Raw genomic sequence first — 139,726 nt, 5'->3', positions numbered from 1 at the left:
TCTGTCCATCTTTATCTCAGACTAAATACTGCTGTCCAACATTATCTTAGAATAAACACTGCTCTCCACCTTTATCTCATTCTAAACACAGCTGTCCATCATTATCTCAGACTTAACACAGCTGTCCATCATTATCTCAGACTTAACACATCTGTCCATCTTTATCTCAGACTAAACACATTTTTCCATCATTATCTTATACCAAGCATAACTGTCCATCTTTATCTCAAACTAATCACATTGTACATCATTATCTCATACTAAACACAGCTGTCCATCATTATCTCCGACTAAACAGTACATCATTATCTTATACTAAACACATCTGTCCATCTTTATCTCAGACAAAACATGTTTGTCCATCATTATTTCATACTAAACACTGCTGTCCATCATTATCTTAGACTAAACAAATCTGTCCATCTTTATCTCAGACTAAACACTGTTGCCCATCTTTACCTTAGTCTAAATACTGCTGTCCATCATTATCTCAGATTAAACACTGTTGTTCATCTTTATCTTAGACAAAACACTGCTTTCCAACATTATATCATAATAAACACTGCTGTCCATCTTTATCTTAGTTTAAATACTGCTGTCCATCATCTCAGACTAAACACATCTGTCCACCTTAATCTCAGCCTAAACACATCTGTCCATCATTATCTCATACTAAACACTGCTGTCCATCATTATCTCAGACTATGCACATCTGTCCATCTTTATCTCAGACTAATCACATTGTACATCATTATCTGATACTAAACACTGGTCTCCATCAGTATCTCAGACTAAACACTGATATCCATCTTTATCTCATACTAAACACTGCTGTCCATTATTATCTCAGACTTAACACATCTGTCCATCTTTATCTCAGACTAAACACTTTGTACATCATTATCTTATACTAAACACATCTGTCCATCTTTATCTCAGGCAAAGCATGTTTGTCCATCATTATTTCATACTAAACACTGCTGTCCATCATTATCTCAGACTAAACAAATCTGTCCATCATTATCTCAGATTAAACACTGTTGCCCATATTTATCTTAGACTAAACACTGCTGTCCATCATTATCTCAGATTAAACACTGTTGCCCATATTTATCTTAGACTAAACACTGCTGTCCATCATTATCTCAGACTAAACACTGTTGTTCATCTTTATCTTAGACAAAACACTTCTTTCCATCATTATATAATAATAAACACTGCTGTTCATCTTTATCTTTGTCTAAATACTTTGTCCATCATTATCTCAGACTAAACACATCTATCCACCTTAATCTAAAACTAAACTCATCTGTCCATTATTATATCATACTAAACACTGCTGTCCATCATTATCTCAGACTAAACACTGCTGTCCATCATTATCTCAGACTAAACAATGCTATCCATCTTTATCTTAGACAAAACACTGCTTTCCATCATTATATCATAATAAACACTGATGTACATCACTATCTTAGACTAAACACATCTGTCCATTATTATTTCATACTAAACACTGCTCTCCACCTTTATCATACTAAACACTGCTGCCAATCATTATCTCAGACTAAGTACTGCTGTCCATCACTATCTTAGACTTAACAATGCTGTCCATCATCCCAGACTAAAAACATTTGTTCATAATTATCTCAGACTAAACCCGTTTGTCCATCATTATCTCAGACTAAACATTTCTGTCCATTATTATCTCAGACTAGACAAATCTTAAACTCGAATAATTTGTCAATTATCTCAGACTAAACACTGCTGTCCATTGTTTCATTAGTCCAAAATAAACACTTCTGTCCATAATTATCTCCATTTTACACAGCTGTCTCGCGACTGCTAATGACTGCTATCTAATGTTCTCTGACTAATGACTGCTGTCTGTGATGATCTCAGACTACAGAGATACATAGATACACTGCTGTTTATTGTTTGTGCCTTGGCCTTTTAGAGCACCAGTCCTTTTCAGCCACTTATATGTTATCTTCATCATGTATCAAACCTGCAATCATTTTCCTTTTTAGGCCATGTATAATCTTTTTGCTCTCAGTGGTATCAACCAAGCATCTTTTAATTTTACTAGGACCCATTCTGTTGTGTACTTTTCTTATTAAATCCCAACAAAGGATGTTTTAATTCTCTTTTTGTTTTCAAGTGAAATTATTTCACACTAGTGGCCTTCTAAGCTCTTATATTCATTCCAGTTTTTGAATAAAAGTCTTTATTTACATTCTGGTCAAGACCAGTTTTTAATAGTTTAATTTGATGAGATAATATGCAACTGTTATGACTAACTTGATTTTTTTTTATGTTAAATATTAAAATTGCACCTGTTAATAATAAAGATATATGAAAATAAGAATTGAGATTTTTTTATTGTTTAATTACAAATCCTGATTTTTGATTAAAATGTACAATTTTAAGTGTATCTAAACTGGATTTTTGAAAATGTATACAAAAACTGGTTGTTCAACAAAAAACGGAACACACATTCAGCATCCACTGGTCAACAAATAGCCTACCACTGAGTTCACTGAGCAGTGAAGTCATGATAACTGAGTATAGGTGGAAATATTGGGCCGCACACAAGTACCTTAGCGGGGTTGTCGTGGGAATGGCCTACTGCCGAGTTCATAGTCTCCAGGACAACAGATTTTCCCAAGCCTTGTTCTGTCCCAGAAACCATGGTCTGCCAAAAAAGGACAGAGTGCACAAAAGAAAAAGGTTACCTTCCAGGACATTAATGAATTAGAATAGTGGCAAAACGTGTGCACATGTGTCAAATTAAACTGCTGTTACTGACTGTATTTTAATGATGTGGGGAGCACTGGTAAATAGATTAATTTGAATGAGAGTTTAGAGGGGAAGAGAAAAGTGAAGAAAACAAAGTGACGTTCAAACACCTAAGTTCACATTGAAAATCTAAAGTAAAGAACAAAACAAAAATGATGACATATAAAAAAGAAATATTTAAGATTCTGCTCCATTTTCAGGTCACAAATCAAATAAGCAAATTTGTGGCATTGACCATGTTAACTTTGTACAAAAGGTCATCCTCATGCAACATGGATCATCAGTTGTGGAGTCCATGCCAGCTAGAGTGCATGCTATCATTAGAAAAATGCTACATTTAAGTATTTTCACTTGTGTGCTCAAGACTATTGAATGCCACTGTATTTTGAGTAGACTGACATTTACAGGGTGAGGTGAGCTCCCCAATATTCTACTGTATGTGTGTGTGAGAGGGAGAAAGTCAAGCTATGTCTGAGAGAGTGAGTGTGGGTGTGTATGGCTGTGTTTGTGTGTGTTAGGGAGATAATTAAAATCTGTGAGAGTTTCTTTGTAAAGCCTGGTATTGTGGGGACAATCAGTCAGTTCCCATGAGGAAAACAGCTTATAAATCATACTAAATTATGTTTTTTGAAAATGTAAAAATCCAGAAAGTTTTCTGTGATGGTTAGGTTTAGAGATATGGTTAGGGGATAGAATATAAAGTTTTTACAGTATAAAAACCATTATGTCTATGGAGAGTCCTCATAAAACATGAAAACCCAGCATGTGCGTGCGCGCGCACGCGTGCCCTGGTCTGAGAGCAAGTCTTCTGTCTTTGCCAGCTGATCTCAGGTGACACACTAGAGGGCTATTACAGCTTGTTACCCTCTCTATGGACCATGATGCCCTGCTGGTTCTGTGTGTAAGAGACAGTGGACAGTGAGCAGACGACTGTGTGTCTTGGAGTGTCTGTGTGTCTCTGCTTCAGGTGAGTGTGTTTTTATCGATTAGTTCACACTCTTCCTCACTTGCTCCACATTTCAGCTGTCACGTAAACCACCATAATTACACTTTTATTTTAATTATGACACTTGAATCTAATCTCGTGTTGTGCAAATTGTGCTCCTGTTTGATGTATTTTGTCGTTTAGACACATTTTTGTTTTGCTTAGTCAAAATTATTCACATTTTTTTAAGTTTGGAGAAAATATTTTTGTATTTTATTTTAGTAACCACAGATAATTTGTCATTGCTGTTGTTTTTAAATAGGATGTCTAATGGCTTAGCCCCTCACACAGTACTATATTAAATAACTAAAGATCTTCAGTACACTATATAGAGGAAAAAGTGTGCCTCTTTACCAGCTTACCTCTTTACCTTTTTATTTATTTGGTACAGTACGGAAGCACTTAACCGCTAGATTAACTTTTTTTTTTTTTTTTTTTTTTTTTTTTAGGTGTTATTGAATTCCTGAGCCTGTCGTAAAATAAAAAATAAAAAATAAAAATAAAAGTTTTTTTCTCTTCTCTTTGAGTTTTTTTAATTCGCTGAAATGTTAAAAGTGCTAGATGGACCATTGCGACGCGTTTCACAATGTGTTTTCAGTGTTAAGTGCTGTGATGAACTCGACTGATTTAACAACAAATGCCATATGAAACGTGTTACTTGGGGTATATATATGTTTAATTGTGGGATTTCATGTATTAGAAGACTGTCTAACATTTTTTGTTTTTTCTTCATTTAGATTTGCAAAACATTCTTGTTATTGTATTACACAATATATATAAATCTAAATCGACAGATGAAGTCAAGTCTGTCACCTTTTAAGCATAATATTTCATGCCTACTGATAGTGGCACCTGGCGGCGGAGTTTGGTACGACATGCCGATTGTTATTTAACAATAAAATAAAAAAACATTCTCAAGTGTTGCCTCTTGAGGAGAAAAAATCTAAGAATTTTATTTATTTATTTATTATTTTTTTTTTTTTTGGGGACATAGACTCGGGAAGCAAATAAAACATAAAATGCCCATCTAGTGAAATTTCAATAAATTACAATAAATAAAAATTCACCTAGTGAATTCTTTTTTCACTATGTGGTTCAGGGCTTCTGTAAGGGCTTCCATAATCTGGCAATTTTACTGAAACGAAAATGCAAACATCTGAACAAACATAAACATAAATGTTTAGAAAGAAAGATGTTCGATATTTCATCTGAGGAAAACATAGATTATAGCTTTCAGATTATAGCTTTCAGAAACAATCATATATAATTGAGAATGTGAAACATTTATCATCTCTTATTTACTCTCTTTTTACCTGTATAGTCTCCCTTTGGGTCTTTTGGAATTACAGCAGGCATCATTTAATATGCGAAATAAACTCTCATGTCATTGAAGTAGGACAGGGCAGGTTATTCTTCTCTCTCTCTCTCTCTCTCTCTGTGTGTGTGTGTGTGTGTAATCCACAATTTTATTGAATAAGCAGATAATGTTCATTTTTCCAAAGAGCTGCATCAAAAGCATTTTTGTAGCTACAATTCTTTAAGGGGTTGAGTTAATGCTGTTGTGGCATTACTAATGAAGTCTTTCATATTTAATAGTATTTGCTCAGCAGCATAAGACTAATTTTAACCTCTGAATATCATAATCTGTCTACAGAGTTAGAAAAGAACCTAATGTGGCTAATTGAGTTTGCAGTGACTGATCCATTTTCCGTGGAAACTAATTTGAAGTGTGGAAAGTTTGTAACATTTAGCAGACATATAAATATCCCTTTTTATTATTTAGTTTTTGTTCCATAGTTTTAGTTACAAATGCACTTTGCACTTATGAAAGCAAAGACATTCCAGGCTTTATTTTAATAAGTTTTTATGAACTGGTAAGGAAGCAATACAGTTATGAACACAGTGGTATTGTTATAAAATGTATTTAATTCATCTTTTTTGTTTTGTAGAGATGGCTCAACTCAAACTAAAACACTGGATCAGCATCAGAATCTGCGCTGTCATAGTAACTCTGTTCCTTATTAACGTACAAGGTTGGTTAAACGCAAATACTGAAAAATCTATAAATAATAATAACGTCAAACTGCAAGATACTGTATAAATATGTCTGTTTGTTAAAAGTTGAATTAATATGTATTTCTTTCAGTTATAAGGCAAAATCAGCTGATACAAGCAGAAAAGCGTGAGCTTTTGGTGTACACAGGTAACCAATCAGAATCTTCTCATAGTGGACAAAAACAATCAGAGTTCAGTAAGTGTTCAGATAGAACAGGACCGAGGATGAGACTGCTCTTAACATACAGCTATACAGATATGAAGAATGTCAAAAATGTTTATGAGTTCCTGTGTTGGGCCTAATAAGCCTTTAAATGCTATACTTTCAAATGAATAGCCCTAAATATAAAGTTGAATGATTCTCGTGAATGTGAATTTAAATGGTTGACTTATGTTTCTTGGTAATTAGATTTGCAGTGTAGGCTTGTATACATGATTTAGGGGTATTTTACAGGGCTATAAAAAGTGGTTTTGTAGATCGATTCCTGGAATGCTGTGGTAGTTATAAATCAGTGCTATTTTCATTTACCCAGAGATTCCAGCAGAGCATATCGATCCCACCTCCATAGATCTTACTGGACTCGTCAACACACTCATCAATGCTTCACAACCAGGTAACACACACACACACACATACACACACACACACACACACACACACACACACACACACACACACACACACACACACACACACACACACACACAAATGCCACATACTGTACTATGTACACATCTATACACATGAACACACACCTCAAATATTCTATAGTTAATGTACTGTATGTATATGTGTTTGCAGGTTCCCAGCATCTTTTCTCCTTACTGAGTGTGACATCACACAGTTTACTCTCTCTACACAAGTTGACACTGCTGGTCTACAATAGTAACTACACTTATCCATACAGCCATCTCGCAGTCTAACTACAGAACAGTTCCCTGCTGAAAAACAGCTCAACCCTGCCTAAAGTGGTTAGATGGTCTCCCAGCCTTGCCACCATGTTCGGCTGGCCTGGTTTGATTGTTTTAAAGGGGTTTTGGACACTTTTCAGCTGGTCATGCTGGGAGACCAGCTTAAACCAGCTAAAACCATCCTAAGTTAGGTATTTTTTTCAGCAGGGTAACCTAAAAATGGCACAGATACGATGTAATTTTGTGTGTCTTGTTTGTGTGTTTACATGTGTCTGTGTGTATGACACGCATGAACACGTGTGTGTGTGTGTGTGTGTGTGTGTAGTTTCAAACTTTCAGGACATTGAAAGCAGCTTGTTTTCCTTGAGATACTGTTACTGTCTGACAAACAGGACGAATGATCTCACAGGTAAAATCAACCCCTTGCTGTAGTGTACACAGAAAAAAGTGCTAAATGGCAAATGTTCCCTAAAGGAGCTACTTCCACCTAATCTAAACCTTAAAATTTGTTTTGTTAGTGTAACCTACTGTATTAAGGTTGATTGAGTGATATTAACCCTTCTATGGTCTTTGGTCATTTTTGACATAAATATATTTTCCAGATGTAATACAAATTGTTTCCTTCATCTTCACTTGCCATCTGAATATACAAAAAAAAATTGGGAATGATTCGATAAGTCTAAGCGGTCATAAAAAAAACCTGACACCTTTGGTCTTCATGGTCAAAATTGACCAACCATTGAAAATGAATGGGAAAGATCATAACGTTTTTAATTTTATTTTATTTTTATTTCACAATGCAGAAAAACACACACAGATATTAAAGAGTGAGACTATAAAACATCCAGAGTGCAAAACACACACACACACACACACACACACACACACACACACACACACACACACACACACACACAAACACACACAAATTAACTGGTTAGACTATAACACTATTACATTTTTGATTTGTCAAATAAAACCAATAAACCAGCCACAATGCTTAACACACACACACACACACTCAGAAATGTGAGGGTGAGACAATAACATACAATACAAAACATCTCAGTTTCTGTCATAACCTCCGTTCCCTGATGGAGGGAACGAGACATTGTGTCGATATAGTGGCACTAGGGGTCGGTATTGAGAGCCCCAAAACTCCTCAGATCTTTGAGAAAAGCCCAATGAGAACTGGCGAGTGGAATTTGCATGCCACTCCTCTGGACATACGGGTATAAAAGAAGCTGGAATGCCCACTCTCATTCAGGTTTTGTTCTGAGGAGCCGAGACAAGGTCCCGGCCATTTCAGCAGCTTGTACAGCTTTGTGGCAAGAGTGTTTGATGTCTGATCGCTGTGACAACACAGCGAGCGGCGGATGATCCCACCAGGTGGCTGTGTTTTGCGGGCACAGGTGCACCGCAACTGCCTTATCTACCTGAGAGACCTCCTTGTGTCTGTGGGCCACTACGCCGTCGAGGGTAGTGAGAGCGGACGAACCAGGAAGTCAGTTTCGGGTAGCAAATGTTACCCTGCATCGGCCTCAGACAGGGTGGGCAGACCCGAAGTTGGCAGCCCAGTCGAGTCCTCAGCGTCCGACATCGCCAGTGCGCTCGCTCTCTGTGGCGATCAAGAACTCATCCTTCTTGAGAGCCCCGAAAGAGACGTTAAGCTGGCCGTGAGGCGAATAGGTATCATCTCGGAGCTCAACGGGGCAAACGAGCATGCTGAGAAATGGGAGGTCCATGGGGAATTACCCAGCGAGAATCTCCAGGAGAAGGAAAGCCGTGACCGTAACGTTGCCATGGTCATGATCTCGCAATGAGAACACGAACCATCCACGAACGCTACCTCAGTGTGATCGTGGCCCAGACAAGTGTGGCAGCACCCGTGGCCATCGGAGGCAAAGAGAAAACGACCGCATCCAGGAATCACACAAAGACGTATTTAAAAACACTTTAAAAAGTTCACGTCAATGTGCTGCTCTAATAGAGGAAAATATACTCTTTGCAGAAATATATACTCTTTTAGTAGCGCTGTCGAAGCGCCCAGGGGCGTAATCTGCACTAATCGTGCAGAAGGTGAGAAAGCCGCTGGAATGTGCCGTATATCCATTAGCTTACGCTTCTTTCAGAGATTAATGGAACAGCAGTGGGATTCAGTTCACTGATACACAACCGCTCGGCTCCGAAGAAAAAATCTGAATGAGAATGGGCATTCCAGCTCCTTTTATACCCTTATGTCCGGGGGAGTGGCATGCAAATTCCACTCGCCAATTCTCATTGGCCTTTTCTCAAAGATCTGAGGTGTTTAGGCAACCCCTAATGTCACTACATTGACACAATATCGAGTGAGTGACAGAAGGGAACGTGCACACACATTCAGAAGCGAAGAAGAACCGTTACAGTTTCTCTTTCCGGTCAAAAATGACCGGGAGGACCAAAAGTAGGGCTCATTTATGAAGACAATAGAAGGGTTAAATAATATTTTTCACTTAAATAAAAACTGTTAATTTAGATGTTGCCATGTAAAGCACATTTTTAGGTGAAAACATTTTCAGTGTTCATAACAACAAAAATCTCTTTTTTTTTTTTGCAATATTCAGATTTCACAGCCATTCTATTAGATGTGATGGGAAATTCCACCAGTTATCTGCAGGAACTGTTTAAGTCCAGCTCCATCCTCTCAGGTAAAGCACCTACTGTAATTACCCACAAACATGTGGTTCTGCACATTTACGGTGTAATGGATCGCTGTCATTGTCTGTGTCTCTGTGTGTGCATTCTTTCAGTCAGTCAGAAGAACAGCTCTGAGTGCACCTATATCTGTGTCATGGCTGGAAAGACTGGTGAGTTCTAGAACATTTTTATTGCCAAGAGCAATAAAATGTGCTTAATGCATTATTATGAGCAAAACTCTAACCCTAAATATTAAACTTTGGGGCAAATATGTGTTCTGCCTTGTTTGTGCTAAGGACATGATAGAAACATGACTAATATTGTGTGGCTTGTTGAGGAGAGGCGTGCTTAGTGATTCGATTTTATTATTTTCGCTTGGTGGACAATAAAACTGGCACAATAGAAAAAGTCATATCTAGGGACCAGAATATCATTAAACTTGGGGATGTGCTCTTTTTTTACTTTTTTGGCCATTTTTGTATGCAACCACCCAGAACACTTTTTTTTTGTTCGCAACGTAGAACACCCTAACAACCACACAGGAACTTGGTAGGAACTCTGGTCTGGAGTTATTCAGTATATGCTGCTCTCTCTCTCTCTCTCTCTCTCTCTCTCTCTCTCTCTCTCTCTCTCTCTCTGTCTCTCTGTCTCTCTCTCTTTCAAATATATATCTATATATATATTATATATATATATATATAAAAAAAATGTTTATATATTGCTGAGCCATAATGTTGAATATGAAATGCTGTGAATTTAATTAACCTGAGTGTTAACAGTAATGTGGTGATTTTAATGTGTTTTGTACTGCTGTGTGATTGAAACTAAAGTAATGTATTCAGACAGTAATCTATCTCAGCTGTGGGACATGGGATCTATCACACCTCTGTTTAATCAGACGATCACAGAGGATAAATACAGAGGTATATCCATTTACTCAAAAACGTTTCATTTTTGAAAACATGCTGGTCAAATTTTATGACATTTTCTTATTTTTTCCAATAGGTAATATGACATTTTCACTGCTGCCATTTGGTGAGTGAATTAAGACTATATTTGTTATGATCCCTTGTTGTCTGTCCCGTGTTTTCTGTTTCTCCCGTCTCTGTTCACAGTCCATGTCACGTTTTCCTTGTTGTCCGCCCCGTGTTTCACTGTCTTCGTGTTAAAACTACATTTCCCATGATCCCCAGCACTCATCACTGCCAGCCGTGTGTCATTGTGCTCACCTGATTGTAGTTTGTCATCATCTTGTATCCAGTGTATATATACCCTGTTTGTTCTCCATTCCCTTGTCTATCGTTGATGTTTGTGGATGCCTGTCTTCATGCTCTTCCTCGTGTTCATCCTGCCGGTACTGCCTTTCATGTTTTCCGTGTTTGCGTTTTGTTTCCCCATCGCGGGTATTTCCTTTGTTTGTGTTTTGTCCGTTAGTTTTCACCGTTGTTAAATAAAGTCACTGCATTTGGATCCAACTCCTTGTCTGCCACCTCCTGCAGCGGTTTTCCTTGAACTGGCTCAGGCAAATCTTCCCCTCCGCGAGTACTCAAGACTCTTCTCCACGGTCGCCATCCACACCTGGTTCGACGATGACGCCCTGAGGAGCATCTACTGGGTCGGGTTACCGTCATCCCGGCGGAGAGAGGCGCCGAAACCCGGAGACCACCCGTGGAGGGAGTACGTGAGCCTCGTGCTGAGGAAATTCGCGCCCGAGGAACCACCCCTCATGATTCCGGCTGTCGAACCTGAGCCCCTACCTACCCGGACCAACGTGCCAGCGCTGCCAACTTCGTCCGCCCGAAGGAGGAAGAGAAGGAGGGCTTCTGCCTCCCAACCCACGCCTTCCACGGTCAGCGAGCCAGGGCCCACGCCTGCCACGGTCAGCGAGCCAGAGCCCACGCCTGCCACGGTCAGCGAGCCAGAGCCCTCGCCTGCCACGGTCAGCGGGCCAGCGCCTGTAGCCTCTACCGTCCCAGAGCCAGCGCCTGTAGGTAGCGCCCCTACCTACCCGGACCAACGTGCCAGCGCTGCCAACTTCGTCCGCCCGAAGGAGGAAGAGAAGGAGGGCTTCTGCCTCCCAACCCACGCCTGCCACGGTCAGCGAGCCAGGGCCCACGCCTGCCACGGTCAGCGAGCCAGGGCCCACGCCTGCCACGGTCAGCGAGCCAGGGCCCACGCCTGCCACGGTCAGCGAGCCAGAGCCCACGCCTGCCACGGTCAGCGAGCCAGAGCCCTCGCCTGCCACGGTCAGCGGGCCAGCGCCTGTAGCCTCTACCGTCCCAGAGCCAGCGCCTGTAGCCTCTACCGTCCCAGAGCCAGCGCCTGTAGCCTCTACCGTCCCAGAGCCAGCACCTGTAGCCTGTACCGTCCCAGAGCCAGCGCCTGTGGCTTCTACCGTCCAAGACCCAACACTTCCCGAGCTTTCCAGAGCTCCGCCTCCCGAGCTTTCCAGAGCTCCGCCTCCCGAGCTTTCCAGAGCTCCGCCTCCCGAGCTTTCCAGAGCTCCGCCTCCCGAGCTTTCCAGAGCTCCGCCTCCCGAGCTGTCCAGAGCTCCGCCTCCCGAGCTGTCCAGAGCTCCGCCTCCCGAGATTTCCAGAGCTCCGCCTCCCGAGCCTCCCGAGATTTCCAGAGCTCCGCCTCCCGAGATTTCCAGAGCTCCGCCTCCCGAGATTTCCAGAGCTCCGCCTCCCGAGCTTTCCAGAGCTCCGCCTCCCGAGCTTTCCAGAGCTCCGCCTCCCGAGCTTTCCAGAGCTCCGCCTCCCGAGCCTCTCGAGCCTTCCAGGGCTCCACCTTCAGAGCCTCTCGAGCCTTCCAGGGCTCCGCCCCTCAAGCCTCTCGAGCCTTCCAGGGCTCCGCCCCTCGAGCTTCCCGAGCCTCCCAGGACCCCGCCTCTCAAGTTTCTCGAGCCTTTCAGAGCTCCGCCTCTCGAACCTCTCGAGCCACTCAGGGCTCCTCCTCTCGAGTCTTCCAGGGCTCCGCCTCCAGAGCCTCCTATGGCTCTGCTCCCAGAGACTCCAGAACTTTCTAGGGCTCCGCCCCTCAAGCTTCCTGAGCCTTCCAGGGCTCCGCCCCTCAAGTCATTCGAGCCTCCTACGGCTCCGCCTCCCGAGCCTCCTGCGGCTCCGCCTCTAAAGACCCCTACGGCGCCACCTTCCTCGGCTCCACCTCCTGAGCCTCCCTCGGCTCCACCTCCTGAGCCTCCCTCGGCTCCACCTCCAGAGCCTTCCAAGCCTCCGCCTCTAGAGCCTCCTACGGCGCCACCTCCGGCGGTCCCGCCCTCGGAGCCTCCCGGGCCTCCTACGGCGCCGCCTCCCGGGCCTCCTGCGGCTCCGCCTCTCGAGCCACCCAAGCCTTCGACGGCTCTGCCCTCAGAGCCTCCCGAGCCTCCTACGGCTCCGCCTCCCGGGCCTCCTGCGGCTCCGCCTCTCGAGCCACCCAGGCCTTCGACGGCTCTGCCCTCAGAGCCTCCCGAGCCTCCTACGGCTCCGCCTCCCGAGCCTCCTACGGCTCCGCCTCCAGAGCCTCCTACGGCTCTGCTCCCAGAGACTCCAGAGTCTTCTAGGGATCTGCCTCCAGTGCCTCCTACGGCTCTTCTCCCCGAGCCTCCCAGAGCTTCACCTCTGGAGCCTCCTGCGGTGCCACCGCCCTCGGCTCCACCTCCTGAGCCATCCTCGGCTCCGTCTCCTGGGCCTTCCTCAGCTCCGTCTCCTGAGCCTCCTACGGCTTCGCCTCCTGAGCCTCCAGAGCCTCCCTCAGCTCCGCCTCCAGAGCCTCCCTCAGCTCCGCCTCCTGAGCCTCCAGAGCCTCCCTCAGCTCCGCCTCCTGAGCTCCCAGAGCCTCCCTCAGCTCTGCCCCCTGCTCCTCCAGAGCTTTCCATGGGTCCGCCTCTCTTGGCTCCGCCTCCTGGGCCTCCAGAACCTCCCACAGCTTCGTCTCCAGAGCCCCTCTCAGCTCTGCCTCCGGGACCTGGCCCTGTCCTGAGGCTGCCTCCCAGGCCTCCTGGGCCTGTCCCTGTCTGATGGCCACCTCCCAGGTCCCCTGAACCGGCCTTTGCCTTGTGGCCAGCTCCCGGGCCACCCAAACCTGTCCCCTTAGTGTGGCCTTCTCCCCGGACCCCTGACCTAGTCCCTGTCCTGTGGCCTCCTCCCAGGCCTCCTGACCCAGTCCCTGTCCTGTGGCCTCCTCCCGGGCCTCCTGACCCTGTTCCCGTCCTGTGGCCTCTTCCCAGACCTCTTGACCCAGTCCCTGTCTTGTGGCCTCTTCCCAGACCTCCTGACCCAGTCCCAGTCCTGTGGCCTCTTCCCAGGCCCCCTGACCCAGTCCCTGTCCTGTGGCCTCCTCCCAGGCCTCCTGACCCTGTTCTCGTCCTGTGGCCTCCCCCAGACCTCCTGACCCAGTCCCAGTCCTGTGGCCTCTTCCCAGGCCCCCTGACCCAGTCCCTGTCCGGTGGCCTCCTCCCAGGCCCCCCAAACCTGTCCTTGCCCGGTGGCCAGCTCCAAGACCACCTGAACCTGTCCTTGCCCTTTGTGCCCCTCAGGACTTCCTGCCTTCCCTCTGTGCCCCCCTGGACCTCCTGTCTGCCCTCTGTGCCCCCTTGGACTTCCTACCTGCCCTTTGTACCCCACTGGACTTCCTGCCTGCCCTCTGTGCCCCCTTGGACTTCCTGCCTGCCCCTCGTTGCACCCCAGACTGTCTATCTGCCCCACGTTGCCCCCTGGGATTGCCTGTCTTGCCTCCCTTTGGTCTGTCTAATTGTCCCTTGTATCTCCTTGGTCTGTCTCTGTGTCCCTTGTGCCCCCCTTCATCTGTCTGTTTTCCCCCCGGGTCTACCCCCTCACTCCTTGGTCATTTTTTCTTGTTGTTGTTCTTGTGGGTCTTTTCCCCTCTAGGACCGTCTGGAATCCGGTCCTTTTGAGGGGGGCCTATGTTATGATCCCTTGTTGTCTGTCCCGTGTTTTCTGTTTCTCCCGTCTCTGTTCAGAGTCCTCTAAAGACCCCTACGGCGCCACCTTCCTCGGCTCCACCTCCTGAGCCTCCCTCGGCTCCACCTCCTGAGCCTCCCTCGGCTCCACCTCCAGAGCCTTCCAAGCCTCCGCCTCTAGAGCCTCCTACGGCGCCACCTCCGGCGGTCCCGCCCTCGGAGCCTCCCGGGCCTCCTACGGCGCCGCCTCCCGGGCCTCCTGCGGCTCCGCCTCTCGAGCCACCCAAGCCTTCGACGGCTCTGCCCTCAGAGCCTCCCGAGCCTCCTACGGCTCCGCCTCCCGGGCCTCCTGCGGCTCCGCCTCTCGAGCCACCCAGGCCTTCGACGGCTCTGCCCTCAGAGCCTCCCGAGCCTCCTACGGCTCCGCCTCCCGAGCCTCCTACGGCTCCGCCTCCAGAGCCTCCTACGGCTCTGCTCCCAGAGACTCCAGAGTCTTCTAGGGATCTGCCTCCAGTGCCTCCTACGGCTCTTCTCCCGAGCCTCCCAGAGCTTCACCTCTGGAGCCTCCTGCTGGTGCCACCGCCCTCGGCTCCACCTCCTGAGCCATCCTCGGCTCCGTCTCCTGGGCCTTCCTCAGCTCCGTCTCCTGAGCCTCCTACGGCTTCGCCTCCTGAGCCTCCAGAGCCTCCCTCAGCTCCGCCTCCAGAGCCTCCCTCAGCTCCGCCTCCTGAGCCTCCAGAGCCTCCCTCAGCTCCGCCTCCTGAGCTCCCAGAGCCTCCCTCAGCTCTGCCCCCTGCTCCTCCAGAGCTTTCCATGGGTCCGCCTCTCTTGGCTCCGCCTCCTGGGCCTCCAGAACCTCCCACAGCTTGTCTCCAGAGCCCCTCTCAGCTCTGCCTCCGGGACCTGGCCCTGTCCTGAGGCTGCCTCCCAGGCCTCCTGGGCCTGTCCCTGTCTGATGGCCACCTCCCAGGTCCCCTGAACCGGCCTTTGCCTTGTGGCCAGCTCCGGGCCACCCAAACCTGTCCCCTTAGTGTGGCCTTCTCCCGGACCCCTGACCTAGTCCCTGTCCTGTGGCCTCCTCCCAGGCCTCCTGACCCAGTCCCTGTCCTGTGGCCTCCTCCCGGGCCTCCTGACCCTGTTCCCGTCCTGTGGCCTCTTCCCAGACCTCTTGACCCAGTCCCTGTCTTGTGGCCTCTTCCCAGACCTCCTGACCCAGTCCCAGTCCTGTGGCCTCTTCCCAGGCCCCCTGACCCAGTCCCTGTCCTGTGGCCTCCTCCCAGGCCTCCTGACCCTGTTCTCGTCCTGTGGCCTCCCCCAGACCTCCTGACCCAGTCCCAGTCCTGTGGCCTCTTCCCAGGCCCCCTGACCCAGTCCCTGTCCGGTGGCCTCCTCCCAGGCCCCCCAAACCTGTCCTTGCCCGGTGGCCAGCTCCAAGACCACCTGAACCTGTCCTTGCCCTTTGTGCCCCTCAGGACTTCCTGCCTTCCCTCTGTGCCCCCCTGGACCTCCTGTCTGCCCTCTGTGCCCCCTTGGACTTCCTACCTGCCCTTTGTACCCCACTGGACTTCCTGCCTGCCCTCTGTGCCCCCTTGGACTTCCTGCCTGCCCCTCGTTGCACCCCAGACTGTCTATCTGCCCCACGTTGCCCCCTGGGATTGCCTGTCTTGCCTCCCTTTGGTCTGTCTAATTGTCCCTTGTATCTCCTTGGTCTGTCTCTGTGTCCCTTGTGCCCCCCTTCATCTGTCTGTTTTCCCCCCGGGTCTACCCCCTCACTCCTTGGTCATTTTTTCTTGTTGTTGTTCTTGTGGGTCTTTTCCCCTCTAGGACCGTCTGGAATCCGGTCCTTTTGAGGGGGGCCTATGTTATGATCCCTTGTTGTCTGTCCCGTGTTTTCTGTTTCTCCCGTCTCTGTTCAGAGTCCATGTCACGTTTTCCTTGTTGTCCGCCCCGTGTTTCACTGTCTTCGTGTTAAAACTACATTTCCCATGATCCCCAGCACTCATCACTGCCAGCCGTGTGTCATTGTGCTCACCTGATTGTAGTTTGTCATCTTGTATCCAGTGTATATATACCCTGTTTGTTCTCCATTCCCTTGTCTATCATTGATGTTTGTGGATGCCTGTCTTCGTGCTCTTCCTCATGTTCATCCTTCCGGTTCTGCCTTTCATGTTTTCCGTGTTTGCGTTTTGTTTCCCCATCGCGGGTATTTCCTTTTGTTTGTGTTTTGTCCGTTAGTTTTCACCGTTGTTAAATAAAGTCACTGCATTTGGATCCAACTCCTTGTCTGCCGCCTCCTGCATCGTAACAATATTGGTGTGAAGGGAATTCAATAAGAATAAATTACACCCAGTAAAAGCACATATTTGTATGTGCTGTCTGTGCTGGTTTAGCGCTCTATTCACTAAACGAATTATGTAGATCAGTGAATGCCACAAACACGCCTACAAAATTTGTGCTGAACGCATTTTGCATGCGTCATTCCCGGTCTTGCGGGCTGGTTCTGAGCGCTATGACCACTGCGAGCTGATACACTCTGCTAGGACTGTACAGCATCACTCCACTACTGTGATCCACACACCTTAATCATCTCTTTAATAGGCCAAAAGTGCACTTGTCTAAACTGCGCATCAAGATACATGCCAGGTTATAAAGCTCTTTTTCATCATTTAATTATTATTTGATGAATTGCTGCAGCCAATGATCAATAGAAAATATACACAATAAATAAATTAAATGTATCCGCCTGCTTAACTGTTTTTAAACAAAGCTTAATTGCTTTTTAAAAATTAACAATTCCATGAATTAAATCGATAAATATAATATTATATTTCATATAATATGTTTAGTACTTGTTTTTTGTTTAATTGCTTAATTTGTACAATTTACAGGTATTTATACTGATTTGTTGAACACGTGCTAAAAATCACTGTCTCTTTAAGAAAATTGTCATTTCTGTAAAGAGCGTCTGTAAATGAGCGCATATTAAGGAGACAGACTTGAATGGCTTTACCTCATCCGTGCAATGCATGATTAGAATTAAATATGTATTTTTTGTTGTTTTTTATCAACAACTGACTGTACAGAACAGAAAGGGTATTAAAAGAGATATTATTCAATGTCAATCGGTTGTGTGGATCTCGTCTTTGGACATACACACACATTACACAGAACAACTATTACTCTCAACACGCAGTGAAAGGATCTCGCTGCTGTATACATCATCACTATATTACACAATCACTAATGAGTGAAATCGAAACATTTACCAGCCAGTTGCCAAACATAAATGTAATGTATATAAATATACATGGAATATACATTTTTGTCACATAGCATGAAATTTGGTTGCAAATGCAAGTCATTTTCCCATATTGTAGAAGATTATTGCACATAGAGTAAAAGATTGATCTTGGAATTTAAGAATCAATATCAAAATCATTCAAATGAAGATTGCGATGAAATATTTTTACCCACCCCTAATCTATAATGAGCCTAATCTACATAGAAAGGAGGCGTGTTTGTGCTGGAAAAATAAATGACAATGACTTAATTAAAATACTCAAGATGCAGCACAATGTGCGGGGTGGTTAGTGAATAATGGCACTGAAATGCTTGTGCATAAGTGGTGCAACTGCTTAGTGAATTTGCTCCTGTGTCTTTTATAAGTGTCTATTGGAATGAAGCAGAGGGATCCAGTAACACTTGTGGTTAAAATATGTTTTATTATAATTTAAAAGTAATAAAAGTTAGCAACGCGTTTTGGCACTGAGGCCTTCGTCAGGGTAAAAAAAAGGCATAACCAATGCATTTTGACGTGTTGGCCTTCGAAGGCCTACATGCCTAAATGTGTTAGTTTCTTTTTTTACTGTAAAATAATACAATCCCTCTGCATCATTCCTGTTGATTTAATTCATGCACCTTGAGGGTTTTTTAAAATGATAAAAAAACGGAATAGTTCAACCAAAAACAACATATCTGTCATCATTTACTCACCCTCATGGTTCCAAAATCCCATGACTTGCAAAAGTACCATAAAAGTAGTGCATTTGCTTTACTCTAAGTCTTTTGAAGCCATACAATATCTGCGTGTAAGGAAGAGATTGACAAACGTCGTTATTCAATGATAATTCTCACAACCAGTGAGCTGTTGACAGATGATGACATTTACATTTTTGGATAAACTATAATAAGGACGGAATGCCATATTTAGTTACATTTGCATCACAATATTTGCACAATGTGAATGCTTAGTGACCAATCAAAACCATGCCTTACACCCCAACACTAGTGTGGCACGACCTTCCAAACAGCAGTGACCTGGTACTATGGCCTAAACCCAGTACAGACTCCTACAGGACTTTGAGCAGAGGTATCTTTACCTCTTTATTTACATACAATTCTTGTGTTTCTTATGCTGAAGCATACGGTGTTAAATAATGATGTGGTGATTAGCAGCTATTATTGTTAGCAATGATTACACAGATATCGTTTCTAACCATAGTATTTAAAGCAGTGATGTATTAATGACTGTACAGTATAAAAGACTACAGAATATACAGGAAATTAATGGTGTTAAAGGGGTTGTTCACCCAAAAATGAAAATTCTCCCATTATTTACTCACCTACTTATCTCAGCTCTCTAGGTCCATACAATGCAAGTGAATGGTGACCAAAACTTTGAAGCTCCATAAAGCACATAAAGGCAGCATAAAAGTAATCCACGACTTCTGAAGCGATCTAATCGATTTTGGGTGAAAACAGACTAAAATATAACTCAATTTTCTCTGTACATTTTGACATCAGCATTCTCCTTGGTGATCGTGATTCCAAGTTCGATTACACTTCCTAGTGCCATTTAGTGCTATGCACATGCGTCCATCCCTAGGAAATGTAATCAAGCTTGAAATCATGATCATGCCTAAAGACTGCTGATATCAAGATTTATAGTGAAAAGGAGTTACATTTTGGTCTGTTCTTATTCAAAATCTATTAGATGGCTTCAGAAGACCACTGGAGTCAGATTTATTACTTTTATGCTGTCTTTATGTGTTTTTTGGAGCTTAACATTTCTGGTCACCATTCACATGCATTCTAAAAACCTTTGTTTGTGTTCAGCGGAAGAATATCATACACATCTTGGATGGCATGAGGGTGAGTAAATGATGAGAAAATCCTCATTTTTTGGGTAAACTATTCTTTTAAAGTATCATATAAATGAATGAGGTTAGGTATGGTATTATGGTAATGATGGCAGAGTACAAATTAAATTCCTGCACTAAAATACTAACTTAAATAATTGACATTCAGCCAACTGCTCATCTGTTCAATACTGTTGAAATATTTGAACTGGAGGATCATGCTTTAACAAAAGGATTGTCTGTCATTTCCACAGAAACAACCAGAGAATCCAAGACAACCGTGCCAACCATGACAACGACTGTTAGTGTGACAGCCACTCCAATTGTTTCCATCACAACACAGCCAACAATTGCCTTAATGACAACCACACACACTAATGATCTTACAACAAACCTGTCAACTGCTGCGATGACCCGGCCAAAAGCTGATACCATGACAACACAGCCAGTGGCAACTCCTGTACAAACCCTACACATTACAGTTACCACGACAACCACACACACCGTCGATCACATGGTGACCACTTCAAGTACTGTTCCTCTGCCAACACAGAGAAGACCAAATACAACAATCAACCAACAAGTTTTTCACACAGAAAAAACAGGCAAGACACACTTTTGTATTTCTGTATTCATTAAGACATTACCTACTATAATTATTTAGCTTTTCCTCATATGAACTGTTGGCGGGTCGCCACACTGTACAGTAGGTGATTTCAGGTTTTACTATTCTAATGTAGGCAAACATAACCCACACACACTAACACAAATCACTGAACATAAAACGGAATCTGAGATTTTACCTCCTTTTTTCAGATAAAAGCAGCAATGTGGTGTCCTGGCGGGGTTAATTTTATTGTTGCCATGACAGTGATTTGATTTGAATGGAGTCATGATGGAGCCACTGATAGTATGCATAGCAACCACCCTTTATGGCCTCTGGAGACTGTTTTGATTGGCTGGGTCAGGGAGGGTTAAAAGCACATTAAAAATCCATATACACACTTAGCTCTGTCTCATCGAGTCAACACACAGGCCTGCAGTGTATCAGAGAGAGTGATGCATCATAGACATCTCTATGGCTTACCTGCTGTTTGTGTAAGAGATGCTGTCTATGTCAACAGATCTTATGAGATACAGGTGCCCTCATTCAGAGAGGAGTAAACAGAGACAATAAGAGCCCTCATTGAGCTTTAAGTGGACATATATTCCAGCAAATGAAAATAAAAATGCCCACTAGAGACCACCATAAGTTAATGTGTGAATGTGCTGTATGACTACAGGCCTCTACAGTAGAACTGCTGAAATAGCTACATACAGCCAATTCAGTGAGAAAGAAAAAAAAATACCCAGAAAGCAGGTTTTCCTCTGACAAATACATTGATACTTATGGATTATTTAGAGGTGCACTGCCAGGGAAGAGGTAATACCAGGGATCTTTGATATATAGGGGTATTTCATGGCTTTGATTTCTGACCATAAACCATGGTAATGCAATGATACTTTTTGACTTTAAGTGATTTAATGTACTATCAGTGTTTTGATACTCTTTTTGTCAGAAAATCTCTTTACCTGCAGTCGAACATGTCTTTACCTTAAGAACTTAAGCTGCAAGTAGGTTTTGAATTTATGACTGTCTTAATAGTTGAGAAATTATACATTTGCTGGATTTGTTTCACTTGATTGTTAAAGCAATATCACACAAGCAAGAGTGTTGTATGCCCCTATATAAGCATGGCTGTGATTCAGCCACAGGCATGAGGCCACAGTTAATCACATACATGCTGATTTAGGGCCATATAACATGATTGAGAGTGTGATATTTTTATACTTTAATACAACAATTCAAGGAATAAGTCAATAAAAATACTAAGGACTGTCATAAAACAACAAAACAAAACAAAAAAACACTCTTGTGCACAGAACTACTTTCTTTCACTGTGGATCAGGATCTGCCGTTAGTTCAAAAGATGCGCCCAAGACTCCATTAATAATTAAAAAGCTTCACTTTAGAACTAGTATTGATGGGTTGGGCTGTTTCTAACAAGTTATTGGAGAAACAAGGATGTGCTTGTGTGTTTGAGAGAGACCGATTGAGCATGTGCGATTCAGCGACGAAGCCAGAAATCTCCATATGACCTTGGTAAAACAGGGTGGACCTCTATTTTGTGCCTAATTTCATCATGAATATAATGAAGTGTGCCCCTTTCCTCAGTCGTAATGAGTCGATATTTGCTCATTTACACTTAGCTTAATGCTTAGAGTTGCATAATTACAGGTACAATAACAATAACTATTTGTTTTGGAACAGTTATTAAGTTATTATTAGTAATTTACCTTAATGAGTAATATTGATGCAATAAAAATGGCCATAGACATAAATACAATAAATTAAAACAAGAGATATGATGCAATAAACATTATTATTATTAGTAGAGATGAACAGTAAAGCTATTTATATTAGTGATGGGAAGATTGGATAATTTTAATGACTTGGATCTTTGAGTCTCGTTCACCAAAATGATCGAACCTATGGTAATGGGGTGGAGGGGGGTGAAAACAACAGAAGTAAGCAACTGTGTTGTGATTGGATGAGATGCCTGATATTCCTGCTAGAACTACGTTTACACTTTCATAACTGTTTGGTCAAAGTGTTTGTTAGCTTGCTGAAGATAATGTAATTTTGATCAAATACATCCTATTTTCTCTGTGTAAAAAATAGTCGTCCGAGCGGTGTCCTCCCTAGTATTTCGCACGTATGAGTGCTGATGGTGTGAGATGTGTCTCTGTGTCGTAATGTATAATCATTGCTGTTTTACTGAGTGAGAAACCACATGAAACGATTCAGTGTGTGAGCTGTTTGAATGATTCATGCTGAATCGCAAACTGAATCATACCATTTTGATAATCCATTTCACCTTCCCTGTGTCTGAAATCACATACCGTCAGATTATGTACTTTAGTTGGTGAAGGATGCACTTCTCAGCCGATAAAACATTACTTTCTTTAGGTATGCATGCGAGGAGTATGAACTGATTCTTTCAGGGATTTGGGTATTGACTTGGGTTGCCACCTTGGCCCTGTAAAATTCCTGGACACTTGATCAATGGATGAAAAATATATATTGCTGGCCATCATATGAGAAATAATTTTTTTTTATGATTGTTTACTTCTTCTTTGATATGACATTTGAAAAAATATTTTAGTCTATTTTTAAGATGCACTTTTTAATTTCATAACAAAATTACTTTTTTTATTTTATTTTGAATTTGATAGAATTTTGTTATGAATTTGAAATGTGTGACATTTTTATTTATTTTTTTATCTTTTGGTGTGTTTGGTCACCAAACATTTGGAAAAAATATTATAATATACTGTACCTTTTGTAGGTGTCAGTGTAAAGGAATTGTATTTATACTTATGTTAGCTCCTAGAATAATTGAAAATATAATTATTGAAAATATTAATTCACAGGGTGAGTTTACTTTAATTCCTCTAACTTCTGGGTTTTTCATTTCTTATATTGTAACTTTAGATGAGAGCGTATTTATTGTCCCATATGATGTCATTTTTTTCAATGACAGGATGTCCATGGAGAATGAATGGAGAGTTCATTCATAAAGCAAGCGAGAAAGAGGACCTGAAAGAGGCCCTTGAAGAGGAGCTGATGTGGGGCAGGGTGACCATCAGCTCACATAAGTTGCAGCCATGTGTGTTTGAGTTGTGCAAGTTTTACTCTCAGTGTGTGTGCAGAGGATTCAGTCACAGAGCTGCATCGTTACAGAGGTACAGCACTGCACAACAACTGAACTCTATAAACACACATGTGCTTTATATACAGTAAAAACAATAGAAGTCTATGGTATGTGCTCAATTAGATTGCTTAGTAAATTTAGTTATTTTTTAATTATCGGATTTTACAGGTACTGTGTGGACAGCCATCACTGGTATGAGATATACACAGCAGAAGTGTGCAGTCGCATGAGAAGGGTCACTTTCTCCAAAAGTGAGTTCCACAACACGACATCTAACCCTAAGAGTAACCGTAAAAGCAAACACATAATGCAGCACACAGCATCACAAAAACAAAACATTTATTGGCGAGGTGGTCTAGTAGTTAGCTAATGATTAGCACATGAGACACGTTGAGTTGTGCTGTGATATAGGTCTTGATCACGCTTCCATTTTTGCAAAGCAGAAGCTTCCATTTGTAGCATTAAACAACTTCCGCCACAGTCTGTATCAATGGCAGTGCCTGTAGTGTGGCATTATTGTAGTCTATTTATGTACAATTCATCTCAAATACTTAATCTAAATAGATCTACCTCACCTTCCAATCATTACCCAGGGTTGATGAAATGAAGACAAACGGTGTCATGTTATTTGATGCATTATGTATGTGAGAAGACAGGGCCGCAGAGTATTACTTTGTCTTTATCAGAGAAACGCAAGAATATAGTACATACAAGAGTACATATACACATAAAAGAGCATTAGATCAAGACAGGGATTTACAGTATGCCACAAAAAAAATATTACGAGTAAAGATTATACAGAGTATGATATTACAGAAAATAGGTGGTTTAATTGTTGACAAAATGTGGAGTTATATCCTTTGAGCATTCACTGGTGACCAAATACAGCAAGATGAATTGCAGTCGTGAGATTTGACTGCAATGTAAATAAATAAATATCTTAAAAACAGATAAAAAGTCACAGTGTCTACTACTATATTATATTTTACCTTGTGTGACCCTGTGTACACATGCGTGTTGGTTGAATTTTGGCTTCGCTATACGCAATGCCTTATTTAAATGAATTTAAACGGACTGAATACTGTTCATAACACATTAGACCGTAATTCAAGTTTTTACTTCTGACGCACGAATCACATGACACAATAGCATGGCGTCAATTTCCATAAAGCGCTTCTTTAGGCGCAGAGCCAACAAAAGTGCTTCTGGTAAAGAAAAAACCTCTAAGTTCTTTTGAAACCTGTTTGGGTGTAAAGATTAGCATCTCTAGTTTCGTTTGATATGCCGCTTAAAAAAATGCATTCATTTTTCGCGTATCATCGTGATGATAAACATGATGTACACATATGTGGATTGTAGGAATTTATTCCCAAAAAAGTTTAAAAAAACATGTTAGCTATTTTGAATAACTTTCCACATTAACAAATCTGTGGGTTATGTAGCTTCATTTTAATATAAATTTTGTTATGTTTTATTTTATTATTATACAATATGGTTCTATTCATGAACATTAATTATACCACAGGACTATTGAATGCTTGAATCTGATTGGTTGACGAACGTTCTAAAGTGTGCAGTTATTTTTCAGTAAACCAATGGCTATGAAGTTGTTCAAGGTCTTGACCAAATAATGGTACCATATCACTCCTCCTTATTATTTTAGTTATTTCAAATAGCTGTACTGGCTACCACAGAAAAATATCCGCATAAAACAATGACATTGGCTAAGTACATTGGATAAGAATGCCGAACAATTTTTGGAACATCCTAAATGTATTAAAATGTTTGTAAAACAGTGTCCTCGCACTCTCTTTCGCTCTCGTCTCATAGTGACACTTAAATAGGCCTTTATTACAGTCCGCGTGTTGTCACATCCGGCTCTGAATGGTGGCGTTATCAAACCTCCGCATCTAGTTCTGTCTATGGACAATCACCAGTTTTTATAAAGAAAATGCACTTGACAGTAAACATCACTAGTTGAAATAGTTTCTTTAGCTTGACTTAGCATCTTCCATTATAATGTATAATGTCATGGTTACTGTTGTAACCTCTGTTCCCTGATGGAGGGAACGCGACATTGTGTTGAATGTAGTGACATAAGGGGCCTTTCTTGAGAGCCTTGCGTACCTCTGAACTTGAGAATAGGCCAATGAGAAATTGCCAGATAGAATTAGCATGTCCCGGCCCAGGACATACGGGTATAAAGGGAAGCGGGCGTGCAACTGTCAGTCAGGTTTTTGCACTGAGGAGCCGAGAATAAGGTATGGCCGTTTGCAGTGGTAGGTAGGCAAGGGAACGGAGGTTACAAAAGTAACCATGACATTCCCCTTATGTCACTCACTCGACGTTGTGTCGAATGTTGTGACACAAGGGGTCCCATTTAAAAACGCCATGCACTGGACCGTGTTTTGTGAACTGCTGACACAGGTGCAAGCAAGCTACTGCGTGCTAAAAGCAACTGTGTCGGCCGCACGTAACCCTCCCCAACGCCCCCAGAAAAAGGTGTCATATACAGACCTTAGGTTCCCAGCACCCCTAAGGGAGGAACAGGTGACATGACTATCATGGGAGCAAGCCAGCCTGCCGTGGCCTTTTCTCTCTCTCTGTTTCTCTTCATAGAGCATAAAGCAGCTGGGGCTATCTTAACACTATGAAAAGTGTCGGGGAAGGCGATCTTTTCTGTTCCTATTCTTTCAGGGGGAAAAGACCCTGTGAAGACCACATCCTTTCCAGACTGGTGGGAGGTCACATGTGGCCAATACGTCACATGGGTTGTCAAGCCACACGTGGAAGTGGTGTGGTGGCAGGTCCTACCTGGTGAGGGAAGAGCTCTACAAACTTGAGCAGTCCCTTGAGAGGGACTGCTCAAGGGAGACGCGGGTCCGCCGACAGGGGGATCGTACCGCGGAAATTACATCAAAGGGAGTTGCCTGAAGAGGGAATTAGGCCTGTGGAGTACTACCCCATTACAGAGCACTGGAGGCTCGTAGTGGGTCTGGTTGCAAATTTCTCTGCTGAGTTCACAGGCCTGAAGGCTAGGGAGGAAGAACATCCAGGAAGCGAGAGCTTAGTAGCTAACCTGGGAGAGAGAGCACACTCGATCACTTTGCTGAAGGATGCTAAGTGCAAGCAGAACACCGGGTCGGCTGTTCCGTATTACCGAGTTCTATGGGCTCAGATCTGACAAAACACGGGACGAGACCGACTCAACCCTGAGATTGTAGAATCTCGCAAAGGTATTGGGTGTTGCCCAACCGGCTGCTCTCCAGATGTCTGCTTAGGGAGGTGCCATTGGCCAGTGCCCATGAGGATACCACACTTCTCGTTGAGTGTGCTCTAACGATCAAGGGGGCTGGAAGGCCAAGGAAATGGCATCGACAAACCAGCGGACAGCTTCAGTTTGGAGACAGTGTTCCCTTTCCACGCTCAGGGCGGCCCAGGAAAGCATAGCAGACATCCGCGGGTGAGCAGACCCGAAGGTGGCAGCCCAGACGAGTCATCAGCACCAGACGCCGCTGTGACGCTCTCCGATGCAGCAGCGCAATCATCATCCAGCTCGCGGGGTCCGAATGATGCAAGCCGGTCTTGCATTGGACCCGGACAGAATCTCTAGTTTATGACAAAAGAGCGTGCTGGGGGGGAGGGCGGTTCGTGGGGACCTAATCGACTTCATCGCCAGCCGCAGCGGCCTTAATCCCATAGGAAGAAGGCGCGGTGCGGGGGCAGCTGAAGTGGCTTTCCCTCGGAAGGGAGAAAGCCACGATGGCAACGTTGCCATGGATATATTCTCGCAATGAGAACATAAACCATTCATAAGTGCTGCCTCCGTGTGATCGCAGCCCAGACACGCGAGGCAAAGCTTATGACCGTCAGGAGCGGAGACAAAACAGCCGCATCCAGGAACTACACAGAGGCGGAACGACATCTTTAAAAAGACGTGTCCTGAAAAGGACGTTCAACTCCTGCTGTGTATTACTCTTTTGTGAATGAAAATACTCTCTTTTAGAGGGGAAAGATACTTCTGTTTTAGAGGTATACACTCTTTCACAGAAGCGCTGTCGAAGCTCCCAGGGGCATGGACTGCACAGTGTGCAGAGAGGGAGAAAGCCGCTGGTAATGCGCCATAGATCCAACAGCAATGCTCTGATAGAGGTGAGTGGAACAGTAGTGAGACTCAGCTTGTTGCTGCACAACCGCTCGGCTTCAAAGAAAACAACTGACTGACAGACAAACGCCCGCTTCCCTTTATACCCATATGTCCGGGGGCGAGATATGCAAATTCTGTCTGCCATCTTCTCATTGGCCTTTTCTCAAGTTCAGAGGTACGCGAGGCTCTCAAGAAAGAGCTCTTGTGTCACTACATTCGACACAACGTCGAGTGAGAGACAGAAGGGGAACAGTATCTGAGTGAGACAATTATAAGCACAAATTGTTCCTGCTTCATGAGATGCATGCTGTTCAGGTTTCTCCAGGAGAATTACTGTGCTAAACTGAAGTCTAAGAGACTCTGTTTGAACCCAATCTTGCTTTTTTATGTTATTATTTTCCATGTTGCGGCAAGATAATCTCTCGGAACAGTTCGAAATGCACCTTATTTTCATCCTGACTCCATATTTTCATCCTCCGCTGTGTGTCGTGACCACATTACCACCTCAGTGTGCATTATTTTGGAATAATTCAATGGTACTAAATGCATTCCTATATTCACTGTGCCTTTATACATTCAGAATCAATGGATACATCCAAAAGCTGAAAAATGTTGCTTAAATATGGTGAATATCAAACTGTTCCGAGACCAGTGCAGACAGACAGCACACTGGAGGTTAAGTAATTTATTAAATAGGAACAAGTGAATATTTTATAGCTTTCTATGAGAAACCTGAGCAACTTGCATCTCATGAACCGGGAACAGTTTGTCCTTTTAATCGTCTCGCTCAGATACTGTTATACATTATAATGGAAGATGCTAAGTCAAGCTAAAGAAACAATTTCAACTGGTGATGTTTAATGTCAAGTGCAATTTCTCCATAAAAACAGGCTATTGTCCATAGACAGAACTAGATGTGGAGGTTTGATAATGCTACCATTCGGAGCCGGATGTGACAACACGCGGACTGTAATAAAGGCCTATTTAAGTGTCACAAGTTAGAGTCTGGCATGCATCAGTTCCTTATCTTGTTCTATCCTCTTTCACCCATCATTTCCTGTCCTTTTTCTACTATCACTAGGAATAAAAGTAAAAAATAAGAAACATCTAAATAAAACACAAAAATCAACAAACACCTTCAGCAAGTTTCCTCTTCTATTACTGTTAATTTTCAATTTCAAGTTTTACTCTTGCATTTGGTGCTTGTGAAGTTTTAATATTTCATTAATGAGTTCTCATCCTCATCATTATCGCCATCATTAATATCTTCATTAGTGTTTCTCATTGAATTGTTCTGGGTTATTTAAAGCTACGACTCTAAATGTGTATATGAGTGAAAACATATTGACTGTTTTCTTTGATGAGCAAATTACTACATCCATATACTCATTCTCTCTCTTACATACACAGGCCACTATGTTTGTGTGTGTGTTTGTGTGGGTGTGTGAGCGTGTATTTATCACTTTGTGGGGACCAAATGTCCCCATAAGGATAGTAAAACCTGAAATTTTTGACCTTGTGGGGACATTTTGTCGGTCCCCATGAGGAAAACAGCTTATAAATCAAACTAAATTATGTTTTTTGAAAATGTAAAAATGCAGAATGTTTTCTGTGAGGGTTAGGTTTAGGGGTAGGGTTAGGTTTAGGGGATAGAATATAAAGTTTGTGCAGTATAAAAACCATTATGTCTATGGAAAGTCCCCATAAAACATGGAAACACAACATGGGTGTGTGTGTGTGTGTGTGTGTGTGTGTGTGTGTGTGTGTGTGTGTGTGTGTGTGTGTGCGTGCGTGCGTGCGTGTGTGTGCATGTGTGACAGTGTGACAGTACATAAGCTGGACAAAGACAGAATAAGATGAAAAAGGCAGGCTCCAGACATTCATTCGATTGTAGCTTGTCCAGCGTTGAACCAAGATGCTTGTGTAAAGAATTAAGCAAGATGACTGCTACTTTTGTTTCCTTTTTTACATGTTTCGTTTTTTCACCCATCATTTCCTGTCCTTTTTCTACTATCACTATGAATAAAAGTCAAAAATAAGAAAAATCTAATTAATCTGAAAATTTAGAATCACATGTGCCTTCACAAAAAGTGATTTTGTTTGGACATGGTACCATGATATTTCCATAAACTATAAAATAATAATATTAAATAGTGAGGGTTATTTTTTACACTTATACTCTCTCTCTCTCTCTCTCTCTCTCTCTCTCTCTCTCTCCCTCCCTCTCTTTCTCTAATATACACACTCAGATCTGAAGCAGAAGTGTCTGGCAAGAATGTGTGTGAAGATGTGAGAAGAGAGCTGAACTTCATCTGCGACTGACAGACATCTATCATCTTAAATTGTGTGGGAAGTGTGTGTGCGTGAGAGAGATAGGATGGGTTGGGTTAAACAATGAACGGCATTAAAAGTGCACTCCGTAATTAATGCAATGTTGCACTGGCCGATATGACAGTCAATTGCAGAAATGCACTATTTGCACTAGCGAACATCATTGCAAAAATAAACATTGTTTTCAAACAGCTTTCAATTTTCACTGATTAAAATGCAAATTTTTGATATCAGGAATGGAATTGCCACTAGTAAAAGTGCTAATTGTTTATGTCAGTAATTACATTTGCACTAGTAAAAACATTAATTCTTGAAATAAAAATTATGTCATTAATTGTGGAAATACCCATTCTTGATTTTAAAAATGGAATGTCATCTTGTAAAAAACATAATTCTTGATATCTGTAACTGCATTTTCACTAGTAGAATTTCACAATGATCTGTCATTCATGAGCTGTCATGATAGGCTATCTATAATTTATTTTTTACTAGTTGAAATTCTAATTTTATACATCTTACTAGAGAAAATTATAATTTTTGATATCAGTAATTACATTGTTACTAGTACAAATATCAATTCCTGTTATCAGTAATTGAATTACAACAAGTTGTCAGCTTTCAGATCGCATACAAATAACCCTGCGCTGGCCGAGCAGATAGCATTAAAATGAATAGGAATGCTAACGGATACATTTCTCCAGTTATTTTAGAGCTCCTTGGATGGAACCAACAGATAAACCCGCACCAAACACATGCCATTCGTTAACCTTCCTATACTGTTCATCATTTTTGACTGAGATAAATTTTTACAATGTAATAAAAATGGTTTATTTATCTAAGTGGTACAAGACTTGGTGACTTTTCCTCTATTTGCCATATGAGCACACACCAAAAAATTGTGAAAAAAAACACACAAAAAAAACCAAGTGACACCTTTACTGTTCGTGGTCAAAATTGATTGACCATAGGAAATTAATGGGAAAGACTAAAAAACAGAGCAAATTTTTACAATTTTGTCAAATAAAATCAACACAAATCAGCCACAATGCAGAATACACACACATAAACTAACATACAGTAGCAGTGTCTATTGTGTTTATTTAGAGTCCCACAGACACCCTACATTAACACCTAACCCTAACCTTTCCTTTCAAAAATTTTACATGGTTTTACTACGGTAACCATAATATCACCATGGAATTTTGTAGTAAAATCATAGTAACCACAAATGTAAACATGGTAACTATATTAACACCATAATACTGAAGTAACACCATGTTTATTTGCATTAAAACTATGGCTTCTGCCAAAAAACACGGTTACTATAATATTACTTTAGTAAAACCAATGTTAATTGTACCCTGATAAACCTTTCTCTCAACTCCCCGACCTTCACTGTGACCAAATCACTATGAGGAAATTAATCTTTATATGAATTTGTATTTATCATTAAAGGTAGTAATACTTACAGGAAACAGGATGGGAAAAAGTTGGACAAAATGCGGAATCAAATCAGTGTTGACCGCATGAAAAACAAAACAAAAAACACATCCACACAATCGTTACTGCCCACGCCACTGCAGCGACATTAAAGGTGCAGTTTGTCTTCAACATCTGTTTCAACAAGACTATCAGAGTGCAAATAGCCAAGCAGTGTGGCAGGTGCTATTTACACCTAGTACAAATAGTCATTCCAACAAAATTATAATAATAAAAAAGCTTTTATTTGGCTATTGGAGTCTTCAACAATTTTTCAAAAGTACAGTTTGTAAAAAAAAAATTAACAAAGGAAAAATACTGATTGCACCTTTAGGTTAATCAAACGCATTAAATGAGAAAACAGTGTGTACATGTATATGAGTGTGTGTGTGTGTGTGTGTGTGTGTGTGTGTGTGTGTGTGTGTGTGTGTTGTGAAGACTGGTCACTAGTTATGCTTTGCTGCTCTTAAACATAAATAAAACCCAAACATATTTACTTGTGTGATTTTTGAATCTCTTCAACTACACCAACAAACTGTCTGAAATCCACTTTATTTAAGCTTCAGTTATGTGTCCGTGTTTAGAACAAAATTAATAATTTACAACCCCCACTTTCTGCTTGATCTTTACCTGAAACACACACACAATGCTCAGTTGTTTGTGGAAGAAAAAAAATGCCAGTTGGGGTCAGGACATTTGCCCTGAATAAAAGGAAGGTATAGAAGATGACTATGACCTATGACTTTTTGAGGGTATCCCACATGGGACTTTGTTCATTTTGGGATTGTTACACACATACACCTGCATTATCATTTTCCCACAATGCAGAGTTCAGGCACTGAAGTGTAAAGTTTGTGTCTGAAACTCTCAGTACCGCTATGCACATCAATTGCACAGGACCGAGTCTCTGAGTCTGGATGTGAGATTGAATCATCTACAGTATAACAGGATAAAGATGAAGCTGCTGCTGCTCCTTTTCTCCTGTTCACTATGCAGAAAGGTGAGAATATGTTACAAGCCATTTTTCCACAAATTTGGAGGTATGCTTGGGGTCATGGTCCATTTGGAAGACCCATTTGTGACCAAGCTTTATCTTCATGTTTGATGTCTTGAGATTTTGATTCAATATATTCACCTAATTTTCCTTCCTCATGATGCCATATATTTTATGAAGTGCACCAGTCCCTCCTGCAGCAAAGCATCCCCACAACATGATGCTGCCACCCCCATGCTTCACGGTTGGGATGGTGTTCTTCCTCTTGCAAGCCTCACCCTTTTTCCTCCAAATATAACAATGGTCATTATGGCCAAAAAGTTACATTTTTCTTTCATCAGACCAGAGGAGATTTTTCCAAAAAGTAAGATCTTTGTCCCCATGTGCACTTGCAAACTGTAGTCTGGCTTTTTTATGGCGGTTTTGGCACATTTTCTTTTTCCTTGCTTAGCAGCCTTTCAGGTTATGTCTATATAGGACTTGTTTTACTGTGGATATAGATACTTGTCTACCTGTTTCCTGCATCCTTCCTACCAGTTTCCAGCATCTTCACAAGGCCCTTTGCTGTTGTTCTGGGATTTATTTACATTTTTTTGCACCAAACTATGTTCATCTCTAAGAGACAGGATGAGTCTCCTTCCTGAGTTGTATGATGGCTGATTGGTCCTATGGTATTTATACTTGCGTACTACATTTACATTTACATTTATTCATTTGGCAGACACTTTTATCCATAGCGACTTACAAAAGAGGAAAACATAAGCAAATCATCATAATACAAAGTTTCACTATCATCAGAATAGTATACAAAGCAGATTTAAGTGCAATAAGAATAGTCATTTTTTTTTTTTTTTTTTTTTTAGTGACTGGTTAAGTGCTCTTGGAAAAGATGTGTTTTTAGGCATTTTTTGAAGATAGAGAGTGAGTCAGCTTCACGGATGGAGTTGGGAAGGTCATTCCACCAACGTGGTATGATGAAACTGAAAACCCGGGAAAGTGTTTTGGTGCCACTTTGTTTTGGTATGACAAGGCGACATTCCTTTAGCGACCGCAGGCTTCTGGTGGGAACGTAGCTCTGAATAAATGTTTTTAGGTATGCTGGAGCAGACCCAGTGACTGTTTTGTATGCCAGCATACTATTGTTTGTACAGATGAACGTGGTATCTTCAGACTTTTGGAAATTGTTCCCAAGGATTATCCAGACTTGTGGAGGTCCACAATGTTTTTCTGAGGTATTTTGAGTTTCCCATGATGTTAAGCAAAGAGGCACTGGTTTTTTAAGGTAGGGCTTATAAAACAACCACAGGTACACCTCCTATTGACTCAATTTAGCCTATCAGAAGCTAATTGGCTAATTGCCAAATGGCTTGACATCATTTCCTGGAATTGTCCAAGCTGCTTAGAGGCACAGTTACCTTAGTGAATGTAAACTGCTGACCCACTGGAATTGTGGCATAGCCAATTAAAAGTGAAACTATCTGTCTGTAAACAATTGTTGAAAAAATTACTTGAATCATGCTCAAAGTAGATGTCCTAAACGACTTGGTTAAAAATGTGTTTTAATGACTTCAACCTAAGTGTATGAAAACTTCTGACTACAAATAGATTCATATATATATATACACTATATATGTGATTTAACGTTGGAGCTCGTCTTTCCATCTCTTAAAGTTGACCACATTTATATCCACATCAGCGATTAAGGTTATTAACTGGTTAAGACTTAATTCCAATAAAAAGTTGAAATACTCCATAAAGGTTTAAATGGCCCATAGACTATTCATCTATTAAGAATATTCCTCCTTATGTAAAAAAAGAAACTGAATCATGCTCCGTCTTTTTTCTTCTTCTTCTTTATACTGTGATAAATATATATATTTTTAAGCGTTTAAGTGAGCTCTGGTAAGGTGCTATATAAATTTAACATTATTATTATTATTATTTATCAAATCAAATCAAATCAAATCACTTTATTGTCACACTACCATGTACACAAGTGCAACAGTAGGTGAAATTCTTGTGTGCAGTTCCGAGCAACATAGCAGTCATGACAGTGATGAGACATATACCAATTTACAATAAACAACATATTTACACAACAATTTACATATCAAATGTACACACTTACACAACACAATAATTATATACAATGTACAGTAAACAATACACACAATATAGAATACACAATATACAATACAATAAAGTAAAGAGTATATGAGATATACATATATATATATATATTAATAAGTAGTTGTATTGAGGAGAATATGTTGACAGTCCAGTGTGAGATTATAGATGAATAAAGTGCAGTGCTAATTATTGACCCTGATAGATCAAGTGTTCAACAGTCTGACTGCTTGGGGGAAGAAGCTGTCATGTAGTCGGCTGGTGTGGGTCCTGATGCTTTATTTATTTTAATGTTTGTATTTGTATTTATTATTCACTGCAAATAATGTGTGCTTGACATATCACATTTTGTTTGACACCTCTTGCCTCCAGAGTAATGTTGGTATACATGCACCAATCAAAGCACTCACTGCGCTCTCCCAGCCAATTAGGTGGTAAGACCTATATTATCAATATGAAAATGCAAAAAGTCTAAAATACTTTTAAGTTCAAACAGGAGATAAAAATAGTACAAACGTTTCGGCTGTCTGCTTTCGTCAGGCATACATGCACAGACAAACGAAAATTCTGTTTCATGCAGATTTTAATTTCTGAAATTCCAGGAGAAACCACAACATATTCCACAGTTGATGTGGCAGTTTGTCAGCAGCCATATCACCCTGCAGCTCTTGCCTGGTTGCCCACTAAAGCTTAGCAGGGTTGAGATTGGCCAGTACCTGGATTGGAGACATCCTGGGGAAAACTAAGTTTGCTGCTGGAAGGGGTATTAGGGAGGTCAGCAGGGAGTGCTCACCCTGAGGTTTGTATGGGCCCTAATGCCCCAGTATAGTGACGGGGACACTATACTGTAAAAAAATGAGATGCTAAACCGAGGGTCCTGACTCTCTGTGCTCATTAAAAATCCCATGGCACTTCTTGTAAAGAGTAGGGGTGTACCGGCCAAATTTCCCCCATTGGCCCCTACATATCATGGCCTCCTAATAATCCCCATCCCTGAATTGGCTACATCACTCTACTCTCCTCTCCACCAATAGCTGGTGTGTGGTGGGCGTTCTGGCACACTCTGGCTGCCGCCACATCATCCAGGTGGATGCTGCACACTGGTGGTGGTTGAGGAGAGTCCCCCTACACCATGTAACGTGTTAATAATAATAATAATAATAATTGTATAATAATAATAATATTAATAATAATTAACATTATTATTAATATTATTATATAGGCATATAAAAGGCTCATTTTATTAATAGAAACTATAATTTTAAGAGTACTTAAAAATGGGCGTTTCATGTAGTTTTGACTGTTTGAATATAACATTACCCTGCTTTATTTGTTGAAAGGTAATATATTACCTTTCTTTATTCATCACACAACAAAGAAAATGTTTGCACTTTGTGTATTTCAGGGGACTCTTTTTTTCTGCCCAGAAACAAGTGACCTCAGTTCCGATCAGCTTCTGATTGGTGAATTCCAATAATATAGCCAGTCATATGCTCAAGAGAGACATAAACAAAACAGTAACTTCTTCTTATGTTGTATGTTTTAGAGTGATGTGGTACAATTGTAACATATTTTAATTTAAAAAAAATGTTAAACCACATACACAAACAAACAGGGGTATATATATATAAAAAAGGGAAGCCCATACTCAGGGGTGTAGATTCCAGGGGGGAGGGGGTGTAGGTAACCCAATATTTATACCATGATCAATGGAAATATGGGAAATGCTTCACGTTGCAACCCCCCAATGTTAAAGTAAAATGTACATACTATAAGTAAAATATCTGGATGTTTGTGTGTGTATGTGATGGACAGGTTGTCTGGGTGTGCGGTTCTCATGGCATTAATAACCACGGACATTATTGCAGCAATGCTAATACATGGGAAGCTGCACTAACACGCATACAGCATGCCAACACTTGACCAGTGAGAGAACACACACAGAGCAGTGAGAGATGGGAAGGAGATTAAATTAGACTTAGGAGGGGGTAGAAAGACTTTAAATTGATGTATTAACTTCACAGTGGAGCAAATGCACGCACGCACGCACGTATGTACGCACACACACACGCACACACACACACACACACACACACACACACACACACACACACACGCGCGCACACACACACACACACACACACACACACACACACGCGCGCGACACACACACACACACACACACACACATGTTGGTACGGCTATAATTATGAGGACTCTCCATAGACATAATTATTTTTATACTGTAAAAACTATAGATTCTATCCCCTAACCCTAAACATAACCCTCACAAAAAAACATTCTGCATTTTTACATTTTCACAAAAACATCGTTTAGGTTATTTTAAGTGATTTGGATTATGGGGACACTAGAAATGTACTCATAAACCACATTTATAGCATCATACCCTTGTAATTACCAGTTTGTAACCTAAAAAAAAATTCCTTGTAAACCACTTAAATCTTTTTAATTTTAGTATAGATTTTTTTTTGCACCAAAACATTTATATTTTCAAATAGTGTTTTTGCTTCCCCATCCTTCAATAACAGTTCCTTTGCAAAGCTTGAATCATTTTGTGACTGTAATACAATCCATGATGTTGGGTGCTTCAACAGGCCAAAGCAGATATGCTGGTCTTCACATCTCACATCTTCCGTGTTTGTTTACACACAGGATTGCATGTGTTTCACCCATACAGTGGCTACACCAGAATCAGCTGAATGAAACACAATAGGGGTCTCATTTAAAATCATTTCTTGATATTGTGTCTTTTAATAGAAGCGCAAGGTGCATGATAATGGTCAAAGACGTTCATCTAGTGCACGTTTATGTAGAAAAATATTTAAATCCAGACAGGCACATAAAGGTGTCCCGTGTAAGTCCACTTTGGCTGAATCTTCCATACCAGGCCTCCTCTCTCTTCACCTGTGTGACTGAGAACCAGTGGGTGGGGCCAAGGGTGCAATGACAGAAAAAAAGGCATTGCATATGCAGATGTATTTGGTCCTTGTGATGTCATGAATTCCAAATGAGCCATTTTTTGCTGCTTGGTTTATATAAATGCTCTTTTTCTATTTACGACATTTTCAATTCTGAAACTTACAGTATGTTTTTATAGTACAATGACCTCTTATATGATCAAGAAAAATGTGATTCCTCATATGACCCCTTTAATACATACTAAATAATCTCTGACTGTAATGGAAATCTAAAGATGAAAGAGTAGGCGATAAAAAATATCATTAGCTCAATACATAAACAACAGAAGTCAATGGAAAGTCTCCACTGTGATAGACAACCAAAACATATGTGTCTCTGTGTGTATGTGTTGTCTTAGCTATTGGAGATGTTATCAGGAGGAAAATGAGAGAAACTGCTGTTGAAAGACACTAACTAACTACACCTGCATCAACAACTCCATCTGAGGTGTACATGCACATTTTTAAAACAAATTCTTGGCAGAGTTTTACTCACCACAGAGCTTAGTGATATTAATCAAGTATGAGAGTGTGAGGTAAAATTTTTATTTAATTATTTACCAATTTTGGCAGAAATGTTGGATTTCTGTGATGAAGGATTCTGCCTTTGTGATCATACATTTATAGACTGCATCAGCTCCAACTATCCAATGACAAAACAGGATGGAGATAACCAACCAATTAGATCACTGACAGGTAATGGAGCATTAAATCAAACAAGCAGTGACATTTTCACAGTCCTTACAACTAAGGGGAAAGAGATCGCACTTGTATGGCAGGTAGAGCAGCATGTATTTTCAGATAAAATGAAAAATTCTCTCATCATTCACTCACCCTAATGCCATCCCAGATATGTATGAGTTCCTTACAGTTCTACTCAGCAGTCACTGAGTCTGTCCTCTGTGCTTGTGTGTGTGCGTGTATGTACATATATATATATATATATATATATATATATATATATATATATATATATATATATATATATATATATATATTTGTGTATTCTATATATACTATATTTTGTATTCAATTTTTAATTTTATTCAATTTTTATTAATTCAGTTTTTTATTTTTTTATTATTATCTCAGTCTTGTAGCTGTATTATATTGTTGTGCATTGGAAGCTCCTGTCAACAAGACAAATTCCTTGCATGTGTAAGCATACCTTGCAATAAAGCTGACCCTGATTCTGATTGTGATAAATGCAGCATTAATGTAATCCATAAGACTCCTGCAGAAGAAATAAAGTGTTCTGCAGAAGAAATTAAGTCATACATGTCTATGAAATCCCAGTGGGGAATAAAATGTTTGGAAAAATACTTTCTTAACCAAGATGGCTAAACAAAATGGATGGGCACTGTTGCACTCCAAGGTCACCAAGGGTCCCACACACTTGCTTACGCCAGTCAATACAATTATTTTTACCTAAAGTGACAAACTAGTTCATACAAAAATATCAGAGTAAGAGTGAAAGACAATTAGTCAGTAAGAGAGAGAGAGAGAGAGAGAGACTCTAATGTCTCAATGATCAGCTGATGGTTGTGTTTTCTCCATCAGACTTCGACATGGAAATCCTCTCCTATGGTAACAAAAAACTGCACACATATCAAATGGACACATATATATGAAATAACCATATAATATGTCCTTAGGTCAACTTTTTATATGTGATCCTAATGATGTTCTGTCAGATGTGAATGACACATTGAATGAGACTGTGAGCAACTTCACCAACAAGCTGGTGTCAGTCAACATCTCTCAAACCCACCAGAGCACAGATAAACCTGGGATATATCAGACTGGTAAAGCTTCCCATTGAACTTTTCCAGAGTATGGCACAGAGTACTGATTCAGGAAACTCCACTAATCTAAGGGAAATTTAACAGGATGAAATTTCCTCAACAGGTCCAGAGGATGAAGAGATTGAAGAACAAGAGAGAGAGGTGGATGACAGAAACTCAGAAAGAAGAAGTACAGGACCAAAAGAAGAAGAGGAGAGAATGGAATATGAGGACCTCCAAGGTGTCTCCAATATGAGTGCAAAGTTTTTTTTCCACAGCTTTAATTTCACACCCAGCAAGCTTCTTTTTTCAGCATGGGTAACAGTGTCAGAATGTGACCATGTGATCTGTGTCATCACCAGTGTTTGTTAGTAATGGACTACTTGTAATCTGGGTTACTTGATCAGATTACAAAAATCAAGTTCTCGTAGTTAGGTAATACTATATTTTAAATCAAATTACATTTGTATTCTTATTAGTTACTTTTTAAGGATCGCATTATTATATATGGATAACTTTACAGCTCAAATAATACATGCGTTTTCACAGAAAGTAATAATGTAAATGCTTTCATAATATTATGTCTAAGTCTTTAAACCCTCCAAAAATTAGCCCCATTCACTTCCATTGTAAGTGCCTCACTGTAACCTCAAGTCTTTGCTTTTTTTAAAAGATGGACGAGTCTAAATAATTTTTTGTGGAAATCAACATTTTGCCACAAATGCTGTCAATTGAGCTCAACTTGTATTGAACCTGGAATATTCCTTTAAAATGTAATGTATCAAAACATGCAACAAGAAATCCAAATCCAACATAAAAAAGTGTCATCTAAAAGAATATATTACTGATTACAATTCTTAGTTGTGTAATTGGTCATAACTTTCTGTTTGTGTTTTAGTTACAGCCATTTTGGTGACAGAAAGTTGGGGCGGTGTCATAGTAGAAAAGGATTACACAATGAACTTGACCACAAATTGTGAGCATTCAAAATACAGATGACACCATCACTAAAAAACACCAGAGAAGAGTTTCAGTGTGTCATTTTATTTACTGTCCCTTAATATTTTTTATGTCTTATGACAGATGCGCAGACTGTTAGCACACCGCTAACCTTAATAACAGAATCACAGACTGTCACACGCTTATCAGATACACACAGAGAACTCAATCTACTGCCTACATAACACCAGCAACTACACACACACACCCTGATGACCAAACATCTGAAGAGGAGGAAATGTAAGTGCAGTGTAGTTCTAGCCGGAAGACTAGCAGCTGTACATCATTGCACCATTAGCCGGGTAATTCCTAGCCAATCACATGTAAGCCGTTGCTTTATTAGTCTGCTCAAAATCTATCACATTGTGTGCTAACACGGCGACAACCGTGTAAAACCAACAACTTCAGCATCACAAGACCATCACAAGAGAACTTGATATTTCTTAAATGAAATCGCAGGCTTCTGTGGTTTAATAATCAGACTAGGACACATGTACAACACATTTACAAGATCAAAGGAAGATTTAGTGACAACGCAGTACTGGATTGAAAGGGCGAAACTCTCACACTGGTCCTAGGCCAGCTGGCCATTACTGTTGAACCATGTTAATAAATATTTAATTAGGCTTATATAGATCTCACTTTAGATTAGGTCACGCAAAATGCTTAGCTAGCCATTAGTAAGTGCTTTATTTTGACCTTTATTACGGATTGGTTGATTTAATAGCAAGTGCTTCTAAAAAATTTATAAACGCATTAAGCAGAAATGTGCATCCATTTCATTGCATATTTAATATCTTTATAAACTCTGAATTTATGCTTTCTTAGTGTTCTCATAAACACTTCTTTACACTGATTCATCCTCTGCCATTGCGGATAGTCACTATACATCCACGAGGACTTAGAGTGCATTGGGAATTGGGCATTCCAACAGGGGAGAAATGGGGAGAAAAATCCCCACTAAAATCAGCTTCCACAAAGGAAAACCATGATGTAAGACATTACACACACACACACACACACACACACACATACACATTGACACTTCAAAAATACAACGTTAATGAATATTTATGTTTTTCCAGTGGTTTGAGTAATCCTGTGGCAATTTTGTGTTGACAATTGTCTTGTGTGTCTGGGCAGGTTTGGCTGTGTTTAACTGCTGAGTGCATGGCGGCATCAATCACTCAATCACCTCTTCGGGTTCTGGGCCCCGCCCTCCGTGCCACAACAAGACACTTTCTTCATCACAATCAGCCAGTCATGTCTCCAGTGAGGAGAGCAATGAAATGACCCCACCCCACCCTCAGGTAAACACACAAAGCCAACCATTAAACACACAGGTTTGGTCACACACACTCATTGTCGGAAAGAACCTTACTAACACTAACAGCAAACCTGCAGGGGGCACCAAACAGGAGGAAGATGAGGAGCCAGGAAAACAAGAGGAAGAAGAATTGGAGCTGTAGAATGAGGTGGTTCTATAATTTGTAGATTTTCAGGAAGCTTTCATTGATAGGCATCCATTGGAAAATATTTAATACACATTTAATGAAACATAATTCTCTGTCTAAACTCACTCTGCATTAAACTTGGCCAATATCCTCTAGTGAAACAAGTTGCCATCAAACATCAGCAATTCCTCCTACAAGAACATTATAGACATTTTGGGAAAGGCAAAACAGGGGCCAGCATTTTTTGTATTATGAAATCTTTCAACTGATGTCAGAAATTAGTGGTGTCAGATTCCAGACCTCTGGGTGAATGCTTGGGTTTGTGTGCTGGACCATAAATGCCAGCAGATGTATTTTTTATTTCTATTAATAGAGATCTGTTTAATTAAAAATAAAGTAATGAATGAGTCTGAATTCAGATATGATGTTAATTTAAGATTGATTTTATTTTACTTTGTTACACCCTCTGTGCTCCCAGCCAATAATAACCGGCCATTGGAAATAAATGGATTAGACTACATACATTAATATTAATAGTTCAGGAGCATCAAAATCCTTTAGATGTGCACATATGTGGATGTAAGTCCTCGGACATGTGTGTTTAGTGCCCTTTTGTGCATCGTCTTTCCATGTACACTCGTTGAGGAATATTTCAAGATCTGCTTATCATATAGTTATTTTTCTTTTCTCCCCAATTTGGAATGGCCAATTCCCAATGCTCTCTAAGTCCTTGTGGTGGCGTAGTGACTCACCTCAATCTGGGTGGTGGAGGACGAATCTCAGTTGCATCCACAGTCTGAGACCGTAAATCCGCACATCTTGTCACATGGATTGTTGAGCGTGTTACTGTGGAGACGTAGCACGTGGAGGCTTTGCGTTATTCTCTGCGTTATCCACGCACAACTCACCACGCACCCCACCGAGAGTGAGAATTATAGCGACCACGAGGAGGTTACCCCATGTGACTGTACTCTCCCTAGCAACCGGGCCAATTTGGTTGCTTAGGAGACTGGAATCACTCAGCACACACTGGATTAGAATTCGTGACTCCAGGGGAGTTAGTAAGCATCAATATGATATTCCCCCTATATGTTATGTTGTGTTTAGGCTTATTTGAAATGGGATAGTCTGCTGTATGCTGTGATATGTCATTGTCTATGTTATATGTCTGTTTCATAAAGTAATAAGGAAAAACAAGACAAAAAGACACTCCTGTTTATTTTATATGCGTGTCAGTGGGAATTCAAACATTAATCCTCACTGCAGTTTGAGTGAAACAAATATTCTCATTGCATTTTACTAGTTGGACCTTTCCATGATAAAACACATGGCTGTCTCATGTTTTGTATGTTTTTACCAACTCGTAAAATATTTGTTGTGATAACAAATTTGTAATTGCAAAGTAAAATACAGATTCTAAGCTTTAAAGTGACACCTTTATTACATAATAATGTTTTTTTTATGCAGGGACTCCCCCGCCCCACAAAAGCTCAGTTCAATTAATCCTTCCATCAATAAAAAAAAAAGAAAGAAAAAGAAAATTAACTGTTAAAAAAAGAAGTACAAAACACATCATAATTACTAAAAAAAGAATTTTACAAAAATACCTAATGCAATATCTTGGGATAATACATGCAATATGAGGGATTTATTAACAATCTAAGTGGGACGCCCGGTCATTTTTGACCAGGAACAAAACAGGTGTTGGCACAAACAAACATAACACGTTAAGAGGGTTAAATCTACAAAGTTGGTATCCGACTTTGGTCATTTCCCATTTCAAAGATAAATTCACCCCAAAATGAAAATTCTGTTATTGTTTACACATCCTCATGTTGTTCTAAGCCTATATTACTTTCTTTCCTATGTGGAACATGAAAAAATATTAGGCAGAATAAATAGCTTTTATTGAATGAAGAAAACGAAAAAAATGAATGTAAGTGAATGGTGACTGAGCCTAACATCTTTTGTGTTCCACGGAGGAAATAATGGGTTTGGAACAACGTGAGGATAAGTAAATGATGACAGATTTTTTTTTTCTTTGTGTGACCCATCCTGAGTAGCCTAATGTAATATATAAAAATCTCCATCACACTACAGTAATGAAAATTTAAAGAAAAAAACAAAAACAAACAAACAATGTGTTCAATTGTCATCAACAATGTCTCAAGAAATACTGCAGAAAGACAACAGAGGCAGTGAATAGTTAAATACAAAATCTTTATTAAGATTTTATCTTTTCTATTATCTCATACATAAAATCTCATTGCACATTAGCATGGCAGACACTTTCAGAGAGCGAACCTGGATATGGATAAACAACACCTACTGTATGAGATTTCATATTATTTTACCACTTCAGTGGTTTGTTTTACACATACCATTATAAACATTTAGAATCTACCATGTTGCATGTGGCCATATGCATCAGAACTATATTCACATGGAAGACTTCAAAAACTACAGTCCCGTATCGACATATCACTGCCAATCCAAAACGCAAACTCAACAATTTTTTTGTTTCTCCCACATACAAAAAAAATAAAAAGTTAAGTTACAGATATAACAGAACTCAACTAAAGATACATTTTTTTCAGACAAACCCTGCAATAAACAAAGACAGTAATGTACCGCAAAATTCCAAGGATGAACATGAAATATGAATTACATTAAAATCGATGAATTACAATATAAATGAGATTACTAGTTACAGCAAGACTGAATTCCCTTCACTGTTTTATTATTGTAACAAAAAGACAATACCTGCATGCAAAATAGTTTGACTTGAGTTTGACACACACACACATTAATCTCTAAAGGTGCATTACAGATGATGTGTCTGAGATGTCTCATATCATGAAACATCACATTTCTATTTCATATTCCACCAAAAATATATTGCATTAATCTAGAAATTAGATTCTACACACATTATAAATCTGATTCATCACAGCATGAAAAATAGTTTTTAACGCTTATTGTCACCAAGCAAACTCTAATGAAATGCCCAACGGCCGAAGGTCAAGTATTTTTGTCCACCAATATTTTCTCACTGAAATCATTCTCTAGAAATTCCCATTCCCTCGTCTTAAATATCATTTCCAAAGAAAATTCTGTCATTATTTACTCGCCCTCACTTTGCTTGAAACCTGATTGTTATCAATGAAAACAGTTCACCCAAAAATTTTAATTCTCTCATCATTTACTCACCCTCAAGTCATCCCAGGTGTGTGACGTTCTTCTGTTGAACACAAACAAAATTATTAGAATATCTCAGCTCTGTAGGTCCATACAATGCAAGTGAATGCTGGCCAGAACTTTGAATATTCAAAAATCACATAAAGGCAGCATAAAGGTAATCCATAAAATGCCAGTGGTTAAATCCATATCTTCAGAACCGATATGATAGATGTGGGTGAGAAACAGATCAATATTTAATCCTTTTAATTTTTTCTATAAATCTCCACCTTTGACCAATCCCGACCAGTAGGTGGCGGTATGCATGAAGAATGCAAATCGCCAAAAAACAAAAGAAGATCGTGAACGTGAAGATTTACAGAAATAAAGGACTTAAATATTGATCTGTTTCTCACCCACACCTATCATATCAGTTCTGAAGATATGGATTTAATCACTTGAGTCTTATGGATTACTCCTATTCTGCCATCATTTGATTTTTTGAAGATTCAAAGTTCTGGACACCACTCATTTGCATTGTATGGATCTACAGAGCTGAGATATTCTTCTAAAAATCTTAATTTGTGTTCTGCAGAAGAAAGGAAGTCGTATGCATCTGGGATGGCATGAGGGTGAGCAAATGAGATGCTTTAACATTCTGCCTGCCATTGCCATTTGTGTTCTGAAAAAAGTCATACTGGTTTGAATGCGAGTAAATGATGACAAAATATACATTTTTGGGGGAATTATCTCTTTAATTGGCCCTGACACCTTACAACCTGCCATATTGCTTTCTTCTACTCAGATTGTATGGCAATTAGACAGGAAATTGATCATTCTGATTATTTGGAAGGAGCAATCGAGCAACCTATGTATTTTGACCTTTCTTCTTTACATTCTTTACTTTCTGTACAGTGCAAACTCTGTTCACAAACCGCCAGAACATTGAAACATTCCACATCGCATCGTCATGACATCATCCTTAAACAATCAATAAATGTACCATATACCTGGAGAATTCACACCTGTCACATCAACCTAACAAGTACATTCATAAAAACAGCAAGCCATTCTTACGAAAGCAAATGCCCTGAACCAAAAATGTCCAAAACCGTAATGCGTACACATTTCTAACAGCTAAACAAAACTTGAATTGATCACTGCTCTCACCACAGGAAGCTCAGATGAATGTAAAACAATTCCAGCAATGTATTTCAGCTTCTAACAGTCACAAATAAATGTAAAATTCAGCATTACACACATTTTTGTCATTAGGTAGATGAACAAAATCTGATAACAAAAAACATTCCCACAACACACTTGTGGCTCTATACAAAAGCAGCTGGTTGATGAATGCAGATCATTTCAGAATTGACCTCGAGAATATTTTGCTCCACATCCAAAAAAAAAAAACTGATATCGGAGCTAAAAAGTCCAAGTAAATATCTCTCACAGGTATTACTGCAGTATTCACATCCTCTATGAGAAATACATTTCTGATTGGCAGCCATGTGTGGCCATAAAGGAAGGGCTTATGCGGAGCTCTTTGGTGATAAAAAGCAGATGTTTTGGATTCTCTATACAGTGAAGGCAAAATGGAGAGCAAAGTGATCACTAAGAACTCTTGGTGGCAAAATAAGCCCCATGGACATCCACAACATCAAAGTTAAAGGCTATTTGTACATTAATAAAGGCGTAAATCCACAGAAGTTTGCAGTGAAACACATTGGCTAAGCCATTCGAACGTGACACTAACATGTAATACTCTGCAACTATTAGCAATTGTTTAGTCTAGTATATATTCTGTATATATATATTTAGCAAAAATAGGCTATACGATACCTGTGAGTTACTGTACACTAAAATCATTTAAGTGAGAAATGTTTTCAAATCTCTATGCTGATGATGGCTTAAAGGAATATTCTGGGTTCAATACAAATTAAGCTCAAATCGCTAGCATTCGTGGCATAATGTTGATTACCACAAAAACTAATTTAGACTTGTCCCTCTATTAAAAAAAGTTACAATGAGCCACTTACAATGGAAGTGAATGGGGCTAATTTTTAGAGGGTTTAAAAAGGCAGAAATGTGAAGCTTTTAATTGAATAAAAGCACTTCTGTTAAAACGTGTGTATTATTTAAGCTGTAAACTTAAATCATCATTACACCATCATGCTAACGAAATTAAAAAATTGGCTATAACTATTGGCTATAAAGCTTTTTTTTTTTAATGAAAAGGAGGGACGAGTTGCAATTGTTTTTGTGGTAATCAACATTATGCCACAAAAGCTATCGATTGAGCATAACTTGTATTGAATCCAGAATACTCCTTTAATGTGCTAAAGGAAGTGAGAACGAGAAGAGAGAGATAGACATATAGATATGCTGGCATTTAGTTCCCTTAATTTTTCAAAATGACTCCTATGAATCAAGATTTAAAGGAGCTAAAGAATGCATTTCAAAAGACTCTCATCAGTTTGATTCTTTGAGCTGCCTTTTAGTGCAAGAATCAAACTGAAAATCACACACACTGAAGATTCACATGATACTATAGATCTGCTGTATGATTGGATAGCTGGTTGTAGAGCTCTGTGTGCTGATTGGTACAAAATGGAGGTGTAAACACGTGAGGGGATTCATCGTGAATATACATGATGCTTACATTTAGTGGGTTAAGTCTAATGAAGATTAAAATGATGTTAAATGTCAAAGGTTAAAGTGAGTTAAATGTCACAGGATCACATATGTGGTCTTACGAAGTGTGATAAAATTTAGTGGTTATATGTCAACATTTAGTTTGTGTGAAACAGCAAAAGGTGAAAGGTCGTGGCTCAGTACACGCAGAGGTCAGGGAACTTCATTTCGTAGACTGGCACAGATTGGTACTGGGTGTGGCCTGATGTCACAGTCACTGTGCCCGATGGGCTAGGGGGTGGGCTGAACAGAGATGAACAGAAGGAAAGACCAATCAAACTTCAGCTCACACTTACTATGTTTACATGCACAGATTTTCATCAATCCAAATAAATTTAATCCAAAAGCAGATTCCAAATGTCTAAACTCAATCTGAGAATCACATGTACTCCGAATAAAAGCTTTGAGCTTGCGTAGAGTGGCATAGTGTCAATGCTATCATAGCAACAAGAGGCTTTTAGCACTCCTGTCAGAGAAGTAAACGGAGAATGGCTCAGCAGTCTGTAATTACTATAGTCTAAGGCTGCATCCGAATATGCATACTTCCCTACTCTATTTTGAAGTATACTGAAAGCAGTATGTCAATGGAGTAGGGTTTCCAAATCCTCAATCACTAAATCACATTAAAAAATGCTGAATATAAATATATGGCTCTTTAGTAACTGTAAGAGCTATATATACCAAAAAAGCGGTTTCTTGTGGTTAAATTGCACTTAACAAAACCAGAATACACTATCTTTGCGGTTGTTGTTAAGGTGCAGTTACACATACCTTCGCATGGCGGAATACAAGCACATAAATGCATCATGAAAGTAATTCATATGACTCCAGTGATTAAATCCATCTTTAAAAGTGATATGATAGGTGTGACTGAAAAATATTAAAGTCCTTTTTTTTTTACTATAAATCTCCACATTCAGAAAAGTGAAAGTGTAGATTTATAGTAAAAAGGATTGAAATATTGATCTGTTTTAGAGGTCGACCAATGTATTGTATTTACTGATTAATCAGGGCCGATAGTTGGATTTTGTATCTATCGGCTATCGGAAAATATAAACTCTAATAGTTTCTGATAGTTATTTTTGGTTTCATTTCTCTGCGGCCGATGCTAGAGAGATCTACAGTCTGAACTCCTTGATTCAACAATATAACAGCACCCTCTAGAGGTTAAAAAACAATCAGTGACTCCATGTGGAGTTTGTTTTGCAACGTGATTAGGCTATATAGAGACGGATGCATCAAAAGCAGGTTTGAAACATCGACAGAGAAAAGCCAAGGTACAGTTTAAATCTACATACACCTTAGCCAAATACATTTAAACTCAGTTTTTCACTATTCCTGACATTTAATCATAGAAAACATTACCGATTTTAGGTCAGTTAGGATCACTACTTTATTTTAAGAATGTGAAATGTCAGAATAATAGTAGAGAGAATTATTTATTTCAGCTTTTATTTCTTACATCACATTCCCAGTGGGTCAGAAGTTTAAATACACTTTGTCAGTATTTGGTAGTATTGCATTTAAATTGTTTAACTTGGGCCAAACATTTTGGGTAGCCGTCCACAAGCTTCTAACATTAAGTTGCTGGAATTTTGGCCCATTCCTCCAGACACAAATCGTGTAATTGAGTCAGGTTTATAGGCCTCCTTGCTCGCACATGCTTTTACAGTTGAGGTCAGGGCTTCGTGATGGCCACTCAATACATTGCCTTTGTTGACCGTGCAACAAATTTGGAGGTATGCTTGGGGTCATTGTACATTTGGAAGACCCATTTTCAACCGAGCTTTAACGTCCTGGCTGATGTCCTGAGATGTTGCTTCAATATATCCACCTAATTTTCCTGCCATATATTTTGTGAAGTGAACCAATCCCTCCTGCAGCAGAGCACCCCCACAACATGATGCTTCCACCCCATGCTTCAAGGTTGGGATGGTGGTCTTTGGCTTGCAAGCCTCACCCTTTTCCCTCAACACATAACAATAGTCATTATGGCCAAACAGTTAAATTTTTGTTTCATCAGACCAGAGGACATTTCTCCAAAAAGTAAGATCTTTGTTCCCATGTGCACTTGTAAATTGTAGTCTGGCTTTTTTATGGCGGTTTAGGAGCAGTGGCTTCTTCCTTGCTGAGCAGCCTTTAAGGTTATGCCGATATGGGCCTGTTTTACTGTGGATATAGATACTTGCCTACCTGTTTCCTGCATCTTTACAAGGTCCTTTGCTGGTGTTCTGGGACTGATTTTCACTTTTCGCACCAAACAACATTCATCTCTAGGAGACAGAATGCATCTCTTTTTCCTGAGTGGTAAAATGGCTGCATGGTACCATGGCATTTATACTTGTGCACTATTGTTTGTACAGATGAACGTGGTACCTTTGGGCTTTTGGAAATTGCTCCCAAGGATGAAGCAGAATTTTTTTTCCTGAGGTCTTGGCTGACTTCTTTTGATTTTCCCATGATGTCAAGCACTGAGTTTGAAGGTAGGCCTTAAAATACATCTACACCTCCAAGTCCGTACATCCTATCAGAAGCTAACTGGCTGACTGTCTAAAGGCTTGACATAATTTTCTTGAATTATTTGAGCTGCACAGTTAACTTAGTGAATGCAAACTGACCCACTGGAATTGTGCTATAGTCAATAAAACTTGAAACAGGCTGCCTGTAAACAATTGTAGGAAAAATTACTTGTTTCATGCACAAATTAGATGTCCTAAACGACTTGCCAAAACTATAGTTTGCTAATATGAAATCTATGGAGTGGTTAAAACATTTTTTTAATTACTTTTATTATTTAAATTTCTGATTTCAACTGTATATACAATACATGTTGTTGTTATTATTATTATCATGGTACAGTAAATCCGTCATTTAAGACAACCAAAGGTGGTTTGATGATGAATTTGTTTATAACTTATCGCCGACAAGGTGGAGGACGCTAACATTAGCTGTTCGAATGCTTGGAACAAAGTCAAGGATGGAAACTGCTTATCTTTCCTCTTAATATGCTTTTTTTGAATAATAAAAAAGGGACTTAAGTATTGTGCAGATCTGTTGAGTTTTTCCGGGGTTGAGGTGTGCCAATATGTTCCAGTCAGGTTATAAACATTAGAGCTCCAAAGTCAATTTATAAGTTAATCATCAGTAGTAAATCAACCATTAATGCCAACCTTATATGAATATGATGCCTGAGTTTTTGCTTTTGCTCGGCCACTGGATACCGGTGTGAGAGAAACGTATACCGTATTGCCATTGAAAGTATACTTACTTTCAGCACTATTTTACATTGAGTGGAAAGTTTTCATTCATAACATAATTTATAAAAACTATCGGCCGATTAATCAGCTATCATCCTCTTTTCCCACCTTAGTTATCGGTATCGGCAAAACCCACTATCGGTCGACCTCTAATCTGTTTCTCACCCAAAGTGATTGCAGCGCTTCAGAAGACATATTAAACCACTGGTGTCGTATGGATTACTTTTATGATGCCTTTAAGTGATTTTGACCTTGAAAGGTCTGGTTACCACTTTCATTTGTTTGTGTTCTGCAGAAGAAATTCATACACATCTGAAAGGGCATTAAAGTGAGTAAATGATGACAGAATTTTCATTTTTCAGTGTACTATCCCTTTAAGTCTCACAGAGTATACAGTGCAACACTAAAATGAGGCTGCTTGACAATTATATTTTTGCCAGTTTCACATGTGCTCAAATGTCCATCCAAGCCAGGATTTCGCTGTGCGAAGGTATGGGTGACAGTGCCTTTCCTACATCAAATTCGGGTCAAGGGACAATGCGCACATTCCCCAATGAAGTATGTCCAAGAATGTACAAAACATTCGGTCTAGGAGTAAGTTCTTCATCAAATGCAGTACATACTTTGACAGTACACAAATTCGGACGCAGCCTAAACACCGAAAAATAACGTAACCTTCCTTTCTGTGACAGCAAATTAAACTTATGCAAGTTGGGTCAATCTAGATTTTTTTTAATTCCAACTGTAAAAGCAGTTGGATTCAAAGGTATACATGGCAAATTGTCTTCTATTTAACAGATTACATAAGATTTAAAGCTAAATTGTTTAGTCCTTAATTTAAAATCTATCAAAGATAAAGCTCAATCTAAATATGTTTTCCAAATGAGGTGTTTACATGAATGTTTTTCGATTACTAGGATACCTAATGAAAAAAATAACTAAAGTCTGACACTCATCAACTTAATATGCACAAAAAGAGTGTATTCAAATAAAGTTATAAAAAGCCACTGAGCCACTCTCAAATAAAGTAAACTTACCGAATGGTGAGTTCAAATATCTGTGCCAAGCGATCATGCAGCATGTTGGCCTGAGAGAACGAACACACACACACACACACACACACACACACACACACACACACACACACACACACACACACACACACACACACACACACACACACACACACACACTAATGTAACATATTTGCATATTACCAAAATTTCACATCAATATTGCTTCAAGACCAGAGAAAAACACAATCATTTTGTAAACTCATGTTGATTTGCAAGTATAGCCTTAATATAGGTTTTAATAATGAGCTGAATTTGGATAGGTTTTTTTTTTTGGTACATCGAAACATACTCAAAAACAGCACAGAGAACTCAAACATGCTGTACCTTGGACTCGCAGTGGGCAGCAATCTCTTCAAAAGGAGCTTTCTGGAACTTCTCCATCACCTGCCGTCTCTTCTCTCTCTCCTGCTCTTCCAGACCAGTGGTATCTGAAAGAGATGGAGAGACATCAGACGCTAATACACACACATGCACAAACACACGCACACACTTAAATATGCAAATGAGGTCGATTAGAATCCACACGTACCAATGGCCTTCTTAAGAGTCTCAAATGTGATCTCCTCTGCAAGTTCAGACTATTTGATAAAAACACACAAATTAATGTTATTTGACCTAATACTTCATAATCAACAATTCATACATGCATTTGTATGTTGCTGATCAAGTAATCTGTGTAAAACGTACCTGATCAGGTAAGATGTTGGAAAGGATGTCAACTTGGAGAGAAATGGTGTCTACAAAACTCTTCCTACGGGGCAGCCGGTCTTCATCTGTGGGTCAAAGTTCATCAATTTAAATGATTGAAGATTGGTGCATATTTCAGCTCATGCAGATTTGTGCTGAACTAAACCGTATATCTGAATATGTGATATCTGAGATGAATTTGGCTCTGTTTAAAAGGGAAGTTGAATTTCCCAAAGCAAACCAGCATAATCTTATGGATTGCTCATATTTAATGGATGTCATGTTTGGGCAAAGCAGCATGAAAGCAGCATTTATAATCAAAAAGAAGGAAATTTCACTCAAACACCGGCCGAAATCACAGCAACTTAAGGTTAAAAAAAAAAAGAATTCAGAAGTAAAAGTGAGAGTTTCAGAGTGAGTGCTGATGTCAGATCAGAGTTTTCACTTTAAAGTGATGTTTACCACACAAAGATGAACAAACTAGTTGTTTCAGAAAACAACTATATACTCAAATTCATAAAATACACACCTTGCATGTTCATTTATTTGTTTTGCTATATTATAATTGCGTTACGAATAAGCCTTTTTACCCTTTTTCTTTTCCCCCCTTTCTTGGAGCTAAATGTGTTAACTACAAAAATTACATGATTAAATATTTAAACATTTAAATCGACTGGCAGCCCTAATAACAACATGCAGTTGTGGCCAAAAATGTTGGCACTCTTGTTAAATATGAGCAAAGAAGGCTGTGAAAAACGTCTTAATTGTAAAAGGATAGAATTTTGTGAATATTTTGAATGAAAGATCAAAAAGATAACAATAAAGACATATTTTTCTCAGCCTTCTTTGCTCATATTTACCAAGGGTGCCAATATTTTTGGCCACAACTGTATAGTCTATGACTAGGGCTGGGTATTGATACATATTCCCTGAATCGATTCGATTCACAAGCTCTCGATTAGATTCAAAACCGATCTCGGTCCATTTCAATACATTTCTGTTACCATTTCCATTTTGCTTACATATAAAATACATTCTTATTTATATAGGAATCTTCTAGGAACAATTAGAAAATATATTTTTTTACAAATGATATGTTATCATTAGTTTTTCCATTAAATGGGTCACATTTTAACATATTTTTTTTTTAATTCAGTCTATTCCATCACTTAATTTCTTGAAATTGCATATTTTGTGCTGCATATATACTTTTGTAAAATTGTTATTGTTTACTTGCATAATTTGAACTATTTACAATAAGTTGGTGTCAGACATTCAGCAGCACCAAATAATTTTCCATATTCACATGCAGTAATTCACACTCCCATTTGCTCGCACTCTAGAGAGCTGTTTTTACATTGTTACATGATGTTTTTTCAGCAAATTACCTCAACCTTTCCAATAGTGTCAAATGTTTAATCACATACGTATACTGAAAAAATGGCTTACCGACTGAGATGGGAATGCTAGATATGATATAACTGCATAACTTGAAAACTCCCCTCTCATCGCGTCACGCGATATGCAAGAATGGCTTTCGGTTCTGTGCCTGGAATTGGCATTGAGGGCAATATCTGTGCAATTGCGCGGTTGAGCTCATTCATACAAACATCATGTAACAATGTAAAAACAGGTCTCTAGAGTGCGAGCAAATGTGAGTGTAAATTGCTGTGTATGAATATGGAAAATGATTTGGTGCTGCTGAATGTCTGACACCTGATATCAAAGCTTTTGAACTTATACAATCAGATTCAAAACTCTCTACGCATCTAACCTTAAATACAAATTCCCTTTTAAACTGCGAAAAAAATAAATAAACTAAAATTGTGTACGACTGACATGTGCGAGTCTGGTAAAACAGTGAAATATTTTACTTGCCATCACTAAGCTATGTCACCTAGCACTGGGCTGGCGAAAAAAGATACTTGTGTGACGCACGACGCATGAGTAGATGCATTTGTTTTTAACAGCAAAAGAAACGGTTATTTCATAGCATATTATTCTGACCTTTATGACACAAACATTTTGGTGTTTCTTCACTCAAGGGCAAACAAAAATAGTTTTTTTGCCAGTTAGAAATGCATGAACTGGGTTTGAATTATTTTAAACTGTGATGAAATTGAAAGAATGGTAAATCTCTTTAGTACATATTATTCACGTACCCCCATTGTCACCTTACGTACCCCAGTTTGGGAAACACTGCTTTAGTGTATCCATGTGTGATTTTTATTAGTTTCGTTTTTTGTTGTTTTTAATGAAAAAATAAAGGAGAAATTAAAAGATACATCATTTAAATGACATTTGGCTCCGTGGATCTCGTCACTGGACACACAGAACAAGTTAAAACAAACTTTTACTCTCAACATGCAGTGAAAGGACCTCTAATAACTGCTAATAACTTCTCCACTATACTAAATCACTGGAGAGAGAAATCTGAACATTTACTAGCAAGTGGCTCATCATAGACATTTTATATATACAGCATGAGACTTGCACATGCGAGTGATTTACTTGCATTATAGAGGGTTGCCACAGAGTGAAAAATTGATCTTGGAATTTAAGAATCCCAAAAGAAGATTGAGATGCATCGGAAAAAAATGTATGTTTTACCCAGCCCTATCTATGACCAGATTTTATATGTAAAAAATACCCTCTCCTCTAAGTGTTTAGTTTCAAACAGGATAGCATCGGATGAAAGAAAGTGAGGCCCAAAAAGTCACTATTAGTTGTGAATAACCAAGTCAAATGAAACTACATCAGCACTCTCCCTGAGTCCAAAGCGCCTGAGCTCAAACCAGTGTGTACATTCTGTTCAACCTACCGGTTCCACAGTCCAGACAACAGCAGCGTATAAAAGAGTTAAACAAGACTAATTTATCACATTACACATTATATGTATACCCAAGTGCTGAGAGTCATACTACAACACAATCAGGACCTACAGAAAATCTGTCACAGTTGCAACACAGGAAAGCATGTCTACATCTGCAGCCATGGTAACAGGTGTGGTACGGAGTTCTGGGGAGTACTGTAACTAACCAGTATACATACTAACAATGAACTTGTGACCTCACAAACTCAATAATGGTACCTCTGGATGTCTGTTTGCATCTGTACAGAATCTTTCCTACCGTGTACAGAACTACAGCGCAAACACAGAAAACCAACAAGGCAAAGGCTCAGAAAAAAGAGTGGATAAATTCACACATGATAGAGAAAGATACTCAGTTCAGGAATATGTATTAACAAAAAAAAATACTATTTCAGAGGTTTCAAAATGAGCACTGCTGTTGAAAGTGTCTTGGTGATTGATTTTTAGCAACAAGATCATGTAAAGTAAGAGTAAGTGTTTTAAAACAACATGAAATGGCATTTGCAACCCATTTTACTTTCGTAATGTGACGTCTAAGCTGGGACTTGATTTTACCCATTTGCAACTGACTGGATCATGAAAGAGGGCATACGGCATTATTGGTTAATACTGATTTTTCCCCAGCCTAGAAGTATTGCTTGTGTAAACAGAAAAGTAATTTCAGAGGCAGAAAACATTTTAATGAAAGATTAAGAAAAGTTTTTTCTCTTTGGAGAATTATGAATTGTGCACTATCAAGCCAAGAACATTTATTAAGAAAGTAAATAGGGTCTATTTTTCACTTCACGTTGCCTTTAAAGATTGAGGATTAGAATAATAATCCTTGAACATCGCCTTTCTATACAGTATGGAAGTGTGTGTGTGTGTGCGAGTTTACCTGAAACCTGGGGAATGTACGGTAAAGCCAGTCTCTCTATGTTATAACCAGGTACAGTCAGAGATTCTGCCAGATCAGCCGTCTGAAAATACAGACCGATGTCATCCCGATCCAGAGAATCTGGGAGCCTGATCCATACACAAAACATGCAGAAATATACATAACATGCATACAAACATATAAAGCAGGATATAAGCAGGACTTTGTTTAAAGTATTGACAGATTAAGCAGTGGGTCAGGTGGTAGAGCGGGGTTGGTGGTTTGAATCCCAGCCCACAGGACTCCACATGTCGAAGTGTCCTTGGGCAAGACACTGAACCCCAAGTTGCTCCCAATGGCAGGCAAGCACCTTGCATTACAGCTCTGCATCATTGGTGTGTGAATGTGTGTGTGAATGGGTGAACGAGACGCAGTGTATACTGTCTTTGAATACCACTAAGGTTAAAGAGGCGCTAGTGCAGACCATTTACCATTATTGAATTGTGAATTAAGTATCATGATCAATCAGTTAAATTGTTTAACAAATTAATTTGAATAAAATACAAGAAATAAAGGTTTGCATTTTATTATTAGAAATAATCGGAGGTTAATCAATGATCAAAATAATAATTAGTTGCATCCCTAAGTAATACTCACACACATTTCTCTCTGAAGACATGTTCAGGCAGCAGGTGTGGAGCATCCAGATTCCTCAGCTCAATCACCTGTCAGAGAGGAGTGTTAAAGGACTCTATAAGGTGTAGGTGTATATCGTAAGTGTGTGTACGTTTACCTTGCTGACATATTGGCAGAAAGATGGATTTGCGATCATCTGGCTGAGAAAGTTGAGATAGGCGGCAACCAATGCCATGATGCCACAGCGAATAAACATGGGCATGTTCTCCTCATTGATAAGAGCCATGTCCTTCAACCAATCACAACACAGAGATTAGCATATTAAATAGAAAAGTATTGTATAGTTAAGCTTGAGTCTGAGGCTGTTTTCACACATAGTTGGATTGTTTGATCAGATCCCGAGCTCGAAACTTCCCTCCGCAGTTCTCTGTTCGCATTGTATTATTTAGCTCCAAACCATATTATAATGAAGTCACCAATATGAGTACCACTGCAAAGTACCAAAATACCTTTCATACCAATTGCAAGCCTTACTGGTGTCCACATAGATTGTTCCTCAAACCCATGTTTTCAAGCAGATCTGACTATGATTCCCCAGAGATCGGAAAAGGCTTTTACTACCACAAAACAAAATCATGATTTGGGTCCGCACCCAAAGTTCTAGTGTGAAAACGACCCAAGTGTATGTCCAGGTGTGCACACCTGTAGGGCGATGGACAGCCGCATGAGGTCAATCACCACCTCCTCATTGGCCAGTTCAATAGTAATGAGGGCCAGTGCTGTGAAGAGCAGCTCAAAGTTCTTTTGCACGTTATCTTCCTCCTTACAGCCCAGATAGAGATGTCTGTATAACTGTTGCCCATGCTGGAATGAGAGAGAGTTTAAGGGCTTTTAGAGTTTTTATTTACAGTGGCCCCAAAAAGCATTTGGATACAGCTAAAAATGTATGAATATCTAAGCATTGTAAAACAAAAATCAAACCAAGTGGCATTTATTTTAAATGCATAAAGCAAAAACTGTTCAAACACAACATTTCAAATTTAAAAAATAAAACAATTATTCAAAAGTATTTGGACACTGGTTGACAATTTTGTGGAGCATGTCCATAGTTAATGTGATAAACTAGACCTGTGTTTACTCTGTTAGGACACCTGTGTAAACTTGACGTGAACTAACTTCATACATCCACTACAAAGCATCATGACAAAAGCTGGTTAAAATGAATTACAAAAATGGCTCAGAAAACGTTTAGTTAGTCATTTGTTTGCCACTGGTATGATATGTCATATCTAATGCAATCACATTCAGACATTTTTAAAGTGCGACTTAAAGGTGAAGTACTAAATTTCTGCGCAACCACATGGAATTAAAAAAATAAAGTATGTTGTCAAACAACCTTTAGACTCATCACGCCCTTTGGCACTCTTTGATTCCTCATGAACAAATAGGCCAAGCTAATTAAAAAATGTAACATCATAATAAACAAGACCACTATATGCACATATGCACACCAGACAGAAAGCATGGCAGAGAAATCAATTCATCGCCGGACTGAACCTCAGCTGGGTGTGCAGGGGATCCAGCACATAACGTAGGATGGTTCTTCTAGTAACTATTAAGTGTAACGATACATATTCTGAGTATCTTCTGAATTTATCTGAAGCTCAACAGTAATGAGCTAACTTGTGTGGCAATACCTTGAGCGTAGCTTACCTGTCGAGAAGAAACTCAAAAGTCATCCACCTTGAAAATGCAACGCAAAAGTTCAATCTGTTTTTTTCCCCACTCTCTGTCTGTGTCTTTTAGCAAGTCTTCGAATTTCGGCAAAACTCCTCTGTACATGTCTGCCATGAATATTCATATTCCCCGGCAGAACAGCTTAATACAAGTAGCCACCCCCTAAACTTACACTATAGGTTGAGCTAGAAAGGGATGAGTAGGGCTGAGCAGGCCACTCAAAATATAAAAATTAATGCCTGGGAAGCTCAGTGTTGATACTTTTGGTGGAGGAAAACTCACGAATGGCTTAATTATATTTGTCAATGAACAATAAACTGGGATAGTAGAATATATTTTGACATAAAGAAAGTTAAATGCTTCACCTTTAGGTATCAGAAAGTGTCAAAACTATTTTTAAGGGAGACTGTATGTGTAATTGCGATGTTTGTGTATAAATTCTTTGACCTTTTTCATGAAAACAACATCCTGTTTGGAGATCTTCTCTCTTTTAATCTTCAGAGCAGCTACATTAGGAATAATCCTGCATTTACACACATATACATAAATACAGTTTAGTAAGAGTTTATTATAAAGCAACACATACACACACACAAACACACAAATATATACTGTTAATGCATCAATTGAAGTGTTTTCACACATTCACTTGCACACAAGTGTGTTAAGTGTTTAAATATCCCTACCGGATCCCGCGGAGTTTGGCTCTGTTGTCATGGCGATCGATGATGTTGTGCAGGATCTCCAGGACAAGTTGCCGGAGTTCACTATCTTCCATCAGAGAGATGGAGCACAACGGCTCGAGAAATGGTGCGGGTAAACCAGCACACATTGTCTTACACTTAAAACCTGATGTCACCTATACACACACAAAAATAATCCCTTAGATCCAGGAACAAGGTTGATAACTACTGCCTTAGTTATAAAGCTCAACAACACAATACGCATATAGGTAATTATGCCTGATCGGCATCATTTCTTAAGTTAATTGGGCGCTCAGACCGTACATGCAAAACTCTGCTGATTTACCGGGCACATTTTAGTGAATTCCCCCCATAGTGTTATAAGAGCGTGTTACACAGTGGTCGATCTAGGAACTTTCTATGGCCAGTAGGGGGAGACAAAAGAGCAAAAGCGGTTGACATCCAAAATAACCATTTTATATCTCAACCTGCTACCCATTTCCTGCCTGTTGCCGGGCAACACTGCCTGAACAATTGCCCTATCTGAAATCAGCAATGAATCAAATGGAATTTTCAGGGGGCAAAATTGGACATTAAAAAAAGGACAGAAAAAGCCAGAGGCAGCAGTAATATGATGTTATGATCCGTGCGGCCTGTTGTCTAGAAACCTTTTGAAACTCCCTCAAGGAATGTGTGTATGGGCTTTTCTAACAAGCTTAGATTGAAAGTAAGCCTGATATCTTTACCCGTCATGATCTGATGTGACCGATGATAAAAGTGTAAGTGTGCTTTCTTCACCACTCCACACCCACCCACCCACCCACCCACCCACCCACACCCACACACCCACCCACACCCACCCCACCCACCCACCCACACACACACCCACCCACACCTACACCCACACCCACACACACCCACACAGTAAGATCAAAGAAAAGAGATTCACCATAATGAGAGAACTGAGCAGCATTGCTTGAATTCTCTTGGTTCCCTGATGCCTGAAAGAAAGAAGGGTTATAGAGAGAAAACATTTTTTGGTTAACAAAAGTAAAATACTTAAAAAAAATATATGTATTTGCCCTGGACTTACCTCGATTTACTACAGTAAGCCTACAATAATAATTGTATTTTGAGGGAATTATTTTGCCGGATTAGGCGCGACAGCATAACGCAGGCATACATAAATTTTCCTTGCATGCTTTTATGTCATATCCGTAAGCTGAGAAAGAAGATCCGGCTATGTTGTGAGAGCGACAGCTGTTCAATCAGTCTAGTCGTGGTTTCAGGAGCAAGGACAACAGCAGAGTAATATCACTAAGGAATATACCTATCATCCAAACAAATCAAGCTTGAAGTATCACTTCTTTTCAGCAGAGGGCAGTACGTGAAACTCCAACTGAATAGGCTACTCCCATCCGTACAGAGAACAAACCACACAAAGACTTGCTTAACACTTGTGACATCACAAGATGAGGATGCATTCTTGCATTCAAACATAGCTGGACAGAGTGCAAAATTACACGTGTGTGTCATAAATACTCATACTCATCCAGCCTAGAAAAGCGCTATATAAATATAAGGAATTATTATTATTATTATAAAAATGGGCAAAGTTTATGGAAGTGTAATGTTGTTTATTTCACTTTCAAATTAGCTAGCATATATCTGTTAAATAGTCACTTCTGGTTCAAATTACATCCGTCAAACCAAAATTAGCAGCAGAAAAGAGTTAGTAAGATTGGGACATCCAGATTCCAGCTTTTAAATGTTTTTAATTAAAGAGCAAGAAGCTCCAGTTTAAAGGGTTAAAACACACAAAAAAAACCAAAACAAAGCCTACCACAGTATAAATATACAAATGGACTAAAATAGCACCAATGCAAGTAACATTAAACATTTTATAAAGTCTAAGTCCCCACATAGGTTGCATATTAATTATAATGGGCATTAAATCTCTCAAACTCTCTCCTTCCCAATATTAATCTGCCGGTAGACCGCTTTGAACTCACCATGAAAAGTGCTTGCAAATAAACACACTTACAAACACTTAGTGTTACACTTACAGAAATAGTCCTTACGCAAACTGCTAAGCGAACATTTAGCATTATGTCAAGGTAAAATAGAATTTCTAGCAATTAGATGCACTTGTTACCAGTCACAACTATATTTTATAACGAATTCTATCAAGAAAATCCACGTTAGATCTTTTTCCCCTTCTAGTAAGACCTTTGATATAAGTGCAAAGATGTACTGCAAAATTATTACACTTAATAAGAATTTTAGTATTTTTTTCCTGTAGAGAATCTAATCTAAAATAAATGTACTTGAGAAGACACACTACATAAGATATTTAGGCTTGTGTACAATTGTTTTATTTTACGGTAATGGCAGATTTTTTTCACGTTTTTCACTTTACTTGTTTATTGTCAAAAACAAGTGAAAAAAATCTGCCAGTACTTCAGTTATCCAAAGTATTTAGATTACATTACTGACAATTAGTAATTTAAAGGAATACATTACAAGTTACATTTCCAGCATGTATTCTGTAATCTGTAGTGGAATACATTTTAAAAGTAACTCAGTAACCATGGTCCTAATCTTATCTGTTTTCTAATAATGGTGCACTGGCTTATTTCATTCCTTAAAGTATGTACTTTACCATCACAGCACAATATATAAATATTGTACTTGGTAAAAGTATGGAAATTGGGTTTCCGCACTCACACTCATCACACACAGTCCTACCCAATTTTGACAGTGTCCAGGGTGTGGCAGGGTGTGCCGTAAACTGGAACTTTTCCCATTACGAACATCATCACTTCTGCTCTCTGATAATCAGGAAGATTGCCTCCAAAGAAACCTACATAATTCAATAAACCAATGTAATTACATGTGTTCAGTAAATAAGCATTTAAAAATCACTTCATGTCAGATCTCTGTTATTGGGATAGTTCATACAAACATGAAAATAATCATTATTTACTCACCCTCATGTAGTTCTCATGTACATTTCTTGTGTCTCACAGAAGAAAAACAATCATACAGGTTTGGAACAACATGAGGGTGAGTAAATGAAGAATAAGTGAACTACCCCTTTAAAAGATGAAGCAGTCAGGTAAATTATAAATGTTGCCCCACCGATGGTTTGTATGATAGCATTTTGTACGTAACGCTCCTCGCTTTCTTTGGTGCGGGTAGAGGAAAGGCTGTTCGCAGAGTTCCTGCGCGATCCATCACCCAGTTCAAAATCCACACTCATTCGCAGATGCTTCAACAGGGTATTAAACACTTCCAGGACTGTGGGACCTGAGGACGGACACACACACACACACACACACACACACACACACACACTAAATACACAGTGTATATTCACTGCAACACAAAAACATGTGTCTATTAGTCAAGTGTATACAAAAAAGCATCTCATGGTTTACTGAATGTACATCAGTGGTTCTCAACGGGCTTTGCTTCAGGACACAGATTTTTTAAAATGGTTTATGATACAAAATTAACCAAATATTTTAATTAAACTAAAACATTCAAATGCATTAACTGGTTTATTGTCGGCTTCTAAAGGTCTTTTGAATTGAGATGTTTTCCATGTTGTGAGTGAACTCATACAGGTGAAACTCGAAGAATTAGAATATTGTGCAAAAGTTCATTAATTTCAGTAATTCAACTTAAAAAGGTGAAACTAATATATTATATAGACTCATTACAAGCAAAGTAAGATATTTCAAGCCTTTATTTGATATAATTTTTGATGATTATGGCTTACAGCTTATGAAAACCCCAAATTCAGAATCTCAGAAAATTAGAATATTGTGAAAAGGTTCAGTATTGTAGGCTCAAAGTGTCACACTCTAATCAGCTAATTAATCCAAAACACCTGCAAAGGGTTCCTGAGCCTTTAAATGGTCTCTCAGTCTGGTTCAGTTGAATTCACAATCATGGGGAAGACTGCTGACCTGACAGTTGTGCAGAAAACCATCATTGACACCCTCCACAATGAGGGAAAGCCTCAAAAGGTAATTGCAAAAGAAGTTGGATGTTCTCAAAGTGCTGTATCAAAGCACATTAATAGAAAGTTAAGTGGAAGGGAAAAGTGTGGAAGAAAAAGGTGCACAAGCAGCAGGGATGACCGTAGCCTGGAGAGGATTGTCAGGAAAAGGCCATTCAAATGTGTGGGGGAGCTTCACAAGGAGTGGACTAAGGCTTCAAATGTCGTATTCCTCTTGTCAAGCCGCTCCTGAACAACAAACAACGTCAGAAGCATCTTACCTGGGCTAAAGAAAAAAGAAGTGGTCTGTTGCTCAGTGGTCCAAAGTCCTCTTTTCTGATGAGAGCAAATTTTGCATCTCATTTGGAAACCAAGGTCCCAGAGTCTGGAGGAAGAATGGAGAGGCACACAATCCAAGATGCTTGAAGTCCAGTGTGAAGTTTCCACAGTCTGTGTTGGTTTGGGGAGCCATGTCATCGGCTGGTGTTGGTCCACTGTGCTTTAAGTCCAGAGTCAACGCAGTCGTTGGAGATTTTTGGAGCTTTATGGAGATGCTAACTTCATTTTCCAGCAGGACTTGGCACCTGCCCACACTGCCAAAAGTACCAAAACCTGGTTCAATGACCATGGTATTACTGTGCTTGATTGGCCAGCAAACTTGCCTGACCTGAACCCCATAGAGAATCTATGGGGCATTGCCAAGAGAAAGATGAGAGACATGAGACCAAACAATGCAGAAGAGCTGAAGGCCGCTATTGAAGCATCTTGGTCTTCCATAACACCTCAGCAGTGCCACAGGCTGATAGCATCCATGCCATGCCGCATTGAGGCAGTAATTAATGCAAAAGGGGCCCAAACCAAGTACTGAGTACATATGCATGATTATACTTTTCAGAGGGCCGACATTTCTGTATTTAAAATCCTTTTTTTATTGATTTCATGTAATATTCTAATTTTCTGAGATTCTGAATTTGGGGTTTTCATAAGCTGTAAGCCATAATCATAAAAATTATATCAAATAAAGGCTTGAAATATCTTACTTTGCTTGTAATGAGTCTATATAATATATTAGTTTCACCTTTTAAGTTGAATTACTGAAATTAATGAACTTTTGCACGATATTCTAATTTTTCGAGTTTCACCTGTATTTAATGTAGTCTGGGTTTTCTTTTCTTTTACTTTGCATAGTTTTGTTAATTTTTTGGTCATGACCCACCAGCTGACAAACACTGTGCAGCACAATATGATATTAAATACCTTTTTTTTTTTTTTTTACTCAGACTATGTCCACACTAATGCGTTTAAGTTTGATACCTCTATTTAAGTTTCCTAATATCATCGTATGCAATTACGGAGAGCGTTTTCAAAAGTGGAGGAAAGCGCTGCTTCAGTGTTGATGAGGTGTAGATGTAACAAAATCAATGTGTTTTCAAACAAAAAAGAATTAGTGTGGATGTGGCCTTAGGAACTAAAGAGGACTGCTAGGGGGTGCTGCTGTTACCCTATACAGCAAACCCACAAAATCTTCAGCCACTCACCAAATCCACAACCTTAACTAAACAATTCTCAGTCAATACCACATAACGAGACCCTGAACAGTGCACAAGTTCAGCATACATGTGCCAGATTATAGAGACCGGCTGAAGGTTTTGATGGGGCGAGAGTTCATTCGTTAACATACCTAACCACAGATTGAGTGGTGAAGAGACAGGACTGAGAAATGTGTAAGCATTGTTTTTATTAGGAGTAATATGACCTGAGAAAGAAAACATGAGGAAGATATAGAAAGAAAAATTAAAAAAGAAGCATTGGGGAGGGGGGGGGGGAGATAATGAGAAGAGAAAATGAGCCAGTTTGTTATTTTTAGCATGTTTTTGCAGTTGCAGGGATAGACACAAGCATGGGAACAATTAGAATGGCAAAAACATTTTTGAGGTGGAGAAAAAAAAGAACAAGCAGTTTTACATTTGACAATGTAAGACATAAAATGTAACAACGGAAACATAAACTAAATTTAAAACATGTTTTTTCAGAAAAATGTGGAATACAACCAATCAGAACATATTTGATGTTTAATGGAGCACAACAGTGCCTGCCCACTTTTTCAGCAGTCTTGGCTCAGAAGTATTTTTCCCATAAATTGTTTCCAGAGATTTAATAAAATACTTAAAAAAAAAAAAAAGAGTTCTATGCCACGAACCGAACCAACCAGCGTGAGAGGTGAATCACATTATTAAAAACTTCGATTTGAAGCAAAAAATAATTTTAATATAGTGAGCACTTTATAGGAACACCTGTACACCTACTTATACATGTGATTACCTAATCAGCCAATCGTGTGGCAGCAGTGCATAACATCATGCAGATATGTTTCAGGAGCTTCAGTTAATGTTCACATAAACCAGAAAAATGTGATCTCAGTGATTTTGACCGTGGCATGATTGTCAGTGCTAGACAAGCTGGTTTGAGTATTTCTGTAACTGCTGATCTCCTGTGATTTTTTACGCACACAATCTCTAGAATTTACTCAGAATGGTTCCAAAAAAAAACAAACTAAAAACATCCAGTGAGCGGCAGTTCTACAGACAGAAATGCCTTGTTGATGAGAGTGGTCAACGGAGAATGGCCAGACTGGTTTGAGCTGACAGAAATGCTACGGTAACTCGGATAACCACTCTGTAGTGAGCAGAAAAGCACCTCAGAATGCAAAACAGGTCGAACCTTGAGGCAGATGGGCTACAACTGATGGAGTAATAGATGGCTTTGACAGAGGCATAATGCATATCATCGATTAACAAAATCGGAGCTCATGGTAGGTCTGTTATTAATAAGAATCAGTTCACCTATAGGTACAAAAGAAAAAGAGTGGGATTTTTACATCTAGAACCAAACTCACCACGTTTACATGCACTTAAGAAAACTGGTTATTCCAGAGTTTTTGCAGAAAGCGGATTTCTAAAACATCATGTAAACAGGAACGCTGATTTCCATACACTCTATAAGGGATTAAGAGGAAGCTGTTTAACGCACCCAGTATTCTCCCAGAGAACACATAAGTGGCATTCTAACAGGTTTTTGAAGAGTGTGCATGTGTGTGAACAGACAGTCACTGTTGCACTCTATTATACTGTTATGAGTAGGATTTTGGAACAATGAGAGTTCATGGTGGGTGGGTGTATAATCACAGCAAAAATCAAAACCAAGTGATTGACAGAATGTGGTGTTGCTTGTCATGTGTGGTTAGGACAAAAACTCGGAAGAGATCCCTTTTATCATGTGTCGCGTCTGGTAAGGACACCGTGTAATAGCAAGCCGCACAATTTGAGGAAAATGAAATTGATTATTCATGATTGCAGCAAAACATTAATAATATGGTCATAACTCAGTTTTACCGATGGAACCTTTGGCTGCTATGGCAACTGTCTCCAGCAGCACCTGAACGATACCTGCCCTGACACGTGGTGTGTTCTTACTGTGGGTGTCAAGGTGAGACAACACTTGCTGAATCACATGGTGAGAATGCTGGGCCTGAAACACACACACACACACACACACACACACAAAGTGATTTTTCTCTCTATTATCAATAAGAGCTGCATCCGGTCACATCTGACTGACACAAAGAGAGTGACAATCTGTTTGTTTTACCTGTATTGAGTACATGATTATCCTGAAACAGGACACAGCAAAATCATTCGGCTCCCACAGACGGTGGTTGTCTAAATGCCTGCAAGAAAACAAGGCTGTGTTTATACAAGTATATATACACATGTTAACTGTCTTACAAGTAAATTAACAATGCACCAACACAATCAATATGCAACATATTTATTGATAGTGGTTGATCAATATGGGATTTAAAATGGGATGCTGTTACCGATATCTAGACAGCAAAATAGCAGACAGAAGTTACAATAGCAAATTAAATGCACAAAACATACTTTCAACATATTTGTCTAACATCCTTTTTTCTTATATTTACTCAAAATGCTATTAAAAAATATTCTAAATCCTAAATTTTTCATATCCACTGACAAAGCTATTGGTAGGTTTTGGAACAGACAAAAGGGCAACTACCAATACTGTTAATCAGCCAAGTGGGCAGATATTGGCTAATAAACAGCAGTAATCAGCCTACAACTATATATCAGTCTACAACTATTTACTGATAATAAAACAATTCTCGCATAAATAGTCTGTTATGGAATCCGCAGTGGCAGATTTCCACACAAATCCAAAATACCCAACATTCATACAATTAATTTACGTTCCTGCCCCTTTAGTGTTTGTTTATCAAATACTTTAGCTAATTTGATCATGTTTTCTGTAAGCTTAAAATAGCTAAACACTTTATATATACTCTTGGCCATTTTTTACTTGTCTGTCAGCTTGCTTGTGAGAATAATCCAATGTGATATCTTAGATGTCCAGAACAAAATAATCTGTCCAGCAGGAAAAGCTTTCTAAACAAATCATTGGAAATAGAGTTTTCTCAACAATCGATAATAAAATAGAATCAAAAGGGGATGGATCTCATCTTTCTAATGACACCAAGATTGAGCTTCTAGTCCACTCAGAGGCCAAGATATTTGATGAAAAATATAGGGGTGGTGCATGAACTGAAAATAAGACAAAATGTCTATGGATGTGCACATCTGTGAATGCGTTAGAGCGCCACCTACATTTCAGATGATAAGATAGACGATAATAAATTTTTTCTAATAACTGCTGCCATCTAGTGGAATAAAATAAGACTTTTTGGATGGAGATGGAGTGAACAGAACAAGGATTACATGCTTACAAATTTAGGACAAAAAAATAAGAAAACAATTATATGTATGTATACCTGTATATATATATATATATATATATATATATACAGGTGAAACTCAAAAAATTAGAATATCGTGCAAAAGTTCATTAATTTCAGTAATTCAACTTAAAAGGTGAAACTAATATATTATATAGACTCATTACAAGCAAAGTAAGATATTTCCAGCCTTTATTTGATATAATTTTGATGATTATGGCTTACAGCTTATGAACACCCCAAATTCAGAATCTCAGAAAATTAGAATATTACATGAAATCAATAAAAAAAAAAAGGATTTTAAATACAGAAATGTCGGCCCTCTGAAAAGTATAATCATGCATATGTACTCAGTACTTGGTTTGGGCCCCTTTTGCATTAATTACTGCCTCAATGCGGCATGGATGCTATCAGCCTGTGGCACTGCTGAGGTGTTATGGAAGACCAAGATGCTTCAATAGCGGCCTTCGGCTCTTCTGCATTGTTTGGTCTCATGTCTCTCATCTTTCTCTTGGCAATGCCCCACAGATTCTCTATGGGGTTCAGGTCAGGCGAGTTTGCTGGCCAATCAAGCACAGTAATACCATGGTCATTGAACCAGGTTTTGGTACTTTTGGCAGTGTGGGCAGGTGCCAAGTCCTGCTGGAAAATGAAGTCAGCATCTCCATAAAGCTTGTCTGCTGAAGGAAGCATGAAGTGCTTTAAAATGTCCCGGTAGAGCGGCTGCGTTGACTCTGGACTTAATAAAGCACAGTGGACCAACACCAGCCGATGACATGGCTCCCCAAACCAACACAGACTGTGGAAACTTCACACTGGACTTCAAGCATCTTGGATTGTGTGCCTCTCCATTCTTCCTCCAGACTCTGGGACCTTGGTTTCCAAATGAGATGCAAAATTTGCTCTCATCAGAAAAGAGGACTTTGGACCACTGATCAACAGACCAGTTCTTTTTTCTTTAGCCCAGGTAAGGCGTTTGACATTTGAAGCCCATGTCCAGGACCCGTCTGTGTGTGGTGGCTCTTGATGCAGTAACTCCAGCCTCAGTCCACTCCTTGTGAAGCTCCCCCACACATTTGAACGGCCTTTTCCTGACAATCCTCTCCAGGCTACGGTCATCCCTGCTGCTTGTGCACTTTTTCTTCCACACTTTTCCCTTCCACTTAACTTTCTATTAATGTGCTTTGATACAGCACTTTGAGAACATCCAACTTCTTTTGCATTTACCTTTTGAGGCTTTCCCTCCTTGTGGAGGGTGTCAATGATGGTTTTCTGCACAGCTGTCAGGTCAGCAGTCTTCCCCATGATTGTGAATTCAACTGAACCAGACTGAGAGACCATTTAAAGGCTCAGGAACCCTTTGCAGGTGTTTAGCTGATTAAAGTGTGACACTTTGAGCCTACAATACTGAACCTTATTCCAATTTTCTGAGATTCTGAATTTGGGGTTTTCATAAGCTGTAAGCCATAATCATCAAAATTATATCAAATAAAGGCTTGAAATATCTTACTTTGCTTGTAATGAGTCTATATAATATATTAGTTTCACCTTTTAAGTTGAATTACTGAAATTAATGAACTTTTGCACGATATTCTAATTTTTCGAGTTTCACCTGTGTATATATATATATATATATATATATATATATATATATATATATATATAATATATACATATATACACACACATATTAGACGGTTGGGTACGAGGCCACAGTAAGTCATTTTTATACAGTTGGAGTTGCATCAGGTGCAGTGACCCCACTTATCCATGGCAGTGATGTGGAAAACTTGAGCATTCCTGCACCGCAACAAATCCTGTTCTACACACACCTTTATCTCTCTGTGCCGCAGTCTGATCTCCAACTCTCTAAACCTTTATGCCACCATCTTCTCCCTTCCTGCTGTAACCATGGTAACGTCAATCTGATCTCACCCCCCATCCGATCAGAGCTATTTTCAGAATGCCTGAAATCCCCCTCCTCCCAAAAAATCCCTCTCCCTCTTGCAGTCTCTCTCCGTGAACACCAGCTTTGTTTTATCAGAGGTACAGATATCTGCCCTGGAGCTCAACATTCAAATCTCACACACTCCACATCACACACACAACTTTAGTAAATACAGAGCCGTAAGAGCACACTGCCAACAGTTTAATAAGCTCATAACAGGAGAGAGGGGAGAGAAATGGAGTGAGTCAATTCGGGTGCACACTAGACCATTTTTGCAACCATTTTGCTCTCTGATACAAATTTGGGAAATCATAATAGATTAATTTCATTACAAGGCCAAAATCATCAGCATTTGCTTAATGTGACATGCTCACCGACGGCAGGATAATTGCCTTTGCAATTAATCTTAACCTCAGACAAAGTTTTGACAGTGTCTGCGGTGTGACTGCTCATATGATGCCACTCTAAAGAAAAACCAAAAGGGGAACAGCTATTGATAATGTATGTGTACTGTATGTAGGGCTGGGAATTACCACAAACCTCCTGATTGAATATTACAATTATATTTCCTAGCCGATTTGATATGTATTGCGATTCTGTAAGTATTGTGATTTGATGGTTTGATATAAAAACTTGGCACAACCAACACCACCTGCACCATGTGCCAATGCTACAGCTGATGATACAGCAGGTGAGTTTTCAACAATCCTAGATCAATATATTTATATGGATAAACCATGCCTATTCTGAGATCTTTTTTTTTTTTTGCATTACCTTCTAATATGACATCTAACATGGCTAGCTTATATTATTTGTTATTAATATTATTTTCATCTTTCAAAAGGTCTGTCCTCTGCAGGAGAGCAGAACTTACCAGCACATGCATCCACTGATCCTGCTGTTCATTCCATGTCTGTTTCAACCTCAGCGGATGTGGCAGGCAAGTTAATAGCACAGCAGCCTTTGTATTTGCTCAGTTTACTGTAGAATATCCTGAGATTAATATTTATAATTATAATATTAAGTATAACAGTACTGTGATACTGTATAATATCTTAATACACATATATTTTATTTGTAGTTGATTGTTCTGCACTTTTGCACATTGCAATTTTTTTTAACCAACAGCAATTAACTTTAAGTAAATGCATTGTCTGTTGGTTTATTTTGCTACTTTTCAGTACACCATATTAAGTATGCCACTTAGTACGGCAAGACATTGAATATTAAAGTGCTAATTAAGACCTGACCACTCTTGTGGGTTTGCTAGTGTTACAATTAAAAACCCCAGGGGCCCCCAAATCAAATTCTGCTTAGGGCCCCATAAAGGCTCAGGCCGGCCCTGCTGGGGCTTTTCTGAAATGACATACATGGCATTTCACCTGTAGTCCCAATGTCGTTGCATATTACTTGCATATGCATCCTGAGATAGTCTGAGCAGGGTTCTCATAGACAACACTATTCTTACAAACTGCTCCAAGATGACTGACAGCGGAAAACAAAAATGAGAGAACTCACAATTTGCGCGTTCCATGATGGCTCTACGCAAATGAACTTCTGAACAAAAAAGCAAATCAGACACGTGCATCGCCGGCTTGTCTTTCGTCTGTTGAGGTGTGTTTCCTCAAGCACACGTCTTTGTGTCTAGCGGCATTTCTTGACGACAGTGGTGGGAAAATGTGCAAAATTATCCGCCACTGTGCATGACAGTTTGATAAGCCTTTTTACAGCTAAACTATTTATTAAAGCAGTTTCAGACAGAATCTGTAGAATGACCACCACAACACCTCTCAACATTTACATTTTTATACATATGTAAAATACATTTTATTTTTTCCATTAAAAAAATAAATAGAAATTACTGATGTTGTCCCACATGAACTTACAAAATGCAGGGTAAGATTCTTGCTGGAATTGTGTAGAGTACATTACTAAGAACCATGTTGTTCAATATTTATTTAAATGAATAGGTTTCATTTATGTTCCTTTCATTAGGCTATAATGAAAATACTTTATTACAGGGCTACAACTAACGATTATTTTGATAATTAATCTAACAATTATTAAAATGATTATTCGACTATTCGGCGATTATTGCAACGATTAATCATTAGCTCTTAACCAATTATTCAGCTTGTGCCTCAACTTAAAAGGTTGTATCAAACATGCTTACTAACAATCAAGCCGTTTCAGTCTCTCCCCCTCAGATCCTATGCAACGCATAGAAGAGGTGCTGACCGCAAAGAAAATGCCAGTTTCGGAGTTTGTAGCTATTTACATGATCTGCTTCTGTATTATTTGAACTTTAATGAAGCTATAATGCATTAAATATAACAGCATTTAAGATGTAACGTCGGGATGTTTCCTTTAAAGACGCTCGACACACAAGTTTCGCTTCAGCGGATGGCAGCTCCAGCTCCACAACGAAAGTGCTTATGTATTTACTTTTTTGGTATTTTCGTGTAATACCTGAAGCCGTTTGGGAAAGTTTGGAGTGCATCTGGACTGTGATCCGTGTAATTCTTCCTCTCCTCAGTCTTGTGCAAACTGCAGTGTTGCTCTCGTGCGCCATCATTACAGTTTAATGTTACATTAAATTAGATCAAACGACTATTCGACAATGAAAGTTTTTGTTGAAATAAAAAAATTGTTGACATTGTTGATAACGTCGACTACTCATTTCAGCCCTACTTTATTATTACTGAAACTAGTAAACTAATACATACATAATACGCAATAAACTGATTTGCATAGCATTGCTAATATGAGTGTAGTAATGTTCATGCTAAGATGTTATCTTGTATTACCATATAAAGCCTAGATCAGAATTAATGGTTATTAGTTTTATTTATTATAATATGCTTTTCTGTGTATGGTGAAATAATTTTCCTACTTAGAAATATAAATTATATGATATCATGAGAAAAAGACATCACCGATAGCAGTAAAAGGCAAAAAATAAATAAATAAATAAAAGACATGTAATATAATTATGGTTGTCCTGCATCTGAGCATCAGACTAGCACAGGTGCAATAACATGCAGTATTTTCACAAAGTTTAATTGCACAAGTTACATTTAAAAGTATATATATTTATCATAAATATTATATCTATCTATCTATCTATCTATCTATCTATCTATCTATCTATCTATCTATATATATATTCATACAGGTTTGGAATGACATTCGGCTGAGTGAATGATGGCAGAATTTTTAATTTTGAGAGAACTAGCCCTACAAATCTTTCAAGCAATAATCATAAAAGACAAATATAGCAATGTATACACCAGGTTTGAGAGAAAAAGGGAGAGAGTGAGACATGACAGATGGAGAAATGAGAGAGTTAAAGATGTGATGGAGAAACCAAGGTAGTGTGATAGAGAGAAAAAAAAGTTGAAACATGCTCAAGAGCCCCTCATGCTTTGATATTTTCATCTCTCAAAGATGTCACTCAACACTAATTGGCCAATGACTGAAATGAGCCAAAACTGTCTCATTAATGAGGCCAGATCGCTCGCACGCACACACACACACACACACACACACAAAGACATGCACAAGCACACATACCCGCCGTATTTGGCAATTTGTGTCTGAATTGTGGACTAATAAGCAGCAGATGCAGAACAGGTCATTGCAGTCAAACTCAGATCTACTAATTTACAAATGAAGCCAAAGTCAGAGCAGTTAATCTCATCTCCAACTCTGAATCTAAAGTTCCACCTTAGAAGCGAACAGACACAATATACAGACACACTAATGCATCGTCTATTAAAATACTCACCCGAAACAAATAAGACTACCTACTATAATAATTAACATTTCTATTAGTGCTGTCAAAATGAACGTGTTAATTTTTGCAATTAATTTGAAATATTTAACGCATTAAAAAAAAAAATAACGCAATTAACGCGGTTGTATATTTTCAACTTCCTGTGGCGGCTGATGTGTGTGCGACGTGCGTGCCATTCTAGTCCCGAGTTCGGCCGAACCGATTCATCCTGGCAAAAGATGGATAAGAAAATGGAAGGATTTTTAGGCAGAAAGTTTCACTATAAAACACAGTTTCACAAAGATGGATCTTTGAATAAAACAAAAGTAATCTGTGCATTTTGCAAAGCCGAATTTAATTACCACAGAAGTAATTCGTCTTTGACATATCACTTAAAAGCAAAACATCCTTCCGAAACTATCTCGACTGGGCCTTGCCAATGTAAATTACAGGAGTGTGTTATTCGTGGACAAATAACAAGATCTGTAAGTGATAAGATAAAAACTGCAGCCCAGTTAATATAGTAGATGACGATGGACTGAGAGAAATCATTCGAACTGCAAAGGGAGACACCTCATATAATCTGCCCTCGAGAGGAACCATCGTGTCAAAAATACACACTTTGTATGAAGGCGAGAGGTCACGGAGGATGAACATGCTAGAGCAAGCAACGCACATCTCGCTCACAGGGGACAATTGAACTTCTGTTAACAATGACAACTACTTAGGCGTCACAGCACACTTAATTGATAAAGAATGGAAATTGCAATCATTTGCACTAACTGTGAGTAAAACAGAAGAAAGACACTACGCTGAAGCATGTGCTAATCATTTTCTCGATGTCGCAAAATTATGGAAAATAGAGGGAAATGTAATCGTACTTGGCACTGACAGTGCTCGTAACATTGTTGCTGCCGCAAGACCACTTCCATTTGAACACCTGCCATGCACGGTGAACTGTCACGGTTTCCATTCACGGCAGTGGATTTGAAATCGTTCTAGTCAAATTTCGCAAGATTGTCGGGCACTTTAAGCATAGTCCATCAACGCTCAGGAATTAAGTGAACAGCAAGTTGCATGTGGACAGAAGCAAGAATCACTCGTTCAGGACGTTACAACAAGATGGAATTCGACCCTAGAAATGGTCAAGCGAATCCAGCAAAACAAATCTCCACTGACCACTACCCTGGCTCAGCAAAACAGCAATGTTGCCATGTTGACTGCACAGGAGCTTGCCAAACTGGAGGAACTCCTTGAACCTTGCAGGTAAGTTAATATTTAATCTTCTCTCTGTCTGTTGTTCTCTCTCTCTCTATATATGTGTTTTGTGTGTGTGTGTGCGCATGTTTATATGGTTTGAGGACAATTTTTTAGGTTACAAACAGGTAATTAAAAGGGTAGTATGCTATAAATGTGGTTTATGAGGATATTTCTTGTTGTTCCATTTAAATAGCTTAAAAAAACATATTAAATTATGTTTTATTGAAAATGTAAAAATGCTGAAAGTTTTCTGTGAGGGTTAGGTTTAGGGGATATAATATACTGTATGTACAGTATAAAAATCATTATGTCTATAGAAAGTCTTCAGTAAGCAACCAGTTAATGGCAGAAAGTCCTGAAAAACAACCATCTGAAGAGACAACAGAAAAACAGCTGCCAAAGAAGAGAAAGATGTCTGTCTTGGTGGTTTCTTCTGATACAGATATAGATGAAGAGGAAGAATCCATAGAACAATGTCTGAACCGCTACAAAGTAGAGCCCAAAATGGACATGGAGGAGTGTCCACTACAGTGGTGGACGAAGAGAAAAGAAACTCATGCCAGGCTGGCACCCATTGCACACAAGTATCTTGTCAACCCCTGCAACCACAGTGAATTGTGAGAGGTTGTTCTCGCTCTCAGGTCAAATCATTCAAAAGAAGAGAGCTTCATTGTCCCCTGATAATGTAAACAGACTGGTCTGTCTCAGTAACTGGCTGAATATAAAGGAGGACTAAGACGAATTGTTTCTAGTTAATATTCTGAACTTTCAGCAATAATATTGAGTACAATTGTTTGTGTTCTTTCCCTGTTATTGTTTTCATATTTGCAAAGCCTATTGTGGAACTTTTTGCAATTCACTTGTTTTTTTATTGGCCTTGATATTTTTGAAATTCAAATGGCACTTTAACATAAAAGGCCTGTGTTTTGTTATTTCTGTAAGAAACATGCCTTTCAAGCCAACAGTCAATTTTGAGGGCTTGATGGTTTATTGGAAATATGTTGCAGGAATGCCAAGGATCTGCAAAGCTGTCATTGTTGCACGTGGAGGATTTTTTGATGAGAACTCCATGATGTAGTTTAAAAAGTTCTGAACATTGTTTTTTGTTTTTGTTTTTTTTTATTGTATTAAGTGTAATAATTTTTCACATTATTAATGTCCTGACTATACATTGTGATCGGTTGAATGCCACTTTGGTGAATAAAAGTACCAATTTCTTTCCATAAGAGCAAAATCTGTCCATTATTCCAAACTTTTGGTCGGCAGTTAAAATACGGCACAATAGTCTTTGTCTTTTAAAATATATTTCTCAACACAACTTTGGTAAAGCATGAATTGCAGGGTAAATTAAAGGGGGTCACCTACCGTGACATGGCATGTTCTAAGATTCAAAACAATTATTTTGTACGAAGGTATGCACCCACCCCCAATGCTCAGCGTCAAAATTCTGCAGCGCCACGGAACACAATTCGCATTGTTTTCCATTAAATTTGACTCAAATCATTATCAAAGGACAATATTATTTACTCAGCCATTGCTGGATAACATATTGTGCATATGTATCTTTCATATAGCCAACGCTATGTATTTTCAGTTACACGTATGTCACTTTATGGTTTGACAGTATGAATGAAAGACCTATTCAAGGCTTCATGGAGAGAACTTGCATAATAAACGTCGCCATTTCAAATCGTTCAGTTTGCGCAGTTACACCACTTTCATACACTAACCTGCAAACACATTAACGTCTCTTTGTTAATTCTTGAAGTAGTACCAAACCTTCATGAATTTGGACTGACATCTGCTGTACCACATCAGCTCGTCCTGTGTGTAATACCTGAAACTTTCCTATCTGCGATAGACTTCTGTCAAATATTATATCACACTCTTGTGGGCTCCCAAATCTATTAAGGCAGACTGTTAAAGAGAAGGCCAACTGAGTGAATTGGCTTCTACTTTAAATGTCGGCCAATTTTAAATATATTATTGGCAATTTAAATATATTGATTCCTCAAAAATGTATAGATAAAATAACGTGCCAATCAATAATCGATATTTTATGATATCCCTACTATTTACTTTTTATATACAATCCAGAGACGATCCTGTTGGACTGCTGATTAGATCTAAACGGTCTCAAATGACACCGTCAATGTCCAATTATGTTTAATCAGAACCAAACAATATGAATGCAAATGCCAAGTGTTGATATGCCAGGAAAGTCACTACACTGCAGGTAAAACCCCCAAAAACTGCTAATTTTATGGCTCTGCAATGATCTTCCACATCTACTGAGTTGGTGTGTAAACAGAGACACTCATTTGCATCTGTAACCCATTTAATACATAAATCAAGCTCAGAGCAGCTGGATTCAAATCAACAATTCCTTTAACATAAAGCAGAGCCATCTGTGCACTGCTTGTGTTTGTGCTGAGACTGAAATGAATGAATGCCATCATGGCCACAGCGTGAGATGAAGCAGATGCGTAGCAGACAGCAGCAGTGTCTGGACACCTGAGCTTAAAGGGTAACTTCACACTGCGTTTATGTCTGAAAACAGCTGCGTGTCTGTGTGTCTTCAAGCGTTCTGGTACCCTTTGCATATGGGTAGTCAATATTAGGTTTAAGGAAAAGTATATCATTTTAGGTGCTTTAACTGGTCACTAATTATTTTAAAGGTTAGATCCACCAAAATGTTTTATTCTGTCATCATTTACTCACACTCATGTCATTCAAAATGTGTATAACTTTCTTCAGTGGAACACAAAAGGAGAACTATGAACAATGTTGATGCTGCTCTTTTATATCAAATGAAAGTGAATGATGAATGAGGCTGTCAGTCCTTTACATTCTACCTAATATCTCCTTTTGTGTTCCATGTACATTTTTGCATGAACTATCACATGAAATACAATTTAAAACATCTCTTTTCCTTCACTAATTATTTTTAAAATGGTGGTTTGGTGTGACAAATGCATTTTTAAAAAGTATTCTGTGCAGTCTTTTTCAATTTATAGCGTTATCATTGTATTGCATGCTTTTCTGGTCTCTTGCTATCTCTTTCTCTGCTCACAGACAATCCTTAAAGCAATTAAAAGAACTTGATGTCCTTTTCACACCCACATCACTGTTGCCACTGTGAGTATGTGTCAGGGCGTTGTCTGATTAAATACCCCCTGGAGGAGACATGCACATCCATCCATCCATCCATCGTCAACCGCTTATCCTGTGTACAGGGTCGCGGGGGGCTGGAGCCTATACCAGCTAACACTGGGTGAAAGGCGGGGGACACCCTGGACAGGTCGCCAGTGAGACATGCACAATGTTCCCCAAAATATGCCTGAATATTATGAATGTTCCACTTAAAATGAAGTTGATTACCATGATTTCATGGAGTCCCATAGCAGCAAAAAAGGGAAATTATGAAAAATACTCAGTTTTACTAGATAGCTCATATAGATGTGATATGTGCATTTGATGAAAATTGGGACAAGTCAAGGCACACTGATAACAATCATAATCTAGTACTTCTATGTTGTAGTGGTACTGTGTGATGTGTTACCATGACAACTAGCCCAGGAAAAGATAACCTCATGTTAAAGTCAGGGCCTGTAGTTGCTCAGTTAAAGGTGTTGTAAATTATCCTTAAGGTGTCCAAATTCAGGACAGCTCGGAATCTGGGAGTGGTGATAGATGACCAGCTTAACTTCACTGCCCACATCTCATCAACCGCACGGTCTTGCATGTTCACGCTGTACAACATCAGGAAAATCAGACCTTTTCTGCACAGAGTATGCTGCACAGATCCTGGTCCAAGCTCTGGTCATTTCAAGTCTGGACTACTGTAATGCTCTGTTGGCTGACCTCCCAGGTAGCATGATTAAGCTACTGCAGATGGTCCAGAACACATCAGCGCATCTGGTCTTCAATCAGTCAAAGAGGGCTTGCATTACCCCACTCTTGATTTCAATCCACTGGTTACGTTTAACTGCCTGCATAAAATGTAAGGCTTTGACTCTGGCCTTCAGGACAGCCTATGGAACAGGACCTTCTTAATTCAATTCACTTCTCCAGGTCTATGTCCCAACTCACTCTCTGCGGTCAATAAACGAGAGGCAAGTGGTCCCGTCGCATAGAGGTACAAAGTTAATTTCACAATCATTACATTTCTCTGTTCCTCTGTGGTGGAATGAGCTTCCAATCTCCACACAATCTGCTGATACCTTCTCAGCATTCAAGAGCCAGCTGAAAACGCATCTGTTCCGAGAGCACTTAACCAACCCACAATAAATGCACTTAAATAATTTTTAACAATATTTAAAAAAAAAAATCTTGTATGTTAGCTTCTATACTACTCCAGCCACTGTGAGAACTAAGCTAAAATCACTTACAGCACCTTTAATCCATAGGCTGCACCCGAAAACATAGGCATCTGCCTTGCTGCCATATCAGTTAATGGCTTTACCGCCAGCATTTTTGAATGTATGGAACACATAGGAAACTAGTCTCAGAACCTTATTTGAAAAGCACCTTATTTCATTCTACCTCCGTATACAGCCTCGGAAGGCAGCAATTTCCAGTTTTCAGACACAGCCATCGAAAATGAACCAGTTCTGTTTCATTCCTACTGACCGCCAGAGGCAGTGCAAAGCACTAGTGGATAAATCGCTGCGCCAGCTAGATAGATCGAGAAAAATATAACAACAAAGTCACGTCATGACGCAGACCGAGACGCAAGGATATAACCCACAGCCACTCGGTGCCCAGCCTCTTTCGCTTTCGCTTTTGATAGGTCGTTGTTTTTCACGCTGTCCCGTGCAGCTTTCCTGAGTTGCGAGGATTCGCCCTCTCAAGCTGTGACAGCGCTCTACACTATCATCAGGACGGATATCTTGGATTTTTCCCCATTACGTGAGTGTATACAATTATTGTGGTTGTGTCGGCGATACTCTGTGCTTCACGGTACTATCCGGTGGCTGGTTTCGACCGCGCTTAGGTTAGCGCCCACCGCATACCTATAACGTTATGTCTGTTTTCACATCTTAGATTAATTGTATACTTGCCATTGTGCTTGTCATCGCATGCCTCGTGGTTCTATCCAAAGGCAGACTTGACTTTATGTACTTGTAAGAGCGTTTCATTATAGAATTTTCGGTGGGTGTTATTACAGTTATAAGTGCCTACGGTGCTAACCGAGGACGTGTTATTGACGGAGTCATGGATCATAGCTCTGTCATCTCCGTCTCAAGATGCAAGTTGTGTCCGAATACACTTCTTCCCGACGACGGACACGATCGTTGCCCATCATGTTTAGGTGCTCAACATCTAAAGGAGGCCCTGACTGATCCGTGTTTGCAATGTAGTATGCTACCGATGTCAGAGAGACAGCTTCGCTTTGCTGAGTTAGACATTAATTCGCCTGTTTGCCTCGCGACAACAGCCGCGACAGCTCAAAAGCGTCGCAGCGCCAGCAGCGGCCGGCGCCCGCGAGAGCAAAAAGAAATCTGTAATACAGATAGACACTTCAGAACACTTGTTATCGAAGACGGTAGCGCTCTCTCTTCAGAAATGATGGAGATGAAACGTCTTCTTCAGTCTCTACAACCCCCAGTGTCGGCCCCACATACTGAGAATACACCAGTGGATGAGAGTGATTTCCAACCCCCACATGCTATAGATTTTGACGCTCTCTCCATGAGCGCGTCTAATTCACATTTTCTTGATGGAGAATCGGTGGAACCTGACATACAACCCACCCTCCCGAACGATGTTTTTTCTAACCTATATGCTACAGGTGGCTCGAGCGGTGGGTCTGTACATTCATCGGGCGCAGGCCCATCTTCTCCAGATGATGTGTTATCTGTTCTGCAGATGGCAGTGGCTCGCTTGGGTCTTGACAAATCACCTGTCCAACCCATTCAAACCAATGTGTTCTTCAGACAAGCTGCTGATAGTAATGTGTTCACAATGCCACCGTGTAAGGATTTTGTGACAGAATTCTCCAGTGCACTTACCAGTCCCAATGTGCCTAAGAGGAGGTCAAAGACAGCCCGCGACTCTTGCCACAATGGCTGAGGCTGACTCCATTGGGGTAGGACGGGCACCTGCAATTGAACAGCCAGTTGCAGCTTTGGTTGTATCACCAGATGAGGCTCTAAGAGGCAATGTACGCTGCCCAAGTGCACAATGCGGACGTACTGACACTTTCTTAAAGAAGGCATACGAGTCGGTAGCCTATATAACTCGAGCTGAGAATACTATCTGCCAGCTGCTCCTTGCCTGCAGCAACACATTAGAGTCAGCGAGCGTTGACGCTTCTGCATCTCAGTTCTTACAGACGGCTCTGTTGACTATGGGTCATGTGACTCGGAACTTGGGACACTTTCAGCCACCCTCCTAACAGCCCAGGCCAGGTATGGCTTGCTCAGGCAAAGCTACCTGAAGATTGTAAGAAGACACTGAGAGAACTGCCAATTGTACCAGGACATCTTTTGGCCCCAATGTTTCTGAGGTATTGGAGAAGAGAATGAAGTTGTCAGAAGCCACACCGACAACTGACTCAGGTTCCACGAGCACCACCTTTTAGAGTGCCTCTGACTCGGCTCGCCCACACTATCTGGGCTCAGAGCATCGAGTGCGGCAGCCGGACATTTCTCAGCTTCAGGCTCCACGGCAGCATAGAGGTGCAGAGGAGGCTCAGGGACGCCGCCCGCTTCACCGCCACCAGCAGGGGAGACCACGCCAGCCCCCACGGGTCCTAAAGGCAGAGGCCAAAAACCCTGAAGCTATGGGGCGTGGTCGGTCGTTTCACTGTCCAGCATCTACATTACTGGGAAAATACAGTGTCCGACCCCTGGGTTCTGGCGACTTTGAGCAGAGGATACACTCTACAATTCCGACGCCGGCCTCCGAGTTTTCAGGAATCTTTCCGACAGTTGTCAAAGATGTAACCAGTTCAATGGCCCTTTCCTTAGAAATTCATTCACTGTTACTGAAAGGAGCCATAGAAAAGTTCTTCCCTCAGTCAGAGGGACGGGTTTTACTCCACGCACTTCCTTGTTCCAAAGAAAGATGGAGGTTTTCGTCCAGTTCTGGACCTGAGACACCTAAACGTGTTCTTGAAGTCTCTTCCTTTCCGAATGTTACGCACAGTCGACGTTCTTCGATCTGTGACGTAAAGGAGACTGGTTCGTGAGTGTGGACTTGAAGGACGCTTACTTCCATGTTCCCGTTGCTCCCCACCACAGGAAGTTCCTAAGATTCAGCTTTCGAATCAAGCCTATCAGTTCAGAGTTCTACCATTCGGCCTATCTCTGGCTCCTCGTGTTTTCACAAGATGCATGAGTGCGGCCCTGTCTCCTCTTTGGTCCAAGGGCATGAGGATTCTGCCCTATTTAGACGATTGGCTGCTCTGTGCCCCAACAAGACGGCATGCGTTACACAACACCAGGATTGTGCTGGAACATATCCAGAGGTTGGGCCTTACTGTGAACGGCACAAAGAGTCATCTGGTTCCAGTACAGACCATAACCTTCATAGGAATAACACTCAATTCAATCACAATGTCTCGCCACATTGTCTCACGCATCGAACAGACAATATTTGTCAGTTACTGACTCGCTTCGGTCAGGGGACAAAACTTACTTATGGTGTTCTTCTGCAACTAATGGGGATGTTAGCGTCGCTGCACCCGTGATCCCCTTGGGCTTGCTTCACCTCAGGCCTCTTCAGAGGTGGAGCAACAGCTTGGGGCTAGATCCAGCAAGACATCGCCATTGTATGATTGTAGCTTCGCCGCCTGTGTCCGTGCATTGAAACCCTGGGAAAAGGTAACATTTCTAAAAGCCGGTGTGCCTCTAGGGGTGGTACCCTCTCGCCGGGAAGTGATCACGACAGATGCTTCACTAACAGGATGGGGGCAACGTGGAACCAGAGGGGAATTGGTGGTCACTGGTCACCCAGGGAGGCCTTAGAACATATCAACATCCTGGAGTTGAAGGCAGTGTACTTAGCTCTACAACACTTCTTACCAAACCTGATGGGTCGTCATGTGCTTGTCCGGTCCGACAACACGCCGACGGTCTTTCATTTGAATCATCAGGGCAGCACCAGGTCTCTTGCATCTTTAATGCTAACTCGCAAGATCCTCACATGGTCTCAGGGCCGGCTGGCCTCATTAAGGGCAGTTCATCTTCCGGATTGGACAATCAAGTGGCAGATGCTCTGTCCAGGGATCTGCTGCTCCCGGAGAATGGAGACTTCACCAGGATGTAGTGCAGTTGATTTGGCAACAGTTTGGCAAGGCAGAGGTCGACCTGTTTGCATCAGAAATGACCACTCATTGCCGCTTGTGGTTCAGCGAGAACCGAGATGTCCAGCCCGCTGGGGCAGGATGCTTTAGCCCACAAATGGCCGAAGTTGCCTATTGTATGCGTTCCTCCATTTCCACTTCTGTGGGAAACATTACATCAGTATATTCCTTTACAAGCACAGGGTGCTTTTAGTGGCACCTCGATGGCCATCCAGGCTATGGTTTCCTCTCCTTCTGAGTCTGTTGCAGGGCTAACCATGGCAGCTTCCCACCAGACGGACCTTCTTTCTCAGATGAACGGCCGTGTTTGGCACCCAGATCCAACTCGTCTTCAGCTCTGGGTTTGGCCCTTGGGTCCAGATCACAGTTAATGGATTGTGAACCAGCAGTAGTGAACACTATCGGCAACGCTTAGGGTTCCTTCAACACGCACAGCTTTATGCTGCTCGTTGGAGGATATTTTCTTCTTGGTGTGGGGATCAAGGAATTGACCCAGTTCACTGTACTGTGCCGACAGTTCTGAGTTTCTTGCAGCATCTATTTGACAACAACAGGGCTGCCTCCACTTTAAAAGTTTATGTTGCTGCCATATCGGCTTATCACGACCCAGTTTGTGGTGCATCCCTTGGGTCTCATAACCTTGTTTGTAGTTTTCTAAAGGGAGCTGAGGCGTTTGAAGCCTGTTCGCTCTACTCCCTTTCCTGTGTGGGACTTACCGCTTGTTCTAGAGTCCCTTTGTACATTACCATTTGAGCCGTTAGCTGTTGCAGATATTAAGTGGTTGTCCTTAAAAGTGTCTTGTTTGTTGGCCGTTGCTTCCACTAAACGCGTTGGTGAACTTCATGCCTTGTCAGTGAGCCGATATGTGTTTACGCTGGTTACCAGAGGATTCTGGGGTCATTCTTCGGCCTAATCCAGCCTTTCTCCCTAAAGTTTTGTTACCACAATTTGTGAATCAGTCTATTCATCTGGCTGCTTTTCAGTCGCCTTCCAATCACACAGATATAGATGGGGGTCTCATCTTCTGTGTCCTGTACTGAGCTTTAAAGTGCTATGTTAAGTCTACCGCTTCTTTCAGACAAACGGATCAGTTATTTGTCTGTTATGGTGAGGTACGCAAGGGTGCACCTTTGTCCAAACAGAGGTTATCACGCTGGATTGTCGAGACGATAAAGTTGGCGTACAATAAATCTCATCTGCCCTTACCAGGGGTGTTACTTGTCACTCCACGCAGGGCCGTGTCTTCATCCTGGGCCACTTTACGGGAGTTTCCTTGGCAGATATCTGCGAAGCTGCTACCTGGTCTTCTCCATGTACCTTCGCGAGGTTCTACAAGGTTAACGTGGCTGCTTCCCATGATGTGAGCTCTGCAGTCCTTCTGGAGCAACCCTGATGTTACAGGTGGGTGGCATTCCTCATGACTGTGTTGATATGCGCCATCCACTAGTGCTTTGCACTGCCTCTGGCGGTCAGTAGGAATGAAACAGAACGCTAGTTACGTATGTAACTGTGGTTCTGTGAATTCGGATGACCGCCAGAGTCCTCGTCACTCGGAATGCGCGAGAAAGCATTCTGAGGCTGGGCACCGAGTCGCTGTGGGTTATATCCTTGCGTCTCGGTCTGCGTCATGACGTGACTTTGTTGTTATATTTTTCTCGATCTATCTAGCTGGCGCAGCGATTTATCCACTAGTGCTTTGCACTGCCTCTGGCGGTCATCCGGAATTCACAGAACCACAGTTACATACGTAACTAGCGTTTTTATCAATTCAAACAACAATGCTTGATAATGGTGCATACTGTACCACAGATATTAATATGTAGATACCGCATTCGGATGGTCAGGACAGTCAACCAGGCACAGTTAAATAGTACAGGTAATGGTTGAGAATATACACTCACTGAACACCTGTGCACCTAATTATTAACGCAATTACCTAATCAGCTAATTGTGTGGCAGCAGCGCAATGCAAAAATCATTCAGATATGGGTCAGGAGCTTTAATGTTCACATCAAAAGAATGGGGGAAAAATGATCTCGACCATGGTATGATTGTTGGTGCAGGACGGGCTCATTTGAGTATTTCTGTAACTGCTGGGATTTTCACGAACAACAGTCTCTAGGACACGAATGGTGCCAAAACATAAAACATCAAGTGAGTGGCAGTTCTGCGGACAGAAACACTTTGTTGATGAGAGAGGTCAATGGAGAATAGCCAGACTGGTTTGAGGTGATAGAAATGAAACAATAACTCAGATAATCACTGTACTATTGCAGTGAGCAGAATAGCATCTCAGAATGCTCAGAACCTTGAGGCGGATAGGCTACAACAGCAGAAGACCATGTCAGGTACTTTATTAGGACCATAGTGTTCCATAGTGATCAAAGTGTGAATTTTTCATCTACAATACTGTGCGGTGTTTATGGTGACTCAAGACACCAGAATGTTGCAGATCGCATAGCATAATACAATTTCATTTGTTTACAGACGGCTCTTGACCTTTTCAATATGGTGGTAAGCCAACATATCGCGGTCTATAGGAATAGCTTCTAATGTGGCATCTATGCATGTAAATCGATGGTGCTTACAGCAGTAGCCATGGCAACAGTACTTACACCAGTACAGGACGCACAGCATTGTTCATGTTGCCGTAAGCAGCGCGACCAAGCAACTCTCGAAAACAACTCTCAGCCAATGAAGCTGGATTCTCCTCTCCAGCCCTAATAGAGAAAGAGATAGAGAGAAACAGACAAATACTAGTTACATTTTTAACCAAAAACCAGCAGTGATGAGCATTTATTACTTTAATGGGTGATTATTTACACGAACAAGATAAGATATTATGTTCACCAACAAATGAGAATTCTGTCATCATCTACTCACCCTACTCACAGTCTTAGTCACCATTTGCTTTCATAGTATGGAGAAAAATATGAATATTAAAGTGAATGGTGACTGAGACTTGTGGTCCAAAGAAGACAGTCATACAAGTTTGGAACAACGTGAAGGTGAGTAAATGTTGACAGAATTGTAATTTTTGGCTGAACTATCAATTTAAGCACTGTATACATTTTGGCAATATTGTGAATGCTGACAATAATACTATTAACATATACATCATGCATTTAGCAGAACCTTTTATCCAAAGCAACTTACAGTGCATTCAATGTATACATTTGATCAGTTTGTTTGTTTCCTGGGAATTGAACCCATGATCCTGGCATTGCTAGTGCCATGCTCTACCAGTTGAGCTACAAGAACCTAATTTTTATTAAAGCTTTGTTGACACGGACTCTGAGAGATGACTGGCTGCAACTGCACACACACATGCACTAAACTCAGAAGTAAACCATGTGTGATCCATCACTTAGCCTCTGCATTCCAATGTCAAATACACAAGTGTGTGTTAAATGATGTATTAAGACCTGTGAGGAAGAAACTCACAGCCGTCACCATATACACACACACACACGTGCACACGCACGCGCACACACGCTTTTCCCCTCTCAGCTAACAGACTGCCCCTGAAAAGCAATTAACAGAATCTGACGACCTTGAAAAGCTGAAACAACTGCACAAGTATGCGCACACACACAATTCAGCTGCCTGTGAGTTTTTGTATTAGAGCCAATAATAGTCTCATATCTAACCTGTTCAGAGTGCTAAGAAATACAACACAGCAACAGCAAACAGATGGAATACTAGCATAATAATTACTAGATCCGTTGCAGTATATAAATGGCAAATATTTTTTAAATAGTACGTAACACTAAATATTATAAAGGGATTGTTCACCCAAAAACTAATGTTCTCTCCATTTACTCACTGTCATGCCATCCCCAATGTGGATGACTTTCTTTCTTCTGCAGAACTCAAACCAAGATTCCTAGAAGTATATTTCAGCTATGTAGGTCCATACAATGCAAGTGAATGGTGACCAGAATTTTGAATCACCAAAAATCACATAATTTGTTACATTTATATAGCTATTTTCTAGACATTTAAAGTGCTTTTCCACCAGTGTGTAGCATCCACCTGGATGTTGCGACGGCAGCCATAGTGCACCAAAACATACACCAGCTATTGATGGAGAGGAGAGTTCAGTGATGTAGCCAATTCATATATATAGGGGAAGCCATGATGAATAGAGGACAAAGGGCAGATTTGGCCAAGACACGAAGTTCCCATCTCTTCCAGCAGCAACCGTATTTTTACCCAGGAGGTCTTCCATCAAGGTACTGACCAGGCTCAACCCTGCTTAGCTTCAGGTGATGTGCTGCTGACTTAAAGGCCACATAAATAAATCCATTTGTCTCTAGTGGAAAATCCATATCTTCAGAAGCGTTATGATATGTGTGGGTGAGAAACAGATCAAAATAGAAGCCATTTTTTACCATGAATCTCCACTTTCACATTCACTTTTACATTCTTCTTTCATTTTTGACGACTCGCAGTCTACATGCATATCGCCACCTACTGGTCAGGGCTTGTGAAAGGGGGAGATATGCAGAAATATAGGACTTAAATATTGATCTGTTTCTCACCCACACCTGCCATATTGCTTCAGAATATATGGATTTAACCATTGGAGTCTAATGGATTACATTTATGCTGACTTAGTGATTTTTTAAGATTCTAAGGTTTGGTCACCGTTCACTTGCATTTTGAGGACCAAAAGAGTGGAGATATTCTTCTAAAAATCTTTGTGTTGAGGAGAAGAAAGTAAGTCATACACATCTGGGATGACATAAGGGTGAGTAAATTATGAGAGAATTATAATTTTGGGGTGAACTATTCCTTTAAATCAGTGATTCTCAACCTTTTTTGAACAAACGCCCCCCTGACCTCTTCATGATCCTCTTAACGCCCCCCCCTAAAAAAAAACAAAAAAAAAACAAAAACACTTCAGAAATACTATTACAGCCAAACAATTGCAACACTGATACCTGAAGCCTGAGTTTTTGGTAAAAAAAAAACTGAAACAGAAGTTTCTTATTGTATTTAAACTACATGTAAAAGCCTCAAGTTGAGTAATATTGTGTTTGGAAAAAAATGCAAAAACACATGGATTGTTTGAAAGGTATTGCAAATGTATGTAGAAATTCAAACAAATTCAGGCTCACACACACATATGTTTAAGATGAACCAATCACGTGAACAATAACGTAACTAACCTAAATGGCCAATGAAAAAGCAGCGGTAGTTCGCGCACTCAATCAGGCAATATATACTAGGCTTCAAATTTGAATAGCCTACAAACGGTCATTTGATTTCAAATGACGAACAAAGACGACAACAGCTCGGCCACCTGAACTGAACCGAAGAAAAAACGACGTCAAAAACAGCCACTTTTTTTAAAATTAATTACGGTCATTAGTGTGAGCCATGAGCACTAATTATGCGCCTAATTATGGATTCCGCGTTATGTACAGAAAAAGCCGATGAAAGCGCGCCTCTATTTTGCGCTGAAAATTCTCCGCCTCTTAAAAGCATGTGTAACTTAGGAAGCGGCTCTCCTGGCATATCCTCCTGGTGAAGTGGCAGCAGTAATCCAAGCAAGACGAAGACATAGGCTAAGGAGAAGAACTGAAAAGATTTTTGCGCAGGCCGCCTGTTGAGTACCTCTGAGGCCTGAGCGCCCCCCTCTCTGCTGCCTCGTTCACACCACCCCCCAACACTGTCCAAACGCCCCCTAGGGGGCGGTACCGCCCCCGTTGAGAAACACTGCTTTAAATGAAGAAGGCTACATTGCGGTCACCTCACTACAATGCATGTTTAATTCAGAGAGTGCCGTCCAGTTATTATATCAATAATAAAAATGGTTATTTATAGCCACAGTCACACCTTTCACCTTAATTGCATGGAAAAAAATGCAATGAAAGTGAAAGGTGATTGAGGCTAACATTCCATGTAACATCATCTTTTGTGTTCAATGGAAGAAAGGAAGCAGGCTTCACATGAATGATGATAACATTTTCAGGTGAACTATACCTTTAATAAAGAGACTGTAAAAACTGCTGTTGATATCACTATCACTAGTACATTCTGTACAATGCAAATGCAAGGTCAAGTCAACCACAATACATTGTGAGGTACAGTATTCCACAGTGCACTCTGGTTGTATAATGCAAATGTTTTTTTACAAATGTAGTAGGTCATCGTGTATTCCATGCTTACAGTAAATTGTGTACTGTGCACTGTATACAGACAAAATAAGATGAGTAGAATGCTATTCCAAACATAGCCAAAGACTTTTTAAATATACACATTTACAAAGTAATTAGAGTAAATAATTAAATACTACCACTTTCTATATTCAGAGAGATTCTAAAAGGTTAAAGGATTAGTTCAACCAAAAATTATTATTCTCTCATGATTTACTCACCTTTAAGCCATCCCAGATGTGTATGTCTTACCTTCTTCAGCAGAACCGAAATTAAGATTTTAAGCACATTTCAGCTCTGTTTGTCCATACAATGAATGTTAATGTGTGCTGTGAGGCTGCTGGCTGTTTAATGATCCAAAAGGCATATTTAGGCAGCATAAAAGTAATCCGCATGACTAAAGTAATCGATAATTAAAACGTTTCTAACTTTAAATCGTTGCTTCCATCCAGTGCTGTATTGCAGTTTGAAATGACCTAACTCTTGCCGACTTCTCGTGTGAACGCACCATTACACTTACATCATACGACAGCTCTGTAATGGGTCGACTGCTGGCAAGAAGCATTTTAAAGTTAATAGTTTTAATTATCAATTTATTTTTTAAACAAACCTATCGATTTGCTTCAGAAGACATTCATTGATCGACTGGAGTAGTGTGGATTACTTTTATGCTGCCTGAATAAGCCTTTTGAACAGCCAGCAGTGTCATGGCACCCATTCGCTTTCATTGTATGGACATACAGAGCTGAAATGTGCTTATAAAATTCTTGATTATGTTCTGCTGAAGAAGGGGAGACATACATCTGGGATGGCTTAAAGGTGAGTAAATCATGAGATAATTTTTATTTTTGGGTGGACCAATCCTTTAATGTGAAAAAATGTCAGCTGTGACATTTGCTGGTCAGATGTCATTACTGACTAGCTCACACCTGTCAATCAAAAGCAGCCCAGGTTTGTGTTTGCAATCTAAATCAGCAATCAATCCACCTGATCGAATTTCAGTTCCTGATTATAGAGCGGAGGAGAGCAATTGATGTTTCCATACTCGCAAACACAAACAGCTAATTACGCTTCAATATTCTGTGCACACAGGTGCCCTTATCGGAGACACATTCATGGGCTATTCTCTCATACAAACACACACATCCTCAAAGGAATCAGATATCCTTGATTGCCCTCCAAATATGGACACCCAGTCTTATCAAGTAAATCTCCCTTCCTCCCACCCTTTATTCCCTTGCCACTATCACTCTCTGTGCTTGGTGGTATTCTTGTGTGCTTAGTACAGAACAAAATAACATTTAGCGCAAATTTGGCAACAAATATCACCTTGAAAAGGAAATATTAAAATGATTTCCTCTTGAGTGTGTGTGTACCTCTCAGAGTCCTCATTGTCTTGCATGTTGAACAGCATGGAGGGAATGAGTTTATCCATGTGTTGAGGCTCCCAGATGATTGCCTGCAGTTCATCATTCACAGTCTTTCTGACGACACCCTGCAGACCTTTGATACCAGCCACACGGATCCTACAGCGGGAAAACGCATAGTAAACACACAAAATAAACACTCATTAAACCACAGGTTCCGGAAGTTAACTTCAGACATTAATTAAATATGTTTTTGAGACTGTTAAAATGATGTAACACAGTTAATGCATTGAATTTCAATTATGTATGCCTCTTTTTCTGTGTGATTTCTAAAGACAGGCCAGGATATAAGATTCCTACAAATTTTGATGAGTGAATTTCCATGAATTTTCCAAGTGCTTAGGATTTTTCTGTACAAGGATAAATAAAAAAATATTTTATACAGATTGTCCTTACAAAGAGCAATGTCTAGCCAATAAAATATTTTAGAGCAAAGCAAAATTAGAAAAATTTATATTCACTTTAATGATTAATTCCCATGATTTTTCTGGGCTTAGAAATCACTTTTAAGCTCACTTAAAAAAATAAAATAAAAAGTATTATAATCTTATCTGTATACACTGTATATAAGACCACACAAAACACACACACACACACACACACACACACACACACACACACACACACACACACACACACACACACACACACACACACACACACACACACACACACACACACACACACACACACACACACACACACACAAACCACTTTATTAGGTAAACCTGTACATCTCTACTTATTTGTCCGATTATCTAAAAATCAGCCAATTGTGTGAAACAGCAGTGTAATGTATAATATCCTGTAGATACGGGTCAGGAGCTTCAGTTAATGTTCACATCAACCATCAGAATGGGGAAAAAATTGGATTTCAGTGATTTAGACCATGGCATGATTGTTGGTGCCAGACGGGCTGGTTTGAGTATTTCTGTTACTGCTGATCTCCTGGGACTTTCACACAAAATGTGAGAGTGTAAAGAGAATGGTGCGAAAAACAACCAATGAGTGGCAGATCTGTGGACGAAAACGCCTTGTTGATGAGAGAGGTCAATGGAGAATAGCCAAACTGGTTCAAGCTGACAAAGTCTACAGTAACTCAAATAACCTTTTTTTCCTCTGCAGCGTGCATATCCACAGGAAAAAATACGCTATGAATTGTCGGGATGATGTGCAGTCTGGAGAGGGCATATACAGTTTGATAGATGATTCTGCTGACAGATAACATAAATTCCCAATTCATACATGCTACATAAATTCATTTTTATGTGGCCAGGGAGCCCACAGTTGTCAAATCCTCCATCAACGGTGTAACTGGGGTAACTACACCTCTAACTAAGTTTACAATAATAAAAACAACATCACGTTTCAGGCGATACCTTTTTTTTAAAGGTCAATATCAACATTATAATATGTATAATATTATATTATTAAATTACATAGACTCACTTGTGATTCAGGCGACACCTTTTTAAATGGTCAATGTCATAATAACATTCTAATATATTAATTTTAATGTTGATTGTCAATAGTGGACATTCTTCAGATCGTTTGGGAGTCACTCTTAAGGATTAAGAAGTCCTCAGGACGACTTCAAAGCTGTCATGTGCTTTTAGCATTATAATGCATCATGAATTACTCTTAAATGAAGCTTTTACGAGTCCTAAAATTAGGAGTGATACGCACCAAATTGCTCCTAAATTTCTGCGTTAGGAGCTACTTCTAGCCTTAAGATTTTTTGTGCCCAAATATCTAATGGACTTAAGTCATTAGTCATAAAGTCATTTGCAATTTCAAAATTTTAGTTTATGTAAACAAAATAATGTGGCAAAATTAAAGGAATAGGTCTCCTAACAATGAAAATGTTGTAATTATTTACTTAATTTTGCACCAAACCTTTCCTTCTTACGTGAAACACAAAGGGAGAGCCAGAATGATGGCTTCAGTCACCGTTTACTTGCATTGTATGGAAAAAAATGCCATGAAAGTGAACAGTGACAAACATGCCGCCTAACATCTCCTTTAGTATTCCACAGACGAAAGGAAGGAAGGAACAACATGAGTGTGAGTAAATGACGACAGAATTTTCATTTTTTGGGTGAACTATTCATTTAATTTATTAATTAAATTATTGTAACATTGAACACATGTAGACAGACATTCATGCACAAACCTGGAGCGGGTTTCGGGGTCCTCATGTGTGGAGTGACACATGGCACTGAACTGAGAGACGAAAAAGTCATATCTGCGATGGTAAGAGGGCGTGTCCTCCTCAATGTTCGCAAACTTCACAAACTATAAGGATTCAAACACATACACTCTGTCACAAAAAGAGAGACCATGCCCAATTTTCACCTGTCACTCACATACAGTAAACAGACTTAAAAACACCCACGCAAAGGTGCGAAGGTGATATTCCCCTCCCTCGCCGTGCAGAGGAAGTTACTAATATCAGACAGAGAAGTGTGACATCTCATTAGAAGATTAAGAGTTATAGAAGAGTGTTTGCTCATGTGCATGGTTAGAAAGACTGTGTTGATGGGCTCATTTTTACCATGACATACAGTGAGAATTTTTGAATAAACATTTTTTGCAGCTTACCTTTCATATATGGTTTGCATTGACTAGAGAGAGAGCTTTGTGTAATAAACATTAAAATATGCCTACATACTACATCCCATGTTCCATAATACCTTTTAAACATTTCAATGAACCCTTATACCTTGTAATTTCCTGAATATGATATGAACCCTTTTCAACTCATTGAACTCAGGGCAGAAACAAAGACTTTCTCTCTCTCTGCTTCACTATAAGAAAGAGCTAGTAAGTGAGGACATTAAATAATATCTTATTTTACAGCCTTTCAAAGAGAAGCCTTCTCAGCCTTCACTGGATGATGAAATGGTTGAAACACATAAACAATTCAATACAGCAGGATCATTGCAATGAGAAGCTTAAGCTCCCATGAGAACATATATGAGAAACAGAGATGTGTTAGGATAAAGCAGAAAATTAAGAGAGCAAAAGCATAAAAATGGAGGATAATCAAGAAGTGAGGACAAAAGGAAGAAAAAGCACCATAACACAGAAGATTGAATAACAGTTAAAGCAATTTCTTATCTTCTTTCTCTCATTATCTCTCTCTCTCTCACACACACACACACACACACACTTACTGAGTTGGTACCCAGCACTTGTAAATCTGGTTCTCTGGATTCCAGCAATTTTGCCACCATGTGCAAGAAGCTTTCCACAAACGGCTTGATGCTCTGAGAATGACAAGCCATCAATAACTGATCCAAGGCCTCCATCGCTATTACCACATACCTGTGCACACACACAACAAGATTAGATAAGAAGGTTTCTTAAAGGAATAGCCCACTCATAAAAAACAATTCTGAACACAAAAGAAGACTGTGGGTAAAGTGTGTTTGTGTGTGTCTTACCCATAGCGATGTCGTACCACATCTCTGCTAAGGCGTTCGGCAAGGTACGCCCCAATGCGGTCCAGCTTCTCTGGTGCCGACACTGCATAAAACGTTAACTTCTCCATATCTGATTTGACCAATCCATCCTGAGAAACAAGAACAATGCACATTTATAGAACAGATCTAGAGCTCTCACTGGAAATGTACAAGAAAACTGGACTTTTTCTCTTTTTCTGAACAGACAACAATGGAAATAAACTTCAGACTTTCTGTGATTTAAACTCTGGAAGTCTCTATGCTACAGATTTATTATTGTTCTTTGTCCATTAATCATTTATCTTTCATTTTCCCCATACAGTAGTATTGGAAAACAAGATAGAAACATCTAAAAGAGATGTTTGCTCAAACAACATGTTTTGTATGTACATATGTATAGAGCGCTATCAAAATGAGCAGAAAGTCACAATGGGCTGTTTTTGGAAAAATTCAAACATTAGAGAAAAACTAAATTATAATGTTTTGTTTTTTTTTACGGTTTTGTGATAATTATAATTGAATCCTTGAATAAATCTTCCAATTCTGTAATTTATTGTCTTTACTGTTTGGAACATTTAGTCTATTTTCTCAAAAACAGGTATTATTTAAAAGATTATGTCTCGGTTTGGGAAATATATAATTAGAAAGCTGAGGCCTTCCATTTTACTATAGTACATCTAGGATTTATTGCAGATATCTAGCTAAAAATATTGACAATTTCAAAAATGTACTAACTGCTACAGAGATGGATACTGTATTTACTGAAATGAATTTACCTAATAAACTGAAGTAAATATATTTGACAAAGTGTTTTTGATGTTGCCTAATTGAAGGTGTCATAAGCAGCAACAAATTTATACCCAGAGTCCTTTTAGAGAAATAAACTCTAAGCTTTCAAAGCTCTAATTAACGTAACAGGATTTTAGCATACAGTACATAACATAACCGTGGGGAATGAGTGAGTGTCCGTGGAAATAGTGTCAAACCCTCTCATGAGAATATTACTCATTGACCCTTCAGAGAACAATTTTTTGTTTGTTTGTGTGAGTGAGTGTGTGTTTCATCCTACAGGGTTAAATATTAATGTGATTAATGTAGAGTAACAGCAAGGTTATAAACTTTCCCAGAGTGTGTGTGTGTGTGTGTGTGTATATTATATTCTTGAAAACGGTCAGCAGGTCAAAATTCATAATTTAAGTTTAATAATTCACATTTAAAATAACCATGCACAGTCATTCCTCTCCAACAATATGAAAAACAAGCAACAGCTGCTAGTCAACAGTGCTTCAAATTTTGATTTATAGCCAAAACGGCTGCTTTCTAATTATGCCGTGGCATTTACTTAAGCATTTCTCTAAGAACTGGAAGAGCCGATAAGAATATATTTTGATCACAGCACTTGAACGTGTCTGAATCCCAGTGCCTGAACTCTTTAAAAAAAAGAAGGCATTTAAAGAATCAAAGGGCATTTATTTAATGAAAGTATCTGTCACAATCTTGAGTTTGTTATGCAAATGAGCAAGATTTCTACTTTAAAGGTGATGTGTGATTTTAACGATCTTAAAATACTTTCTCCTATCCCAATTCACTATGCAGAGACAACTTTAAGTAGGCCATTTGTAGGCTGTCTTCCCCAAAGACTAACACAACCTTGATTATGACAGAGCAACATCGACCAATGAAACAAGCATAAGGGTTTGGTCACAACCAAAGCAAGTCAATCCAAATGTATCTGTCTGACACATGCGTTAGACCAACAAATAAGAATAGGACACATTGACGAACTCTAGAGCAAAATGGATTGCTTTGGACTGTAGGCCAGTGCTTATGTTCATTGTTATGGAAATATAATTAACATTATATTGAGTTTTACAGACACATTTTTGTACCGTCTAATCTATGCATTACAGGTCTGACATTATAATGCAATATATTTGAATTATCTTGTTCATTATCTACATAATTTCATATCATTTCAAACAAGTTATATTAATATAACATTAACACTATTGCTGAATGTCCATACATTGCTGAGATATGTTACCTTTGGGTCCTCTGGGAAAATGTTGTCCACTAGACGCTTATAGCGTGGCCGCAGAGGACCACAACACCCACAAACACCTGTGACGAGAGACAGAAAGAAGCATTACACACATGTCTAATCTCCACTTTCAAATCAACTTTTAACACTTTCGAAAAAACATTTAATGCGTTCTGTTCAGACTGGAGAAACAAAAAGGCTTCTAGTGAGTTTGTACACTGAATCACATGGGAAAGTATAATGATAAGAATCATGTGATGCTTTTATTGTTAACGAAAACTAAAATGAAAGCTAAATGAAAACATGAATGATAACCGTAACAAAAATAAAAACTATTTGAAAAACGTTGCAAAAAGGTTCTATTTGTTAAAATTTGTAAATGCATTAGGTATCATGAATATCGCACTATTTTTATAGTTAATCGCAATGAATCAAAGATTTGGAAAGTGCTGAAATTTTACTTATATATATATATACTTCTTTTCCTGACAAAATGCATTTATTTCCTTTTTCGGAACGAAAGCAAAACAATATGTAATAATAATACATTTTTAACATTTTTCAAACAAGCCTTCCACAGTATAAAGCAGGGGTGTAAAGTAATTGAGCAAAATATTTTTTGGGGATTCGTACTTAAGTGCAATTTAAACAGAATACATGTGCTTTTACGTAATTACATTTCAAAAGAAAATCTTTTACATTTTTACTCTTTAGAATTTTATTTAAACTTGAAAAGTACTCATTAATTTTTTAAGATAATTTTCTTTCATCTTTCACTGCATCCAGCAAATGACAGACCACAGGTCAGTCTTTTCAAATGGACTGTTACACGGCGGCAGCTGTGTGGAGTGCCTTCTCTCATGCTTGAATGTGCCAACATTTTTGCTAAACATTTGGTGGTTCATTACACGTCTCATGGCAGTTTCGAAGTGAAATATCCACTGTGTGGTGCTAAAAGAGAGTAAAATGTTCTCCCAAACAGATGAGGTTTATAAGGTTAATGTTCTATCAAGATTTACTTCAACAAAACCAAGCTCCCTACCCAAAACCTAACCGATAAGAGTCATAAAAAGCAAATGTGACATGAAAAACTCAATTTCTGAAGCAACCATATCACGTGTCGATTTGCATGCCCTTCAGGACTCATACCTCTCAGGACTCTTTACATTACAAGTGCAAAGCTCTGTCAGAAAAATGATATCTCGATATTTTCTGGGATTTTGCCGATAACGATAAACAGACGATATATTGTATCCTTAGAATTTTTTTTTGTAGAAGTCTTATATTGTACTAGTTCCTTCTTATAACATATTCATAGCATAACATGTTAAAATTGATTGTTGATATTATTAATCAAAACAATATATTGAAGGAAAATAGGTCTTTATTATTTAAAACTGAAGCATTCAAGTAAGAACAATACAAAACACTGCAGTAAGGTGAACTGTGCAGCATACAAACAAGAAAGCAAAAATATGACATTGTAATAAGTCACCAAATGCAAACTTTCAAACACAGCACAAGAAAAAACAATTATTGCTTTTGTAAACAAATTACACCCTTCTGTAAAATTTTGCATAAAGTAAAAAAAAAACTCAACTGCTTGAATTGGCACCATGTCTTTTGCAATGTAATTGGTGATCTTGCCATCTGTCACTTTTTTGGTCGTTTGGTCGTTTGCTAAATTATTCAGCCAAAGTTTGTTGAGTGTGTTTTTTTGTTTTTACCCTGTCAGCTGCAGGTGTGTTGTGTTCAGTTGACTCACAAAGCTTTTCATATTCCTCATACTCAGTGCGGTGGGTAGTTCAAAGTTGGTAAAACGGGTTGGTTGTCGAGCTGCTTTTGACTGTAACCGATTTTCGGCACAGTTCACAGATTGGCGTCTTTTAACTAGCATCTGTCCTTTCAAAACCAAACCACCTCCATGCTACTGATGACGACCCACGTCTATCAATTAAATCTAACCATTTCTTATTTTTAGCTTCTGTCATACACACCGCAATCTAATGTGTAACATCACGATCTGAATGCGCATGAACAGTAGTATATACAGTACTTTGCTACAGCACGCAGTGATTCATGGACACTTAATACGGCTTTTTGATTGTTTTTTGAACATGAGTGACATAATCGCTAATGTGATTTCACATATTATTGTAGACGATACATATCGCACACCCCTACCGCACAATTTTATTGTATTTGAATACGTTTGTGAATGTAGTTTGTTATGTAATGAAAATATTTTAAAGGTGTCATGCGTTATAGTAAAAGTGTTTATATGTCATAAAGGGCGAAAAGAACGTGTTCATGAACTGATAATCTGCGGTTTTACTCGTGATCTGAGTGAAAGGGGATAAAGTAATTTTTGTTTTAGCACCTCTAGGGTTCATTTAGCCAGGAAATTGCTGTGTTACATACAACAGGCCACATAAAAGTCATTTTGCAAAAATGTAGTTATTGTAACATGATTCTTTGACCAGGTCGTCGGAGACAGTATAAAGGCGACTGTGGCATGGGGGGCGTGGTCACGTGTCTGTCTGCGGGACAGTGAGAGCAGTAAGTCTCGTCACACCTGGGTTATGATTACTCTAACACCTGACTCTCATTATAGTGCTGGCAGACGGAGACCTGATAAGGTACGCCAGAACAGAGTGAGAGAGAAACAGAAGAGACAGACCAAGTGTACAGCAGTAGCATGTTCTTCAGAGTGTTAGAGACCTAATGAGTGTTTTGAAGCCTTTATGTTTATGTTGTAAGTGACTTATTGCCCAAGTGAAAAAAATAACAACTCTGTACACAAAAGAGTGAGAGCAAGAAAATAAAAGACTCACGCTGACAATTTGCTACCTCCTGACTCTTCCATTGCCCTCAAACTTGGATCACAGCAACTAAACAAACCAATCGAATTTGAAAACATCCTCGCTCGCACACACTCCTCTAGATTTCATTCTAGCTATGAAAAAAGTTACTTTTTACTTTAATACTTAAGTAAAATGTATTGTGAATACTTCTTTACTTTCACTCAAGTATGTTTTTGGCTAGATACTTGGACTATTAATTGAGGAAAATTTTAACTTGGTATCCATACTTTCACTTAAGTATCATTTCTGAGTACTTTTTACCCCCTTGGTATAAAGATAGAAATGCACTAAAACAGCACCAATTCAAGTAACAATAAATGAAAGAATTAGTCACCATAGTTTAAGTATTTATTGCAATGAGCACTAATTCTCAAACTCTAATCCTCCACTCAAAACAATTACATTAATTGGCCAGCAGACTGTGGCTATCCGCTTTGCTACAGCAACCATGAATGATTCACGTAAGCGCATCAGCGCCAGTGTCAAGCACCGCTTTGAACTTCACATGAAAAGCACTTTGAGACAAAAACATCTCATTCTGCGTTTTGGTGATAGTTAAGACTTGGCGTGCTTCTGTGTAAATAAAATATACCTTACATAGGCTGAAAAATACTTTGTAGCACTAAAATAAAAATATACAAAATAGAAACTAATTAAAAAAATTCAAAACTTTAATAACTCTGTAATGGATTTTAGGTTTGCAATGGTATGAGATTTTCACGGTATGATAAACATCTCAGAAAATATCACGGTTTCACGGTAAATGGTATTAGACAATTATTATTATCAGTTAAAAGGACACTTAAAGGTGTGAAAACATTTTTGGATGCGTTAAAAAAAAAAAAAAAAAAGTCTCCCTTTTGAAAATAAATAATAAAGCTAACAGAATTATAATAATAAACATGATAAAAATATAGCATGTAAATAAAACATGTTATATAACTAAAGCATGTTAGTTTACATGTTAAATGAACTAGTAAATTAAAAATAACATCAGCTGTGAGCTTTAAAGTAATGTCCTATGATTATTAACAGTTAACATATACTGTTCCTGTCTGTACCTTTAACTCAGTGGTTCTCAACTGGTTTGGCTTCAGGACAGATTTTACATTGGACATCAAGTGGCGATCCACCATAGTAAAATATTTAATGTACCCTGAGTCGCTCGCATGTTGCATAGATTTGTTCATGGTTTTCCAGTACAAGGACATGCATCAAGTGACATTATTTTTGTTATTGACATCAACAAAAGTGACAGGACGTTTTCTCTCCCCCATTTTAAAAACGTATTACTTATAAGTATATTTACTTATATGAGCCCATTATTATCCCATTTGTTTCTAATTTTAAACATAATTCGAACAAAACATATATATTACACAGGAGGAGAGGCTCCTCATTACCATGGTTAGGTCAGTGTAGCTAGTCTAAAATAATAGTAATAATAAAAACAAATTATAATATTTATTAAATATGCTGAAACACATCTTGAAACTTTAACTACAACTGCCACTGTTGATATAAAATGAGGTCTAATAGATTCAACCTTTAGATTATTTCATTTGAAACTATACACATTTTGTCAAAATAGAACAGTTACTTTTACGCATGTAAAATAGTGAAACAATTTTGTAAAGGTGACGTGTAATTATTACATTTTTTGGCCCATAGCAAAGTTTTGCTCTTTTCCTCAGTGCTGTTTGGCATGTCAGGGCTACCATCTGTTTGAGAGGTTCGACTTGACTTCCTCCGTAATGCTTTAAACTAGAAAAGTCTCACTAGAATTGAAATTGGTCACATCAGTTTTGAGGTCTGTGCGCCACAATATCGAGGGAAGCACTGTTGTTGCACGTGCACTCCAGACAGCAGAGCAGATCATTTGCGCGAGCTGGTTCCGTTACACTCGTGCGAAAGTGCAGGTGTGAGAAGCCTTTAGCTGATTGCGAGATTATCATTAAATCTGCCTCGGCAGTCCTAAATAGGCTATCACTTGGACGGCTCCCATCTTAAATGGGAGAACCATGGCATTGTTCTTTCCCTGCGGTCCACGACCCAGGCCGAATAGACCTGCGACTCAATTTTGGGTCGTGACCCACCAGTTGAGAAACACTGATTTAACTCACACACTCTCACTTATGTCAGACCCCTTCGCCTCGCTGAACCATGCAGTAGACGAGGAAAGGAGATGCGCAGGTGAAATTCTCAGTCCAGTTGCATTTTTTTCTCAATACCGTAGATAAGCAATGACATCTTAAAATTGTAACCGTCAATTTTCATAACGTTGTATATGTGAAACCAGTATACCACTGTAACCCTAATGGAGATAGAGCAGATATGAAACCTAAGCAGTCCTGACTTGCATCCTACATTCATCTTTCTTCCACTCAATCCAATAAGAACTTGAATCTGCATGACATTTAAATTAGCTGTCAGTATGGAATACGTGATTATACTGATGAAAGGCACAATGCAAACTAGAGCAAGTGTGTGTCAGTGTGTGTGTGATGCGACACAGTGGAAGGGCTGATTAATTATTAAAAAAAGTCAAAGAAGAAATCTGAGAGCAGCAGAGCAGCAGTACACACACACACACACACACAAACATCTCATATTCAACACACACAGATGCTGCTCAGTCTTTCACCAGCGACAGAGGAAATTGCTCATTCATCCAGTTTAACATTGATATTAAATCTGGATCGCATGTGCATATGCCAACAAATGTTTGTGCGTGTGTGCAGGGATTGTACAGGGAGATGGAAAAGCCACCACCAATATCAGCTCAAACATCTGACCCAACTACAGAAAGATGGAAAAAAACGAGAGATACTGTGAGTGAAAGAAAGAGGGAGGGCGAGCGAGCTCTACTGCAAACTGACTGATACAGCAACAAATTTATTACAAAAAGGACGTGCAACAGGCTTATAACAATAATCTCTATAGGATCTCTCTCATACACACAAAAACACACACAGATACCAAGTCTGCTGAGGAATGGTCTTCTCTCCCAGGTGTGTCTATATCTGAAGGTTCCATCAGCTTCTGAACGTGGCACCTGTCTGTACCTCCTCATCATCATGACCTCTGTTGAACTTTGATGTCGTCTTTACAACCCCCAAAACCTCAAACCTGGTCCAAACAGTGACCTTTCTGCCTCCTGTCCCAATCCTGGTCTGAGACACACCTGAACTTAATACCTGCACAAAGACTCGCCCTCCACCGTGACGGGCAGGACAACAGACTAATTACAGCCCGATAACAACCCACTGTGGTGAGGTGATGTGTTAGTGTTCAGACAGAAATGTGCCTGTTTACTGTTTCCTACACATACTGAAGAGCTTGGAAGGTAGTATAAACAAACAGGACTCTGACATAAAAAAATATATATATATAACATGATTTTCAACTTCATTTCAAAGAAAACATAAAACAGCATTTGGAAAGCATTTAACTTCTTTAATGGCACACATTTACAGGTGGGAAATAATGGCCATGGCCTGATTTAATTTGGATCAGGAAAAGTGGCCACATATTATTGCCAATCAACCTTGTATAGGCAGACATCTCATTTTAATGAACACTGAATTGTGTACAATAAGACTAAAGCTGTGTCCCAAATGACACACTATACACTATGCACTAATCAAATATATTATATTTGCAAAGTGTAGTATCGTCCCAAATTGAACACTTCAACATCGAAGCATTCGTCATTTAACAGCTGATGGAAGTGACGTTTCAAACACATGTGATGTTTTGCCGCTAGCTTTAGCGTGTTAGCCAACCTCAGTTAAACAGTGTATATTAAACATTGTACATATTCACACAGCTTGGGGAGATGGTCTGTATTTTCAAACATATTTCTCAAAACAACTTTGGTAAAGCGTGAGCAGCAGGGTAAATTAAAAGGGGGTCACACACACCCCCTTGTTTTGTCACCTTCATGTCTGAAGGTGACAAAACAATTATTTTCTATCAAGGCATGTAGGCTACTCACACACCATGGGCTCGCAGTCTCTCAAAGCTGCTCAAAAATCTGCAGTTCCACAGAGCGTAATGAACAGTTTTCCAATAAATTCGACCCAAATCATTATCAAAAAGGACAAATATTATTTACTCTAGCTGTAACCAGCACTGGTCGCCCCGCTCCGAACGGGACTCAAACCGGCGTCTCCGGCATGTGCTCTAACAAGGAGGCTAAAGGCTACAGCCTCTAACATCAGTTAAGCACAGCTATCTACCAGCTGGCTCCCTTTACATATACGTTATCCAGTGATGGCAATGTAAATGTAGTGTACATGTATCTTTCATATAGCCTACACAATGTATTTTCAGTATATCAAGTATGTCTTTGTGATTTGACAGCTTGAATGAAACCTCTTCAAAGATACACACATACAGTGCATCCGGAAAGTATTCACAGCGCTTCACTTTTTCCACATTTTGTTATGTTACAGCCATATTCCAAAATGGATTATATTAATTATTTTCCTGATTATCAGTGGAAACAGGATGCACCTGAGCTCAATTTTGAGTGTCATGGCAAATGCTGTGAATAATTTTTTACATGTGATTTTCATTGATTTCTTTTAATAAATTTGCAGAGATTTCAAACAAACTTCTTTCATGTTGACATTATGGGGTATTGTTTGTAGAATTTTTAGGAAAATAATCAATTTAATCCATTTTGGAATAAGGCTGTAACATAAAATGTGGAAAAAGTGAAGCACTGTGAATACTTTCCGGATGCACTGTATAAATTATAATAATCTAATTATTAATAATACATTTTAATCGTTCAGTTTGCACAGTTACACCAGTTTCATACACTAATCTGCAAACTCATCAACATCACTTTTTTAATTCTTGAAGTACAAAACCGTATATTTTGTTTGTATGCGTCCTGTGCAACGAGCTCTAAAATACCGATCCTATGTTGTGATACCTGTGCTTTGCGACAAGATTCAGTAAATGTGATATCACCCCCTTGTGGTCTCTCAACACTATTACGCCAGACATTCAATAGAAACGCTGCTGAGTGAATTGGAAAGCACACAACTTAGGCTTCTAATTTCAATGTTGGCTAATGTTAATATATTGATGCCTCAAATATATCTATAAAAATGTGCTGATAAATAATCAATATATTAATATTTTATGATATGCCTACTTTTAAGTTTACTTCAGTTTTGGTTGTGTTGATTGTTATATCTGTTAAATAAATGGCAAGTTAAAAAGTTTGCTGTATAATAACAGCATAAGCTAAAAAATTATTTATTTAATTTTTAAGCAAAATAGACATTATAACTGAAATATAACCAAATGAATAAGAATCTAATAAAATGTTATCGAATTCAAAATCAGATTTAATCAAAGAGCTTTTGAACTGGAATAACATTAGTAAATCTTTATCAATACCCAGTCCTACTGCTAAAGGTGGAACTATTAAGAGGACACTATAAATGGCCTCAAAGCTAACAGAATATGGACTAAAAGCCACAAAATTCCAACGTTGATTTCAGTGGGATTTGTATTTCCACAGAACACAAAACTAGTTATCAAATGTAGTCTAAATCTTTCAAATCCAAAGTAAGTGACAATATAAATAAATAATCCTAAAGCCAAGGACATACTGACTACAAAATTATAAAGTTGTCATTTTTTGTGGTCATGTTGCATGTTTATTATGAGGTGTTAATCTGACGCATTATGACAAAAGCTCTATTTCATAACAGAGATTAGGTATTCAGTCGAGGCTACCAGGGGGCGCTCACCGTGTGCAACCAACCCCCAAGAGCAGGGTGCAAATCACACTTCCCACTGGTGCCTGTTGAATCCCCATTACTAACAACATGAGAGCGTCTAGTGAAATAAAAGATTGATTTAGGGGGCTTTCACACTTGGTTCGATTGCCTGTTCCGAACCCGAGTTCGATTGCTCCCCCCTCCCCCCTGCCCCCGATGGACTGTGTTCACATTATATATTTGTATCCGAACCGCGGTACGCTTGCATCATCAAGCTGCAGCTGGTGCGTAATCGTGTTGCTTGATAACCCCGAAATGAAAAGGCATCAAAATTCAATGAATAGACTTGCTCGGTTCACATTTGTTCTTCTTTTTTTAACCTTTGGTTTTGTTTTCAACATCAAGATACAGAAACACACTTGCGTCTGTCTGCTGCAAAAATACTGAAATCGTTCAAAAGACAGCGGGCTGTCCGCCGAAGACAATTTTTGCGAAGGCAAGCAGAAATCATCTCTCTGCTTGCAGTGCGTGTGCGTCAATCCCGCTTTTCGTCAAGGTAAGTGTATACACACACACACACACACGCACGCACGCACGCACGCACGCACGAAAGTAAACTCTTTCCGCTCATTTTGAAAGTGACGCGTGTGAGACTGACGACCACATTATACGTCATCAATAGCAGTTCACTTCCGCGGTTTGGTTCGATTGCGTTCATATCAGCAGCAAACCGTACTGGAGTTCACATGAACCGTACCCCAGACCACCTTTTTAAGTGGACCCGAGTACGGTTCGCGGGTGCGCACCCGAGTTCGGAAGACAGCGTTCACATCATCCAAACGAACCGAACTCTGACGTCATTCGAACCGGGGTGCGCACCAAAAGTGCTAGTGTGAAAGCCCCCTTAGTGTCTGCAGAGACAACCCTCTTAACCTTATGAGGACCTGAAATAGCTTAAGAGTTTGAAGAGCGAATTACCATCCATCTTGGACAGAGACCATGATGCATAATAATGAATACAGTTTGAGCACATATAACCCTTATACGCCCATAATGAAAAGCATCCATGTGCACTTGAATTTTACAAGAGTGTACTTCGTAATCAGTGTCTATGTAAAACCTTGTCTGTCTAAGATTACAGCTGGTCTGATTTAATCAGCCTGAAAACTGAAAACAACACGAACAGGTTAAGCCGTTGAACACCGTCTCCAGGATGCAAGCAGGGTCTGAGCTGGGGTGGCAAGTGGGGTTGCAAAGCTAATTTTTATGTCACCCTTCTGGCCCAGTCCCTGATCTGGAGCGGATACAAAGTTTAATTTCAACGTAGGCAGCAGGTGTTTCTTCCCTCTCTCGCAACGAACGCAGGAAAATGTCCTCTGGTGCAGGAATCTTTCCAATCTTTTGAAAGTCCCCATGGATGTTTTCACATTTGAGTCTTCTTTAAATCTGTGTGTGCTTGTACGTAATTGTTCCGCTGTGCAGGCTTTTTCAAGCGCAGGATAGCCGCCTCAGGTGAGTCCAGTCCTGTCTTTCGTTAATTTTGCTCAACAACAAAAGGGAAAGGAGGAGGTGGGAACCAACTGAGCAGTAAACATAAGGTTTAATGTAAAACTCAACATAAAATAAACAAACACATAATTAAAAGATGGGCAATGAGGAGGCAGGAACCGGCTGATAAGTCAACGTTAAGTTTAATTATATAAATTAACTTAAAACAACATAAATCATAAGGACACACAGACACATATGCAGCGTGGCTGAGTGCGTCTCTCTCTCTCTCTCTCTCTCTCTCTAGCCCCACTTTATCTCACACGTCCACTGATCATCTGATTCACGCTCTGTGCACCCTCACAGCTCGGCCACGCCCTCCTTGTCACAGCTAGGTATGCCATTTTAATCTGCTGGTTAAGAAGGCTATTTTCAACAATGTGCCGACTGCTTAATGGGCTAAACTATCTTTTATTCTGTGTGCACGTCATGTTTAGAATATATTAGGTTTATTTTAGGTTGTTTTCACACTAGCATTTCTGGTGCGCACCTGGGGTCGAATTATGTAAAATTTCAGTTTGTTTGGATAATGTGAACGCTGTTTTACAAACTCGGGTGGTCTGGGGTACGGTTCATGTGAACTCTGGTACGGTTTGCTGCTAAAATGAATGCAATTGTACCAACTGCTTGTGATGACATGTCTTTGCAGGCTCGTGAACGCAATTATAGTATTATGCATTTCTCCTACCTGCTTGTGTCCAAATACACTGCCTTCAGAGAACAGCTCACATTTTCACATCTCTTGGAATGCATCCGCGGGCTCGTGGCAGACAAACGCTGATATTAATCACATCATTGCACATTCAATGCATCAGTGGGAGACAAACACAAGTGTAGTTCTGTGCATGGCAAGTTTTCATGGCAAATCCAAAGAGAAAAACTTTAATATTGCACTTAATACAGTTATGTCTTCGAGTTGTTACCTAGTTAGAGTGGAAAACAGCCTCCACTTGTACTCACGGTGATGCAATCGGACCGCGGTTTGGACACGTGTGAAAACAGATCAGCACGGGAGGGGGTGGAAATGAACTCTGGTTCGGTTCAAGCAATCAGGCTATGTATGAAAGCCTATTTTTTTCTATCCTATAGCTACTTATCGTAAAAAATCGTAACTGTTATTGGTTAACATTCTTTACCGAACAGCTGTCATATTAGATCAATGGCTAATGCACGTCGTTAAGCAACTTTTCAGGGCATAATTTGTCTCGTAGATTTGGCATAGCCTACCTGTAATTATTTTCAACAATGTACTGACTGTTTAATATGTTAAGTAACTTTTACTTGGTGAATTCCGTTTAGAATAGGCTGGGTTGCCCTGTTGGTCCTGCACTATTCATTCAATAAATATGCCTGTTAAATATTTGCTACCGTTGATTCAATGAATGTGTGTCATGTTCTATATTTAATGTACAATGATGATAATGCATGAGAGCAAGTCCCAGATAAAAGCCCCCTTTCAGTGGAATTTAGCATCGGATTTGGAATAGATTTAAGTATTTTAAATGGGTCGCATAAAAATCATTTTGGACTGTTTTCTGAAGGCAGGTTTCTTTTTAGACTAATCGATTTCAACATTTTCATTTAAACGACAGTGAACTTAGTCGTTCCGCACATCCCTACATGACACTAGCAACAACGCAGACTGAGAATGTGTTCTTGCGTTCAAACAGTTAGGCAGAACAGAGATCATTTTATATACTGAGGCTCTAATATAAGAGACAGTGAGTAACGGTCAACTTGGATCACATGAGTCTTCTAAGCCAATCATATAATCAGGGGTTAGAATTGGGATTGCAGAGGTGGGGGAACCTCAGAATTTGAATAAGATGTGATTTAAACTACTGTGAACTTGTCTACAAACAGACACATACACGACTTCCTCGAGAGTTCAGAATGTCAAAATAAAGTGTGAGGGTTTAAAAGTTAAAGGTGACTCACGGAAGCAGAGATGTGAACTCAGTAGCAGGGTTTATTGAACAGATTATTGAAACAGCAATGTAAACATTATGAGTAATTCCAGTTGAGCAGAGTGGCAAACAGCAGGTGATTAAGACCGGGTATAAACACGATGAACAGATAACTCACATCTTATGATACTGGCAGGCAATAATGAAGACACGGGTAAGTTTGACATAGTAGAAAGATCTGGAGTCTCAGAGATGCTATCGATTACAACAGACAAAGTGTGTGTGTGAAAGTGGGGTATATATGCAGTCCTTGATTAGCCAGTAATGATATGCAGGTGCATGTAATCAGAGCTCAGGTGAGAGTGAGCGCTGTGACAGCAGTGGGGAAGAAATAGAGAGAGTGTGGTAGATCCGTGACAAAAGGTGCACAATTGAGATATATTAATAAATATTACTATTATAAAATACTTTTATTAATATTATCATTTGTTTATAAATGGGTTCCAAAAAATAACTGTGTGAATGAAAAGCGGACTGATGTCTTACAACTAAATTGAACAAAAAAGAGATCTGAATAATTTAGTCTAGATACAAGATGGAAAAAAGAGTAAAAAATAAATAAATAAATAAATAAAAAAATAAAAACAGTGTCTTTTCTACTGAAGACTTGAAGACTGGAATTAATATTAATTTTGCTGCTACATTATCCAGTATACTAGTTAACAATAATGTTTTTCTTAAAAAGCTATACATTTATATTGAAATAACATGTAGTTAGAGGTTAGTGTTGCTTTACATATTGCAGAGTACTCCCAATTAGCTCCACAAAATAATGTAAAGATATTCTAAACTGATTATGCAAAAACAAAACAAAAAAACACTGTATCAGATCGGGATCGGCCGATACTGAGATTTCCGATATCGGAATCGGAAGTGAAAAAGTGGTATCTGTGCATCCCTGGTCAAAACAAACAGCCTCTGGTCTCCTTGACAGTGTACCGCAGAGTTACGCTTTGTTTTGTTAACCTTGAAGGCTCTCCCCTGGGAGAGTGATGCAAGTCCAAATGCAGGAATCTCAAGACATGTTTTCCTAGTTTCAAACTATTTAACTTGACACACTGACCTAAAAACTCTGTGTTTACGACATGACTCAACCAAAAAAAGTCTGTCTGATGCAAAATTGTTCATTATTTAATACATTATATATTGAATTATTGTTATTTGAGGGGCTTTCTTAGCAAATATTTCAATATGCAATTAATTGCAATTTGATTAATCATGTGATTAAAAATTGGAATCGATTGACAGCCCTAGTGTGTATGTCTTTACTCGGCTTATCGACATTATTTAAAGTTGAATACCAAAGTGTGTAATACAAAACCTATTTTCCCTAGCTCTCCAGCAGAGTGGAGGTAGAGTCTATTCCAGCGTTTCTCAACGGGGGCGGTACCACCCCCTAGGGGGCGTTTGGACAGTGTTGGGGGGCGGTGTGAACGAGGCAGCAGAGAGGGGGCGCTCAGGCACAAATGGGGGGCGTTACTCAGAGGTACTCAACAGGTGGCCTGCGCAACTACCGCTGCTTTTTCATTGGCCATTTAGGTTAGTTACGTTATTGTTCACGTGATTGGTTCATCTTAAAAAAATGTGTGTGTGAGCCTGAATTTGTTTGAATTTCTACATACATTTGCAATACCTTTCAAACAATCCATGTGTTTTTGCATTTTTTTCAAAACACAATATTACTCAACTTGAGGCTTTTACATGTAGTTTAAATACAATAAGAAACTTCTGTTTCAGTTTTTTTTTTTTTTTTTACCAAAAACTCAGGCTTCAGGTATCAGTGTTGCAATTGTTTGGCTGTAATAGTATTTCTGAAGTGTTTTTTTTTTTTTTTGGGGATTAACGTTAAGAGGATCATGAAGAGGTCAGGGGGGCGTTTGTTCAAAAAAGGTTGAGAACCACTGGTCTATTCAAACACAAACACACACTCACTCACTAATACACTGTGCTAAATATAAAGGTATGGGTCGATAGAGTGGAGGGCAGATAACAAAATATGCATGAGCTAGTCAATACTGTGAGAAAAAGGATGCGAGAGAATTAGAAAACCTTTATCTCTTGCTACCATCCCACTGGTTCTACAATCGAAAGAAATTCAGCACACCGTTTACGCGCTGTGCATAGTCGGCACATTTTCAGTTCACTTAGGAGATCATTAGCCCAGCTACTATTTCTTATATGCAACTTATCTGTGTCCAAAATTCCCTTACAGCTTTTTAAAACAGGACATACATTTATGGAAGGCAGTAACAATTTAGTTTACTATAACTGAAAACATGCATCTCAGCATTCTGTGTACTTTACAAAAAAAAACTAAAACAATATGTAGCGTGTATGCAATTTACTTATCTAATTAGTGTAGGACTGATATGTTTTTCAATTGCCGATGCAAATGCCAAATCAGGGTGGCCAGTGATCAATATAGGCTTATGCTGTGGAGTAGTTGATGCATAACATAGTCAATGGACTTTTTAAATAAACAAGATTTTAGGCTAAATTTTATACAGAAAGTATAAGGGCAAGTTAAATTTTATATCCTAGGTCTAGTAACTGGTTCATTTTTCTTGGTTCCTTAGGTTTTTCACCATATAATTTACCTTTATTAATTCATTTTAAATGGTACTAAAGTGATATAGATATTTTTTTTACAAATATAAATATAACTATTTTATGCAATTACAAATATTCCATGTAGCCTCTACATTCTGTTAAAATAGTTTATGATGGAGTAAAGGATGTTACACTGGAGGACATCTATTTCCCAAAACTTATAATAATTTAATGATAGCAAATAATATGTCCACAAATTTGGTGAAATTAAATGAACATTTATTCTGCATAATATATACTAAAATATTGTGTACAAATATTTATAGGGCCATCAACATTCACTTTTCAATTATTTATAAAAAACTTAATTCATTTAATTATCCATTTTCAAGTTCTATAGATATCGGAACAGACACAAGGGTAAACCACTTTTATTAATCTGACAATGCTGTTAATCTCAAAATGACTGATAAATTGGTAGCGCAGGTTTTAATAATAATCTCATCTAAATCTCACAGGGGATTCTTACCTCAATTCTTACCTCTAGTTTTATTCAGATGGAATAATTTTAGTAAACAACATACATTGTGGCCATTCTCTTCAGTCATTTATTTTCAATCAAGACATGCAATCATGTGCTGACTTACATTTGTATTATTGTTCTGGGCAAATACCTTTAACAAATACTTTTACAGGTAGTTAAAAGAATGGTTCACCCAAAAATAAAAACATGAAGGTGAGTGATGACAGAACTGTCATTTTGGGGTCAACAATTTAAGAGTGTTTTCATAAGTCAATGCTCTCCAGTTTAAAGCGGACAAAATGCACAGAAAATGAAAAGCATGATGGATGGCCACAAGCCATCAAACAAAGTCGAGCTAGTTGAATTTTTGTGCCAGGAGTGGCATAAAGTCACCCAACAGCAATGTGATTGACTGGTAGAGAGCATGCCAAGACGCATGAAAGCTGTGATTGAAAATCAGTGTTATTCCACCAAATATTGATTTCTGAACTCTTCCTAAGTTAAAACATTAGTATTGTGTTGTTTAAAAATGAATATGAACTAGTTTTCTTTGCATTATTCAAGATCTGAAAACACTGCATCTTTTATATTTATTATTAAAATGACTGTTTCACAATGCAGAGAAAATACCTGTATAGACAATTTCAAGGACTGTTTGTTTGTGACGTCAAGTGACAGACTATTTAGCAGAAACGGGCCATTTCTATTCAAATGAATGGGATAAATTGGACCGCGCAGCCAACGGTAAACCTGCTTTACATGACAAATAGCCAGTCACCTTTTAGATACAGAAATTGCCTGTCAATCAACTCGAGAACATGCATGTGCATTAACTATACAAGACAGTATAAACTTGTTTATAGCGTAATCTGAGAAGAAACACAAATGTATTATACTAGTTGTGACGGAACGACACACCCTTCCCGTGGATCATCATCGCCTCGTGTTATCCCAATGAACGTCGCTGCCTTTAAACACAGAGCGCACCTCTACTTGGGACATTGGTCTCTACCTTCTGGCAACTTTACATGTCCAGGAACGGAGCGGGGAAGGTCCAGTGCAAGTTAGATGTGTCAACTGTTTTTAATCAAGAACTTCTGGGTGGCAGTCTGTCTCTCTCTCTTTCTCTAGGTTTTATACAGTGCAGGGAATCTAACCATATTCTCTAACAAATTCATGTTTGTTGTAATTTTTACATATAAGGTTAATCTACAAACCTACAGTACAACATTTCATACATCCAACTAGACAGAAGACAAAAAAATAAGCTATAAGACAGTGGAGAGCAAAGATAATATGATTTATAATGTGTTCCCCATACTGTAGCTGTACCGGTTTAAAATGATCTGACAGGATACAAACACACACAAAAAAGCAAAACAAATACATTATTCACATTCAAACTGATCAGACCTACCAGCATCAATCCTCTCTGAGTCCATTTCTGTGTCTGCTCACTGGACCAGGGAGACAATCTCTCTTTCTGTCTCTCTTGTAATCTGTCTCTCTCTTTCTCTAGGTTTTATACAGTGCAGGGAATCTAACCATATTCTCTAACACACACACACACACACACACATCTGCATGAGAGGTATTTAATTCTGATGATGCAGATGTTTTGGCACACTGAAAAATTCACTGCAATGTCAACACGAGCATTTGCCCAAATAATGCCACCATGCGCAGACACACGAACATGCACTCGATCTACGCAGAACAAATGCATGCCACCATTCCTCTTGATGTTTTCCTCACACTGAATCTTCACAAGCACGTTTTCCACTGCGCATATGAATGAGACGATGCTAAAGGGAAGCAGAGGAACATCAACACAAAACAGATGACACATCAAACACACACACAGATCAAACTGTCTCTAACGCGCACTCAAACGGCCAATGGAAGATCAAACTTTGCTTTGCAAATGCACACATTATCATCTCAAAGCCATGAGAGAAAGCCAGAAAGATCCTTAAGAGAGAGAGAGAGATAAACATAAACAGACACATCCTTCAGAAGGAGAGAGGGATCCTTGAGAGAGAGAGAGAGAGAGAGAGAGAGAGAGAGAGAGAGAGAGGGAGGGGGCTGGGTAGTTATTGTTCTCTGTACACAGACGCTTAAAGGCAGACCCAAATAGAATCACCACATTTTATTCACATTTTCTACAGTGATTTTGGGGGGAATTTCTGTTGAATGGATTGAAACATGGTAAAGAGTGTTAAACTGAGCTGAGAGTACCGTACATTTATTGGAGGCAAAAAGCATAAACAACTTAGTCTGAATATTTAATTCAATAACACACATAGGGGATTGGGATGTGTTGAGTATTGTGAATGACAGGCAATCTAATTCTACTGAGCTTTTTTGAGGATATCCCATGTGGACCTGCTTATAGAGTTTCAAATGAAGGAACAATAAAAATGGGAAAATAAGGAAATTTGATTAAGCAACAATATGTCAGCACAGCTGTGTTTACCTCTCTCTCTGTACTCGTTTCAAACATTCCTCCCACACCTTTCTACAATTTATTAGTATATAGTCTGGGTGGAAAACTTAAGCTTAAGCCTTTATTGCCACCAGAGCCAGAGCAACCCAAAGAGGTCATAAGATGAGGAACTTGAGAAATAGGCTACATTTACACAGTCAGTGTTGGGATTGACAACTGCATTTACAAACAATCTCAAATGAACATGTTCATACATCTTAGAGAAGCGGTTCAAATACTTTCGGTGTAAACGAATAACAGAAGACAAGGCTCTTTTATAGTCTTACAGTGTTTTAAAAACATAATAATATAGCAGTGGTTCTTAACCAGAGGGCTGGGACAATATCAAAGAGGCCCTCAAGATGACTAACTTATAGCTTAATGTGCTTTAAATAATTTTATCATCTGAATTGCTGAAAAAAAATAAATAAATAAAAAATGCAACAAACAAAATAGATTTACAACATGTAAACTGACAAAATATTTATTTTTGCTAAATTGACATCAACTGTTTTTATTTAAGAACATACAATTCTTCAAACGTCTGCAATCACACAATTAATCATGTTAATTATTTTAATTCATTGAATTTTCTTAGTTTCTGTTAATAAAATGTGAAAACAATCAGCTTTGTTGTCATCACTATTTCACTATTTCACTGACCGCAGTCAATTTGTTTTTTATGGGTGGTTATAGGTCCAAAGTTGGTTCTGTTCATACGGGTGTTCCTCAAGGATCAGTCTTGGGTCCTTTACTCTTTAGTATGTACATCTATCCACTTGGTCAATAACTACATTCTCTCAACCTTAACTATCACTGTTATGCGGACGATACACAGATTTATATACATACTAGACCGGGTCAGCAAGTGAACGTTGGGCATCTTTCTAACTGTATTGCTGAGATAAAGACTTGGATGTCCAATAATTTTCTGTCACTAAACGGCTCAAAAACAGAAGTCATGCTCCTTGGATCTCCTCATCAACTGCGAAAGGTTGGGTCCCCTACTCTATCTGTTGATGGCGTTGCATTGGAGTTCAAGACCAAATTAAAAAATCTGGGTGTCATATTTGACGCCACAGTCATTTGAGCCTTTTATCCAAAATACAGTTAAAACATCATTTTATTACCTCAGAAATATAGCCCGGCTACGTCCCATGCTGTCCTTCTCGGTAGCTGAGAAGTTGATAAACTCTTTTGTCTTTTCGCGCATTGACTACTGCAATGGTATCTAAATCATCATTGGATAAACTGCAATATCTTCCAAATTCAGCTGCTAGAGTACTGTCTGGGGTCAGGGCCAGGGACCATATAACCCCGGTCTTGGAGTGCCTGCACCGTATTGATTTTAAAATCCTTATGCTGGCCTATAAATCTCTGCACAATCTGGCACCTCAGTATTTGACTAATTTATTAATCCCTTACTTACCACGTCGCAATCTGCGCTCCTCGCAGAGTGGTCTTTTGGTTGTTCCGAAGACACGGCTTCATACGTGGGGTGACCGAGCATTTTCTGTCTATGCTCCTAAGCTCTGGAATTCCCTTCAGGCCGAAATCAGGGAAGCAAAAACTTTAGTGACTTTTAAATCTCTTCTTAAAACATTTTATTTTAGGATTGCTTTTACATGATCATAATGTTATGTGTTTATTTTTCTATTTACATTGTCTTACTCCTCTGCTGTTATGTCTGTCTGTAAAGCGCTTTGAGAAAGCTACTTTTAAAGGCGCTATACAAAATAAATATATTATTATAATTATTATTATTATTATTATTATTATTATTATCACAGTTGACGTACCAGAGGAAACATATTTTGCCTTCATGGGGGCCTTCGAATATAGGATGTTTCTGAACATACAATCTTTTGTGTTCTTAAGTTCTCGTGGCCTCGTTCAGTGTCATCATCCACTGCTGTAATTCAAGTCCAAAACCTCAAGAATGCATGTACCGGGGGGTTGCATGGTGCCATGCGGGGATCAGAAAGATCTTCTCACTTTGCTAGTTTTTATTTCTTTTTGTGTCTTAAACCAGTGAGATTCAATACACCCTGCTACATAACTGTTCTATGACGTCAACAAGGAGGATCTTGCTGTAATATTTCGATTGATCACTGCGCCATGGAGACTAAATTCTCTGAGTTGGTTACAAGAATCGGGAACATCGAGAAAAGGATAGATTATATGGAGTATTCGAGGGGGAATTAGCTGCTAACCTGCTAGCGACAAAAGTAGATTTAGAACGCGTTTGGGAGACCTTGAGAATCGTAATCGGTGAAATAATGTCCGAACTGTTGGAATTCCTGAGCATGAGGAAGACCGAGATATGGTAAAATTCCTAGACGACATGCCATAAGTTGGAAATAGAGCGAGTTCACAGAGTCCCGGCTCAGAGATCCGCTGACGGAGACAGGCCCCAATCAATTCTGGCTAAATTTCTGAGATCATCCAATAAATTCAAATGTCTCAAACAGATTAAAGATATATTAGGAAGAGTCATTATCATTTAAGCAGAAATTCAGGGGCAAAGTTAGATTTTGGCTAATATTTACGCATCTAACGCTGATGAACGGGGCTTTTTTATAGATCTTTATGAGATATTGCAAGCCGCTGGCACCCCTCATTATATAATATTGGGAGGAGTCATTAATCTTTTGATGGACTCAGTCCTTGATCATAGTGAAGCAAAAGTGTGTAAATCCCCTAGCGCAACACTGACACTTCAAAGGATGTGTACAAATCTTGGTCTTACAGATATTTGGAAAATTTTAAACCCATCTGGTAGGGATTATACATTGTTTTCATCAGTCCATAAGATTTATTCTTGAATAGATTTTTTTATATATCTAAGTCCCTCATTTCATCTGTTGTTAATTGCTCAATTTAGAACATCTTGGTCTCAGATCACGCCCTGGTGAGTTTAGAGCTGTTGCCACATTTGGAGAAAAATAAATCATATAGTTGATATAAACTACCTGATCGTAATTTAACTTCCCATTACAATCTCTCATTGTAGATGTCTTCCTCTCTTATTTCAAGCAATTTAATAGCATAGCAAAGACCTTGATTTGGAATGGTAAATGTCCCAGATTGTATTTGAGTAAGCTGCATAGGTCAATTGACAAAGGTGGACTAGGCCTACCCCAGAGGTGTGTAGTAACGTCCATTACATTTACTTGAGTAGCTTTTTGAAAACATTTCTACTTTTAGAGTAAGTTTAAAAGTGGGAACTTTCTAATGAAATTGTTTTACTTCTTTACAATGGCGGCTTTCCTGTCATTACATTACTGAACGGGGCCATTGCGCCATTATATATATATATATATATATATATATATATACATACATACATACATACATACATACACACACACACATATAAATATATATTTATATTCAGATAATTAAATTGCATTACATTCTTGTGGCAGAAGAGTTAATCATTGATAAGACAATACAAAAAACGGCTTTAGAATACAATGTATTGTTTACTACCATATTATTTAGCATAAGCCAATCATTGGCACACAGTTCTCAGCAATCCATTTCGCAAGTGAATTTGTCAATCAGTTTGAGATTCATTGTGAGGGCTTGTTTAAGGACCCATCAATTTCAACAAGCATCAGAAATGCTTGTGTAGCGTCTCAGGTATGTTGCGTCATAAATATAAAATTTTTAGGTCACTGTGTCAAGTTAAATATAATTTAATACTTAGAACACATCTTGAGATCTCTTCGTTCGGATTTGCGCTCCATCAAATTATTTGAAAGCAAGAACGTAACGAATATCTTATTTTGTGTTGTCTGGTTGTTTTCTTCACTGTATAAACTGCACGTTGCCACACGGCTGAAATTTTAATTACTGCCCTCTGGATTAAACAGGTTGTACTACAAGCTTGCATTTCTCAGAAATCTTCCTTATTACAATCCAGGGGGACTGCGATTAATTGCGCTAATTTATTTTAATCGGCAGCCCTAATTTTTATGCATTCGGCTCATACATTTGGATCATTGATCGCTTCCACTTGAGCCCCTCCATGGTTTTGTATTTAACAGGAAGTTCTTGCCCCTATTCTATTAAAATAATCAGAGAAGTTAAGTTATACCCTGTTATCTCGAATTTGCACTCAGCATGGACAAAAGTGTCCAGAGTGTTTAATTCAGCTACTCTGGGAGTAAAAAGGTTGGAAAAGGTAATGAGGCACCAGTGTATTACTCCCTGTTAATTCAGAGTCTGGGGGACAGAGCTTTAACTTCTATCAAGAGATTATGGAGGAAAGATTTACAATAGGTATTGGAGGAGGGGGAGTGGACTAGGATTCTAAAAACGTCAAGTCTTCATCTAAAGATGCAAGGGTTTGCCTTATGCAATTTAAAATTGTACATAGATTCTATTGGACCCCTCTACATTGTATAGGCTTGGTCTTAAAGACACCCACCTGCTGGCAATGCAAATCAAGAGGATGAAGACACGACCCATGTTTATTGGGGGTGTGGTAAGATCCAAGAATTTTGGTTGAAGGTACAGAGTTTTGTGTGTGATGTGTTGGGCACTTAAATTTCATTTTGCCCCAGACTCTGTATTTTGGGAGATTGGGCGGCCATAAATTTAGAGGATAAACACATAAAAAATTGGGTAATGACCAGTGTTATGATTGGTAGGCAAGTTATTTTAAGGGAATGGAAGTCAGATGTGGGCGAGTGGTGTGCAGAGATGGGGAGGGTGGCTGCTTTCAAGAAGGGGTCAATGTTTAATAGGAAACGGGGCAACTATTTTGTGTTTTTAGGGGACTCTCGAGGAGGGGCGGTGGAGAGATTAGTTTAGTTTTAATTATACATGATTATTATAAATATATATTTTTATTTTATTTTCTGTGTGTATCCCTATTGACCACAGGGGTGTTCATGGGGGGGTCAGGGTGGGGTGGGGTTATAGTGGGGGTTTAATGTTAAATGTGATTCATAATATATATATATATATTTACACTCACCTAAAGGATTATTAGGAACACCTGTTCAATTTCTCATTAATCGAATTATCTAATCAACCAATCGCATGGCAGTTGCGTCAATGCATTTAGGGGTGTGGTCCTGGTCAAGATGATCTCCTGAACTCCAAACTGAATGTCAGAATGGGAAAGAAAGGTGATTTAAGCAATTTTGAGCGTGGCATGGTTGTTGGTGCCAGACGGGCCGGTCTGAGTATTTCACAATCTGCTCAGTTACTGGGATTTTCACGCACAACCATTTCTAGGGTTTACAAAGAATGGTGTGAAAAGGGAAAAACATCCAGTATGCAGCAGTCCTGTGGGCGAAAATGCCTTGTTGATGCTAGAGGTCAGAGGAGAATGGGCCGATTGATTCAAGCTGATAGAAGAGCAACTTTGCCTGAAATAACCACTCATTACAACCGAGGTATGCAGCAAAGCATTTGTGAAGCCACAACACACACAACCTTGAGGCGGATAGGCTACAACAGCAGAAGACCCCACCGGGTACCACTCATCTCCACTACAAATAGGAAAAAGAGGCTACAATTTGCAAGAGCTCCCCAAAATTGGACAGTTGAAGACTGGAAAAATGTTGCCTGGTCTGATGAGTCTCGATTTCTGTTGAGACATTCAGATGGTAGAGTCAGAATTTGGCGTAAACAGAATGAGAAAAATGGATCCATCATGCCTTGTTACCACTGTGCAGGCTGGTGGTGGTGGTGTAATGGTGTGGGGGATGTTTTCTTGGCACACTTTAGGCCCCTTAGTGCCAATTGGGCATCGTTTAAATGCCACGGCCTACCTGAGCATTGTTTCTGACCATGTCCATCCCTTTATGGCCACCATGTACCCATCCTCTGATGGCTACTTCCAGCAGGATAATGCACCATGTCACAAAGCTTGAATCATTTCAAATTGGTTTCTTGAACATGACAATGAGTTCACTGTACTAAAATGGCCCCCACAGTCACCAGATCTCAACCCAATAGAGCATCTTTGGGATGTGGTGGAACGGGAGCTGCGTGCCCTGGATGTGCATCCCACAAATCTCCATCAACTGCAAGATGCTATCCTATCAATATGGGCCAACATTTCTAAAGAATGCTTTCAGCACCTTTTTGAATCAATGCCACGTAGAATTAAGGCAGTTCTGAAGGCTGAAAGGGGTCAAACACAGTATTAGTATGGTGTTCCTAATAATCATTTAGGTGAGTGTATATATATATATATATATATATATATATATATATATACATACACACACACACACACACACACACACACACACACACACACACACACGCGCGCGCACACACACACGTTGTGGTTTTTCTTTGTGTTAAGTCTATGAATCAATAAAAATGTTAATTGAAAAAAAAGCAAGCAAGTACCAAGCATGCATAAAATTACCCGGATGTGCTCTTGATAAGTCCGACTATCAAGGATGCATCAGATGTTGACTTGTGGGCAAGAACTCAGTACTACAGTGGCAGACGAAGGACATTTATCATTACCCACTATTTCATTTATCAGTGGTTTTATCTCAAGAGTTTCCCGTTGCAAGCTCGCAAAAGTCTGACGGCTCCTGAGTGTCGTCATACTCCGTAAACATTTGTTGATTTGTTGGGCATTATTTTAATATAGTAATAAACACATGTAGGGAACAAATGTTTACAGACTTTATTATTTTAACATGTAACTAGTCCTGCAAAACCTTACTGGTGGGATGATAATAATGCTTTCACTGGTGTGATAATGCCAGAAGTTCTCTCACTGGCTTCAAATGTGCGGTGACTGTGAATTGCAGAAAGATCGCAGCACATCTTACAGCTCGCTTTAGAAGAGTTCTACGTCCTTCGGTCCTTCCGAGTTCGTTCTTATAAAATGTCTTGACAAGACTGGTCTCAACGAGCAAGGTTGGTGACTTCCGTAACACCAGAAAGTCTCATCACAATTGACAACTTTTTTTAAAGTCAAATTATTTTTATTTGTATAACATTTTTCACGACACATAGTATAAACTCAGCTTTACAGAAAATGTTGCTTTAAAGTCTGATTCATGAAAAAATAAATACTAGCTGAAACACATCTTGAAACTTTAACTACAACTGCCACTGTTGATATAAAATGAGGTCTAATAGATTCTACCTTTAGATTATTTCATATGAAACTATAACATTTTGTTAAAATATAACTACTAATAATACTTTCTCATGTGCTGAGTAATATGCTGGTTCCATTACACATGTGCAAAAGTGCAGATGAGAATCCTTTAGCTGTTTGCAAGATTATCATTTAATCTTGCAAACAGCTATTAGTCAGACCCCCTCACCTCACTTTTCTCTGAAATTTCCTTCGCTGCACGTGTGTGTGGGCAAGTTGACGAGTATGACAGGCAGACGAGGAGGAAAGGAGATGCGCACGTTCAAATAAGATTCTCCGTCCGGTTGCATTTTTTTTTTTGCAATACCGTAGATAACCAAATGTACATGGTATGATAACCATCCATTTAACCAGGCTCAGATGGGGGAGCCACTTCCCCTCTGGCTATCCAGCATGAACCTAATGTCAATAATATTTATCTATGTGTAGTACAAGTCTTGTTTTATTTAAACTGAGTAGAGGTTGGTTGGCAATGTTTAAAACGAAAGGATATTGATTGAACAGTAAGATTAATGATAAAGTGTCTTTGAAGTCCATTCCAAATTGATGGCTGAAGTGCAGATAGATGCACTATCCTTTGATATTTGGCTGATGAAGGCTTTGGTTGGCATTCATATATTGTATATGTATTCCATTTTGAGAGAGTGTAGTCCATTCTATGACCAAGATGACCCTGGCAGAGGTCAGTGAAGTGTGCCCTACAGTCCGGCTGGAAGCTCGTGGCAGTTCATTTCCGGTGATGTCCATTCTAAGAGCGAAGTGCAGGCAGTGGCCAGTGAAGTATCCCATTTAGTTTAATAAACGAGTTTAATCGAGGCACAAGTTCATAAATTCAATCTTAACAGGGATACATTTTAATTGCTGTCGAATGCCAAAACAAGACTGACAGCCATATTCTGCTGCTGTGTGCAACATGGTCATAGAGTATTTACAAAATCACTTTTTCTCTCCATATTCCCCTAACTTTCATTTCAAGGATAAAGGGTTCGTCTTACTCGGCCCTGACTGCCCGGAAATAGACTCTCTCCGTGTGTGTGTGTGTGTGTGTGTTAGAGCAGAGAGGTTATCATCTCCCTCTGAGAGGTGCGGAAGTTGTGTTTGTACTTCAGTGGAGGGGTCAACCCCTCTGTGTGTGTGTGTGTGTGTGTGTGTGTGTGTGTGTGTGTGTGTGTGTGTGTGTGTGTGTGTGTGTGTGTGTGTGTGTGTACTTCCCTTTGTAGAGCTTCAGCAGCAATCACCCTCAGGGGTGTCTAGTCTACTCTGTCAAACAAAACTACACATTATACAGTCTGATGAATCAAATGAAAAAAACTATATCACAAATGGCAAATCAAGCAGCACACAAAACTATATTAAACTAAACACACAAAATAAATAAATAAAATAAACAAAGTCACAACCAAGGTTATTATTGTAAACGAAAATGAAGACTAAAACTGATTAAAAAAAAAATTTGCATAATTGGAAAAATTGAAACAAAAAATAAAAATCCATGGCTCTGAAATTAACTCTGAAATTAAAAATAAATCTTGAATAAGATGGTTTTCCTTGCAATGTTTTTTTTTAACTTTTAAACGCACTTTAATCTTACTCTTAAATCTTACCCTGTCAATCTGTAATTTGCTTTGACTGGACATGCGGCTTTTTGTGCGCTCACAAGTGCTTGTGCTCCGAGGATGCTCGAAATGCAGATACACGCCTGAATGATCAAATACATTTCAAAATTGCGTCGAAATGCCAGTCTTGGTGAGGTATGTCTAAAGTGAATGTTAACAGTGGGGGAAAAGGAGATTTGAATCAAAGTATCAGACTTGTAAGTGGTAATGTAACCTAATAGACCTGCTACTACTGTTGTTAATAATCAAAGCACCATAACAAGAAAATCACTCACTGTTCTAGACTGGATATCTTTATTAGCTTTAAAAAGTATTAATGTATTGTACATTATACAGTGAAGACCAATAGTAAATAGGCTCTATGCACGGGCAGAGCTAGAGGGGAGGCCCCCCCGGGACTGACAACATAACACCCCCCACGGTGGGACGATGCAACACAAACAATAAGAGTTGATTGCAGAGCTGTACTATTAACACATCCAATTCTAAGCATATGGGGGCCCCAAGCGAAATCCTACTTGAAGGTCACCTGCAATAATATTATTTACAACTTGGACATTGGAAAATCCAGCTTTACAATCCAAATTACACAAATGCCTGTTTTACCCGTTCTCCAATATCCCTTAATATAAAAACTAAAACTAACAAATAACTAACAGACAAAACTAAACTAAGTTGGAGTAAAAATTGAAAATTAAATAGAAATAAAAACTAAATTAAAAATGTAAAACTATTATAACCTTGGTCACAACCACCAAACATAGCACTTAAAACAATTTCCAAAGTTTTTTTTATTTTATTTTGAGTAAAAAGACATCTTGCTTACAGGTTTGAGTTGCTTTCAGTGGATATGGCTGCTTATGTTTGTTATTTAAACAAGGGAGAGATGATAAAAAATGGATAAATGTGAAGAAAAAAAACAAAGCAAACAAAATGAGAAAGAACTTGTTATTAAAGGGTTGTTTTTAGGCAAAACACATACAGCATTTTGTTGTTTACGATTGCAAAGTAACGTTGCAACTTGACGCATTTATAGAACTGTGCAAAAGTTTTAGGCACTTAAGATGTTTCATAAAATCATTTGTCTTAAGATGTTTTTTCTTCAGCTTAACTGTGTCAATAGGAAATTTAGATTTTAGACTTCCCAAACATTACTTTGGCAAATAGGCAGCCTCGAACACTTCTACTCAAGAATCCACAATCTCAGTTTGATTGACGAAACCACACTCTTTGATGAGTGGGCTTGCGTGAAAAACATTGTCACTTGTCACATCACTGAGTGGAACATGAACAAGACAGCCGTGTCTGAGAGATGGACAGACGTTTTTTTTCAAGAGCTGGAGAGCAAGACCATCAACTTCAGAGTCTTAGCCAAGGTCGTGGAGTTTGTTTTATGCCTGTCTGGGTCATCTGCATCCGAGGAGCGTGTGATCTCATTAATGAACGCAGCATGGACACCAGATATATCTCGACTCATTGTAACAGTCATGAAGGCAATTCTTTTCGTACGTCTTAATTTTGGGCTGTACAAATTTGCTGTACAAGGTGACAGAAGATACAGATGCGGTGTACATCGCATCAATCTGTGCCTAGATAAGAATACGTCAATATAATTTTTGCTGGGAGGGGGCGGTCCCTTTTTCCACAAGCAGGAATCTAGTCACCCTAAATATAAGCATAAAAAAATAACAAAAATGAATAGTATTTTACACGTTTATATGTAATTTTTTTATTAGAAGCTGTTAGATTTCCTCACTCAGTCTCTTTGAAATGTTGTGGGAGCATCCGGTGACAGTAGTCAATTGGCAGGTGTCAGTTTTCTGAGAACATTGTTCATGGGAACCCACTCTTTGTCCTCAGTAGACATTTTAATGATGTTCTTGGTCCAGGTGGGTGGAAGAATTTTATAAAAACATCAGTTTTCCAAGCTGATGTCCTCAACCAATGGTGTGTCTTTAACACGTTGAGTTTCTCAGCCAGAGAAACTGAGAATTCATCCCTAGGAAGAACGACAGTCATAACCCACTGCTTAAAGGTGATGTTATCAGGAAGTGTGTCATCTTTGTCTGACTCTTCAAGCATATGCAGTAAGGCCTCTATACCTGGACACTGGTCACACTTGAGCATGCAGTCATAACTGTTTATGTCAGACTAGATGTTTCAGCAGGTCCTTGAAGTCCACGATTACCTTTGCTGACTCAACCATCAGCTTAATGTTCTGATGTTGTGTGCAGACACAGACAGTGCGAGTTCCAGATATCCTCCTCGAACACACCATTTTGGCCTCAGTTCACACAATTTTGATTTCCCTATATTTAACTCTGGGTGCTGATTTTTATACTCCACATTAGGGCTGCACGATTATAGCAGAAATCATAATTGTCGATTATTGCTCTTGATATTATCATTGCGATTATTAATGCCGATTAAAACATTTTATTATCGTGACGTCACAAAGCAACCAACCATGTGGTTCTTCAGAGTAGCATATTTCAATGGTGGATATGAGCTGCACTCCAGTTTCTTTTAAGCATCTTTTAAGCATTATGTTGTATTGTATTGTATTTTATATTGTCATAATGTTTGTTATGGTAAGGCAAATCCAAATCATTGTAAATTGATATCTATGGTATATAATAAATTTAAATATTGCAAAATTACTGCTTAAATTATTAGTCCACATACAGTAAATAATATGGCATATTCAATATTCAAACTTATTAACAGCTGATTTAAATCGACCAAGTTACTGTAAGCCCTTTGGTGGCTAGACACCATTCATCCCGTTAGATCTTCAATGGTGATCTTGTTCATGTAAGATCATTGTTAGATCATTAGGATCTCTTCCACAGTGGTGATGCAGCAGTGATGAAAGCAGTCGCATCAGCTAGATCTCACGCTCTTCGCTTTTAAATTACATACATCACTTATGGTGCGTTCACATACAACCCAAAGCTCGACGACAACTTCTCCATCCGCCATCAACAACGGCCGATATCACAATGACTGCTGCTCTGTATCTGTTGTGGACATGCCAGATACGTCGGAAAACCAACCGCTGTCGTATTTGGGTGCATGATATTATCCAATTATCCAGATTTCTTCTGCTACTATGTCAGTACTTCAGTGACATCCAGACAATCTCAGTGCTGATAGGCTTTCGCGACAACGCGTCATGCGGATGTTTCGCTCAAGTTGGAAAATTTCAACTCAATTGCACATTTTTGCTTTGCACCATTCGCGTCGCCCGCCACAAATTTGCATCTATTCAAGTCTTTGCATTGACTTTGTATGTAATCACGCCGTGCAAAACACTCGATTCGTGTTGTATGTGAACACACCGTTAAAGCATGATTGTGTCACTCAAGGCCAGCTAGAAGGCCTTGACTGGGACATATCCTAAACACCACACCCACCAAGAACTATTAAATCAATCAGATTGGCTGATGAATCTGACATTAGATGCGCATTCATTTTTACTGTTGAGAAATTCTGAAGGCCTAACTCAGAGCTCAGACTCACGCGGTGCTTCGGATAAGGAGCATGCGATTTGTGAAACAGATGACACACTTTGCTTAGAAGCATCGAGGGATAAATTCTGATTGGATGAACTTTTCGTTCTTTTGCTATTCATTTGTAGATGAATTAGGAGTGGAAAGCGATTGAAAATACATAGGCAAAAAGTTGAATGAGAATGATAGAATGAAAAAATATTTATATATTAGGCATTCTACGCCAGCAGAGAAGGCTTTGCTGGCCATGAGAAATCTCCACTGCCTATAACCCATTTTCAGTGGGATTTCCGCAAAATAACTATAAAGTGAGATGTTTGTAGCATACTGCATATCCCTGAAAACAAATTAAACACCATAAAAACATACAAATCCTAAAAACACCAAAGTAAAAACACAAAAACCATACCCACAAACCCTAAACAAAACAATATCACATCAAACAAAAAATGTAAAGCCTAACAATCCGAACGCTAGTAGAGGTCAGTGAGAAAGAGAAGCCGGTAGATACTGTTTCGGATGCGAGTAGTACAGAGAGCAACACACACAGTTTGGTTCCGGCTATACAGCCCCTGCAGCAGGGCATTTGGGTGACGTCTTGGCAGCATACTCGTAGGGCAAAGACTACCACTCTCCCATTCCTGTTAGGGTTTCCAATCAATTCTCTCCACTCAGTGATACACCCACTAAGAATCATATTGAAAGAGCCCTTGTTATCGGTGATTCTATTGTAAGGAACGTGGAAATAGAGACTCCAGCCACTATTGTTAATTGCATTTCAGGGGCCAGAGCATCTGACATCAAATCAAATTTACAAGTGGTGGCTAATGCTAAACGTAGATTTTCTAAAATTGTTATCCATGTCGGCACTAACGATGTCCGGCTTCGCCAGTCGGAGATCACTAAAGATAATGTTAAAGAGGTGTGCAAATTTGCAAAAAGCGATGTCAGACTCTGTAATATGCTCTGGTCCCTCCCTGCTCATCGTGGTGGCCGAGGTTTATAGTAGATTAGTGTCACTGAATGGCTGGATGTCTGAGTGGTGTCTGCAGAATAAAATAGGATTTATAGACAATTGGAAGAGTTTTTGGGGTAGACCTGACCTGCTAAAGAGAGACGGACTCCATCCCTCATGGGAAGGTGCCGCTCTCCTCTCTAGTAATTTGGCTCATAGTCTTAACAATGATAGTAATTGACTAAATGGGGCCCAGGTCAGGGAGCAGACAAACTGGTTAATCCGAACGTCTGCTAGCTGCCTTGAGACGTCACACAGGTCACATAAACTACAACACAGAGACTGTATCACCTAGATATCTCATAGAGACTATGTCTGTTCCACAAACTACAAAACACAATACCCTCACTAAATCATTTAGAAAAAATTTGATTAAGGTCAAACTTGAACAAAACAAACAAATTAAAAATACACATCATATAAAAACAGGGCTACTAAACATTAGATCTCTTTCTACCAAAGCACTAATTGTCAATGAAATGATTACAGATCATAGATTGGATGCACTCTGTTTGACTGGAACCTGGCTTAAACCGGATGAATATATTAGTTTAAATGAATTTACTCCCCCAGGTTATTGTTATAAACATGAGCATCGTCTGAAGGGTCGAGGAGGAGGTGTTGCTACAATTTACAGTGAAGTTTTTGGTGTTACTCAGAGGACAGGACATAAATGTAAGTCTTTTGAACTAATAATGCTTAATGTGACACCGTCAAATATAAATAAAAAATCTCTGTCGTCTTTCACCCTTGCTAGAGTGTATAGATCACCCGGGCCTTATTCTGATTTCCTTAGTGAATTTGCAATTTTTTTTTATCAGATATTGCAGTTACTGTAGATAGAGCCTTAATTGTTGGTGATTTCAACATTCACATAGATAATGAAAATGATACATTGGGATTAGCATTTATCGATATTCTCAACTCTCTTGGAGTCAGACAAAATGTAACAGGACCAACACATCGCCATAATCATACGCAAGATTTAATTCTTTCATAGGGGTTGATGTTGATAATGTAGAAATTCTGCAGCAGAGCGATGACATCTTGGATCATTACCTCGTCTCTTGTATGCTGCAATCAACTAATGTTACTCAATTTACACCACGCTATCGTTCAGGTAGAACTATTCTTTCGACCACTAAAGATAGCTTTACTAATACCCTTCCAGATCTATCTCATACACTCAATAAGCCCAGAAGAACTTGATGAATTAACAAACAATTTAAATGCAGTCTTCTCTAGCACCCTTGATATTGTCGCCCCACTTCGATTAAATAAAATTAAAGAAATAAGCCCTGCACCATGGTACAATGATCACACTCATGCTCTCAAGAGAGCAGATTGGAAAATGGAGCGCAAGTGGAAAAATACAAAATTAGAAGTATTTCATGGTGCATGGAAGGATAGTGTCTGTAGCTACAAACATGCACTCAAAGCTGCCAGGTCAGCATATTTTAGGAAATTCATAGAAAATAACCACAACAATCCTAGATGTTTATTCAGTACTGTGGCTAAATTGGTTAGGAATAAAGCCTCAACAGAACCAGAAATTATGTTGCAGCACAAGAGTAATGACTTCATGAATTTCTTTACAGATAAAATTGAAATAATCAGAAATAGCCTAAAATTGGAATTATGCAATCATCTGTCATAGCACCTCAGAAAACAGTGTCTAATAATTTTCCTCATGTGCAACTCCAATCCTTCGCTATCATAGGTCATGAAGAGCTAACAAAACTTATCGAAACATCAAAAGCCACAACTTGTTTGTTAGATCCTATACCAACTAAGCTCTTAAAAGATGTATCTCCTGTAACCTCTTCTTAATATCATTAACTCCTCGCTATGCTTAGGACATGTCCCAAGAAACTTTAAAATGGCAATTATCAAACCGCTTATTAAGAAACCACAGCTTGATCCTGTAGAACTTGCTAATTATAGACCGATTTCAAATCTCCCGTTTATGTCAAAAATACTAGAAAAGGTAGTATCCTTCCAAATATGTTCATTTCTACAGAGAAATAGTATATATGAAGAATTTCAATCAGGATTTAGGCCTCATCACAGTACAGAGACTGCACTTATCAGAGTTACAAATGACTTGCTCTTATCATCTGATCGCGGCTGCATTTCTCTTCTAGTGCTTTTAGATCTATCGTGTCGAATGCAGCACTAAGATCACGACATTCTCTTGAATAGGCTGGAGAATTATGTTGGAATTTGTGGAGTTGCATTAGCATGGTTTAGGTCATATTTAGCAGACCGCTACCACTTTGTCTATGTAAATGAGGAATATTCAAACCAAACAAAAGTAAAATATGGAATGCCATAGGGATCAGTTTTAGGGCCTCTGCTTTTCTCCATGTATATGCTTCCCCTGGGAGATATTATCAGGAATCGTGGAATAAGTTTCCACTGCTATGCTGACGATACTCAACTTTATATTTCTTCAAAACCTGATGAGATTTCACAATTCTCAAAATTAGCAGTGTATCAATGAAATAAAAGATTGGATGGCCAGAAATTTCCTTCTACTCAATTCCGACAAAACAGAGGTACTAATTATTGGACCAAAAAACTCTAAAAATAAGCCGCTAAAATATAATTTGAGTCTCGATGGATGTACTGTTACATCATCTTGAACAGCGAAGAACTTAGGTGTTATATTTGATACCAATCTGTCCTTTGAAAATCAAATTACAAATGTTTGTAGAACAGCATTCCTCCACCTAAGAAATATTGCTAAATTAAGGCATATGCTCTCTGTTGCTGATGCCGAAAAACAAATTAATGCGTTCATGACCTCAAGACTAGATTATTGTAATGCATTACTGGGAGGATGTCCAGCAAGATCAATAAATAAACTAATAAGCCAGAGTGCTAACGAGAACCAAGAAATATGATCATATTAGCCCCATTTTATCACTGTTACATTGGCTACCTGTTAAATTCTGTATTAATTAAAAAATTCTGTTAACTACGTACAAAGCTTTGAATGGTCTAGCTCCGCAGTACTTAAGTGATCTTCTACCATGCTATATTCCATCACGTTCATTAAGATCGCAAAATTCTGGCCTGTTAATAGTTCCTAGAATACCAAAATCCACAAAAGGAGGTAGATCTTTTCATATTTGGCTCCTAAACTATGGAATAGTCTCCCAAACACTGTTCGAGATGCAGACACACTCTCTCAGTTTCTGAGTCTAGACTAAAGACTCATCTATTTAGCCAGGCATACACCTAATTTTTCCTCCAAAACACAATTAGGCTGATTTAGTTGGGTGTGCTGGAACCAGAAACCAGAAACAGTGATCATGATCTCTAACTCTGCAATAAATTTAATGGCATCTATGCTTACATCTTTTTATTTGTTTCCCTGTCTCAACCTCGGGACTCCTATCCTGAGGTCACCAGAACCGGCTGGATCCAGCACCATTCCTGCTTCATGTCGCTGAATGTTGATGACTAAATGCAGCCGGTGCCAGCCAAACATCACTTCAGTCTATTATGATGGACTTCAGAGGATGACCTGATGCCAACTCCAACCTGCATCACCTCGGTCTATAGATGGACTACGATCTTGAAATGGAATGCATAGACTAACTATTGCCAACAAAAGCCTTCGTCAGCCAATTAACAAGGACAATTGCATCTATGTGAACTTCTGCAATTAATCAAGATGGACTTCAAAGACTGTGGTCATTAATCTTACAGTTCAAACACAATCGACGTTTAAACACTGACCCTTAACCCTTACTTAGTTTAATAATTTTAAACCATGATTTTAACTATACATAAGTAATATTTACATTACATTCATAATGTTAGCCCGAGGGGAACTGGCCCCCACAGTGAGTCTGGTTTCTCCCAAGGTTATTTTTCTCCATTAATCTACATCTTATGGAGTTTTGTGTTCCTTACCACAGTCGCCTACAGCTTGCTCACTAGGGTTATTAATACAATTATTATTTAATTATTTTTAAACATGATTAAGAATCGTATTTTATCTAAATTGCACAATGATGATTCATCGACTTTATAGACATTACATTATCATCTGTTAATGCTGATATTCTGTAAAGCTGCTTTGAAACGATGTGTGTTGTGAAAGGCGCTACTTAACACCCCCAAAAAAAAAAAACATATGCCAAACCAAACAATACCAGAATAGTATCACAAACAGCAAATAAACAGCAAACAATGTCACATATTGAAAGAATGAAGCACAAAAAATCTTCTTGGCCTGCAGGAGACTCTTATAAGCTCTTTAGAAACACACAAATAAGAGACATCCAAACACATTACGTAAGATGTCTGTCTTGGACCCTGCACAGTAAGATTTTATGCTGACTCTAAATCACATGCCAGTTCCACCTGCTGTCAGAGTTTATGGGACCAGTGCCAGCACCTTAACAGAGTCTGACATGAGTCACCACTCCACAGTCCTGCATCAGATCAGAGCTAAACAGACTAGAAAGACAGTGACCATGGCAATCATGGTAGTTTGGTATATAACGTGCGACTGATCTTTTACCAAATTCATGTACCTTGGTATTTACATGGTACCCCAAATAATACAACGGTGTTACCATGGTACTTTTTAGTTGGCGCAACATAAGGGAAGAGCTGAGATCAACAGAACCCCAACAATAACACGTACTCACTTACACACATACTGCAGCTAACAGATTTGCAACACAAAGAGTCATTATCTAAAGACATAAGGCTGTAGGCTGTGACAGATTGGGGTTCGGGTGCTTACCGGCAGGCATTCCACCACTTGGTTCCGTCCAACCCGCGTCCGCAGTACTGCGCCTGGCTCAGATCAGCGTGGATGAGGGTTTGGGTTCGACATAGAATCGGAACACGTCTGGATCACACAAACACAGATACATAAACCAAACTGTATTAACCGAAAGCGATCAGAACCCGTCAACAACACCGAGCTTAAACCGACGACTATAAACACACAACATGAGACATAGCAACACTGCTCTTGTCGGAGTTGTTTAAGAATTCATAAAGTAAAGAAAGAGAGCTGTGCTAGAATACCTGTAGATGCGGATTAGGCGCAACACATCCGCGTTTCCTTGCTTAGACACGCCAACACGGAAGTGAGTGTCACGCGCGGGGAAGAGAAGCGAGAAGAGGAGATCGCGCGCAGCTCACGCGTGACAAACAAAAACAAACTCTATACAGGTAGGTAGAAAAAGAAAGTGTTTCTGTTTTATTTTATCTTATTGCAATTATTAGTAATTTAAAATTAATTAGTAGGGCACTTTCACTTGCCTTTGATTTACATTAATGGTGTGTATGTGTATGTGTGTGTGTGTGTGTGTGTGTGTGTGTGTGTGTGTGTGTGTGTGTGTGTGTGTGTGTGTGTGTGTGTGTGTGTGTGTGTGTGTGTGAGCGTGTATTTATCACTTTGTGGGGACCAAATGTCCCCATAAGGATAGTAAAACCCGAAATTTTTGACCTTGTGGGGACATTTTGTCGGTCCCCATGAGGAAAACAGCTTATAAATCATACTAAATTATGTTTTTTGAAAATGTAAAATTGCAGAAAGTTTTCTGTGAGGGTTAGGTTTAGGGGTAGTGTTAGGTTTAGGGGATAGAATATAAAGTTTGTACAGTATAAAAACCATTATGTCTATGGAAAGTCCCCATAAAACATGGAAACACAACATGTGTGTGTGTGTGTGTGTGTGTGTGTGTGTGTGTGTGTGTGTGTGTGTGTGTAAAAAGTCATTATAAGATTTATTAATTTCCAGGGAATTGAACTTTAACCTAAATGTTCTCACTTTCAATTTAATTTTAATATTACAGCATCAGTCCCTTATCTAATCAAATTTCTGTGTCTTTTAACACTACCATGCCACTTCATTACAACACGTTAAATCACTGGTAGAATCTGTCAATTTACAGTATTCATAATGTGTATTAAACCAAAAACCAGAGATGTCTGTTTCAGGCCTCTACTGTATAACAGGATTATATTAGGATAAGCTGTAACCATCCAGTGAAAAAGACCCAGCCTGAAAATACCTTTGCTTTATGGGAATTATGTGTGATTAAACTCCCATTTATCCCAGCCTTAAAACATCTGTTAAACCAGAAAAACACACACACACTAGCACACTCACTCATACATACATATTAACTTTAACTGGATGCATACATCCAGATTACAGTGTAATATGTCTTATAAATGGATACACAATGTGCTAAAGGAAACAGAATACCGTTGTGCATGCTGGATCGAGGCAGTCCTGGCATTTGAAGAATGCAATGCAACATACACACACACTTGCACTGATGCAAACACACACACCCATACGCAGACAAACACATGGACACATGCTTGCTCTTTACTCAATAATTAATCAAATGCTGGGCGAAAAATCTTATTTCACCAATAATGTCCATCAAATCAGTGTGATTTGGTTCCTGTCTGTAACCACACATACACACACACACACATTTTCTGCCTCATTGATATTGATGGATTAACAAAGCATGAAAGTTTGGGCAGTTTAAATTATTGAGTGAGTGCAATGGTTGTGTGTGTTTGGTGGCAGCTGGTATTGCCAGTCATTCACGAAAGTGGTGCAGTTAAAGGGAACATTCACCCAGAAATGACAATTCTGTCATTATTACTCATCCTCATGTTGTTCCAAACCTGGAAGACTTTACATCTTTTTTATTTCTTTTTTTTTCATGCAGTGTAATTGGTAATAAAGGAACAAAGAAAGCCATACAAGTTTGGAGCAAACTGTTGTTGATTAATTGATGATAGAATCATTGTAACCAGGGGTGTAAAGTAATTGAGTAAAAATGCTTAAGTATTATACTTAAGTATTATTTTTGGGGATTTGTACTTTACTTGAGGGCAATTTAAACAGAATTACTTAATTGCATTTCAAAAGAAAAAATAGTACTTTTTACTCCTTACAATTTTATTTAAACTTGAAAAGTACTCATTACATTTTGAATATAATTTTCTTTTGTCTTTCTGGATTAAAGCTGCCTTTTCACTGCAGATGACAGACCAAATGAAATGTGTCACATGGCAGCTATGTGGAGTTCCGACCAGAAGTGGAATTTTTGATCTGATTTGAGCTTTAAATATTTGTACGACTAGACACGCATGTGACCGCCTGACTGAATATGATGTTTTCATGCAAAACTATGAGCACAAAGTGAGAAACACATGGTTTTTGTCCTAAACTTTATTCTAAAATACTGCTACTTCTATAGATTGGACAGTTATCAAGTAAAAAAAAAATATTATTCATGTTGCAAAAATATATATATAAAAGCAACTGGCTTTTGTAATTAAATGTGTACATGTCATTTATTTCTAAACTTGTCTTCATATTTAAATCATATCTATTAATTTCTTCTCCCTATTTGCTGAATTATTATTGTTTTTGTTTAGCAACTATTAATTATAAGAAGAACTATAAATTAGAAAACAATTCACAAAACCAACAACATTACTAACTTTCTTAGAAGCTTATTTTGAATATATTACATAATTGTGCCAGACGGGCTGGTTTGAGTATTACTGCAACTGCTGATCTCCTGTTATTTTCACACACAACAGTCACTAGAATTTACTCAGAATGGTGCCAAAAACAAGAAACATCAGTGAGCGGCAGTTCTGTGGACAAAAAAGCCTTGTTGATAAGAGAGGTAAACAGAGAATGGCCAGAATTGTAGTGAGAAGAATATAATCTCGGAATGCTATTCTGAGATGCGGATTGGTGCTGCAGCAAGAGGGGGACTTACAAAATATTAGGCTCTAGGCAGGTAGTTTTAATGTTGTGGCTGATCTGTGTATATATATAAATCTATCTCTCCATCCATCCATCGTATGTCACACAAAACTGTCTTAAAATGGTTATTTTATGTCTTCTGCTTTAGTGTGTCAATAGCGAATATTCATTTTAGATTTCCAAATATTCCTTTTGCAAATGGAATAAAATAGAAAAAGAACAAGGAGTCCTGCAACAGATGGTCTGATGGCCCCCACAGAGACAGCTGTTCAACATCATTGAGTCAGTCTGGGATCACATGAAGAGACAGAAGCAAGTAAGACAGCCTAAATACATAGAACTGTGGCTAAATGAAATGACCTTAAAAAGCTTTGTGTTTGTGTAGATAATTGGTGCTGTTTTAAAGGCGTATGGTTGTCACACCAAATATTGATTTCGTTTTTGTTTTTTATGTTTACAGCTCTTTGTATGAAGTTAAATGGTAAATAAAAAATATTCATACCATGGAATCATCCACTATACAGTTTTCACAACTGCTTAACACTTTTGCACGGTACTAACTGTACCTTGACTGGTGGTCAAGAGTTTGGAATAATGTACAGATTTTGCTCTTAAAGAAATTGGTACTTTTATTCACCAAAGTGGTATTCAACTGATCACAATGTATAGTCAGGACATTAATAACATGAAAAATTACTACTACATTTTGAAAACAATTTCAGAATTTCTTAAACTTCTTCGAAGGGTTGTCATCAAAAAATCCTCCACATGCAGCAATGACAGCTTTGCAGGTCCTTGGCATTCTAGCTGTCAGATTGTCCAGATACTCAGGTGATATTTCATCCCACACGTCCTGTAGCACTTGCCATAGATGTGGCTGTCTTGTCGGGCACTTCTCACGCACCTTACAGTCTAGCTGATCCCACAAAAGCTCAGTGGGTTTAAGGTCCATAACACTCTTTTCCAATGATCTGTTGTCCAATGTCTGTGTTTCTTTGCCCACTCTAACATTTTCTTTTTGTCTTTTTCTTTGTAATTCTTCCCATAAGGCCTGCACCCCTGAGTCTTCTCTTTACTGTGTACATGAAACTGGTGTTGAGCAGGTAGAATTCAATGAAGCTGTCAGCTGAGGACATTTTAGGCATCTATTTCTCAAACTAGAGACTCTAATGTATCATCTTGTTTAGTTGTACATCTGGCATTCCACATCTCTTTCTGTCCTTGTTAGAGCCAGTTGTTCTTTGTCTTTGAAGACTGTAGTGTACACCTTTGTATGAAATCTTCAGTTCTTTGGAAATTGCAAGCATAGTATAGACTTCATTTCTCAAAATAATGATTGCTTGATTGATGAGTTTCTAGTGAAAGTTGTTTCTGTTCTTTGCCATTTTTGTCCTAATATTTACCTTAAGATATTCCAGTCTATTGCATACTGTGGCAACTCAAAAACAAACACAAAGACAATGTTAAGTTTCATTTAACAAAAAAAAATATCTATCAGAAGTGTTTGATATAATATAGTAGTGTAGTGTAGCTTTTGGGGGAGGTACAACTCTAGGGTAATGAGTAGGCAAGCTGTCTAATGCATCAGAGCAGACTGCAGAGATGTTTTCTGAGATGTGGAGAGAGAACATTGGTTAACATACATTAACATAGTAGTTTTTAAGAGAAGCCATTTGATTGGTTGTAGATGAAGCAGAGATGGGGTCCAAACAAAGAATCTCAGTGTTTAGAGTTTGTATATGAATGTGAATGGTGACTGATGCTAACTTACTTTTGAGTTCCATGGAAAAAGTAATAGGGGTTTGTAACAACAAGAGCATGAGCAAATGATAACAGAATTTCTTATTTTTGGGTGTCTCCACCTCAGACATCACAGTTTCAGACTTTAACTGAATTCTAGGTCTGTTCATTGCTTTACCTTTTTAATGTTTCATTTGACTCTCATTCACTTAAATAATTTTTTAGATATATTTTATAAAATATAGTAATATAAATGTAATGGTGTGAAAAATTTATAATTCATCAAACTTTGTTAAATAGATGGGTTGCTTCTCAATCAGATGCAGAGAGAGATTGAGCAAGGGATGATCCACATTTCATTAAGGTGGGGGAGGTTGGAATATTAAATCAACACCAGTATTTAATTTAACATCAGCGCCCAGCAATTACTCTTTGTGCTTATCGAACATTATAATAGCACTACTTCCCTGTACTGCATGAGTTTGAATAAGAAAGATGTGTTGTGTTCTTTTGTGTTACTGATTTGGTATGAACCCTCTTTCTTCAATCAATGGTATATTCCTCACGTGTTGCAATCTTCAGTTTGCGGGAAGCACTCTGAAGAGAGGTATGTTTCTCCGTTAATGGACAATTCAAACAAGGTTTTAGAGCATATTAAAAAGAAGTTATTATGAAATCAGAACAAAATATGGTGGTAATACTGTTGGTGACCCTGTTGTGTGTTAAATAGATGGTTCTTCATGTTTAATATAGTACATAAACTGTATTGCTTTAAACGTGCAATTGTGTCATATTTCTATGAACTGTTTACATTTTAAGTGTCAGTTAATGCCCTGTGTTGGTTTTCATGGGTATGAGGATGCCTGTTAATGTTGATTTGGGTTTCACTTAATTTCATTTTGATGAGAAGAGTGGTTAATCTGTCTGCACCGAGTGAAATGCGCGCCAGTAATCGGCGGTGCATTTTGGGTAATGTAGTTCATGACTTAAAGCATGTTATGTGTGTTAAGAAGAAGCTGAAACTGTGAATTGTTTCTTTGATATTGTAAGTTGCCTGCGTATTAGAAATATGGGACAATGTACTAACTGAATGATGTATTTGCAGATTGTCAATCCAGAACAGCTGTTTGTAACACTGTCCCATTTTATGCTTGCAGGTATGAGTTGTTGCATTAATTTTGTCATTATTGTTTTATTAACTTTCAGAATTCATAAATCTTATTAGTTCTGCATAAAAAAATATGCCTTTGGTGTTATGCATTTTATTAAATGGAACAATTTAAGATACTGTAAAGAAAATACATCTTGTAATATGGAGTTTGCGGGAAGCACTCTGAAGAGAGATTGTCAATCCAGAACAGATGTTTGTAACACTGTCCCATTTTATGCTTGCAGTAAACACACAAAAGTAAAAAGGCATTGCTGGTGTTTCTCTTTATTTGGGGCTGATCCTGTGGTGCGTCCAGTGCTCCGCTACATAAAGATTATATATTATACAATCAATATCTCATTGGAACACTGATCTTTGAACGTTTGTGTGGGGAATGGGGAGGATGGTGCTGTATTCAATATGTTAACATCTGACTGCAACTGCTTTATAAAAAGTAAATGAGGTTTTATAAGATATTTATGAAACATTTGTTTGTTTTGTGGAATAAATATGTAATAATGTTTGTGAGGTGTCAAAGTAGTATATTTTAAAATAGCAGGCCCACTGAAAGACATGCTGTATTCTGTATTTCTGTTAAATGATTATGAAAAAGTAATTAGCAGTGATGAAACAGAATTTGTATATTTCTATGATGTTTAAAGTGAAGGACATAAACTTTGTCTGTGCAAGCAACAAGAATGAATGATGTCAATCAGATTCCATGTCAATTGAAAGATTTTTAATATTAAAAATATTAAACAGAACGAAACAACCAGGGTTTTTGAACAGGCCTCTGATTTTTTAAGTTGAAAGAAATATTAAATGCTTCACAATTCAAAAGTAATAGGATTCTTTGGAAGATTTCAGGCATTGTTAGAATTTTTATGTGAGGAGTAAAGGTCAAATTGGTAATTTTACTTGTCACCAAAGGAAACAATTTGAGAGAACATTGTACTGTTCAGAATGACTTTAACTGTAAAGTCATAAAAGACATTCTCCTCCCAATGAGGTCACTTATATCATGTTTGGCCTTGACATTTGACATGAGCATAATGTACTGGCAGAAGAAATATTTATAAAGGTGTTATTAGGTTTACATAAAGATTCAAAGTAGGGCATTTGAAATTATATAAATGTAGTGCATTTAACCCTTTTTTGGTGTGATGGCCTTTTAAACAGACAGTTCACAAAAAAAAAAGCAAATTCTGTCATCATTCACTCACCATCATGTTTTTTGCTAAAAGGATATAATGTACTTTTTATTTGAAACTGATGCAATGAATGTGAATGGTGACTGAGGCTAACATTCTTAAAACATCTCTTTTTGTACTCCTCGGAAGAATGAAATTCATACTCCTTTTGAACAACCAGAGGGTGAATAAATTACAGAATTTGCATTTTTGGGTGGACTATACCTTTAAAGCTGCAGTGTGTATTTTCTGAGCCACTAATGGTACCACATTGAATTGCAAAAATAAAACATTTCCCAAACACTACCTTATCCTTCCACTGTTTGAACAGTGAGAAGAACACTTGAGAATATACCTACTGGGAACTAAGTTGTGGAGCTTGTGATGTGGAGGCTGGAGGTGAAGTTCATCTCATATCCCAATGGTAACACTTTGCAAATCTGTCATTAAACACAATTATTATACCTTTATTACATT

The 139,726-nt window shown here is 39.1% G+C and overlaps 1 protein-coding gene across 2 annotated transcripts; it reads right to left on the bottom strand.

Annotated features, from left to right (window-relative positions):
* Window positions 1-45,204: 45,204 nt before the first annotated feature.
* LOC127649768 (protein EFR3 homolog A-like) lies at window positions 45,205-132,572 on the bottom strand. 2 transcript variants are annotated; one of them, XM_052134999.1, is made up of 24 exons: window positions 132,445-132,572; window positions 132,155-132,262; window positions 96,419-96,495; window positions 94,357-94,484; window positions 94,087-94,237; window positions 93,084-93,205; window positions 90,860-91,009; window positions 85,935-86,039; window positions 66,864-66,942; window positions 66,608-66,743; window positions 62,351-62,518; window positions 61,958-62,072; window positions 60,159-60,210; window positions 59,213-59,385; window positions 58,974-59,049; window positions 57,492-57,653; window positions 56,947-57,078; window positions 56,811-56,878; window positions 56,175-56,302; window positions 52,426-52,511; window positions 52,268-52,316; window positions 52,063-52,166; window positions 51,700-51,749; window positions 45,205-47,648 (listed from the first exon to the last, which is right to left on the bottom strand). In XM_052134999.1, exons 2-24 carry the CDS (start codon window positions 132,162-132,164, stop codon window positions 47,543-47,545), a joined length of 2,427 nt encoding a protein of 808 aa, XP_051990959.1. In that variant the 5' UTR covers window positions 132,165-132,262; window positions 132,445-132,572; the 3' UTR covers window positions 45,205-47,542. The 2 variants fall into 2 exon arrangements, with proteins under 2 accessions (XP_051990959.1, XP_051990958.1); XM_052134998.1 differs by lacking the exons at window positions 132,155-132,262; window positions 132,445-132,572 and adding an exon at window positions 113,029-113,097.
* Between the last annotated feature and the right edge of the window lie 7,154 nt (window positions 132,573-139,726).

Source organism: Xyrauchen texanus, chromosome 9 (genome assembly GCF_025860055.1).
Source record: "Xyrauchen texanus isolate HMW12.3.18 chromosome 9, RBS_HiC_50CHRs, whole genome shotgun sequence".
NCBI lineage: Eukaryota > Metazoa > Chordata > Actinopteri > Cypriniformes > Catostomidae > Xyrauchen > Xyrauchen texanus.
The sequence above is the reverse complement of the archived record's forward strand: the minus strand, read 5'-3'. Positions and strand labels throughout refer to the sequence as shown.

Bases quoted from the DNA above. Each gene is read 5' to 3' on its own strand.
- LOC127649768 (XM_052134998.1), bottom strand. From the start codon at position 113,053: ATGGACTCAGAGAGGATTGATGCTG. The intron at 57,654-58,973 runs GTCAAAGAATTT...CTCTCATTCCAG, and splicing joins ATGTTGTTTTCATGAAAAAG to CATGGGCAACAGTTATACAG. The intron at 51,750-52,062 runs GTACAGCATGTT...TCGTTCTCTCAG, and splicing joins CTGCCCACTGCGAGTCCAAG to GCCAACATGCTGCATGATCG.